The 139,479-nt window shown below is 46.1% G+C and overlaps 3 protein-coding genes across 4 annotated transcripts; 1 reads left to right on the forward strand and 2 right to left on the reverse strand.

Moving 5' to 3' along the window:
• Positions 1 to 362: 362 nt before the first annotated feature.
• SYCE3 (synaptonemal complex central element protein 3) lies at positions 363 to 81,741 on the forward strand. The gene is made up of 3 exons (XM_073681386.1): positions 363 to 477; positions 78,778 to 78,886; positions 81,414 to 81,741. Exons 1-3 carry the CDS (start codon positions 451 to 453, stop codon positions 81,569 to 81,571), a joined length of 294 nt encoding a protein of 97 aa, XP_073537487.1. The 5' UTR covers positions 363 to 450; the 3' UTR covers positions 81,572 to 81,741.
• Positions 81,742 to 84,433: 2,692 nt separating this feature from the next.
• Positions 84,434 to 91,859, reverse strand: LOC141273490 (uncharacterized). Its single transcript, XM_073685389.1, has one exon. The coding sequence runs from the start codon at positions 90,388 to 90,390 to the stop codon at positions 86,440 to 86,442; it is 3,951 nt and encodes a 1,316-aa protein (XP_073541490.1). The 5' UTR covers positions 90,391 to 91,859; the 3' UTR covers positions 84,434 to 86,439.
• A 5,317-nt stretch (positions 91,860 to 97,176) lies between these two features.
• YBX3 (Y-box binding protein 3) lies at positions 97,177 to 114,397 on the reverse strand. 2 transcript variants are annotated; one of them, XM_073685391.1, is made up of 9 exons: positions 114,133 to 114,397; positions 113,619 to 113,682; positions 112,652 to 112,685; positions 109,089 to 109,178; positions 108,558 to 108,680; positions 102,793 to 102,887; positions 99,610 to 99,784; positions 99,418 to 99,478; positions 97,177 to 97,667 (listed from the first exon to the last, which is right to left on the reverse strand). In XM_073685391.1, the coding sequence occupies exons 1-8, from the start codon at positions 114,230 to 114,232 to the stop codon at positions 99,419 to 99,421; spliced, it is 741 nt and encodes a 246-aa protein (XP_073541492.1). In that variant the 5' UTR covers positions 114,233 to 114,397; the 3' UTR covers positions 97,177 to 97,667; position 99,418. The 2 variants fall into 2 exon arrangements, with proteins under 2 accessions (XP_073541492.1, XP_073541491.1); XM_073685390.1 differs by having other exon boundaries at positions 99,394 to 99,478.
• Between the last annotated feature and the right edge of the window lie 25,082 nt (positions 114,398 to 139,479).

Below are 139,479 nucleotides of genomic sequence, written 5' to 3' on the forward strand. Positions count from 1 at the left end.
ATAGAGAAATAATGCAGAGCTACCTCCTGCTCCCCCCCCAAAAGAATCATATGAGCAACACCCCTTGGTAAGACCATAAAAATTAGCACTATAAAATGGCCCATATTTCTGGAACTGTATGGCAGGTTTATTTAAGAAAAAAAATACTCAGGGAAATTAAGAAATTAAGAAATCAAAATATGGTCACTTTTGACCGGGAAACAGGTGCTTTTTAGACCAAAATGGAATTGCTGTTGATTAGGTAAATCAATTCCAAACCACTTGCTTAATGCGTCTAGCCCCCTCTGAATGCAGACCATGCCCCCCATCATGAGTCTGTGCTTGTACAGAATATGGATTATCATTAAGTGAGGTTATCTATTGTTAACGACATACAGCAAACAATCCAGTCAGACCTGTCTAGTGGAATGAGCTACGAAGCCGCACCTATATAAGCATGTACTGCAATGTATGACTGCTGACCTGAACTATATATCCGTGAGTCACAAATTGTTGCTCTATTTAAATACTTTTCTCTAAAGTGCTGAATTGCATTAGAACATAAAGTTTACAGAGCATCTGCCATTATATAGCATTGAATATAGCTTCCAACGTTGGTGAGCGATTCAAAAAGGGAACTAATCAAACAATTGTTGAAAAACAAAGACATTTCTGCTCTGGTCCAACTTTTGACTGACCAGAAGTCTTAGGTAATGGTCACAAGCTCTCAGTGTAAGTCTATGAGTTCCTCATTCTGGCTCTTATAGACTTGCATTAACCCCTTAAGGACTGAGCCACTTTGTAGGTTAATGACCAAGCCTCATTTTTGAAATGTCACTGTCACTTTGAGGTAATTACTCTGGAAAGCTTCAATGGATCCCACTGATTCTGAGACTGTTTTTTTGTGACACATTGTACTTCATGATAGTAGCAAAATTTGTTCGAGACGATTTGCTTTTATTTGTGAAAATATCAGAAATTTGATGAAAATTTCACAATTTTCAAAATTTTAATACTTTTGCCCTTAAACCAGAGAGTTATGTAAAAAAAATAGTTAATAAATAACAATTACCATATTTCTACTTTACATCAGCACAATTTTTGAAACCGAATTTTTTTTGTTAGGAAGTTATAAGGGTTAAAAGTTAACCAGCAATTTCTCATTTTTACAAGATTTACAAAACCATTTTTTAGGGACCACATCACATTTGAAGTGACTTTGAGGGATCTATATGACAGAAAATACCCAAAAGTGACACCATTCTAAAAACTGCAACCCTCAAAGTCCTCAAAACCACATTCAAGAAGTTTATTAACCCTTCAGGTGCTTCGTAGGAATTAATGAAATGTAGAAGGTAAAAATGAACATTTAACTTTTTTTGCAAAAATTTTTGTTTAGACTCAAATGTTTTTATTTTCACAAGGGTAACATGAGAAAATGAACCCCAAAATTTGTTGTGCAATTTCTCGTGAGTGCGCCGATACCCCATATGTGGGGGAAAACCACTGTTTGGGCACATGGCAGGGCTCGGTAGGGAAGAAGCGCCATTTGACTTTTTGAACACAAAAATGAATGGAATCGAGAGCGGACGCCATGTGGCATTTAGAGATTCCCTGATGTGCCTAACCAGTGGAAACCCCCCACAAGTGACCCCATTTTGGAAACTAGACCCCTCAGGGAACTTATTTAGATGTGTGGGGAGAACCTTGAAACCCCAGGTGCTTCACAGAAGTTTAAAACGTAGAGACTTGAAAATTAAAAATATAATTTTTCCCACAAAAATTTAGTTTTAGCCCCAAATTTTTTATTTTCACCTTTTGAAGATTGTCACCTGTTTTGCTATTCACAAATGTTCTTAGAACACAGTATAGTGCTGTTCCTCTGTTATTCCTCTTGTCAACTAGTGGTTACCAGTAGTGATGAGCGAGTATGTTCTGTTAACCCTTTCGCCGAGTATGCTCGGGCCGAGCACCGAGTAGTTACAGCTGCTCGGTGATATGTTTAAATCACTCCCATGTGCATGATTTGCAACTGTTTGACAGCTTTATTACATGTGAGGAATGATTGTTTCTTTTGCATTCCTCACATGTAATAAAGCTGTCTAACAGTCGCAAATCATGCACACGGGAGTGATTTAAACATAACACCGAGCAGCTGTAACTACTCGGTGCTCGCCCGAGCATACTCGGCGAAAGGGTTAACAGAACATACTCGCTCATCACTAGTTACCATTTGAAAAGAAGAGGTGAACTTACATACTCTGGTTTTATGCCGTTGTCAGCAATGATAACACAGACTTGAAAAGGTAAATGATAGAATACAGTTTTCAATTTATTCCTATATTTCCAGGAGGAGTAGTGGAGGTATAATAAAATGCAGGGTAATAAAATAAATGCTGACAGATTCTGTAATTCTTAACTACCGCACACAGACCTTCATATAAAAAGTGCAGTAATTTGAAAGTTATTGGCCTCCAGCTTCCTATGCCTGGCTCTAATTCCCCAATTCCCCAAAGCTCTGCAGGCTGATGTCGTTAGCCCTACTAGTCGCCCAATGTTTTACCACCAGCTGTAGCATGAAAAAAATATGGATTGTTATCTGTTTTTAGTTGTTTATTTTTTTGTGTAAGGGGGAAGACCGGGGTGTAAGTACTTTCAGTACAAGGGATCCGGAACGGCCGGGGCCATGCCTCTTATTGCGGGTGGAAGAAAGACTGCGAGCACAGGAGTCAGGTGACCGGGAAGCTGGGGGCGTGTCCAGGGGGAGAGCTGAGGAGTCAGGTGTCTGGGGAGCTGGTGTCCTGTCTAGGAAGAGGATAAAAAAAGGAGCTTTGCGTGGGAAAAGCGGCAGTGGACAGTGGGAGTCAAGCCCGATTAGAGGGAGAAGAGACGCAGGGTCCGTGGAGCCGAGCAAGTGAGGTCCAGTGTTATGGACTAGGGGCTCAGCGGGTCAAACCGGAGACCGCCCGCTGCCGCCAGAAGACGGAGCATTGTTTAGGCGGGGAAGCCGGAAGAAAACAACACCGGCATCAGCCGGCAACTGCCTTGTGAGGAACAAGAGTCAGCTAAGTGTAAAACTGCCGAATACAACCGTGTTGACTCTGCTACATCTAGCCAAACTGTGGATTGTCAGTTATAGCATGTTACCTGCTACTTCCCTTGTTGTCCCCATATTTCCCCTGTTACTCCCTGCGTGGAGCTTGACCCTGTTATAATAAATCCACCCCCTGTTCATTAACCCTGTACTGGCTGCTCTGTGTTTCTGTGTCACTGCATCTAAAGTACCTGTGTTAGATTTGGTGTAGTCGGCAGGATGCAGTCTTTAGACACAGACACTGCAGATCAGTCCATCCTGGGAGCCCCTAGATCTAGCTTGCCGCTGGGGGCCATGCTCAGCAATCTCCCAAAGTTCACCGGGGACAATATGATGCTGTGGCACTGGGTTGAGAGAGTTAGGAGTATGTTACTTATGCATCCGATGACCCCAGCTATAAAAGCCAAAATAGCCTTACTGGCCCTGGAAGGCGAGGCCCGACTATCCTTGATGTACCTCTCCCCATGACCGGGATACTGTAGAAAAAGTGGTGCGGATATTGGAGGAGATGCATGGGGATCCCACCAATGTAGGAGAAGTGAGGATATGGCTGTTTCACCAAGTGCAGCAGGAGGGGGAGACTGTGATGCAGTATGTTAATGCATTACAGAGGGTGCATGCCTATATCACTAGAAAAGACGACATGGGGAATTTGGGAATGGGCCCCCCTGACGTGATCTTAAGGGACCAATTTGTGACAGGCCTCAGGGATGTGCAGCTGAAGCAGGCCTTGCGGGAGCGCCTGCGCGCTAACCCACGTTTGACTTTTCTAGAAGTGGGAGCGGAGGCACGTGTGAGAGAGCAGGAGATGGGGGTGACTGCCCTGGCAGGGATGGTCCGGAGTAACGAGGTACCCACCCCGCCTGCAGCTGAACTGGAATGGGCTCGAGAGATGCGAAAAGAGATACATGACATGCGGGGTGAATGGTCCAGGCTCAAGAAGACCCCTGCACCGACACCAGAGATACCCAGATCGATTGCCCCAGTTAGGGAAAGAATTTAATTCAGGCCTAGCCCTGCAGGAGAGTTCCGTAGAGAAGTGAGGCCGCCCTACACAGACAGAGACACGACCTGCTGGAAGTGTGGAGGCGCAGGACATTACGCCAGGGGCTGTGCTAGCCGAGGGTGGCCCCTGTCGCGGCAGCCATTAAACTAACGGGCTCCGTGTTTTGGGGGACACAGCCCGGAGATTAAGGAAGGGGAAAGAAAAAGAGGAAGTCCTAAGGACCTAGTTTTCACCAGCCCGACTGTCTGGGCCGAAATAAGCGGTCGGGCTGTTCACTGCCTGATTGACCCGGGATCCCAGGTAGCTACGATGATAGAAGCCTACTTTCAACAGCGATTTCCAGAGATAGCGCGGCATGAATGGGGACCAGTAATTAGACTTACTGCAGCTAATCAATTACCCATCCCGGTCGCAGGGGTGGTATGGATGAAGATCCAAGTGTGTGGAAAAGATGTGGGAAAAAAAGGGGTCATCTTGGTGATCCTCGGAATGAATGTGCTGAAAGAGATCGGGCAAATCCTGATTAGTGAGCCGAAGGAGATTCCTCTAGACCGGTGGGACCCACGAGCCCCCCAAAGGAGGGTTTTTCAACAATTAATCCGAGCCGCCCAGGCTCAGGAGACGTCGAGTGAAGGGAAGGTCCTGGGGAAAATAATAGTACCAGCAGCTACGGCGATCACCTTACCGCCAGGACAAACTGTACTCAAGTTACCCGCACGGGCCTGCACACCTCTTGAGGGGGTCGAAGTTCAGATAGAACCAACACCGATGGACAAAGTACCCCCCGGACTCCTGGTGGCTCGGACACTGGCCACCGTCCAGGGTGGCAATGTTATAGTGCGGTGCGTTAATCTGGGTGAAGGTGATCTCACACTCCCTCCCAGGGTGGAAATAGCCCAGATTCTGGGAATGCCAGAGAAGTTGGTGTGACATGATGCGGTACAGCTGTCCGCTGTACGAGGAGACCCCTGGACTCTGGCAGTCATCGTGTTGCCGGAATCCCGCTGTACTAGTGCGAAGGGGAGACGAAGAATCCTAGAAAGAATGTGGGCTGAATTGATGGGACTTTCAACTCGACAGGTGCAGCAGGTTGAGGAGGGACTGGAGGGGTACCAGGAAGTCTTTGCTCGCCATGAGGATGATTTTGGTTGCACCGAAGCCATTACCCACGAGATTCCCATGGGGAACGCTGCCCCAGTGCAGGAGAGATACCGGCAGATACCTCCCCAGATGTATAAAGAGGTTAAGGAGATGCTAGCCCATATGTTACAGAATGGTGTGATACGGGAGAGTCAGAGTCCGTGGGCAGCCCCGATTGTCCTGGTCCGGAAGAAAGATGGGACCCTGCGGTTCTGTGTGGACTATAGACGACTGAATGCCTGTACAGTACGAGACTCTTACCCACTCTTACCCGTATTGAAGAGTCACTGTCAGCCTTAGGGAAGGCAAGATACTTCTCCTCCTTGGATCTGGCCAGCGGGTACTGGCAGGTGCCCGTGGCCGAACATGACCGTGCGAAGGCGGCGTTCATATTACCCATGGGACTGTTCGAGTTCAATTGGATGCCCTTCGGCCTGACTAACGCTCCCAGGACGTTCCAGCGTCTGATGGAGAGGTGCCTGGGCGATTTGAACTTCGAGGCGACACTGATTTATCTTGACGACATAATTGTCTATGCCGCCACCTTCGAGGAGCACCGCCAGCGACTGGAGCAAGTACTGAGTCGCCTACAGGGTCATGGCCTAAAGGTGAAGCCCCAGAAGTGCCACTTGTTCCGCAAACAGATCGAAAATCTTGATCATACTGTGTCTGGTGAAGGAGTCAGGCCCACCCGGGGAAAAGGCGGCTGGCCGCCGTACAGGAGTGGCCTACCCCGAAGACAGTGAAGGACGTTCGGGCCTTCCTGGGACTTGCCGGGTACCACCGAAGATTCGTGAAGAACTTCACCCGCATAGCCAACCCATTGCTGGAGCTACTTAAGGGGGTGCCGGCGGGCTCCAAGAATCGGGCGATTCAGTGGGAAAGCAGCCAGGAAGAGGCCTTCCGTGCCCTAAAAATGGCCCTGACCAAGGCCCCAATACTTGCCTATGCGGATTTCTCCCAACCATTCATACTCCACACTGATGGGAGCCTACATGGTCTGGGAGACGTGTTATCCCAAGTACTGGAGGAGAAAGAGCGCGTGATTGCATACGCCAGTTGCTCCCTTCACGACTCTGAGAGGAACCCAGATAATTATAGCTCATTCAAATTAGAGTTGCTGGCTCTGGTTTGGTCAATGATCGAGAAGTTTGCAGAGTATTTGTCCGGGTCCGAAGTGCTGGTGAGAACAGATAACAACCCGTTGGCTCACCTGGAGAATGCAAAATTGGGGGCCCTGGAGCAGCGGTGGGTGGCCCGCATTGCCAGGTACCGGTATAAGATCGCCTACCGGTCTAAGGCAGAGAATACTCACGCCGACGCCCTCTCCAGAGTGACATATGAACGGCCTGATCATGACAGCGATGAAGATTTGGAGGCAGATGAGATCCCTAGCTTGCGAAGTTTCGTGGGACCGCTGGTCGTGGCGCAGGGACAGATCGGAGAGACGTCGGAAGAACAAGTGCTAGGGTAGCCAAGAGATGACTGGGTCCGACTTCAACAGACTGACAGAGAAGTTGCTCAATTACGTCAATGGTTGGCTTTGAGGAAGGTCCGCAGTCGAGAGGAGTACCCTGTCCCCGGGAGCACTGAAAATGCTGGGACAATGGGAGAGACTTTGCTTGCGATACGGACTGCTGTACCGACAGTGGTGATCCCAGAGAAGATGGTCGGAGTAGTGGCTAAGGAGGCTCATGAGCGAGGGGCTCACTTCGGACCAGAGAAGACATTTCAGTGGTTGCAGGGGCTGGTGTATTACCCCCGACTGCAAGCAACAATTGAAGACACTTGTCGAAGATGCCGGAGCTGTGAGCTGGTTAAGCCCTCAGAGCAGCGGGTCCCCATATAAACCATTGTGACTTCTGCCCCCTTGGAGGTGCTGATGATCGACTATTTGACTGTTGGACCGGTGCATCTCGGTTATGAATATTGCCTGGTAATGACAGACCACTTCACAAAGTTTGCGGTAGTGACCCCGACCAGAGATCAGACCGCCGAATCAGCTGCGCAGGCCATCTGCCGAGACTTCATGTGAGTGTACGGCTGCCCAAAGAGGATCCATTCCGATCAAGGCGCCTGCTTCCAGGGCCGGGTGATGGAAGAGCTGCAATGGTTGTACAGGATTGAGAAGTCACTGACTACTCCTTATCACCCTCAAGGAAATGGGGCCTGTGAACGCTTTAATCGGACACTGATTCAAATGCTCCGAACGTTGGAGGAAGATCGGAAGGTACGATGGCCTGAGTTTGTGGCCGAGCTGGTGTGGGTCTACAACAACCGAATGAATAGTACGACGGGGTTCACTCCTTATACCTTACTGTATGGGAGAAAGGGGCGAGAGATTACTGAGTTAGAGCTGGACCCCGAGGAGGACTACCCACGGACGGGGATGTCTTCCTGGGTCCGGGAACACCGGCATCGACTGCAGACCCTCCGACGGTTGGTACAACAAAAGTTTCGGGAGCTCAAACATCATGAGACATTGCCTCTTCAAGGGACAGATCTGAGGCCAGGGGAGCGGGTGTTGGCTCGAGACAGGCAGCCCCAGGGCAAATTGAGTAGGGGGTGGGAATGGACCCCGCACTGAGTGAAGAGCAGGGTTGACGCTGAAGGATCTGTGTATGAAGTTCAACCCGAGGGGGCTGAAGGAGCCCCTACCAGAGTGGTTCATCGCAGTATGCTGCGGCCCTGTTTGTCTAAAGATGACGAGAATGAAGAAGAATCACTTGCTTCTAGAGAGGGTCCTGTCACAGTTGCCCCAAGCCACCATGTGGATGAAGAAGAATTGTTGATTCTACCTCCTAGCCCCAGCACTTGACTACCTACAGCCTCCAGTGCAGGCGGCGAGGGAACACTATCGGTTGAAGCCACCGGACAGATGGAGACTGAGAATCCAAGTGACCCTGCACCCCCCATCGGTCAAACTGAGTTACGTCGGTCAGAACTACAACAGGAGGAGTGCCTCCTCACCGTTACGAACAAGATCAATTTATATGGCAACGTATCGTCCAGGAAGTCCAAGAATGTGAACGTTTGGTGAAGGAACTCTTGCCCGTGGAATGGCGAGTTACAGGAGAGCGGGAGTGTAAGCAGGAAGACCGGGGTGTAAGTACTTTCAGAACAAGGGATCCGGAACTGCCGGGGCCGTGCCTCTTGTTGCGGGGGGAAGACAGACTGCGAGCACAGGAGTCAGATGACCAGGAAGCTGGGGGTGTGTCCAGGGGGAGAGCTGAGGAGTCAGGTGACTGGGGAGCTGGTGTCGTGTCTAGGAAGAGGGTAAAAAAAGGAGTTTTGAGCGGGAAAAGCGGCAGTGGACAGTAAGAGTCAAGCCCGACTAGAGGGAGAAGAGACGGGAGCTGAGCAAGAGAGGTGCAGTGTTATGGACTAGGGGCTCAGCGGGTCAAACTGGAGACCGCTCGCTGCCGCCAGAAGACAGAGCATTGTTTAGGCAGGGAAGCCGGAAGAAAACAACACCGGCATCAGCCGGCAACTGCCTTGTGAGGAACAAGAGTCAGCTAAGTGTAAAACTGCCGAATACAACCGTGTTGACTCTGCTACATCTAGCCAAACTGTGGATTGTGGATTGATTATAGCATGTTACCTGCTACTTCCCTTGTTGTCCCCATATTTCCCCTGTTACTCCCTGCGTGGATATTGACCCTGTTATAATAAATACCCCCATGTTCATTAACCCTGTACTGGCTGCTCTGTGTTTCTGTGTCACTGCATCTAAAGTACCTGTGTTACACTTGTCTTTAATTTATTTTGAACAAGCAAAAAACTAAATAAACGCTCTACATCTACAGAACTAGGCCACATTCAGATTCTCATTTTTGCGTACGAGTGCTATTCATGTTTTTCACGGATAGTACTCATACCCGTGATATTCTATGGGACCATTCACATGTCTGGTTTTGTTCTGAGAGTCCGCGGCAAATATCGGAGACATGTCCAATTTTGATCAGAGGGTCGTATCAAAATCGCCAATAAAAGTCAATGGGCCCATGAAAAAATCAGACCACACTCTGATAGCATCCGCGTGCAGTCTGATTTTCATGGACTCTTACAATGGAGAAGGTGGAGAAATAGTTTTATTTTTATTTCTCCACGTACAAGAAAATCGGATGACACTCATATCACACTTTGATCAAACTCTGATCAGCATAATTGGTCCAATTATCTCGTACGCAATCAATTCAGACGTCTCAATGAGCCCTAAAGGGAAGGTGCTCGACATCCAGAAAGGCCCAGCCCTCTAAATAGAGACATACTGCTCTCAGAAGACAATATTCTTACCTGCTTTTAGCTCCAAATACTGTATAAGGTCCACGCACAGAACTATTATATGGCAATCAGCCCTTAGGTCCTTTCATATGGCCATAATACCGGCACATTTTGGCATTCATATTAGGCTGTATTCACAGAGCCCTTGTTGTTTGGGTCCTGGACTGCGTCATCGTTCCTGTTATAAATAGAAACCACAACGCAGGTGTGAACAGAGGTATTTGCATACTGCGAAAAGTGTTCCTGAAAAGACTTGAAATTTCCTTTTCTTCTATGTAAAATTTTCCACGTTTAACCAGTTACAGTGGAATATATTGAGATAGAAATAACATACTGTGAGCAACTGTGATATTGTTCATGTTATTCCCTGTACTCTACTCTATAGGAAATAAAGACACAGTACAGAAATCTCGCTTTGTCCACCATTTTTTTTGTATTGAAGCAGCAGAAACTTGAGACTGCATGTAGACTAGATGACCAGTTGCGTTAAATGACTGCTGAATGGCAAATATCCGGTTAGATTGGCCGACCGCACATTCCATGTATACAGAACTATTGGTGATAAAATTGTTATATGTGCATTAGTCTACCATTGTTCTTGGCAGCACATGTCAAAATGCAAAATAGTTTAAACAGATGGAGCTTTAAAAAAGATTCAGGCTAAGTTCCCATAATGATTATTTGATGCGATTTTAACTCTATGTATTTTTGCTGTGCAAAAAATGCAGCATCTCATAGTTCCAGCAAAGGGGATGGGATTGATAGAAATCTGGTGCAGAAATGCTTCAAAAAGAAATGGAAAATCAAAAACTCACCAAATACTCATCGTAGGAGCTTATCCTTGAACTGGATTTACACTGAAAGATTATCATGAACGAGCGTTCTCAGGGACAGGGTTTAAATAAACCCCTGAATTGAGAAGACTAAAAGCAAGTAACTGTTTTCTGGGATATAGACATACAAGTGCTTCTCATTAAATTAGAATATCATCAAAAAGTTAATTTATTTCAGTTCTTCAATACAAAAGTGAAACTCTTATAATATATAGAGTCATTACACACAGGGTGATCTATTTCAAGTGTTTGATTCTGTTAATGTTGATGATTATGGCTTACAGCCAATGAAAACACAAAAGTTATTAAAGTAAATTAGAATACTTTATAACAACAGCTTGAAAAATGTTTTTAAAATCCGAAATGTTGGCCTACTGAAATGTATGTTCAGTAAATGCACTCAATACTTGGTCGGGGCATCAATTACTGCATCAATGTGGCAATGTGGCGTGGAGGCGATCAGTCTGTGGCACTGCTGAGGTGTTATGGAAGCCCACGTTGCTTTGATAGCAGCCTTCAGCTCGTCTGCAATGTTGTCTGGTGTCTCATCTTCCTCTGATTCTCTATGGGGTTAAGGTCAGGCGAGTTTGCTGGTCAATCAAGCTCAGTGATACTGTTGTTTTTAAACCAGGTATTGGTACTTTTGGCAGTTTGGACAGGTGCCAAGTCCTGCTGGAGAATGAAATTTCCATCTCCAAAAAGTTTGTCGGCACCGGAAAGAATGAAGTGCTGTAAAATTTCCTGGTAGACGACTGCGCTGACTTTGGTCTTGATAAAACACAGTGGACCTACACCAGCAAATGACATGGCTCCCCAAACCATCACTGATTGTGGAAACTTCACACTAGACCTCAAATAGCTTGGATTGTGGCCTCTCCACTCTTCCTCCAGACTCTGGGACCTTGATTTCCAAATTTTCCAAATTTCACTCCTTGTGAATCCCCCCCAAATTTTTGAATGGCCTTTCCTTAACAACCCTTTCAAGGCTGCGGTTATCCTGGTTGTTTGTACACCTTTTCCTACCACACTTCCTTGCACTCAACTTTCCATTAATATGCTTGGATACAGCACTCTGTGAACTTCCAGCTTCTTTAGCAATGACCTTTTGTGGCTTACCCTCCTTGTGGAGTGTGTCAATGACTGCCTTCTGGACATCTGTCAAGTCAGCAGTCTTCCCCATGATTGTGGAGCCTACTGAAACAGACTAGGGACCTTTTTAAATGCTTAGGAAGCCTTTGCAGGTGTTTTTTGTCAATTATTCTAATTTACTGAGATAATGACTTTTGTGTTTTCATTGACTGTAAGCCATAATCATCAACATTAACAGAAATAAACACTTGAAATAGATCACTCTGTTTGTAATGATTCTATATAATATATGAGTTTCACTTTTTGTATTTAAGAACTGAAATAAATGAACTTTTTGATGATATTCTAATTTAGTGAGAAGCACTTGTAGATGTGTCTAGGTGTTTGGGTTTTGGGCTATAATTCAGTTTCTCAGGTATTTGGAATGTGTAACCGGGTTCCTGTGTAGGGATGCTACGTGGTAGATTTAGAACATGAAGAGAAAATGGATCCTGATTTCCCACATGAACTTAGCCTTAAGCTGTGTGCCCACGATGCGTTTTTTAAGCGTTTCCGCAGTGGCGAAAACGCTGCAGAAACGCTTAAAAAACGCATGGTAGAAGGCCTGCCATGTTCCCCAATGATAATCCGCATGTGCTGTGCACATGCTGCGGAAATTTCCGCTGCAGATTATCATTGCAGAAAAAAACGCAGCACTACCAATTATTTTGCGGAAGCGCAGCGTTTTCGCCGCCATTGACTTGCATTGGAACGCATGGAATCCGCATCACTGCATCTGTACATGCGGAATCCAAATGTTTCAATGTGCGGATGGTACCCGGGTCTGGAGGAGAGGAGACTCTCCTCCAGACCTGGGTAACATAGAACCTGTAAAAAAAGAATAAAATAAAAAATAAATATTATACTTACCTTCAGATGGCCCGCGGTGTCCTTGACGTGCCCCCTGGGCAGTGTGTGTAGGGGAATACCCGGAGCCAGGTCTCTGTGTAATACTGGGGGTTGTAGTCTCCGTGGCGGCGACCCGGTCCCGTGGCTCAGGGTGGTCAAACCAGTGGCGGATCTGTTTCTTTGGTTTTGTAATATTTAAATGTCCGACTACGCCACCTGTGGATTGCGGTCACTGAGAACTGCCGCTGCGGGGCAGACCGCTGAGGCTGATATTGTGTGCGCAGCAGAGGGTATTATAACTCCCCACGGGAGGAGTATAGCCTCAGGGCAGCGTCGGTAGATGGTGAGGGTTGTGGTGCGTGGGCGCAGCAGAAATGACTCAGAGTCCGTGCAGTGCAGTTCAGGGTCTTTACTGTTGGTAATGAAGAAGGCCCTGCCGGGAGTACTGGCTAACATTAGAGGCCTGGTCAGTCTGTGAGCGAACAAGAGTCCCCCTGGCCAGGTGGAGGTATAGGCCTTCCCGTCTGACTGCACTCTTCCTGGCTACCCTGCTGTAGTCGTGTAGTAGCCCACGTCCCTGAGTGTACCGTGTGGTGCTCACCCGTATGGCTGGTGACTTGGGGCCTTTGGTTCCTTCCGCTCCTCGATGGCGGTGCCGGTCCCTTGCGTGTGACTGAGCCTCCGGGCTTTCTATGGCCAGAGGACCTGAAATCCCCTGCCAGGTGGTTTCTGCTGCTGGATGTAGATATCCCCACAGCCTCGGACTCCGGTGTCCGGTTATCCGCGTCTTCTGCCAGGACGAGCTCTGCTCCAGTCCCTGATCTTCAGCTCCTGGCTCCTACAGAGCTCCTTGCTGCTGCTCTGTCCCTTCTTTGGAACTAGACTCGACTCTACTCTCTAACCCCGCCCCAGATCCAGTTTATAAAGGGCAGGTTCCTCCCCTCCCTGGACTGGGGCAGGAGGTGTGGCATGCAATAATGCTCCTGACCAGGAAAACCCATGCTCGCTCTCGGACATGGTATTTCTACCACTGTGGCAACCAGACCCCTGGGGTGCCACATTCCCCCCTAGTGAATTTTAGTACTCCGGGACGAAACATATTTTATGAAAACATAACACAGCAGGGTATAAGCAATAACACAACATATATACAAGAAGTTTAGTCTTTTTAGGTCACGGCGCTCCCGTAAGCAGGTGTCCATGTCACCCGAGATGCATTTTGAGGGACCCGTCCCAAACCCTCCACGTAGGCCCTGGGGTGGCTACAGGGCATTGATGATCCGGCGTTGGACCACTTCTTCAGCCACCTCCACAGGTTTTTGTTCTGTGGTCTGGGACAAAAAGGGGCACTTTACAGGTGCAACTATATACAAGGTACAGTTCCAGTTATTCATTGTCCATAACCTGTTAGTCCATGAACCCTGTCGGGTAACTAGAAAAACATAATTAGTATGCAGGCAACAACTATTTTAACATTTGCAATATACAGGCATTTATATCACATTTTAAATTCTCCAGCGAGCGGGCATTTGACCCCTAGTGCTCCTGGTGGACCTACGTAACACGCTATCTTGTGGTGTCCTTTCTGGGTCCCCTGTTTCTACCCCTTGTGTAGTGGGCTCACTAGTGTCTGCACTACAGGTATTTGGAGATGTTTTGGGTAGGCTGGGCAGCTTTCTGCGTACTCTTTGACTTACTACGGGCACGGCAGGCTCACTACTAGCAGAGGGTTGATTCTCCTGGACTGCTGGTATGGAATCTTCTGCCTCCGGGGCCGGTTGCTCTCCCAACTCTACTTGCTTTTCTGTAGGCCCTTGAGGGGCTGGCTCGAGGAAGGTAAGGACGGGTACCACAATAGCATTGTTAATTTGTGTCCAGGACCGGGGAAATTCTCCGAGTACTGTACTGACCATTTCTTCCCTTTCGTCTGCAGGTTGAGGGCTATCTTGGTCTTCATCAGTGCTTTGCAGCTCCTCGGGACACTTCTTCAGGTGGTCTCTGGAGACAGTGGCTGTGGTCTCTCCTCCATCCTTACTGATAATACATACTTTTGGATTGTCATGACTTGAGGGCAGTACTGTGTACGGGTCTTTCTCTCACTGGTCGTCCAACTTATGGAGCCGCCTCTTCCTCTTAAAGACCTGCTCTCTAGGTGCCAGGGGAACAGCGGGAGCATGCTGGTTGTAAGTCCTCTCTTGCCTTTCTCTTGCTTGAGACAGACTTTTCTCAACACTCTCCTGTACTTTCCGGTACTGCTGCTGCCGTTCTGTATCCCAGTCTGCCTCTGGCGAGGTGTACTCGGGTGTGAGGACTCCCATTTCCAGGTCAATAGGCAGCTTACCAGGTCTTGCTCTCATTAGGTAAGCCGGGGTGCAGTTGGTGGAATTTACTGGGATGTGGTTATACAAGTCCACCAGATCAGGCAGTTTTTCAGGCCACAAATTGCGTTCTTCCAGGGGTAACATTTTCAGCAAGTCTATCACCACCTGGTTCATCTTCTCGCACAATCCGTTGGTTTGGGGGTGATAGGGTGTTGTCCTTATCTTCTTGCAGCCATACTGGTTGCAGAACTCCTGGAAGACCTCCGCTTCGAAGGCTGGACCTTGGTCAGTCAACACTTGCTCCGGATACCCGTGTGGATGGCAGAAGTGCTGCTGGAAGGCTCTAACTGCTGTCTGAGCTGTTATGTCCTTGACAGGGACCACCACCAGGAACCGGGAGTAGTGGTCTACAATGGTGAGGGCGTAGACGTACCCGGACCTACTTGGAGCCAACTTCACATGGTCCAGGGCTACCAGTTCTAGAGGCTGCTTGGTGATGATGGGCTGCAGGGGAGTCTTTTGGCTGGCACGGTCCTTTCTTCTTAGGTAGCACGGGCCGCAGTCTCTGCACCATCTCTCAATGGCCCCTCTCATGCCTACCCAGAAGAACCGTTCGTGCAACAGGAACTCCAACTTCTTCCATCCAAAGTGCCCTGCTCTGTCGTGGTATGCCTCCAGGACCATAGCCGCGTCTCGTCTCGGGACCACTACCTGCCAGGTCAGCTCATGTGTCCGGGAGTTGACAATTCTCCGGCACAGCTTCCCCTTGTAGAGAAACAGTTTACTCTTCTCCCTCCACAGCTGTTTGGTCTTTTCTGGAGCGTCTGGGTCAAGGCGGGCATCAGCCTGTGTCAACATCATTTTTTCCAAGCGGACTGCTGGGTCACTGTCTTGCGTCTCCGCCCAGCTGTAGTGGTGTAAGGGGTTGAACGTGGCAGAGTGCTTGTCCCTTACACAGTGGGAACACTGGGTAATCCCATGACGGTGGAACGCAGGGAGTTCAATCTCTTCCAGTTCTTCTGGATCTTCCCCTCCGTCCGGCAAGTTTGGCATCCTGGACAGGGCGTCTGCGTTGGCATTTGTGCGTCCCGCCCGGTATTTGATGGTAAACTCATAGTTGGACAGCCGGGCCATCCATCTTTGCTCCAGGGCACCAAGTCTTCCAGTGTCCAGGTGTGTCAACGGGTTGTTGTCCGTGTACACAGTGAACTTGGCAGAGGCAAGGTAATGTTTGAAACGTTCCGTCACTGCCCACACCACTGCCAGGAACTCTAGCTTGAAGGAGCTATAATTCTCAGGGTTTCTCTCTGTGGGCCGTAGTTTTCGGCTGGCGTAAGCGATTACCCGTTCTCTGTCCTGTTGGATCTGGGACAGCACCGCCCCTAGCCCAATGTTGCTCGCGTCCGTGTGGAGAATAAAAGGCTGGCCGTAATCAGGGTAGGCCGGGATCTCATCCCCCGTGAGGGCCATCTTCAGCTGGCGGAAAGACTCCTCTTCCAGCTTGTCCCACCTGAAGGGCGGCTTCTGATTCTTGGCCTTTGACTGACCTAACAGGAGGTCTTGCATAGGGGCTGCCATTTTGGTGAACCCGGGGATGAATCTTCGGTAGTAGCCTACCAACCCGAGGAACTGCCGCAATTCCTTTATGCTGGAGGGTCTTGGCCAGTCCTTAATCACTGTGATCTTATCAGGGTCTGGAGCTACTCCGTCAGCACTCACCACGTGTCCCAGGTACTGTACCTTTGGTTTCAGTAGATAACATTTGGAGGGTTTCACCTTTAGACCGTAGCCTGCCAGAGCATCAAACACCTCTGCCAGGTGTTTCAGATGGTCCTCATATGTTTTAGAATACACGATGAAATCGTCCAGGTATAGCTGGACCGTCTCGAAATTCCTGTGCCCTAGACAGCACTCCATCAACCGCTGGAAGGTTCCTGGAGCGTTGCATAGCCCGAACGGCATACAGTTGAATTCGCTGAGACCCATCGGGGTGGTGAATGCAGTCTTCTCCTTGTCTGCCTCTGCTACAGGAACCTGCCAGTATCCGCTAGTAAGGTCCAAAGTGGAAAAGAAGTTAGCAGTTTTTAATGCAGCTAAGGACTCTTCTATTCTAGGTAACAGGTACGCATCTTTGTGTGTTATACGGTTGACCTTTCTGTAATCTACAAACATTCTCATGGTGCCATCTTTCTTTTTCACAAGAACTAGTGGAGCTGCCCAGGGGCTACAGCTGTCCCTGATTACCCCAGCCTCCTTCATTTCTCGCAACATTCCCTTGGCATTCTGATAGTGTGCAGGGGGTACAGGTCAGTATCTTTCCTTTATGGGTGGATGGTCTCCTGTGGGGATGTGGTGTTCTACCCCCTTTACTTGCCCAAAGTCTAGCGGGTGTTTGCTAAAGACTCTTTCGCACTCCTGAACCACCCGGTAGACTCCCTGTTTTTGGTGTGAGGGAGTGGAGTCGGTGCCCACATGCAGTTTCTGACACCAGTCCTCCATTTGTTTCTTGGAGCCGTTACCCTCCTCTGGTTGAGATGGAGGCAAGGGTTCCACGGCCTTTACAGAGTTCTGGTTAACAGTGAACAATTTGGCAAGAGTAGCATACCGGGGCAAGTATACTTCTCTTTCCCCAATGTTTAGGATGCGGACGGGTACCCTCCCATGGCGTACATCGACCACCCCCCGTGCTGTCAAAATGGTGGGCCTACTGTCTGAGTAGACGGGTTCTACCATGGCTTGGTAGTCCCTTCCTCTTAACCCGATTGCAGTCCGGCACCAGATCATCATCTCACTTTTTGGGGGCATGGCAATAGGGAATGGGTCACTCATCCTAACGCTAAAAATCTCACCACCAGACAGTTCTACCTGTTGCCTTTTCATCAGGGCTCTGATCTCTTTTTGTAGGACACGCTGCTGGCTGGAGCTGGCATTCACCGCAACCTGTTGTAATATGACAATTATCTCTGCAAGACAATTTTCAATAACATTAGTACCCAAGGTTATCTTAGGGTGGCTTTCACGACGGTCAATGTCCACAATAATCAGTCCTTGCGCTGGCAGTTCAACTTTACCAATTTTGATGGTCACCTCCTTGAATCCCACCTGCAGTACGGGCTGACCATTGCTGGCTATGATGCTCAAATCGTCATCTGGGTAGCGGGTAATATCCGAGTCATTCCAGTACCGCTTAAAAAGCACATAGGGGATGGTGGTTACCTGTGACCCGGTGTCCAGTAGTGCACTCATAGGAATGCCATCCAGCACCACAGGCAAGACCGGTCGTCCCCCTACGTACTTATCACGCCAGCTCGATGGGCCTGATGATCTTATGCCAGGGGGTCGGCCCTCTGCCCCAGGTTGGGCCCGTTTAAATGACAGTACCTTGCCATATGTTGTGGTTGATTGCAGCGGCGGCAGATGGGTTGTCCGTCCTGGTTGTAGCGGTCGCTGGGCCTTCCTTTGGACGATGGGATCCTCCTCTGTCGACTCCAAGGGACGTCCTCCGGACTGGAAGCCAGCTGGATCTTTCCTGGGGAAGACACCTGTAAAGACTGCACAGTTCTGGTTAGCGCGGCAACGCTTTTGGTCAGTTCTTGGACCTGATGGTGCAGGTCTGCAGCCGGGTCTTTGTCCAAAGCCTGTGCATCAGCTCCCACAGGCTCTGCGGACAAGGGCACCGCCTCCTGGTGATAGGTGATAGCAGGGCGCCTATGGCTTACAGCGCCACCTGGTGCCGATTCTCGGAGCACCCGGATGGCCCTGTCTTTGAACTGCGCAAAGTCCAAATCAGGGTTCTGCAGGGCCATTACACGCAACTGGGTTCGGTGGGCGCTGAATTGTAGACCCTCAATGAACTGTTCAGTCAACAGCTTATCCTCATTCAACACGCTGTCAGGGTCTGCCTGCTTAATGGCTCTCAGGGCCTCCTGCAAATTCAAAGCATAGTCCCGTATACTATCTTGTGCCCGCTGTTTGCACCCATAAAATTTTAGCTTAATCTCTGCTGAGGTGCGGGTATCAAAAGTTAGATGGGCCAGTATTTCCTTTACAGTCCCCTTTTCCCTGGCTGACCAGGACTTCACTTCTCTTTGGGCTGCCCCGATTAACTGGCCTGTCAGGATGCTCACTTTTTGTTCCTCGGACAGGGGGTATACTTTGAATAGGCTATACAGTCTTTCTTTAAAGTCGCTCAGGGTATGCGACTCCCCTGAGTACTGGGGTAACCATGCCGCTCCGGGGATATACGGCATCGTGAACGGCATCACTGCGACAGCAGCCGCGCTGGCGGTGGGAGCTCCCTCCATTCCTGGTGTCTTCCTTCCCCCTAGTTAACCGTGGCCTACCTTCCGTTGCTTCTTCTCCGTTGGCGTCCGCTCGGCTCCTTCCAGGACCTTGCGCAACGTCAGTGCGTAAGGCGGGGCTTCAGCTCTCGCGCGCTTTTGTCGTCCATGCCCCTCTTCTTCCCGCGCGGCATCCCAGAAATGGCGGCGGATGGCGGGAAAATGGTGGCGGATGGCGGGAAAACGGCTGCGGATGGCGGGAAACTTCACCACGGTAAATATCACAGCCTTTCTTTCGGGCACGCAGTACTTGGTGGTTGCGGGCACGAAATCCTGCCGACTACGCCAAAGTTGACGCGCCCCCTGGGCCGTGTGTGTAGGGGAATACCCGGAGCCAGGTCTCTGTGTAATACTGGGGGTTGTAGTCTCTGTGGCAGCGACCCGGTCCCATGGCTCAGGGTGGTCAAACCAGTGGCGGATCTGTTTCTTTGGTTTTGTAATATTTAAATGTCCGACTACGCCACCCGTGGATTGCGGTCACTGAGAACCGCCGCTGCGGGGCAGACCGCTGAGGCTGATATTGTGTGCGCAGCAGAGGGTAGTATAACTCCCCACGGGAGGAGTATAGCCTCAGGGCAGCGTCGGTAGATGGTGAGGGTTGTGGTGCGTGGGCGCAGCAGAAATGACTCAGAGTCCGTGCAGTGCAGTTCAGGGTCTTTACTGTTGGTAATGAAGAAGGCCCTGCCGGGAGTACTGGCTAACATTAGAGGCCTGGTCAGTCTGTGAGCGAACAAGAGTCCCCCTGGCCAGGTGGAGGTATAGGCCTTCCCGTCTGACTGCACTCTTCCTGGCTACCCTGCTGTAGTCGTGTAGTAGCCCACGTCCCTGAGTGTACCGTGTGGTGCTCACCCGTATGACTGGTGTCTTGGGGCCTTTGGTGCCTTCCGCTCCTCGATGGCAGTGCCGGTCCCTTGCGTGTGACCGAGCCTCCGGGCTTTCTATGGCCAGAGGACCTGAAATCCCCTGCCAGGTGGTTTCTGCTGCTGGATGTAGATATCCCCACAGCCTCGGACTCCGGTGTCCGGTTCTCCGCGTCTTCTGCCAGGACGAGCACTGCTCCAGTTCCTGGTCTTCAGCTCCTGGCTCCTACAGAGCTCCTTGCTGCTGCTCTGTCCCTTCTCTGGAACTAGACTCGACTCTACTCTCTAATTCCGCCCCAGATCCAGTTTATAAAGGGCAGGTTCCTCCCCTCCCTGGACTGGGGCAGGAGGTGTGGCATGCAATAATGCTCCTGACCAGAAAAACCCATGCTCGCTCTCAGACATGGTATTTCTACAACTGTGGCAACCAGACCCCTGGGGTGCCACATCCTTGTCTTCGCTTGCCGGCAGATCGCGGTGGGCTGAAGGACCTGCACTGACGTCATTTAGTCACGTGACGGCAGGTCCCTCAGTGTACCACGAGCTGCCGGAAAGCCAGGACGGAGCGAATAAAGACTGCGGGGGCCATCAGAAGGTAAGTATAGATTTATTTTTTTATTTTTTACCATTCTTTAAGGTCACACTATATAAATCCATGCCGGTTGCATGGATTTATATAGTGTGACCAAGTTGTCAAGCACTTTCCAAGGGATGCTAAGATCTCTTGGAAAGCGCTTGTCAACCCGCATGCGGAAATGCATGTGAAGAACGCTTCACATCCGCTTGTCCCTGGCAGGAAAAACGCATGTACAATCCGCATGCGCTTTTTCTGCCAGGGAGATGTAGAAACGCTCAGGAAAAATCCGGAGCATTTTTGCATCGTGGGCGCATAGCCTTAAAGGGGGAGTTTGAAGCATTTTTCCACAATATGTTTTGCAGCCTTTTTACTTGAAAGGCTTGATTCCAATAACAATTCACCTCAAAGAAATTAGATGACAATTCCTTATTTCTGTGGCTATGTTCTCAAAACTTCATAGTAAAAAAAAAACTGTCAAAAAGCTCACTGTATTAGCAATAGAGTGGATTCTCAATTGAAATTAATAGGAAGAGAATTCAGATAGTATTTGATGTGGTTTTGAAGAGTTTTTGTTAGCGGATCCACTTGAAAATCCTCTTCAACATACTCTGTGTGAACCTATCCGAAAGATGTCAGCAACAGACGCAGTCAATAGATCGTCAGATCACGCAGTACTGTTACTAAAGCAAAACGCTTTAAAACACCGAAGCCTTTCCAACATATGGAGGATCAGAAAAGGCACTCCCTAGTATTGTATAGCAAAGCAGCAAAAGGAGAAGTTCTATTGCTTTATAGATTTTATTGTATCTAATAGCAAAGCCATAGTAGAGCGTTTGATTGATTATTTATTTTATCATAGTTAAAGGGATTGTCCACAACTAGGACAACCCCTTCTAGATCTAAAAAAAGCAGCATGGACCGCACCTTCCTTCTTGATCTAAATGTTTGGTGCCAATAAAATAAAAAAACTTGCCTCCCGTGCTGTTGCTGTTCCAGCGGTGTCGGCCCTCGCAATCCCAGGGCTCTCATGCTGTTGTTATGACACGTTATCCAATCAGCGCTGGCGTCATTGTCCTCGCCTTCGTAAGAATTGAACAAGGGCTGCAGCTGCTCTCTCACTTCCTCTTCATGTTCAATTCGTCCAAAGGCGGAGACAGTGGCGCCAGCGCTGATTGCGTGCCAGGCTCACATGTCATAGTCAAAAGTCCCTGGATTGCGAGTGCTGACACTGCTGGAATGGCGCCGGCATGAGAGGCAAGTTTAAGCTTTTTCATTTTATTGAACCATGCGTTGGGTATGAGAAGGGGTTGTCCAAGTAGTGGACAACTTCTTTAACCACTTTTCTGACGTGAGGCGTAATAATAAGTCCCTGATTTATTTAAAGTATGACACACCAAAAAGAGACATAAAAAAAGCGATAAAAATGCATGTAAAAAAAAAATGCACACAAAAACGCAATGAAAAAACACAAGTAATCTAATTTAAATAATAGCTACAGAATCAGTGCAGAAATTCTGCAACATTAAAAACTCCCCAAAAGCTCATTGTGGGAACGTAGCCTGAAATTTATGAGAAGCAGAACCGTAGGGGATGGAGAGAAGATTGTGAGAGAGTATAGACTGAAAAAAAAACAATAGAAGCAGTTTGGACCAGCGGTGCTACCATGCCACCAGCCAGAACTGTCAATTTTCAGAAGCGCACTGCTCCCTGCCAAGCTGGAAGAAAAGAGGCAGGGGAGCGATGCGCTTCTGAAGACAAATGATGAGAACAACCCCTTAAAATAATCTTCTAACCACATCAACTTGTAACTTCAGTGGAAGATTAGTGGACTTTTCTCCTTTTTCAGGGTCGTATATACGTAGTAACTCTTTTGTTCTTCCTTTCCAATTCTTCCATAATAATCATTTCTCAGAAAGATGAAGTATAAGAATTGTGCAGTACTGAAAAAGGAGACATTCACTCAGAGTTACCTTTCCTCCATTCACCTTTGCACCTTCTTTTCCTCTGTGTAACAATTGATTGTGAAAATCTACATGTAATAATCTACTGGTGTAAGCTTCAGGATAGAGACGGGTCTTCACAAATCTTGTGTATAAATTGAACACAGTTGTGTTATCACAGCAATTTGATATAATTTTAGTGGAAATTACCCGACGCACCCTGTTAGTATCCCTAAATCAATATTTGTGAAGTTCAGCCTGTCATATCACAGTTTTACCAGTTTGTGAACGCTACAGATCTTTACACAAGGAAACACAAAGCGTAATATAGATGAAAAATGTACATCAAACTGCTGATTGTCACACTGTTTCAACAGCTACGATTTTTTTTACATTGCTTTCACTCATTCAGCTGACATTTTGGATTAGCTACTTATACCTGTGTGTTCTCTTGACAAGTCAGTTTCCGTTAATACTAGAGATGAGCGTTGTTCTACTCGAACTGTTCGCCAATCTCAAATTCGAGCTGTTTTGGGCGGTGTTCGAGCCGGTCGGCGAACACGAACAATTTGAGAAAAATTCGGCTGTTCGAGGTTATGTTCGATAACTGTTCGTGCACCAAAATCATAACTGGATTTTTTCTCAGTAATGATGAAAATTAATGTTAATACGCAGTGTGAGTGTACAGCGGGGCGGGGGGAGGGGCAGGGGATGGATCTCTGCAGGAACAATGAAGATCTCCATTTTTTTTTCTCTTTCCCGCATTTGCAGTGGGGAGGTGCAATCTGTCAGCCTATCAGCAGCGCACACACGGAGTGAACTGCTTTTTTTCACACAAGCAAGGGCATGTGTGATTGGCAGTGTATGTCACATGTCCTTGCCCTATAAGACCAAGCCATTTTCCCCGTCGCCACCATTTTCTCACTGCTGCAGCTGCGTGTTAGACGGCACCGCTGTTGCTGTGTGCGCTATACCTTGTTAATTTCAAGCCAATTTTCGCACAAATATACAGATAGCTTGGGAGTAGGGAATAGTTGTGATTGCAGTCCTTTTAAGGACTAGGTTACAGCATTTCCTACGACTTTTATCAGGCAGGTCTGTGCTCTTAAATAGATAGATTGTGGGAGTAAAGACTAATTGTAATTGGAGTCCTTTTCAGGACTAGGTTACATCAGTTCCTATCAGTTTTTGCCAGGCAGGTCTGTGCCAGTGCTGTGCAAGTTTTATTCACAGCATTTGGCTGAATCTAGCAAAGCTAATCCTTTTTGGCCTATTGCAGAGTGTGTTAGTCAGTGGAGTAGCCTATCTGTGTTGCAAGATATACCACCTGTGTATAGAATACCAATTTTTTTACTGCACCTAGTGAAGTAAAATCTTTTGGGCATAGCATCATTCTATTAGTCCATCTATACTGACCTCCATCAGGTTGCAAACTGAATATAATTTTTTTCTGCATCTAGCTCTGAAAAAATATTTGGGCTTCTAGCAGTGTGTGGGACTTGGTCTATTAGTCCATCTATACTGACCTCCATCAGGTTGCAAATTAAAAATATTTTTTTTCTTCATTTAGCTCTGAAAAAATATTTGGGCTTCTAGCAGCGTGTGGGACTTGTTCTATTAGTCCATCTATACTGACCTCCAACAGGTTGCAAATTAAAAATAATTTTTTTCTGCATCTAGCTCTGAAAAAATATTTGGGCTTCTAGCAGTGTGTGGGACTTGGTCTATTAGTCCATCTATACTGACCTCCATCAGGTTGCAAATTAAAAATAATTTTTTTCTGCATCTAGCTCTGAAAAAATATTTGGGCTTCTAGCAGTGTGTGGGACTTGGTCTATTAGTCCATCTATACTGACCTCCATCAGGTTGCAAATTGAATAAAAAAAATTTCTGCATCTAGCTCTGAAAAAATATTTGGGCTTCTAGCGGTGTGTGGGACTTGGTCTATTAGTCCATCTATACTGACCTCCATCAGGTTGCAAATTAAAAATATTTTTTTCTGCATCTAGCTCTGAAAAAATATTTGGGCTTCTAGCAGTGTGTGGGACTTGGTCTATTAGTCCATCTATACTGACCTCCATCAGGTTGCAAATTAAAAATAATTTTTTTCTTCATTTAGCTCTGAAAAAATATTTGGGCTTCTAGCAGTGTGTGGGACTTGTTCTATTAGTCCTTCTATACTGACCTCCAGCAGGGTGCAAATTGAATATAATTTTTTTCTGCATCTCGCTCTGAAAAAATATTTGGGCTTCTAGCGGTGTGTGGGACTTGGTCTATTAGTCCATCTATACTGACCTCCATCAGGTTGCAAATTAAAAATAATTTTTTTCTGCATCTAGCTCTGAAAAAATATTTGGGCTTCTAGCAGTGTGTGGGACTTGGTCTATTAGTCCATCTATACTGACCTCCATCAGGTTGCAAATTAAAAATAATTTTTTTCTGCATCTAGCTCTGAAAAAATATTTGGGCTTCTAGCAGTGTGTGGGACTTGGTCTATTAGTCCATCTATACTGACCTCCATCAGGTTGCAAATTGAATAAAAAAAAATTCTGCATCTAGCTCTGAAAAAATATTTGGGCTTCTAGCGGTGTGTGGGACTTGGTCTATTAGTCCATCTATACTGACCTCCATCAGGTTGCAAATTAAAAATAATTTTTTTCTGCATCTAACCCAGCCAATAGTTTTGGCCTAATACCACAGTTTGGCCACTCAGCTCTGCTCGGTTACCATCCATTGTTTTTTTGTGCAAACAACTCCAGAGTTGTGAATTAGTTAACCACCAAAATGAGTGGAAAAAGGCCTGCTGCTGGTGGAAAGGGGAATAGGCGTGTTGGGAAGGGGAAAAAAGGTTGTGTCCGTGGGGTAGGTGCAGAAGAAAGACCATCTTCCAGCCAAACTAAAATGTCTACTTCTTTTAGCGGACAATGTGATAAGATCCCTTTCTTACGGCCACGCCAATCGCTACAAATTCCAGATGAGGCACAAAAACAGCAGGTGCTTCAACGGATATCAAGTGCTCCTTTAAGTGGGCTCTCCTCCACATCAACTTCAACATCACAAATACTCCAGTCCTCAAAGGTGTCACCCAAATCGCACTTGCTTCCTCACAGCTCCCAAATCTCAAGCTGCCCGTCTGAGTATGAGGTAGAACAGATGGTTGAGTCTGCAGAGCTGTTTACTCATACTATAGCCTGGGAATCAGAGGTCGACTCCAGCGCTTCTGTGAATCCAGACGAGGAAATGATCTGCACTGATGCCCAGAATCTTTATGAGTCGGATCCAGGACCAGACGCAGAAGGTTCTGACCATAATGTAGACCCTCATTCCCAAACTGTAACTCCTGTTGGTGGAGACAATGAGGAAGACGATGATAAGACTCAAATACCTGATTGGAGCGACAACTTTAGTTTTTTGTCAGGGCAGGAACAGGTTGGCTCTGAGGACGACGGGTGTGATAACGCACAGGGTGATGATGATGAGGTCGGAGATCCCACTTACTGTCAACCCACAGTCAGCCAAGAGATGAGGTCAGCAGAGGAGGTGGAGGAAGATGCTAGTGACGACGAGGTCAGGTTGCGCCTTCCTGGACAGAGACGTAGTACTGGAAGCACGTCAACAACTGCATCCTCAAACACAACTCTGCCTCTCACCACAAGTCGTGGTGGCTCTTCAGGTCGCATGGGTGCTAAGCCTTGCATAGCCTGGGCATTTTTTCAGATCGATAAAGATGACCCAACTCGTGTTATCTGTAACATTTGTCAGCAAAAGCTAAGTAGAGGCCAAAAAATACATAGTTTGAGTACTTCATGCATGAACCGGCACATGGACATGAAGCATAAGTTGCAGTGGGAAGCTCAGTGTGCTACAATGCGGTCTAGCCGGCCGGGCCAACCACCGTCTGCCATATCTTGTGCATCCGCGGCCTCTTCATCCTCTGTGACTGGGGGGACAGCAGTCACACCTGTTTTGGGGCGCAGACCTGCCACCTCTTTACCCGCAACAGCCAGCGTGATTGGCAGGTCATCATTTTCTTTGGAGGTGGTAACACCAGCTGGTCTTGAGCGCTGTCCGACATCGATAGCACCACCTTTGGATCAAGGCAACCTAACATGTCCGCCTGCATCTTCCTCACAGACCGGCAGTTTGCCGGGGACACCCTTATCAACCCCGTCTAAGCACAATAGCCAGCCCTCGGTCCCTCAGATGTGGACAAGTAAAAGACCATTTCCTCCTAGCCATGAGAAAGCTAAGAGGTTGAATTTCACCATCTGCAAGCTCTTGGCTACAGAAATGCTGCCTTTCCGCCTGGTGGACACAGAGGATTTTCGAGACCTTATGTCCGTCGCAGTGCCCCAGTACCAGATGCCCAGTCGGCACTACTTCTCAAAGAAAGGTGTGCCTGCGCTCCACCAGCATGTCGCACACAACATCACCGCTTCTTTGAGAAACTCTGTGTGTGACAGGGTGCATTTCACCACAGACACTTGGACGAGTAGGCATGGACAGGGGCGTTACATGTCGCTGACTGGGCACTGGGTAACTATGGTGACAGCAGGACAAGGGGCTGCTGTCCAAGTCTTGCCGTCCCCACGAGTTGTGCGTCAATCCTCTTTATGTCATTTTTCCTCCACTGCTTCTGCCTCCTCAACCTCCTCTCGGTCTTCCACCTGCACCCAAAGACTGTCTGGTCATGCCACAAGCTTTCTAACTGCGCAGAAGGGATCCTGCACACCTCCTTACTATGCTGGCAGTAGGGCTCAACGTCATCAGGCGGTTTTTACATTGAAATGTCTGGGAAATGTGAGTCACACAGCTGAGGAGTTGTGGTCAGCTCTGGAGAACCAATTTCATGAATGGTTGTCTCCACTGGACCTGAAACCAGGGAAGGCCGTGTGCGACAATGCTGCAAACCTGGGTGCGGCCCTTCGCCGGGGCAATGTCACACACGTGCCTTGTATGGCTCACGTGTTGAACCTGGTTGTCCAGCAATTTTTAGCCCACTATCCCAGACTAGATGGCCTTCTGCAGAGGGCACGGACGCTGTGTGCTCACTTCCGCCGTTCGCATCCCGCAGCTCAGCGACTTACATCTCTACAGAAGTCGTTGGGCCTGCCACTTCACCGGCTAAAATGCGATGTGCCTACCCGGTGGAATTCAACTCTGCACATGTTGCAGCGACTGTGGCAGCACCGACAAGCCCTGGTGCAATACGTTCTGACGTATAGCCTGGGCCAACGAGATTCAGAGGTGGGGCAAATCACGCTGGAGGAGTGGTCTCAGATCAGGGACCTATGCACCCTTCTGCACAGTTTTGAAATGGCGACGAAGATGTTTAGTGCTGACGATGCCATTATCAGCATGACTATTCCGGTGATTTACATGCTGGAGCACATGTTAAACAGAATTCGGAGTCAGGTGGTGGCACAAGAGGAGGTGGAGGAAGTAGAGGAGGAGGAGTTGTATGCGGAAGGGCTAACATCTGCAAGGTCCAGACGGTCGGCAGCACCAAGGCGGCAGGCATGTGAGGGTGGGGGAGATGATTTTACCAGGGCGCATGGTAGCAGCCAAACTAGTGAGGAAGGTGCAGGAGCCCAGGAAGAAGTGGAGGACGAACTGATGGAAGACTCATCAGATGAGGGAGACCTTGATCACATTTCTGTTGTGCGAGGTTGGGGGGAGAGGACAGAGGAAGGAAGCATGATTGCTACCTCACCACCAACACAACAGGGACTTGGTGCTCCTGGATGCGCAACACACATGAGTGCCTTCTTGCTGCACTACCTGCAACATGACCCTCGAATTGTGAGAATTAGAAATAATCCTGACTACTGGGTTGCCACACTGTTAGATCCCCGGTACAAAAGTAAATTTGCAGAAATTATTCCTGCCATAGAAAGGGATGCACGCATGCAGGAGTATCAGCAGAGACTGTTGCAGAATCTTACATGTGCTTTTCCACAAAATACCAGTGGTGCACGTAGTGAATCTCACAGTTCCAACTTGCCAACCGTGGGACCGTCAAGTGTTCAGCACTCAAACCGTAACAGAACCACAGTATCTGCTGGTAACATCAATTTTGCGGAATCATTTCACCACTTTTTTAGCCCATCCTTTGCAAGGCCACAGGAGACAAGAAGTCTGACACATAGTCAACGCCTAGAGACGATGGTACAGGAGTATCTCCAAGTAAACATTGAAGCCACGACTGTGTCACTGGACCCTTGCTCTTTTTGGGCTTCCAATCTGGATAAATGGCCGGAGCTAGCCACTTACGCCTTGGAGATCTTGTCATGCCCCGCAGCCAGCGTTCTGTCTGAACGTGTGTTCAGCGCTGCTGGTGGTGTGCTGACAGATAAGCGCACGCGGCTCTCCACTGATAATGTAGACAGACTCACGTTCATAAAGATGAACAAATCATGGATCCGAAACGACTTTTCTACCCCTGTGTCATCCTGGGGAGAGTAAAAGCTTGATGATTGGTTAAAATCACCCTACCAACCGTTTTAAGCTTTCAAATTACTAATCATGTTTATCTGTATCTTGACTGGAAAATAATTTGGGCTTTGTAGCAGTGTGCAGCACTGATCCTATTAGGCCATCTATAATAAGCTTCACCAGATTTAAAATTAAAAATAATTTTTAGCTGCATCTAGCCCGGAAAATAATTTTGGGGCTCCGAGATGCGCAAGACACATAAGTGCCTTCTTGCTGCACTACCTGCAGCATGACCCTCATATTGTCAGAATTCGAAGTAATCATGACTACTGGGTTGCCACACTCTTAGATCCCCCAAACTTTTCGATCAACCTTTTCATTTTAATAAAGACCAAAAAAATGGTCATTTTTGAAATTATAAGCATTAGCAGGTTGTTAGAAACTGAAATCAAACAGTTTTCAACTCAAAACTTTATTCTAGGTGATGTTACATTTTCACATAGGACCCCTTGTTCGAAAGGAGCTTCTGAACTCTCTCGTCCATTGAATTTGTCAGGTTTTGGATGGTTTCTGCTTCAATTGTTTTGCATGAGGACAGAATACCCTCCCAGAGCTGTTGCTTAGATGTGAACTGCCTCCCGCCATCATAGACACTCCTTTTAATGATGCTCCAAAGGTTCTGAATGGGGTAGAGGTCAGGGGAGCATGGGGGTCCCCTTTTATGCCCATATCAGCCAGAGATGCAGATGTTTTATGTGCAGCATGAGATGGTGCATTATCATGCAGAAAAATGATCTTGCTGTGAAATACACGGTTCTTCTTCTTGAACCATGGCAGGAAGTGCTGTTTGAGAAAATCCACATACATTATGGAGTTCATCTTTAGCGCCTTCAGGGATCCTAAAGGGGCCGACAATCTCTCTCCCCATGATTCCAGCCCAAAACATTACTCCACCTCCTCCTTGTTGGCGCTGTAGCCGTGTTTGCGTGGGGTGTCCATCAACCAGCCATCCTCCACTCCATTCATCTGGACCATCGAGCGCTGCACGGCACTCATCCGTGAACAAAACAGTTTTGAAATCAGTCTTCATGTAATGTTTGGCCCACTGGAGCCGTTTCTGCTTGTGTGAAGTGGATAGAGGAGGTCGACAGGATGGCATATGCACAGCTGCAAACCTCTGAAGGACCCTGCATCTTGTTGTTCGGGGGACGTTGGAGGCACAAGCAGCTTCAAAAACTTGTCTGCTGCTATGACAAGGCTTTTTTGCCGCTGCTGTTTCAACCTGACATAATTGCCTGTAGGAAAGAGTCCTCAATTTGCCCTTATCAGCACGCACACGTGTGTACTGTGAATCAGCTACATACTTCTTGATTGCCAAGACACTTCATCCTGATCATCGCACAATGTTGATTGTAGTCATGCCTTGACCTAAACACTCCACAATTTGTTGCTTCTCAGCAGCCGACACATCCTTTTTCTTTCCCATTTTGGCAGAAAATGTAGGCTGCTTAATAATGTGAGAGAGCCTTCTTAAGTAGTCTTGCCTTTCATTGGACACACCTGCCAAACTAATTAGCACAGGTGTCTGCAATTGCTTACAGTGATATAAAGAGCCCTGACACACATCACCATCAATGAGTTTAACTGACAAACAAACAAATTCTTCCCTTATCACTCCTAAACACTTTTTGCATAATAATTTGGAACGCGGTGTACATGTGCTTTTCCACAAAACACCAGTGGTTCACTTAGTGAATCTCACAGTTCTAACTTGCCAACCGTGGTCTGTATGGAATTGTTCAATAAAGGGCCCAAAATTAAGATAACATAGATGGGAGAGGTCTCTATGAATAGGAATTCCTAAGTATTTGATACCCTGTGAGGGCCAGGCAAAGGGAAAGTTGGACTGGATGGAATCCTATATGGATTTAGGGAGGGAGACATCGAGGGCCTCAGACTTCGCTGCATTGATTTTAAAATTTGACCATGTAACAAAGTGATCTATTTCAGCCATGACAGCAGGGATGGATATATGTGATTGAGTGATATATACTAGGACATCATCAGCAAATAGAGAGCACTTGTACTCGGTGCCTCCCACCTCAATCCACCTAATATTGGGGTTATGGCGAATTGATGAGAGCAGGTGCTCCGTCACTAGGATGTATAAGAGAGGGGACAGAGGACATCCCTGCCTTGTCCCATTGGTGATTGTGAAAGGTGATGAAAATGTTCTGATGCACCCCCTGGGCCTTGGGACACCCGGAGCCGGACCCTTTTTGGTGGATGCTGGTGGTTGTAGTCTTCGTGGCGGCGATCCGGTTCCGTGGCTCAGGGCGGTCAAACCAGTGGCGGAACTATTTATGTGGTTTTGATGTTTAAATGTCCGACTACGCCACCCGTGGATTGCGGTCAGAGTGAACCGGCGCTACAGGGCAGACCGCTAAGGCTGGTGTTGTGGGTGCAGCAGAGCGTAGCATAACTCCCCACGGGAGGAGTATAGCCTCAGGGCAGTGTATGCGGAGGATGGGGGTGATGGTGCAGGGCAGCAGCAGTAACGACACGGAGTCAGTGATGCAGTTCAGGGCCTTTACTCACAGTTCTTATTATCCAGACCACGTCTGCAGGTAACGGCTGCCCACGTCGTACTGTGCTCACCAGGTGAGGGGCTCAGACAACTCCCAGATAACTTTGGAGCGCTTCACAGGACCCCCTTTGTGTGTCCTTTGTCTGGCCTTTCTTACCAACACTTCTGTCCGGCTGCCTCGGGCCTCCTCTTGGTAAACTTGGCGCCAGTTTCCCTGACCCTATGTGGTGCCTTCCTAGCGGGTGGAGCAAGGGGCTGCGCCACATAAAATGTCAGAGCCTCCGGTTTCTAGCTGAGGGTCGTTTCCTGCCTCCACTAGTTCGGGGACCGGTCTCCCCCTTTGGCCTGACCCCTCCACGCAGGTGGATTCGGGCGTGCGGTGGCGACTCGCCCGTCCGCACCCCTGGGATCCCTTCATTCCTCGTTCCTGGAGCCTTCTCCGCTCCTCTTCCTTCCTTCTCCCTCTTGCAAGCCTGGGCCTCTGTTACTAGGCCCGCCTCCGGAGCAGAGCTCATGCAGAGCCCCTGCTCCCTGCCACTTCTGCTCAGACTTCTCTGCACTGAACTAAGATGGTGCCCACCTTTTATACTCCCTTCTCAATGCACCCAGGAACTGCTTCCTCCCTGCTCCTGCACTGCAGGGTTCCCCTTCCTCAGTGTTCCCTCCCCCCACTCCAGCCAGGGACAGGGACTGTCGTGCCCATCTCAGGGGCATATTGGTCGCCCTGCCCCACGGCAATGTGGTGTAATGCATGCAGGTGTCGGGTCCTGATCCACACTCCATCCTTATCTGAGAGTGAGATATCACACCTCTGGGTGAGGTGCAATACGTCTGTAGCAACCGAGCCCTCGGTGCTACAGTTCCATTTATCTTCAGCCTAGGTGACGTATTGTGATACAGGGCCGTGATTTTGGCTATAAAAGGGTCCCCTAGACCCCTACCCCAAGCTTTTTAAGAGAATCATATATGGCGTGCCAGGAGACTCTATGGAATGCTTTCTCAGCATCCAACGAGAGTATCTACTTACAAATTTTTAACTGCATCTAGCCCAGGAAATACTTTGTGCCTAGTAGCAGTGTCTGCTAGTCAGCGGATTATCCCGGCTGTTAAGCAAGCTACACCACCTGTAGTTTGGACACTTAATTTTTCCAAAGGAAATGCTTCGGGACCACGGGATACTTAGTGAAGAGCATCAGGAGGCACCCCAAGGCATAGGGGCTGGGACTGGCACTAGGATGCCTTGCGGTGGACAGCCGAGCTCGATCCTTATAAAAGCTTTTTAACTGCAGCAGCTTTAGTGGACGCTACTGGAGCTGGAATTACGCGGCTGCTGGCATGAGACTTGCCCTCCAATAGATCCTTGTAAATGGATTTAAAGTGTATTCATTCAAATTAGAGGGACAATTTAAATTAAAAAGCTTAGAGCTGCCTCCACCACAGGGGGGCTCTCTCGACCCACCAGCGGACAGGCACCAGTATTGGGAGAGGGGGGCTGGCCGTCAGGGTTCACCGCGGCTCTGGCACAAACCCGGCGACACGGAGGTGGCACGGGCAGGAGCGGACTGGCCGTCTCGGCTTCTCACTTTTTGGATTTTAGAAGGGCATGACATGCCTATATCTGTGTCTCCCCCTCCTTTTACTCCTCCACCTCTTTTCTTTTCGCATGACTATATGTACTTGTCACTTTTCCATGTGTTAGTTGTGTCTTCTGAGCAGTTTGTCAGCTTTTGGACACCTTTGAAGGTGTTTTCTATGTGTTTCTATGTGTTTTTGTTTGCCTGCCATTGGTTTTAACGGTGTTCGAAGGTGTTCGGCGAACAGTTCGACGAACAGTTCGGCGAACACACGGGTGTTCGACGAACCGAACCGAACTCGAACACTACGGGGGTGGCTCAACACTAGTTAATACATGCACTCCACATAAAATAGCATTCTACAGCATCTTTTCTCATAACTCCACATTGTGCCTTACTATGTTATTGCACTTGAATATTTATGAATATAATCAGAGCTGGGTATTGCCTTTGTCAAACAGATGCAAACCCAGCTGTTAATCTATTCATAAATTTCCAGGAGTAATAACTAGTGTTGAGCCACCCCCGTAGTGTTCGAGTTCGGTTCGGTTCGTCGAACACCCATGTGTTCGCCGAACTGTTCGTCGAACTGTTCGTCGAACCCCTTCGAACACCGTTAAAACCAATGGCAGGCAAACAAAAACACATAGAAACACATAGAAAACACCTTCAAAGGTGTCCAAAAGCTGACAAACTGCTCAGAAGACACAACTAACACATGGAAAAGTGACAAGTACATATAGTCATGCGAAAAAAAAAGAGGTGGAGGAGTAAAAGGAGGGGGAGACACAGATATAGGCATGTCATGCCCTTCTAAAATCCAAAAAGTGAGAAGCCGACACGTTCAGTCCGCTCCTGCCCGTGCCACCTCCGCGTCGCCGGGTTTGTGCCAGAGCCGCGGTGAACCCTGACGGCCAGCCCCCCTCTCCCAATACTGGTGCCTGTCCGCTGGTGGGTCGAGCGAGCCCCCCTGTGGTGGAGGCAGCTCTAAGCTTTTTAATTTAAATTGTCTCTAATTTGAATGAATACACTTTAAATCCATTTACAAGGATCTATTGGAGGGCAAGTCTCATGCCAGCAGCCGCGTAATTCCAGCTCCAGTAGCGTCCACTAAAGTTGCTGCAGTTAAAAAGCTTTTATAAGGATCGAGCTCGGCTGTCCACCGCAAGGCATCCTACTGCCAGTCCCAGCCCCTATGCCTTGGGGTGCCTCCTGATGCTCTTCACTGAGTATCCCGTGGTCCCGAAGCATTTCCTTTGAAAAAATTAAGTGTCCAAACTACAGGTGGTGTAGCTTGCTTAACAGCCGGGATAATCCGCTGACTAGCAGACACTGCTACTAGGCACAAAGTATTTCCTGGGCTAGATGCAGTTAAAAATTTGTAATTAGATACTCTCGTTGGATGCTGAGAAAGCATTCCATAGAGTCTCCTGGCACGCCATATATGATTCTCTTAAAAAGCTTGGGGTAGGGGTCTAGGGGACCCTTTTATAGCCAAAATCACGGACCTGTATCGCAATACGTCACCTAGGCTGAAGATAAATGGAACTGTAGCACCCTGAGGGCTCGGTTGCTACAGAGGTATTGCACCTCACCCAGAGGTGTGATATCTCACTCTCAGGTAAGGATGTAGTGTGGATCAGGACCCGACACCTGCATGCATTACACCACATTGCCGTGGGGCAGGGCGACCAATATGCCCCTGAGATGGGCACGACAGTCCCTGTCCCTGGCTGGAGTGGGGGGAGGGAACACTGAGGAAGGGGAACCCTGTAGTGCAGGAGCAGGGAGGAAGCAGTTCCTGGGTGCATTGAGAAGGGAGTATAAAAGGTGGGCACCATCTTAGTTCAGTGCAGAGAAGTCTGAGCAGAAGTGGCAGGGAGCAGGGGCTCTGCATGAGCTCTGCTCCGGAGGCGGGCCTAGTAACAGAGGCCCAGGCCTGGAAGAGGGAGAAGGAAGGAAGAGGAGCGGAGAAGGCTCCAGGAACGAGGAACGAAGGGATCCCAGGGGTGCGGACGGGCGAGTCGCCACCGCACGCCCGAATCCACCTGCGTGGAGGGGTCAGGCCAAAGGGGAAGACCGGTCCCCGAAACTAGTGGAGGCAGGAAACGACCCTCAGCTAGAAACAGGAGGCTGTGACATTTTATGTGGCGCAGCCCCTCGCTACACCCGCTAGGAAGGCACCACATAGGGTCAGGGAAACTGGCGCCAAGTTTACCAAGAGGAGGCCCGAGGCAGCCGGACAGAAGGGTTGGTAAGAAAGGCCAGACAAAGGACACACAAAGGGGGTCCTGTGAAGCGCTCCAAAGTTATCTGGGAGTTGTCTGAGCCCCTCACCTGGTGAGCACAGTACGACGTGGGCAGCCGTTACCTGCAGACGTGGTCTGGATAATAAGAACTGTGAGTAAAGGCCCTGGACTGCATCACTGACTCCGTGTCGTTACTGCTGCTGCCCTGCACCATCACCCCCATCCTCCGCATACACTGCCCTGAGGCTATACTCCTCCCGTGGGGAGTTATGCTACGCTCTGCTGCACCCACAACACCAGCCTCAGCGGTCTGCCCTGTAGCGGCGGTTCACTCTGACCGCAATCCACGGGTGGCGTAGTCGGACATTTAAACATCAAAACCACATAAATAGTTCCGCCACTGGTTTGACCGCCCTGAGCCACGGAACCGGGTCGCCGCCACGGAGACTACAACCACCAGCATCCACCAAAAAGGGTCCGGCTCCGGGTGTCACAAGGCCCAGGGGGCGCGTCAGAACATTTTCATCACCTTTCACAATCACCAATGGGACAAGGCAGGGATGTTCTCTGTCCCCTCTCTTATACATCCTAGTGACGGAGCACCTGCTCTCATCAATTCGCCATAACCCCAATATTAGGTGGATTGAGGTGGGAGGCACCGAGTACAAGTGCTCTCTATTTGCTGATGATGTCCTAGTATATATCACTCAATCACATATATCCATCCATGCTGTTATGGCTGAAATAGATCACTTTGTTACATGGTCAAATTTTAAAATCAATGCAGCGAAGTCTGAGGCCCTCAATGTCTCCCTCCCCAAATCCATATAGGATTCCATCCAGTCCAACTTTCCCTTTGCCTGGCCCTCACAGGGTATCAAATACTTAGGAATTCCTATTCATAGAGACCTCTCCCATCTATGTTATCTTAATTTTGGGCCCTTTATTGAACAAATCCATACAGACCACGGTTGGCAAGTTAGAACTGTAAGATTCACTACGTGAACCACTGGTGTTTTGTGGAAAAGCACATGTACACTGTGTTCCAAATTATTATGCAAAAAGTGTTTAGGAGTGATAAGGGAAGAATTTGTTTGTTTGTCAGTTAAACTCATTGATGGTGATGTGTGTCAGGGCTCTTTATATCACTGTAAGCAATTGCAGACACCTGTGCTAATTAGTTTGGCAGGTGTGTCCAATGAAAGGCAAGACTACTTAAGAAGGCTGTCTCACATTATTAAGCAGCCTACATTTTCTGCCAAAATGGGAAAGAAAAAGGATGTGTCAGCTGCTGAGAAGCAACAAATTGTGGGGTGTTTAGGTCAAGGCATGACTACAATCAACATTGTGCGATGATCAGGATGAAGTGTCTTGGCAATCAAGAAGTATGTAGCTGATTCACAGTACACACGTGTGCGTGCTGATAAGGGCAAATTGAGGACTCTTTCCTACAGGCAATTACGTCAGGTTGAAAGAGCAGCGGCAAAAAAGCCTTGTCATAGCAGCAGACAAGTTTTTGAAGCTGCTGGTGCCTCCAACGTCCCCCGAACAACAAGATGCAGGGTCCTTCAGAGGTTTGCAGCTGTGCATACGCCATCCTGTCGACCTCCTCTATCCACTTCACACAAGCAGAAACGGCTCCAGTGGGCCAAACATTACATGAAGACTGATTTCAAAACTGTTTTGTTCACGGATGAGTGCCGTGCAGCGCTCGATGGTCCAGATGGATGGAGTGGAGGATGGCTGGTTGATGGACACCCCACGCAAACACGGCTACAGCGCCAACAAGGAGGAGGTGGAGTAATGTTTTGGGCTGGAATCATGGGGAGAGAGATTGTTGGCCCCTTTAGGATCCCTGAAGGCGCTAAAGATGAACTCCATAATGTATGTGGATTTTCTCAAACAGCACTTCCTGCCATGGTTCAAGAAGAAGAACCGTGTATTTCACAGCAAGATCATTTTTTTGCATGATAATGCACCATCTCATGCTGCACATAAAACATCTGCATCTCTGGCTGATATGGGCATAAAAGGGGACAAACTTATGGTGTGACCCCCATGCTCCCCTGACCTCTACCCCATTCAGAACCTTTGGAGCATCATTAAAAGGAGTGTCTATGATGGCGGGAGGCAGTTCACATCTAAGCAACAGCTCTGGGAGGGTATTCTGTCCTCATGCAAAACAATTGAAGCAGAAACCATCCAAAACCTGACAAATTCAATGGACGAGAGAGTTCAGAAGCTCCTTTCGAACAAGGGGTCCTATGTGAAAATGTAACATCACCTAGAATAAAGTTTTGAGTTGAAAACTGTTTGATTTCAGTTTCTAACAACCTGCTAATGCTTATAATTTCAAAAATGACCATTTTTTTGGTCTTTATTAAAATGAAAAGGTTGATCGAAAAGTTTGGGGGATCTAAGAGTGTGGCAACCCAGTAGTCATGATTACTTCGAATTCTGACAATATGAGGGTCATGCTGCAGATAGTGCAGCAAGAAGGCACTTATGTGTCTTGCGCATCTCGGAGCCCCAAAATTATTTTCCGGGCTAGATGCAGCTAAAAATTATTATTAATTTTAAATCTGGTGAAGCTTTAGTATAGATGGCCTAATAGGATCAGTGCTGCACACTGCTACAAAGCCCAAATTATTTTCCAGTCAAGATACAGATAAACATGCTTAGTAATTTTAAATCTGGTGGAGCTTATTATAGATGGCCTAATAGAATCAGTGCTGCACACTGCTACAAAGCCCAAATTATTTTCCAGCCAAGATACAGATAAACATGATTAGTAATTTGAAAGCTTAAAACGGTTGGTAGGGTGATTTTAACCAATCATCAAGCTTTTACTCTCCCCAGGATGACACAGGGGTAGAAAAGTCGTTTCGGATCCATGATTTGTTCATCTTTATGAACGTGAGTCTGTCTACATTATCAGTGGAGAGCCGCGTGCGCTTATCTGTCAGCACACCACCAGCAGCGCTGAACACACGTTCAGACAGAACGCTGGCTGCGGGGCATGACAAGATCTCCAAGGCGTAAGTGGCTAGCTCCGGCCATTTATCCAGATTGGAAGCCCAAAAAGAGCAAGGGTCCAGTGACACAGTCATGGTTTCAATGTTTACTTGGAGATACTCCTGTACCATCGTCTCTAGGCGTTGACTATGTGTCAGACTTCTTGTCTCCTGTGGCCTTGCAAAGGATGGGCTAAAAAAGTGGTGAAATGATTCCGCAAAATTGATGTTACCAGCAGATACTGTGGTTCTGTCACGGTTTGAGTGCTGAACACTTGACGGTCCCACGGTTGGCAAGTTGGAACTGTGAGATTCACTACGTGCACCACTGGTATTTTGTGGAAAAGCACATGTAAGATTCTGCAACAGTCTCTGCTGATACTCCTGCATGCGTGCATCCCTTTCTATGGCAGGAATAATTTCTGCAAATTTACTTTTGTACCGGGGATCTAACAGTGTGGCAACCCAGTAGTCAGGATTATTTCTAATTCTCACAATTTGAGGGTCATGTTGCAGGTAGTGCAGCAAGAAGGCACTCATGTGTGTTGCGCATCCAGGAGCACCAAGTCCCTGTTGTGTTGGTGGCGAGGTAACAATCATGCTTCCTTCCTCTGTCCTCTCCCCCCAACCTCGCACAACAGAAATGTGATCAAGGTCTCCCTCATCTGATGAGTCTTCCATCAGTTCGTCCTCCACTTCTTCCTGGGCTCCTGCACCTTCCTCACTAGTTTGGCTGCTACCATGCGCCCTGGTAAAACCATCTCCCCCACCCTCACATGCCTGTCGCCTTGGTGCTGCCGACCGTCTGGACCTTGCAGATGTTAGCCCTTCCGCATACAACTCCTCCTCCTCTACTTCCTCCACCTCCTCTTGTGCCACCACCTGACTCCGAATTCTGTTTAACATGTGCTCCAGCATGTAAATCACCGGAATAGTCATGCTGATAATGGCATCGTCAGCACTAAACATCTTCGTCGCCATTTCAAAACTGTGCAGAAGGGTGCATAGGTCCCTGATCTGAGACCACTCCTCCAGCGTGATTTGCCCCACCTCTGGATCTCGTTGGCCCAGGCTATACGTCAGAACGTATTGCACCAGGGCTTGTCGGTGCTGCCACAGTCGCTGCAACATGTGCAGAGTTGAATTCCACCGGGTAGGCACATCGCATTTTAGCCGGTGAAGTGGCAGGCCCAACGACTTCTGTAGAGATGTAAGTCGCTGAGCTGCGGGATGCGAACGGCGGAAGTGAGCACACAGCGACCGTGCCCTCTGCAGAAGGCCATCTAGTCTGGGATAGTGGGCTAAAAATTGCTGGACAACCAGGTTCAACACGTGAGCCATACAAGGCACGTGTGTGACATTGCCCCGGCGAAGGGCCGCACCCAGGTTTGCAGCATTGTCGCACACGGCCTTCCCTGGTTTCAGGTCCAGTGGAGACAACCATTCATGAAATTGGTTCTCCAGAGCTGACCACAACTCCTCAGCTGTGTGACTCACATTTCCCAGACATTTCAATGTAAAAACCGCCTGATGACGTTGAGCCCTACTGCCAGCATAGTAAGGAGGTGTGCAGGATCCCTTCTGCGCAGTTAGAAAGCTTGTGGCATGACCAGACAGGCTTTGGGTGCAGGGGGAAGACCGAGAGGAGGTTGAGGAGGCAGAAGCAGTGGAGGAACTTTGACATAAAGAGGATTGACGCACAACTCGTGGGGACGGCAAGACTTGGACAGCAGCCCCTTGTCCTGCTGTCACCATAGTTACCCAGTGCCCAGTCAGCGACATGTAACGCCCCTGTCCATGCCTACTCGTCCAAGTGTCTGTGGTGAAATGCACCCTGTCACACACAGAGTTTCTCAAAGAAGCGGTGATGTTGTGTGCGACATGCTGGTGGAGCGCAGGCACACCTTTCTTTGAGAAGTAGTGCCGACTGGGCATCTGGTACTGGGGCACTGCGACGGACATAAGGTCTCGAAAATCCTCTGTGTCCACCAGGCGGAAAGGCAGCATTTCTGTAGCCAAGAGCTTGCAGATGGTGAAATTCAACCTCTTAGCTTTCTCATGGCTAGGAGGAAATGGTCTTTTACTTGTCCACATCTGAGGGACCGAGGGCTGGCTATTGTGCTTAGACGGGGTTGATAAGGGTGTCCCCGGCAAACTGCCGGTCTGTGAGGAAGATGCAGGCGGACATGTTAGGTTGCCTTGATCCAAAGGTGGTGCTATCGATGTCGGACAGCGCTCAACACCAGCTGGTGTTACCACCTCCAAAGAAAATGATGACCTGCCAATCACGCTGGCTGTTGCGGGTAAAGAGGTGGCAGGTCTGCGCCCCAAAACAGGTGTGACTGCTGTCCCCCCAGTCACAGAGGATGAAGAGGCCGCGGATGCACAAGATATGGCAGACGGTGGTTGGCCCGGCCGGCTAGGCCGCATTGTAGCACACTGAGCTTCCCACTGCAACTTATGCTTCATGTCCATGTGCCGGTTCATGCATGAAGTACTCAAACTATGTATTTTTTGGCCTCTACTTAGCTTTTGCTGACAAATGTTACAGATAACACGAGTTGGGTCATCTTTATCGATCTGAAAAAATGCCCAGGCTATGCAAGGCTTAGCACCCATGCGACCTGAAGAGCCACCACGACTTGTGGTGAGAGGCAGAGTTGTGTTTGAGGATGCAGTTGTTGACGTGCTTCCAGTACTACGTCTCTGTCCAGGAAGGCGCAACCTGACCTCGTCGTCACTAGCATCTTCCTCCACCTCCTCTGCTGACCTCATCTCTTGGCTGACTGTGGGTTGACAGTAAGTGGGATCTCCAACCTCATCATCATCACCCTGTGCGTTATCACACCCGTCGTCCTCAGAGCCAACCTGTTCCTGCCCTGACAAAAAACTAAAGTTGTCGCTCCAATCAGGTATTTGAGTCTTATCATCGTCTTCCTCATTGTCTCCACCAACAGGAGTTACAGTTTGGGAATGAGGGTCTACATTATGGTCAGAACCTTCTGCGTCTGGTCCTGGATCCGACTCATAAAGATTCTGGGCATCAGTGCAGATCATTTCCTCGTCTGGATTCACAGAAGCGCTGGAGTCGACCTCTGATTCCCAGGCTATAGTATGAGTAAACAGCTCTGCAGACTCAACCATCTGTTCTACCTCATACTCAGACGGGCAGCTGGAGATTTGGGAGCTGTGAGGAAGCAAGTGCGATTGGGGTGACACCTTTGAGGACTGGAGTATTTGTGATGTTGAAGTTGATGTGGAGGAGAGCCCACTTAAAGGAGCACTTGATATCCGTTGAAGCACCTGCTGTTTTTGTGCCTCATCTGGAATTTGTAGCGATTGGCGTGGCCGTAAGAAAGGGATCTTATCACATTGTCCGCTAAAAGAAGTAGACATTTTAGTTTGGCTGGAAGATGGTCTTTCTTCTGCAGATGTTACTGTTGCTTTAACACCTACCCCACGGACACAACCTTTTTTCCCCTTCCCAACACGCCTATTCCCCTTTCCACCAGCAGCAGGCCTTTTTCCACTCATTTTGGTGGTTAACTAATTCACAACTCTGGAGTTGTTTGCACAAAAAAACAATGGATGGGAACCGAGCAGAGCTGAGTGGCCAAACTGTGGTATTAGGCCAAAACTATTGGCTGGGTTAGATGCAGAAAAAAATTATATTCAATTTGCAACCTGATGGAGGTCAGTATAGATGGACTAATAGAACAAGTCCCACACACAGCTAGAAGCCCAAATATTTTTTCAGAGGTAGATGCAGAAAAAATTTTTATTCAGTTTGCAACCTGATGGAGGTCTGTATAGATGGATTAATAGAACAAGTCCCACACACAGCTACAAGCCCAATATTTTTTCAGAGGTAGATGCAGAAAAAAATATATTCAGTTTGCAACCTGATGGAGGTCAGTATAGATGGACTAATAGAGAAAGTCCCACACACTGCTAGAAGGCCAAATATTTTTTCAGAGCTAGATGCAGACAAAAAATTATTTTGAATTTGCAACCTGATGGAGGTCAGTATAGGTGGACTAATAGAACAAGTCCCACACACTGCTAGAAGGCCAAATATTTTTTCAGAGCTAGATGCAGAAAAAAATTATATTCAGTTTGCAACCTGATGGAGGTCTGTATAGATGGATTAATAGAACAAGTCCCACACACAGCTAGAAGCCCAAATATTTTTTCAGAGGTAGATGCAGATAAAAATTATTTTTAATTTGCAACCTGATGGAGGTCAGTATAGATGGACTAATAGAGAAAGTCCCACACACTGCTAGAAGGCCAAATATTTTTTCAGAGCTAGATGCAGATAAAAATTATTTTTAATTTGCAACCTGATGGAGGTCAGTATAGATGGACTAATAGAGAAAGTCCCACACACTGCTAGAAGGCCAAATATTTTTTCAGAGCTAGATGCAGATAAAAATTATATTCAATTTGCAACCTGATGGTGGTCAGTATAGATGGACTAATAGAACAAGTCCCACACACAGCTAGAAGCCCAAATATTTTTTCAGAGGTACTGTAGATGCAGATAAAAATTATTTTTAATTTGCAACCTGATGGAGGTCAGTATAGATGGACTAATACAACAAGTCCCACACACAGCTAGAAGCCCAATATTTTTTCAGAGGTAGATGCAGAAAAAAATATATTCAGTTTGCAACCTGATGGAGGTCAGTATAGATGGAGTAATAGAACAAGTCCCACACACAGCTAGAAGCCCAAATATTTTTTCAGAGGTAGATGCAGATAAAAATTATTTTTAATTTGCAACCTGATGGAGGTCAGTATAGATGGACTAATAGAGAAAGTCCCACACACTGCTAGAAGGCCAAATATTTTTTCAGAGCTAGATGCAGATAAAAATTATTTTCAATTTGCAACCTGATGGAGGTCAGTATAGATGGACTAATAGAACAAGTCCCACACACAGCTAGAAGCCCAAATATTTTTTCAGAGGTACTGTAGATGCAGATAAAAAATATTTTTAATTTGCAACCTGATGGAGGTCAGTATAGATGGACTAATAGAGAAAGTCCCACACACTGCTAGAAGGCCAAATATTTTTTCAGAGCTAGATGCAGAAAAAAATTATATTCAGTTTGCAACCTGATGGAGGTCAGTATAGATGGACTAATAGAGAAAGTCCCACACACTGCTAGAAGGCCACATATTTTTTCAGAGGTAGATGCAGAAAAAAATATATTCAGTTTGCAACCTGATGGAGGTCTGTATAGATGGATTAATAGAACAAGTCCCACACACAGCTAGAAGCCCAATATTTTTTCAGAGGTAGATGCAGAAAAAAATATATTCAGTTTGCAACCTGATGGAGGTCAGTATAGATGGACTAATACAACAAGTCCCACACACAGCTAGAAGCCCAATATTTTTTCAGAGGTAGATGCAGAAAAAAATATATTCAGTTTGCAACCTGATGGAGGTCTGTATAGATGGATTAATAGAACAAGTCCCACACACAGCTAGAAGCCCAATATTTTTTCAGAGGTAGATGCAGAAAAAAATATATTCAGTTTGCAACCTGATGGAGGTCAGTATAGATGGACTAATACAACAAGTCCCACACACAGCTAGAAGCCCCATATTTTTTCAGAGGTAGATGCAGAAAAAAATATATTCAGTTTGCAACCTGATGGAGGTCTGTATAGATGGATTAATAGAACAAGTCCCACACACAGCTAGAAGCCCAATATTTTTTCAGAGGTAGATGCAGAAAAAAATATATTCAGTTTGCAACCTGATGGAGGTCAGTATAGATGGACTAATACAACAAGTCCCACACACAGCTAGAAGCCCAATATTTTTTCAGAGCTAGATGCAGAAAAAAATTATATTCAATTTGCAACCTGATGGAGGTCAGTATAGATGGACTAATAGAATGATGCTATGCCCAAAAGATTTTACTTCACTAGGTGCAGTAAAAAAATTGGTATTCTATACACAGGTGGTATATCTTGCAACACAGATAGGCTACTCCACTGACTAACACACTCTGCAATAGGCCAAAAAGGATTAGCTTTGCTAGATTCAGCCAAATGCTGTGAAAAAAACTTGCACAGCACTGGCACAGACCTGCCTGGCAAAAACTGATAGGAACTGATGTAACCTAGTCCTGAAAAGGACTCCAATTACAATTAGTCTTTACTCCCACAATCTATCTATTTAAGAGCACAGACTTGCCTGATAAAAGTCGTAGGAAATGCTGTAACCTAGTCCTTAAAAGGACTGCAATCACAACTATTCCCTACTCCCAAGCTATCTGTAGATTTGTGCGAAAATTGGCTTGAAATTAACAAGGTATAGCGCACACAGCAACAGAGGTGCCGTCTAACACGCAGCTGCAGCAGTGAGAAAATGGTGGCGACGGGGAAAATGGCTGGGTCTTATAGGGCAAGGACATGTGACATACACTGCCAATGACACATGCCCTTGCTTGTGTGAATAAAAGCACTTCGCTCCATGTGTGCGCTGCTGATAGGCTGACAGATTGCACCTCCCCACTGTAAATGCGGGAAAGAGAAAAAAAAATGGAGATCTTCATTGTTCCTGCAGAGATCCATCCCCTGCCCCTCCCCCCACCCCGCTGTACACTCAAACTGCGTATTAACATTAATTTTCATCATTACTGAGAAAAAATCCAGTTATGATTTTGGTGCACGAACAGTTATCGAACATAACCTCGAACAGCCGAATTTTTCTCAAATTGTTCGTGTTCACCGAACGGCTCGAACACCGCCCAAAACAGCTCGAATTTGAGATTGGCGAACAGTTCGAGTAGAACAACGCTCATCTCTAGTAATAACTAGTGTTGAGCATTCCGATACTGAAATATCGGGTATCGGCCGATATTCGCGGTATCGGAATTCCGATACTTAATTCCGATACTTTTGCAATATCGTATACCGGAATCGGAAGTTCCCATAATGCAATGAGCCATTTTCATTTTATTCAGCCAATGAGGATCCTAAGAAGTGTGGGCACATCCTGTTAGGCATGTAGGCATCTTAACTAATGGCATGGCTGTGATTGGCTGCTGAAATGATGTCATTATGCACTATAAAAGCCGCCGCCGCCATTTTGAGCTCACTCTGCTGTGAATTCAGTTAGGGATAGGACGCTGTTGTTCTGAGGGACAGTTTTAGCTACCTATTTGGTCTGTTCTGCTTTACCCAAGCTACTTTATAAATCGCTGTGCCTTGCAGTGCTAGTGCACAGTTCTCTGCTGTTCACCGCTTTCTGCAAGGTCTCTGTGTGTGAGTGCAGCTCACCCTGTAGTGTGTGCTTCAACCACGTCTGGTTGTAGTGCGCTCAGTGTGTGTCACTGCCTCATACATTGTCCTTTTTTGCCAATTCACAATTTTTCCTGATATCTCCTATTAGTGTGGTGGTTCCATCCGTATTCAGCTAAATTGGTTCCAAACACACTATATAGGAGTAGATAGAGACATTTTTTTGGTCTTGCAGCGCTAGTGCACAGTGCTCTGCATCTGTACTGTTCACCGCTGTCTGCAAGGTCTGGTGTGTGAGTGCAGCTCACCCTGTAGTTTGTGCTTCAGCCACGTCTGGTTGTAGTGCACTCAGTGTGTGTCACTGCCTCATACATTGTCCTTTTTTGCCAATTCACAATTTTTCCTGATATCTCCTATTAGTGTGGTGGTTCCATCCGTATTCAGCTAAATTGGTTCCAAACACACTATATAGGAGTAGATAGAGAAATTTTTTTGGTCTTGCAGCGCTAGTGCACAGTGCTCTGCATCTGTACTGTTCACCGCTGTCTGCAATGTCTGGTGTGTGAGTGCAGCTCACCCTGTAGTGTGTGCTTCAACCACGTCTGGTTATAGTGCGCTCAGTGTGTGTCACTGCCTCATACATTGTCCTTTTTTGCCAATTCATAATTTTTCCTGATATCTCCTATTAGTGTGGTGGTTCCATCCATATTCAGCTAAATTGGTTCCAAACACACTATATAGGAGTAGATAGAGAAATTTTTTTGGTCTTGCAGCGCTAGTGCACAGTGCTCTGCATCTGTACTGTTCACCGCTGTCTGCAAGGTCTGATGTGTGAGTGCAGCTCCCCCTGTAGTGTGTGCTTCAACCACGTCTGGTTGTAGTGCACTCAGTGTGTGTCACTGCCTCATACATTGTCCTTTTTTGCCAATTCATAATTTTTCCTGATATCTCCTATTAGTGTGGTGGTTCCATCCGTATTCAGCTAAATTGGTTCCAAACACACTATATAGGAGTAGATAGAGAAATTTTTTTGGTCTTGCAGCGCTAGTGCACAGTGCTCTGCATCTGTACTGTTCACCGCTGTCTGCAAGGTCTGGTGTGTGAGTGCAGCTCACCCTGTAGTGTGTGCTTCAACCACGTCTGGTTGTAGTGCACTCAGTGTGTGTCACTGCCTCATACATTGTCCTTTTTTGCCAATTCATAATTTTTCCTGATTTCTCCTATTAGTGTGGTGGTTCCATCCGTATTCAGCTAAATTGGTTCCAAACACACTATATAGGAGTAGTTAGAGGAGCCTTTCTGCAGCATTGGGCCCTGCAGCCCCAGCCAGATTAGTATTAGCCTATTTTTTGCAGCCTCATCTATTGCATTGTAGGTTACCTTCCTACATTGTAATAGCTACAAAAAGTTTGTGATACTATCGTTATTACATCTTTAGGCACATCCAGTGTCTTTTTGTGACAAAAAAAACCTAAATAAAGTTCACCAAACACTCCACTTTACAGTTGTGTAGGCCACATTAGCTCATATTAAAGTCTAGTCCACACTTTATAAAATTAGTGTTTCTTATACCTGTTAGCAGCTGTTCAGGAATAAGCACACTAAGCCCTTAGTACTTTTCTGCCTATCTTTATCAGTCTACCAAGATGAAGAAGGCAGGGAGTAAGGCATGTGGTCGTGGGCGTGGGCGTGGAGTTTCTGCAGGGAGAGGACGTGAGGATTCTGTGCCTGCAGGGAGAGGACGTGGGGATTCTGTGCCTGCTGCGGGCACCAGTGACTCAGCATCCCCCAGTTTTACCAGGGAACAGTCCTTTATGCGCAGCTTTGTAGGAGCTAGCCGTACCCCACTGCTGCGCGAGGACCAAATTGAAGCCGTTGTCGGATGGATGGCAGCTAACGCATAGACTTCAATTAGTTCCAGATCCTCTCAGGTCCTGAGCACTGAAGAGCATCCATCTGTCTCTTCACCACCTGCCAAATTGCCCAGGCAGTCAGAGAGCCCTGGACAGGAGCCATCTCTACTTCTGTTCTCTGAATCTCTTGGCTTGGAAAGAGGGGGCCAGCCAAGCAGAATTCGAGAATTTGAAGAAGAGGTAGTATGCAGTGATGCGCAACCGTTTTGTCTCTCTGAATCTGAAGAGGCGGGTGGGCCAGTGCCTATGGTCAGCAGCACACCTCAGTACGCATCTGATGATGAGACTCAGGTGCCACTTTCTGGTGCGTACTGTGCTGTCGAGACTACCCAGGAGAAGCAGTTGTTTGAAGAGGGTGGTGTAGATGATGAGGTCCTTGACCCATCATGGCGTGAGGGACAGGAAGGTGGTGGGAGCAGCTCTGAGGAAGAGATTCCCCGAACGGCCCAAAAAGGAGGGAGAGGGAGGGGGCAGACTTGGTTGCCTGTAGCCTCCACTTCGGCACCCATTAGGAGCATGGCTCTTCCAAAATCCAAAGCGGGCGCTCCCAAGACTTGCAGTGCCTGGTCCTTTTTTGACACAGTTGCAGATGACATTTGCTTTGTCAAATGCAAGCTGTGTAATCAGAAGGAGAAAAGAGGGAAAAGTGTCAGCAACCTCAATACCACAAATATGTGGAAACATGTGCGGACCAAGCACGTGATGGAGTTACAAAAACACACTGAAGACCTAGGCCAACCTACAGCGCCACCTACCACCTCTTCAGCTCGTGTTGTAGCCTCTTCCTCCAGCTCACACACAGCTGGTTCGGCTTCCTCACAGGATCGCCATGGAAGAATCTCTGGCACTGTTGTACAGAGACACAGTGTAATTCCACCCACAGCACCACTTTCCCAGTCATCCTCACACTCCCAGGCCAGTCTACAGCCATCGTTAGCACAGGCATGGGAGAAAAGGCGCCCATACTCGGCAAACCACCCCCGAGCACAGGCTCTAAATGCTGGCATTGCTAAACTACTGGCCCTTGAAATGCTATCATTCAGGCTGGTGGAGACTGACACATTCCGTAACTTTATGGCATTGGCAGTCCCACAATACAACGTGCCCAGCCGCTTTTATTTCAGCAAGCAAGCCGTCCCTGCCCTGCAACATCATGTGGAGGGAAAAATTAAACATGCGCTACAAAACGCCGTCAGTAGCAAGGTCTTCCTGACCACCGATGCGTGGACCAGTAAGCATGGACAGGGACGATACCTTTCCCTCACTGCCCATTGGGTAAATGTTGTGGAGCCGGGTACAAATCTTGAGAGTGGCGCTGTACGTGTTCTGCCAACTCCAAGGATTGCAGGAATCCAGTCTGTACACATTGACTCCTCCTCATACTCCAGTTCCTCTGAATCAGCGCTGCAGGAGCCGTCACGGTCTACCTCCACATCGACCCATGAACGGTTACCTGTTATGGTGACCAATATGAGCACAGCCGTGGCCAAACGTCAACAGGCCGTATTAAAATTAATTTCTTTGGGGAATCGAAGCCACACAGTGCAGGAGCTCTGGAATGCCATCAAGCAGCAGAGCGACGTGTGGTTTGTGCCAGCGAATCTCCAGCCAGGCATGGTAGTGTGTGACAATGGCCGAAATCTGGTGGCAGCTCTGGGCCTAGGCAACCTCACTCACATCCCATGTCTGGCACATGTGCTCAACTTGGTCGTGCAGAGTTTTTTGAGGGACTATCCGGATCTTGATGCACTGCTTCACAAGGTCCGCATAGAGTGCGCTCACTTGCGGCATTCCAGCAATGCAAGATCACGCATTGCAGCTCTGCAGCGCCGATTACGTCTTCCGGAACATCGCATCATATGTGACCTACCCACCAGGTGGAATTCAACGTTACATATGTTGGAGAGGTTGTGTGAGCAGCAGGCAGCAGTAATGGAGTACCAGCTGCAGCAGGCGCAAACAAGTCGCAGTGCGCGCCGTTCACACTTCACCACCACTGAGTGGGCCTCTATGAAGGACATTTGCCACGTTTTGCGTGCCTTCGATTATTCCACGCGGATGGCGAGTGCAGATGATGCACTAGTCAGCATGACTATCCCCCTTATCTGCCTGCTTGAAAAAACACTGCAAGCACTAAGGGACGAGGTTTTGGAAGAGGTGGAGGATGAGGAGTCACAAATGCCATCTGCTTCTCTACAGTCTGCGCAACGTGGTTCCTCACAAAGGCCTAGGCAGGGGACACTTTGTGAGGAGGATGAGGAGGAGTCAATGGATGAGGAAGACATCTGTCCAGAGGAGGGAGGTACACAATGCTCTAGTAGTCAGTATCTAGAGCGAGGGTGGGGTGATGCAGAGCAGGCAGAGATCACGCCTCAAGCAGGGGACAGCGTTTCTTGGCCAGTTGGCAGTCTGCAGCACATGGTTGATTTCATGCTGCAGTGCCTGAGAAATGACCGCCGCATCGCCCACATTCTCAACACGGCTGATTATTGAGTGTCCACCCTCCTAGATCCTCGCTACCGGGACAACTTACAAAGCCTCATAACACCGTTGAACCGGGAGCGTAAAATGCGGGAGTACCAAGACGCACTGGTGCATTCCATCATGTTCTCCATTCCAACCGAGAGCAGTGCTGCTAGTGCTTTACAAAGCAGCTCAGTGCGTCGAGGCAGTGGAGGAAGCTCTGCACAAAGAGGGAGCAGAAGCAGCGCCTCAGCACAAGGCAAGACCAGTATGGCCGAAATGTGGCAAAGTTTTGTGTCCCCGCCGCCACAAATGTCTACACCATCACAGACGGCTCCAGTCAGCAGGAGGCAACGTTTCCGTCAGATGGTGACAGACTACATGTCTTGCCCTCTTAGTGTACTCCCAGACGGCTCTTCTCCCTTCAAGTTTTGGGTATGTAAGCTGGATACATGGCCAGAGCTTAGTCAGTATGCATTGGAGGTGCTAGCTTGCCCTGCTGCTAGTGTATTATCGGAACGCGTCTTTAGTGCCGCAGGTGGTGTACTAACAGACCGACGCATGCGACTATCCTCCGATAACGTTGACCGGCTTACTTTTCTCAAAATGAACAAGGCCTGGATCTCTCATGAATTTGCCAGTCCTCTTCCAGAATAAATAATTGGTTGGCAACAGTATCCAGGTCTCCTGTTCTGTTCATGTTTCTACCAGCTGAACTGTAATCCCTGAGATCCAACACCGCCAGTTGGCGCTCCGAAGTGCCGTCTGCACAGTCAACACTTGCTGCCGTGTTATTGGGGTTCAGTAACGTCAGCTGTTCCCCTGCTGTGCGGACGACAATTTCTCCTGCTCTGTCCACATTCTCACTACTACAGATTTTAAAGTTGCTCCAATTACACCTCTGGCTCCTCTGTTTTCAGTATTATCCCTGAGCTTCAACACCGCCAGTTGGCGCTCGGAAGTGCCGTCTGCACAGTCAACACTTGCTGCCGTGTTATTGGGGTTCAGTAACGTCAGCTGTTCCCCTGCTGTGCGGACGGCAATTTCTCCTGCTCTGTCCACATTCTCACTACTACAGATTTTAAAGTTGCTCCAATTACACCTCTGGCTCCTCTGTTTTCAGTATTATCCCTGAGCTCCAACACCGCCAGTTGGCGCTCGGAAGTGCCGTCTGCACAGTCAACACTTGCTGCCGTGTTATTGGGGTTCAGTAACGTCAGCTGTTCCCCTGCTGTGCGGACGGCAATTTCTCCTGCTCTGTCCACATTCTCACTACTACAGATTTTAAAGTTGCTCCAATTACACCTCTGGCTCCTCTGTTTTCAGTATTATCCCTGAGCTCCAACACCGCCAGTTGGCGCTCGGAAGTGCCGTCTGCACAGTCAACACTTGCTGCCGTGTTATTGGGGTTCAGTAACGTCAGCTGTTCCCCTGCTGTGCGGACGGCAATTTCTCCTGCTCTGTCCACATTCTCACTACTACAGATTTTAAAGTTGCTCCAATTACACCTCTGGCTCCTCTGTTTTCAGTATTATTCCTGAGCTCCAACACCGCCAGTTGGCGCTCGGAAGTGCCGTCTGCACAGTCAACACTTGCTGCCGTGTTATTAGGGTTCAGTAAAGTCAGCTGTTCCCCTGCTGTGCGGACGGCAATTTCTCCTGCTCTGTCCACATTCTCACTACTACAGATTTTAAAGTTGCTCCAATTACACCTCTGGCTCCTCTGTTTTCAGTATTATCCCTGAGCTCCAACACCGCCAGTTGGCGCTTGGAAGTCCCGCTGCACAGTCAACACTTGCTGCCGTGTTATTGGGGTTCAGTAACGTCAGCTGTTCCCCTGCTGTGCGGACGGCAATTTCTCCTGCTCTGTCCACATTCTCACTACTACAGATTTTAAAGTTGCTCCAATTACACCTCTGGCTCCTCTGTTTTCAGTATTATCCCTGAGCTCCAACACCGCCAGTTGGCGCTCGGAAGTGCCGTCTGCACAGTCAACACTTGCTGCCGTGTTATTGGGGTTCAGTAACGTCAGCTGTTCCCCTGCTGTGCGGACGGCAATTTCTCCTGCTCTGTCCACATTCTCACTACTACAGATTTTAAAGTTGCTCCAATTACACCTCTGGCTCCTCTGTTTTCAGTATTATCCCTGAGCTCCAACACCGCCAGTTGGCGCTCGGAAGTGCTGTCTGCACAGTCAACACTTGCTCCAGTGTTATTGGGGTTCAGTAAAGTCAGCTGATCCCCAGCTGTGTGTCCGGCAAATTCTCCTGCTTTGTCCACATCCACTGTACTACGGATTTAAAACCTCCTCCAAATACACCTCTGGCTCCTCCGTTTTTAGTATTTACCCTGGGCTCCAATACCGCTAGTTGCTGCTCAGAAGTGCCATCTGCACAGTCAACGCTTGCTCCAGTGTTATTGGGGTTCAGTAACGTCAGCTGATCCCCAGCTGTGTGTCCGGCAAATTCTCCTGCTTTGTCCACATCCACTGTACTACGGATTTAAAACCTCCTCCAAATACACTTCTGGCTCCTCCGTTTTTAGTATTTACCCTGGGCTCCAATACCGCTAGTTGCTGCTCAGAAGTGCCGTCTGCACAGTCAACGCTTGCTCCAGTGTTATTGGGGTTCAGTAATGTCAGCTGATCCCCAGCTGTGTGTCCGGCAAATTCTCCTGCTTTGTCCACATCCACTGTACTACGGATTTAAAACCTCCTCCAAATACACCTCTGGCTCCTCCGTTTTTAGTATTTACCCTGGGCTCCAATACCGCTAGTTGCTGCTCAGAAGTGCCGTCTGCACAGTCAACGCTTGCTCCAGTGTTATTGGGGTTCAGTAAAGTCAGCTGATCCCCAGCTGTGTGTCCGGCAAATTCTCCTGCTTTGTCCACATCCACTGTACTACGGATTTAAAACCTCCTCCAAATACACCTCTGGCTCCTCCGTTTTTAGTATTTACCCTGGGCTCCAATACCGCTAGTTGCTGCTCAGAAGTGCCGTCTGCACAGTCAACGCTTGCTCCAGTGTTATTGGGGTTCAGTAACGTCAGCTGATCCCCAGCTGTGTGTCCGGCAAATTCTCCTGCTTTGTCCACATCCACTGTACTACGGATTTAAAACCTCCTCCAAATACACCTCTGGCTCCTCCGTTTTTAGTATTTACCCTGGGCTCCAATACCACTAGTTGCTGCTCAGAAGTGCCGTCTGCACAGTCAACGCTTGCTCCAGTGTTATTGGGGTTCAGTAACGTCAGCTGATCCCCAGCTGTGTGTCCGGCAAATTCTCCTGCTTTGTCCACATCCACTGTACTACGGATTTAAAACCTCCTCCAAATACACCTCTGGCTCCTCCGTTTTTAGTATTTACCCTGGGCTCCAATACTGCTAGTTGCTGCTCAGAAGTGCCGTCTGCACAGTCAACGCTTGCTCCAGTGTTATTGGGGTTCAGTAAAGTCAGCTGATCCCCAGCTGTGTGTCCGGCAAATTCTCCTGCTTTGTCCACATCCACTGTACTACGGATTTAAAACCTCCTCCAAATACACCTCTGGCTCCTCCGTTTTTAGTATTTACCCTGGGCTCCAATACCGCTAGTTGCTGCTCAGAAGTGCCGTCTGCACAGTCAACGCTTGCTCCAGTGTTATTGGGGTTCAGTAAAGTCAGCTGATCCCCAGCTGTGTGTCCGGCAAATTCTCCTGCTTTGTCCACATCCACTGTACTACGGATTTAAAACCTCCTCCAAATACACCTCTGGCTCCTCCATTTTTAGTATTTACCCTGGGCTCCAAAACCGCTAGTTGCTGCTCAGACGTGCCGTCTGCACAGTCAACGCTTGCTCCAGTGTTATTGGGGTTCAGTAAAGTCAGCTGATCCCCAGCTGTGTGTCCGGCAAATTCTCCAGCTTTGTCCACATCCACTGTACTACGGATTTAAAACCTCCTCCAAATACACCTCTGGCTCCTCCGTTTTTAGTATTTACCCTGGGCTCCAATACCGCTAGTTGCTGCTCAGAAGTGCCGTCTGCACAGTCAACGCTTGCTCCAGTGTTATTGGGGTTCAGTAACGTCAGCTGATCCCCAGCTGTGTGTCCGGCAAATTCTCCTGCTTTGTCCACATCCACTGTACTACGGATTTAAAACCTCCTCCAAATACACCTCTGGCTCCTCCGTTTTTAGTATTTACCCTGGGCTCCAATACCGCTAGTTGCTGCTCAGAAGTGCCGTCTGCACAGTCAACGCTTGCTCCAGTGTTATTGGGGTTCAGTAACGTCAGCTGATCCCCAGCTGTGTGTCCGGCACATTCTCCTGCTTTGTCCACATCCACTGTACTACGGATTTAAAACCTCCTCCAAATACACCTCTGGCTCCTCCGTTTTTAGTATTTACCCTGGGCTCCAATACCGCTAGTTGCTGCTCAGAAGTGCCGTCTGCACAGTCAACACTTGCTCCAGTGTTATTGGGGTTCAGTAAAGTCAGCTGATCCCCAGCTGTGTGTCCGGCAAATTCTCCTGCTTTGTCCACATCCACTGTACTACGGATTTAAAACCTCCTCCAAATACACCTCTGGCTCCTCCGTTTTTAGTATTTACCCTGGGCTCCAATACCGCTAGTTGCTGCTCAGAAGTGCCGTCTGCACAGTCAACGCTTGCTCCAGTGTTATTGGGGTTCAGTAACGTCAGCTGATCCCCAGCTGTGTGTCCGGCAAATTCTCCTGCTTTGTCCACATCCACTGTACTACGGATTTAAAACCTCCTCCAAATACACCTCTGGCTCCTCCGTTTTTAGTATTTACCCTGGGCTCCAATACCGCTAGTTGCTGCTCAGAAGTGCCGTCTGCACAGTCAACGCTTGCTCCAGTGTTATTGGGGTTCAGTAACGTCAGCTGATCCCCAGCTGTGTGTCCGGCAAATTCTCCTGCTTTGTCCACATCCACTGTACTACGGATTTAAAACCTCCTCCAAATACACTTCTGGCTCCTCCGTTTTTAGTATTTACCCTGGGCTCCAATACCGCTAGTTGCTGCACAGAAGTGCCGTCTGCACAGTCAACGCTTGCTCCAGTGTTATTGGGGTTCAGTAATGTCAGCTGATCCCCAGCTGTGTGTCCGGCAAATTCTCATGCTTTGTCCACATCCACTGCACTACGGATTTAAAACCTCCTCCAAATACACCTCTGGCTCCTCCGTTTTTAGTATTTACCCTGGGCTCCAATACCGCTAGTTGCTGCTCAGAAGTGCCGTCTGCACAGTCAACGCTTTCTCCAGTGTTATTGGGGTTCAGTAAAGTCAGCTGATCCCCAGCTGTGTGTCCGGCAAATTCTCCAGCTTTGTCCACATCCACTGTACTACGGATTTAAAACCTCCTCCAAATACACCTCTGGCTCCTCCGTTTTTAGTATTTACCCTGGGCTCCAATACCGCTAGTTGCTGCTCAGAAGTGCCGTCTGCACAGTCAACGCTTGCTCCAGTGTTATTGGGGTTCAGTAACGTCAGCTGATCCCCAGCTGTGTGTCCGGCAAATTCTCCTGCTTTGTCCACATCCACTGTACTACGGATTTAAAACCTCCTCCAAATACACCTCTGGCTCCTCCGTTTTTAGTATTTACCCTGGGCTCCAATACCGCTAGTTGCTGCTCAGAAGTGCCGTCTGCACAGTCAACGCTTGCTCCAGTGTTATTGGGGTTCAGTAATGTCAGCTGATCCCCAGCTGTGTGTCCGGCAAATTCTCCTGCTTTGTCCACATCCACTGTACTACGGATTTAAAACCTCCTCCAAATACACCTCTGGCTCCTCCGTTTTTAGTATTTACCCTGGGCTCCAATACCGCTAGTTGCTGCTCAGAAGTGCCGTCTGCACAGTCAACGCTTGCTCCAGTGTTATTGGGGTTCAGTAAAGTCAGCTGATCCCCAGCTGTGTGTCCGGCAAATTCTCCTGCTTTGTCCACATCCACTGTACTATGGATTTAAAACCTCCTCCAAATACACCTCTGGCTCCTCCGTTTTTAGTATTTACCCTGGGCTCCAATACCGCTAGTTGCTGCTCAGAAGTGCCGTCTGCACAGTCAACGCTTGCTCCAGTGTTATTGGGGTTCAGTAACGTCAGCTGATCCCCAGCTGTGTGTCCGGCAAATTCTCCTGCTTTGTCCACATCCACTGTACTACGGATTTAAAACCTCCTCCAAATACACCTCTGGCTCCTCCGTTTTTAGTATTTACCCTGGGCTCCAATACCGCTAGTTGCTGCTCAGAAGTGCCGTCTGCACAGTCAACGCTTGCTCCAGTGTTATTGGGGTTCAGTAAAGTCAGCTGATCCCCAGCTGTGTGTCCGGCAAATTCTCCAGCTTTGTCCACATCCACTGTACTACGGATTTAAAACCTCCTCCAAATACACCTCTGGCTCCTCCGTTTTTAGTATTTACCCTGGGCTCCAATACCGCTAGTTGCTGCTCAGAAGTGCCGTCTGCACAGTCAACGCTTGCTCCAGTGTTATTGGGGTTCAGTAACGTCAGCTGATCCCCAGCTGTGTGTCCGGCAAATTCTCCTGCTTTGTCCACATCCACTGTACTACGGATTTAAAACCTCCTCCAAATACACCTCTGGCTCCTCCGTTTTTAGTATTTACCCTGGGCTCCAATACCGCTAGTTGCTGCTCAGAAGTGCCGTCTGCACAGTCAACGCTTGCTCCAGTGTTATTGGGGTTCAGTAACGTCAGCTGATCCCCAGCTGTGTGTCCGGCACATTCTCCTGCTTTGTCCACATCCACTGTACTACGGATTTAAAACCTCCTCCAAATACACCTCTGGCTCCTCCGTTTTTAGTATTTACCCTGGGCTCCAATACCGCTAGTTGCTGCTCAGAAGTGCCGTCTGCACAGTCAACGCTTGCTCCAGTGTTATTGGGGTTCAGTAAAGTCAGCTGATCCCCAGCTGTGTGTCCGGCAAATTCTCCTGCTTTGTCCACATCCACTGTACTACGGATTTAAAACCTCCTCCAAATACACCTCTGGCTCCTCCGTTTTTAGTATTTACCCTGGGCTCCAATACCGCTAGTTGCTGCTCAGAAGTGCCGTCTGCACAGTCAACGCTTGCTCCAGTGTTATTGGGGTTCAGTAACGTCAGCTGATCCCCAGCTGTGTGTCCGGCAAATTCTCCTGCTTTGTCCACATCCACTGTACTACGGATTTAAAACCTCCTCCAAATACACCTCTGGCTCCTCCGTTTTTAGTATTTACCCTGGGCTCCAATACCGCTAGTTGCTGCTCAGAAGTGCCGTCTGCACAGTCAACGCTTGCTCCAGTGTTATTGGGGTTCAGTAACGTCAGCTGATCCCCAGCTGTGTGTCCGGCAAATTCTCCTGCTTTGTCCACATCCACTGTACTGCGGATTTAAAACTTGCTCCAATTACACCTCTGGCTCCACTCTGTTTTTAGTATTTACCCTGGGTTCCAGCACCGCCAGCTGGTTCTCGGTAGTTCCATTTGCTCTTGTACCTTCTACTACCCATCCGGGTTCCAGTACCGTCAGCTGGTTCTCGGCAGTGACTTTGGCACGGGTACTCCCTCCTGCCCAGCCTGGTTCCAGCACGCCAGCTGTTTCCGGGTAGTGTCAACGTCACTTTGCCTCCAATGCGTTGTCCTGTCGTGTTGCGGTCGGGTTAGCCGACTCTATGGTGCCTGCAGTTTAGGTGACTCCTATGTGGGCTGCGGGATCTGGCAATGAAGGCTGGTTCCATAGTGCCAATAGGACAAGCACCCCCTGTAGGACTGTGGGTTTTGGTAACTGCGGCCGGCTCGCGGCCTTGAACTTTTTTTTACATCGGTACCTTCTGCTACCCATCCGGGTTCCAGTACCGTCAGCTGGTTCTCGGCAGTGCCTTTGGATTAAGTGCCTCCTTCTCGGTATCCAAGTTCCACCAACGTCTGCTGGTCCTTCGTAGTGCTTTCTGGCACAGGTACCTCCTGCTTAGTAACCGAGTTCCAGTACCGTCAGCTGGTCTTCGGCAGTTCCATTGGCTCTTGTACCTTCTGCTACCCATCCGGGTTCCAGTACCGTCAGCTGGTCCTCGGTAGTTCCTCAGCTTTCTTGTACCTTCTGCTACATTTCCAAGTTCAAGCTTTTTGAAATGGTTCTTGGTAATCACTCTAGATCTCCCTGACGAGGACCCTGAAGACGAGGACCCTGAAGACCAACCCTAAGAAGACGAGGACCCCGAAGACGACGACCCTGAAGACGAGGACCCTGAAGACCACCCCGAAGAAGACGAGGACCCTGAAGACCAAGCCGAAGAAGACGAGGACCCCGAAGATGAGGACCCAGAAGACCAACCCGAAGAAGACGAGGACCCCGAAGATGAGGACCCCCGAAGACGACGACCCTGAAGACCACCCCGAAGAAGACCAAGAAGATGACCCTGAAGAAGTTGACCAAGAGGACAAAGAAGAGAAGACAAGCACCAAGATACAGAAGAACAAGAGACAGAAAACCAAGAAGCAGAAATACAAGAAGCTGCAGAACAAAAAGCGGAAGAACATTAAGCATAAGACTAAAAATCAGAGCAAAAGATAATATCTAAATTATAAGCAGAAGATGACTAAGCAGTGTATGGGGGTGAGTCCGTTCCTCCTCGTGGTGCCCCTGGAGAAGACCTGCTGCTGCAGGCCAAACTGAACGCGGACAAATCCTGTTGTAAATCTTTTGTGACGGGCAGAACGAAAGGTGTAATGTCCAACCTTTTATAGATAACAACTACAGGAATGCCTGCCACAAATAAGAATATGATGAAGAAGAAGAAGATGAAGAAGATGAAGAAGTAGAATATGAAGAATGTAAAAAAAAAGAATAATACGAAGAAGGTGAAGAAGAAGAAGATGAAGAAGGTGAAGAAGAAGTGCATGAAAAAGATGCTGAAGATGATGAAGGAGAAAGTGTGGGAGAAGTAAAAAAGAAGGTGAAGAGCATGGAAGTAGTGAAACATAAATATCTGACAAAATATAAAAATACTTAACATAGTCAATATTTCCGTAACTCAGAACGTCTTAAAAAAAATATATTAATTCCTGCTATTCCATTTGATTGGGCTAAACCTCTATGCCTTTATTGTCTCCCCCACCTCCCCCAATACATTCTACATTATTCTTAGTTGTTTTCCTTCATGTAGAATTAACCTACAAGGAAAGAAAGGGTTTATTTTCATTCCGATATTTCTGTCCCATTGACTTGCATTGGTTTCCGGTATCGGAATCGGCGATATCCGATACTTTTTCGGTATCGGTCCGATCCAATCCGATCCGATATTTCCCGATATCGGAAGGTATCGCTCAACACTAGTAATAACAGAGGAATGCCACAATGCAGAGTCCTAGTAACGATTACACAGACTTCTTAGGTATTTGTGATGTGCACACCATGTAAAAATATGCTTGTTTTATTAAACACATGCAAACGCCTCATAAAATTACAATTCTAAAGCATGTTATCGTAACTCCACATTATGCTGTCCTGTTATTTCTCCTGAATATTTATGGATAAACTGACAGATCCAACTTGTAGCATCTAGTTTGTTACTTAATTGATAAATTCACACAATGAGGTGTGTTCCTTAGGATAGGCTGGGGCCCAACACCTAGCATCCCCACCAATCAACTGTTATTCGCTCTAGTGGTAGCTGGATATAAATACATTTGAGATAAGGAGCTATTCTGCAGCTCCCGGCAGTGGGTACTACACACTGAATGGATCTGATATGCAAATTGCCTCTTCAGAGAAAAAGAGGATTGTACTCTATAGCACCACCTATTGAAAGCAGCATTCCTACAAATCACAATCAACCCTTTAACAAGTCGTTAAAGGGTTTGCTGATGACACAAAGCTAGGAGGGATAGCTAATACTAGAGAAGAGAGAGAGAGGATTCAAAAAGACCTAAATAAACTGGAGCAGTGGGCAGCAACCAACAGAATGGTTTTTAACAGGGAAAAATGCAAAGTACTACATCTGGGCAATAAAAATGAAAAAAGCATATACAGAATGGGAGGAATAGAGCTAAGCAACAGTACATGTGAAAAAGACTTAGGTATACTAATAGATCATAGACTGAACATGAGTCAACAGTGTGATGCAGCAGCAAAAAAGGCAAATACAATTCTGGGATGTATTAACAGAAGCATACAGTCTAGATCACGTGAAGTCATTATCGGTCTTTACTCCTCTTTGGTCAGACCTCATCTGGAATACTGTGTACAGTTTTGGGCACCACATTTTAAAAAAGACATAGACAAACTGGAGCAAGTTCAGAGAAGAGCGACCAGAATGGTGACTGGTCTGCAAACCATGTCCTATGAGGAACGGTTGCAGGATTTGGGAATGTTTAGCTTGCAAAAAAGAAGACTGAGAGGAGACTTAATAGCTGTCTACAAATATGTCAAGGGCTGTCACATTGTAGAAGGATCATCTTTATTCTCATTTGCACAAGGAAAGACTAGAAGCAATGGGATGAAACTAAATGGGAGGAGACACAGATTAGATATTAGAAAAAACTTTTTGACAGTTAGGGTGATTAATGAGTGGAACAGGCTGCCACGAGAGGTGGTGAGTTCCCCTTCAATGGACGTCTTCAAACAGAGGCTGGACAGACATCTGTCTGAGATGATCTAGTGAATCCTGCTTTGAGCAGGGGGTTGGACCAGATGACCCAGGAGATCCCTTCCAACTCTACCATTCTATGATTCTATGATTCTATGATTCGTGCAATATGATTTAGGATAATAGCCAAATCAGAATCTCAATTTGCAGACACAGTGTTTTGGGCTGTTGGCCCTCATCAGTGCAGAGTATGAGAATTAATTTGGCTAGCTGAGAGGTTCTGGACTGAGGTCTAAGGGGTAACGTTTCTCCTTGTGGAGAGTGACATACCGGCTCTGGCATGCCAAGGTAAGGAGGCTTATTCGCCGTGCAATGCTCCTCTGGGAAATTTAATATGCAAATTGTGTCTTCAGAGAAAAAGAGGACTTGAACTCTATCTGGTCATTCCTGCTTTCTTTAATGTGTTTACATGCAGCTGTCACCGGATCGTATATCAGTTGATCAGTGGAGGTGTCAGATGTCGCTATTTTAAAAGTTTTACATACTGAGACTTCAAAGTAAGGGAATGATGTTTTTTTCCGGGATCTGAGAGTCATGTCAAAGGGTTGTCAGACTTTAAACATCTTTCCTACTATGCCATTCCTATTTGTTAATTTTTTATAGCCTTAAAGGGATTGTCCAGGTTTGACACAACCGCTATGTGGGAAAGTCTATGTGATTGCAGATTTGTGAATCCTCACAGTGCACACTGTCAGAATTGTCCAGTGCCGGCACCGGTACTGGGCAGTCATGTGACCTTAAGTATGCAATTTGCATACTCTTGGCCACATTCCGACTAGATGTGCGTGGTCTCGCTCACTACAAATTAATTGAACGAGTACGAGGAAATCTAGTCGGAATGTGACCAGGAGTAGGCATATCGTCGGCGCTGGAGAATCTTGACAGAGCGCACTATACACAATATGAGGATTCATAAGTCGCAGTCATAAAGTGACTGCAGATTTTCATGTCAAACCTGGACAATCCCTGTAATATAATATTTGAATGATAAAGGGTTTTTTATGCTTTTTTGCTTTTTCTGACAGATTTTTTCTCTGCTTTTCGTATAAATAACTAAACAAGATGGAAATGAACCCATAGGTATTGGTTTACATGTCTAGTTAGTTACTTCTCAAGCTCAATTGGTATAGTAAGGGATATCATTTTAAATCACTGCTTGAATAAATTACAAAAAGGGGAATTTAAAATACATTACATCACATATGTATGTGATTTTTAAAACTGTAATAGCTCCACAATATTTGCACATTTGTCATTAGCAAACATCACCTGATATCTTCTCCACAGCGTATGGTGTGAGTCACAAAATCAATACTTCCACCTTGGGAAGATGTACGTAGCCTGTGACATATATGACAGTCTTGTGTTACTATTTCTCTTGCGCTTATTTTTTTTTTTTTATGGGGGACAATAAATAAGGATGATTTAGTAAGAATCCATGCTCTTAATAGGTAAAGGGAAATCCTGATATGAAGGCAACCAATTATAGAATAGGAGAAGCTGAGAAGATTGATTTATAAATATAAATATATATTTATTTATGTATTGTGGTAGATCGGCTCACTCAGCTGCACACGGAGGTAGACACAGGAACGATGTCTCTTTAAATTTCTTATTGTTTTATTAAAATGTGAAAAAGTTCATCAAAATAAACACGGCCCTTCTGGCATAACGGCAAAGCAAAAGAAAATGTACAGCATAGTGCTTATGTCTGTGGGAATCCAGCCGCTCAGGATTAGCAAAAACACATGGTCCAGGTTAGCACAAACACAAGCTCCTCTCTCTGGAGCTAGCCTCTCCAGATACACTGAACAACACATGATACAACAGGCTGGCAATTTACATCCCAGGCCACACCCCGGGGTGGAGATATGGTGAACAGCCTCCCACCCGCTCTACAGCTGTCCACATAAAACCCAGCCCATTAAAAATGGCCAATTAACCCCTTTCAGCACTTAGTGTGCTGGAGCAAACTTCCAGGTTTCAAATCACTGAAGCTAATAGCCTCAGTGAAACATATCTCCTTCCCCTCAATACTTTGCCAGTGATTTTTGTCACAGTGTATATATATATATATATATATATATATATATATAATTTTAGGTATTGACAATTGACATTACAAATCTAGTGACCTTTGTCATGCCCCCAGCTGCCAGGGGAACCCCATTTCCTCACAGCAATAGGAGGAATGCCAGTGGGCTAAGTCCTCTCCTTCTGTGAAACCTTAGTTATAATTGTCACTATTGACTACAGAAGTAAATTGATTAAATATTATTTAGGGACTAATGACATTTAGGCCACGTTCACACATTCAGTATTTGGTCAGTATTTTACATCAGTATTTGTAAGCCAAAACCAGGAGTGGAACAATCAGAGGAAAAGTATAATAGAAACACATCACCACTTCTGTATTTTTATCTACTCTTGGTTTTGGCTTACAAATACTGATGTAAAATACTGACCAAATACTGAACTTGTGAATGCGACCTTATGTATTAACTCTGTATGGGCTCGTGCACACAATCGATTTTTTCATATGAGTGCTATTTGTGGTTTTCACGGATAGCACTCATACCTATGATATTCTCTGGGGCTGTACACATGTCCGATTTTTTCCTCGGACCGAGTGGTTTGTGAAAAAAAAATCTGAAACTTCCAATTTTGATCCAAGTGTTGGATGAAAATCGCCAATGCAAGTCTATGGGTCGAAGAAAAAAATCGCACTACGCTCGGATGACATCAGAGTGCAGTCCAATTTTCATGGACTGACAGAATGGAGAAGGGTTTTTTTTTATCAACATTTGAGAAAAACTGATCCCACTCTGATCAAAGTCTGATCAGAGTAATAGGACTGTTTTTTCTCGGATATGGAGACATCGGTCGTGTAAACCTACCAACTTATCCTATTGGTGAGACATCTGGCACCAGAAGCATAATTTCAAGCTCGTAGGCCAGTACAAAATCTGTAAAACAGATGAGCGAATATCCCCAAATTTGCTTGAATCAGTGGTCAATTCAGACTGATTAAAATTTGTACTAATCAAAATTGCAGTGAAAAATTGTTTATTATACTCTGAGGTCTCTCTCTATGGTCGTCCATCACTCCCTCCGGTCACCCGTCGCTCTTAGGATCTTCCAGCATTAGGCCTGCTGCAGCCCTATGGGGTGCAGTGCACGTACTAACAGAATAGAGGACGAAAAGAGGATAAAAAGAGGACTCGGCAAGGAGATGTGGAAGCAGAATAGGTGAGGGACAGGTATAGAACTGGTGAGTTTAGGTTTTTATTAGTTTTTAACCCTTTCCTGGTCCTATGAAGAACCCAGCAAAATGGTAGCCAGCAGGCCACCATTTTACTGGGTTCGTGCGAATCGTATTGAATACATTTTTGATCTCCAGCAATTGGTACATCAGAGAGGCCTACCTCTGCTACCTCCCTTATTTCTACAGCCATGTTTGCTTGCATCATTCAATTATTTCATTATTTCTCATGTTTTCTCTCTGGAAATAATTTCTAAATTGGGCGAGATAATAACATTCCTGGATTTTTAACATTTCTCCTTGTTGATCAGCCCAGTAGAGGACTTTACATAACCATAAGTGAGAGGAGTCAGGTGAATCTCAGGAAACTACATGCCTCATAGTTACCATGGCAACACGGCCTGCACGGTGGATGAGGTGGCAACTACTGAGTGACGCAGGAAGCTGAGCAGCGAGCGCCGAGGAGTTTACCTGAGCTTCTGAGAGAAGAGAACAAAACTATAAGGAAAAAGTATGGTTTATTCAGAAACAGATAGTGTCTATATACTATAAGTATCCCATTAACATATTATACCATCCAAATCTTACAGGACAAGGACAGACGTGCAGGTTTCACGCGTCCGACATTCATGGGGCGAGCATGGACAGCAATGTCGGGACCACCCGAAATCAACAGACTCATAGACTCCATAGTCTGGAGACCCTCATCACGCTCATACATCACTGTCCTTACTCGGCCGGGAATGTCAGATATGTGAAACCGGCCTTAGCGTCTATGTCGGGGTTTGTTCACTGGTGGTGTACAGTATATGCTGCACACGGTGAAATACGCCACAAATCTGCAACAAAATGTGAATTGTGTTGTGTATTTGCAGAAAAAATTCGGTATTTGTTTCTGGTGTAGTAACGGCTGAAAATTCTGCAGCAAACCAACCATGTGTAAATGTTCCCTAAGGCTATGTTCACACAGAGGGCTTTTTAGGAGGGTTTTGGTGCAAATCTGTTCTAAAATCTTCCTCAAAAACTGCTAGAAATATGTTCAGAAAACTCTTCCTATTCTTTTCTATGGGTAATTCATTTTACTGTCCACATGAGGAGTTTTTTAGTATGTTTATTTTTTGCTGAAGAGGTTTTGAAAAACTCCTGATGGAAAAGAAAAAAGTGCCCCAAAAATAGTGTCAATTCCAAAGTCTGCATAAAATCACCATAATAAGAATGTGTCCTAAAGTGGTTTCCATTTGAAAAACTTTTCGAATGCTTCAAAAACCTCTGTGTGAACATAGCCTTATAGTGACATTCACAGTCTCAATATAGTAACAATTACAACCTTCCATATGAACCACTGCCCCATATTGTGACAGCCATAACCTTTATAAACAACCAGAGCCCATATTGACAACCTCTACCCCCATATACAGCCACAGGCTCCACAACCCTGGTTCACTTGCTCTCTTCCAGTCACTGAGAAGTTTCTCTTTCTTAAAGGGGTTGTCCACTACTGGACCACGCCACTGCTTAATCACTTCTGGGCCCCATAGACAATTAAAGCAATATATACACACCTCCCGCAGTGGTGTCATTCCACTGATGTCAGCACTGCTATTGTTAGCGGGTCACATGACACTGACCCTCTGATCGGCTGCAGCATATACTTTCAGAGTGGATGTCTGCCTTGACGTGATATTGATGTGCTGTTGACGTTCAGCATCTGATGATTGTCTGCAGCGTTCACATGACACAACAATGTCACATGACCTGACGGGTAATAGCAGTGCTGAATACACTGGAACAGCGCCGATGTGGAAGGTGAGTATAGATCTATTTATATTTCTATATATAAATTTACAGTGAAGGAAATAAGTATTTGATCCCTTGCTGTTTTTGTAACTTTGCCCACTGACAAAGACATGAACAGTCTATAATTTTAAGGGTGGGTTAATTTTAACATTGAGAGATAGAATATCGCAAGAAAATCAAGAAAATCACATTGTATAAATTAGATACATTTTTTTGCATTTTGCATTTTGCAGTGAGAAATAAGAATTTGATCACTCTGGCAAACAACACTTAATATTTAATACTTGGTGGCAAAACCCTGGTTAGCAAGCGCAACAGTCAGACGTTTTTTGTAGTTCATGATGAGGTTTGCGCACATGTCAGGAGGAATTTTGGTCCACTACTCTTTACAGATCACCTCTTAATCATTAAGATTTTGAGGCTGTCGCTTGACAACTTGGAGCTTCAACTCCCACCATAAGTTTTCTATGGGATTAAGGTCTGGAGACTGGCTAGGCCACTCCATGACCTTACTGTGCTTCTTTTTGAGCCACTCCTTTGTTGCCTTGGCTGTATGTTTTGGGTCATTGTCTTGCTGGAAGACCCAGTCACGACCCATCTTCATTTCTCTTACTGAGGGAAGGAGGTTGTTGACCAAAATCTCACGATACATTACCCCATCCATCATCCCTTCAGTACAGTACAGTCGTCATGTCCCATTTGCAGATAAGCACCCCCAAAGTATAATGTTTCCCCCACCATGCTTCACGGTTGGGACGATGTTCTTAGGGTTGTACTCCTCCTTCTTTTTCTTCCAAACACGGTGAGTTGAGTTAATGCCAAAGAGCTCAATTTTTGTCTCATCTGACAACAGCACCTTCTCCCAATAACTCACAGAATCATCCAGGCATTCATTGGCAAACTTCCGACGGGCCTGCACATGTGCCTTCTTGAGCAAGGGGACATTGCGGGCACTGCAATTTTAAACCTTTAAGGCATAATGTGCTACCAATGGTTTTCTTGGTGACTGTGGTCCCAGCTGCCTTAAGATCATTAACAAGTTCCCCCAGTGTAGTTTTAGGCTGATCTCTCACTTTCATGATCAAGGATACACCACGAGGTGAGACTTTGCATGGTGCCCCAGATTGATGTCGATTGACAGTCATATTGTATTTCTTCCATTTTCTTAATATTGCACCAACAGTTGTCTCCTTCTCACCCAGAGGCTTACTTATGGTTTTGCATCTCATTCCAGCTTTGTGCAGGTCTATGATCTTGTCCCTGACATCCTTAGAAAGCTCTTTGGTCTTGCCCATATTGTAGAGGTTAGAGTCTGACTGATTAATTGAGTCTGTGGACAGGAGTCTTTTATACAGGTGACTATGTAAGACAGCTGTCTTTAATGCAGGTAACGAGTTGATTAGGAGCATCTATCTGGTCTATAGGAGCCAGAACTCATAATGTTTTGTAGGGGATCAAATACTTATTACTCACTGCAAAATGCAAAAAAATGTATCTAATTTATACCATGTGATTTTCTTGATTTTTGTGGGGGATATTCTATCTCTCAATGTTAAAATTAACCTACCCTTAAAATTATAGACTGTTCATGTCTTTGTCAGTGGGCAAACTTACAGAAACAGCAAGGGATCAAATACTTATTTCCCCCACTGTATGTATGTGACGCGCCCCCTGGGCCATATTCTTTAGGGGAATACCCGGAGCCGGATCAGATGGGAGTTGTAGTCTTCCGAGTGGCTATGACCCGGTCCGTGCCCAGGGTGTCAAACTCAGTTGTATGTGGCAGTCCTACAGATGTTATTAAGTTCTTAATGTCGACTACGCCACCCGTTGTATTGCAGTCACTATGGCCGCCGCTGCAGCAGGGTCCGCTGAGGCTGATGGTGTTGGTGCAGCTTTTGATAGTATAACCCCCAACGGGTGGGGTATAGCCTCAGGGGGTCAGGTGCAGAGGATGGGGGTTGTGGTGGTGCAGCATAGATGTTAAATGAAGACAGAGTCGGGTTGTGCAGGTTAGGGTATTTACTCACTGCTGATGTTCCGGTCACTCCAGCTTCAAGTGACCACCCGAGCCGTGCTGCGTCCACCAGGTCCTGGACTCAGCCAACCCCCAAGCAAGTCCGGAGCGTGACCCTGAGCTCTCCTTCTGTCCTTTCCTCTGGCCGTCCCCACTAGTGATCCACCTAGGTCCAGCTCCCTCGGGCCTTCTGTTGGGACACCCTTGGCCTTGGGTTCCCTGACCCTCCACGTGGTATGCCTTCGGGGTGGATGTGGTGGGTGGCCATGGCAGACGCTGCCCACGGCCTCCGGTCTCTGGCTAGGGTGTGCTTTTGCCCCCACCAGTTTGGGATCCGGTACCCTATTGCCGACTCTTCACCCGGGGATTGAATTTGGATTCTCAGAGTCCTCTCTTTGTCTCCTCTGGGTCTTTCCTTCTCTGCTCCACTCTTTCTCTCTCTGGGGCTGCTCTGCTCCTCTGCAAAGACTGACTGACCCTGTTCTTTGATGGTGCCCACCTTATATACACCCTCTATGTGTGAGCTCAGGCGACCAGCACCCAATGAGCTCCTATCTTTACCCAGGCTGCTCCCCCTATCTGCCCCTACACTACTTGGGATATTCCACCCCCCTCCCACTCCAGCCAGGAACAGACTCGGTCGTACCTGCACATTTCTAAGTGGGAGTACCGTCGGTCTGCTCCTCGGAAATGGGATGTGTGTAGTGCATGCAGCCTACCGAGCTCAGGTCCACACTCCATCCTTACCCGGGAGTGGAATATCACACCTCTGGGTTGAGGTGCAATACCCCTGTAGCAGCCGAATCCTCAGGGTGCTACATTCCCCCCTGGTAAATCACAGCACGTCCTCGGGCTGTAAGAACAAAACACCACAAAACATACAAATTTTTGCATAAACATATAAAACATATAAAACAACATATATTAGCAGCATCATAAAACTTTTCATATAAAACATTCTCGTTGCCTCTGGCTCCTCCTCCGGTCACTGTGCAACGTGTGACCGGGTAAAGTGCGACAGTCTTTTCTTGAAAAATGGTTTTCCTATAAAACCGGTAGGGGGCGCTTTAGGAAGCGCAACTATATACAAATGGGGGTAGTGGCCGCTCTCAGTCCTCGGCCAGCTATTAGGGAGGAATGACCGCTCTCAGTCCTCGGTCAGTGGGATTTAAGGGTTAAACGGGTAAACAGTTCACACTTGCTGGTCCCAACGGGGACTATATTAGCAACAGTTACAGTTCAGGGTGCCCCGACGGGCAACTATATACAGCTTGTACTCTGCTGTACTTAACGACGGCGTCCTCCTGCTCTTTCTTTATGGTTACCTTTGGCTTCAGACCCGTCCGGGTCCTCTTGCTCTTCCTCCTCACACCGCAGCTCTTCCTCCGTCAGACGATGCACATGGAGAGCGTAGGGTCCTTTGGCACACTTGTGCCGGGTGAAGGTGACCTCGTCCCCGATGTAAAGGTCACGACCTCTGTGTCCCTCCGGTAGGTGGGACTCAACGTCTCTCCTGGTCACGAAGACGTCGCCTGGGGTGCGGTGGTCTCGGATGAAGCCCCACCCATGCTGCATGTTAAACTTTATCACAGTCCCGGTGGTGCGGGGACTATGCGCTGCACGGGGGTCTCTCCTGGCCCGGCTCTTCTGCTCCGCGCTCCTTATTTGAGCTTGCTGTTCCTGGACCCGCCTCTCTCTCCGCTCCCTTTCAAAGACCTCGAGCTGTTGGCGACAGCACTCAGCACGCTCCGCTGCAGCTGCCCGAGTCTCCTGAGTGAACCCCATGAGATCTTCTCCGGTGGGGTCCCACTCAAACTGGGTCTCTTCTAGCGGGGGCGAGATCCTCTTTACGGGCTTTGGAGCCGGGATCAGGGGTGCACACATGGCCCCAGCCTTCCTCTGCCGTTCCAGTTCATGATATTCCTGGGGCCAGATGAAAGGCTGCCCATCCGGGCACGTGTGTTGGGTAAACAGGTCCTCTCCCAGATGCGGCACTTTTGGTCTTATGGGCGCGGTGGTGTTAGCGCCCGGGTTGCCCGGGCCTTGCGGCCAGGCCTGGGGTATCTGGAAGGTGAAGGGCACCGTAAGGACGGCGGCGCCCTGGGCTACTTGGCCCTGCGACCAGGCCGGTGGCTCCGCGGAGGTAGGGGGCGCTGTTGGTATTGCGGCGCCCGGGGGTACTAGGCCTTGCGACCAGGCTGGTGGTACTTCCTGCTTGGTCACGCTCGGGGTCGAGGCGTGTGACGTCACAGGGGTCGCGGCTCCCGTTTGAGGCCTAGTCTGCGGCGGTGACGTTGCAGCGACGGGCACGGCAGGATAGACTTCGGGCTCTGCGACGGGGAGCTGGGGCAGGTACACAGTTTCCCGGTTTGGGGTATAGACGTCCCCTTTACCTGCCTCCACTCGTTCGGCTCCCTTCTCGGCGCCGTCTCCGGCCTTCAGTCCTCCCGCGCCATCCTCAGAGGCGGTCTGCCTCCTCGTCTCGGGTGGCGTGCTCCGCTGACAGGTCTCGGTCTGCTGGGCCATCTCACGGCTCCACTCCGCCAACGTCTCTCGCTGCACCCGGGCCATCCTCCTTGCGAGGCCCTCCAGAGCGGTCTGCGCACACTCCCGGTCTCGGGGGAGCTGTGCTAGGACCTCCACTAGGCCTAGTGGGGTCGTTGTTTCCAGCAGGCTCCTGACCAACGGGTCGGTGCTGCTCTGCTCTCCTTCAGTTGTTTCCAGCAGGCTCCTGGCCAACGGGCCGGTGCTGCTCTGCTTTCTCGCCATCTCCGGGTAAGCTCCTCCGATACTCTTCTCCAGGCTTCTTGCCTCCGGGTGCGCTCTCTCCAGACTGCTCCAAGCAACACCCATCTTTGCTCTCTTCTTCTCAGTCCTCCCACTTCGAGGGCGGTCCCGGGGCCACTTGGTGATTGTCAGCTCCAGGGGCAGTTCTTTCACGCTGACAGACACCTCTAGCATCACAGTCTCTGTTGGTGGGGGCGGTTTCCACTTTTGGCGCCATTTTCGGTCCTGGCCCACGATGGGAGGCGGCCTCTTGCCATCCTCTGGCACGCCCATAATGGCGTCCGCTCTGACAAGGCGGGAAACCTTTGGAAATGGCGGGAATCGTCTCCCAGTGGCGGGAAACTCTGCAAATGGCGGGAAAAAGCTGTTAATGGCGGACAACCGGCTGGAATCGACCTGTGATGGAGTCCGATGGCATGGACCCTCCGGAACCGGCAGGAGACTTCTTTTTGAGGTAAACTCGTTCTTTTCTTCAGGCACGCAGTACCCGGTTGTTGCGGGCACGTTATCCTGCCGACTACGCCAAAGTTGACGCACCCCCTGGGCCATATTCTTTAGGGGAATACCCGGAGCCGGATCAGATGGGAGTTGTAGTCTTCCGAGTGGCTATGACCCGGTCCGTGCCCAGGGTGTCAAACTCAGTTGTATGTGGCAGTCCTACAGATGTTATTAAGTTCTTAATGTCGACTACGCCACCCGTTGTATTGCGGTCACTATGGCCGCCGCTGCAGCAGGGTCCGCTGAGGCTGATGGTGTTGGTGCAGCTTTTGATAGTATAACCCCCAACGGGTGGGGTATAGCCTCAGGGGGTCAGGTGCAGAGGATGGGGGTTGTGGTGGTGCAGCATAGATGTTAAATGAAGACAGAGTCGGGTTGTGCAGGTTAGGGTATTTACTCACTGCTGATGTTCCGGTCACTCCAGCTTCAAGTGACCACCCGAGCCGTGCTGCGTCCACCAGGTCCTGGACTCAGCCAACCCCCAAGCAAGTCCGGAGCGTGACCCTGAGCTCTCCTTCTGTCCTTTCCTCTGGCCGTCCCCACTAGTGATCCACCTAGGTCCAGCTCCCTCGGGCCTTCTGTTGGGACACCCTTGGCCTTGGGTTCCCTGACCCTCCACGTGGTATGCCTTCGGGGTGGATGTGGTGGGTGGCCGTGGCAGACGCTGCCCACGGCCTCCGGTCTCTGGCTAGGGTGTGCTTTTGCCCCCACCAGTTTGGGATCCGGTACCCTATTGCCGACTCTTCACCCGGGGATTGAATTTGGGTTCTCAGAGTCCTCTCTTTGTCTCCTCTGGGTCTTTCCTTCTCTGCTCCACTCTTTCTCTCTCTGGGGCTGCTCTGCTCCTCTGCAAAGACTGACTGACCCTGTTCTTTGATGGTGCCCACCTTATATACACCCTCTATGTGTGAGCTCAGGCGACCAGCACCCAATGAGCTCCTATCTTTACCCAGGCTGCTCCCCCTATCTGCCCCTACACTACTTGGGATATTCCACCCCCCTCCCACTCCAGCCAGGAACAGACTTTACCAGGGTGCTACATTCCCCCTGGTAAATCACAGCACGTCCTCGGGCTGTAAGAACAAAACACCACAAAACATACAAATTTTTGCATAAACATATAAAACATATAAAACAACATATATTAGCAGCATCATAAAACTTTTCATATAAAACATTCTCGTCGCCTCTGGCTCCTCCTCCGGTCACTGTGCAACGTGTGACCGGGTAAAGTGCGACAGTCTTTTCTTGAAAAATGGTTTTCCTATAAAACCGGTAGGGGGCGCTTTAGGAAGCGCAACTATATACAAATGGGGGTAGTGGCCGCTCTCAGTCCTCGGCCAGCTATTAGGGAGGAATGACCGCTCTCAGTCCTCGGTCAGTGGGATTTAAGGGTTAAACGGGTAAACAGTTCACACTTGCTGGTCCCAACGGGGACTATATTAGCAACAGTTACAGTTCAGGGTGCCCCGACGGGCAACTATATACAGCTTGTACTCTGCTGTACTTAACGACGGCGTCCTTCTGCTCTTTCTTTATGGTTACCTTTGGCTTCAGACCCGTCCGGGTCCTCTTGCTCTTCCTCCTCACACCGCAGCTCTTCCTCCGTCAGACGATGCACATGGAGAGCGTAGGGTCCTTTGGCACACTTGTGCCGGGTGAAGGTGACCTCGTCCCCGATGTAAAGGTCACGACCTCTGTGTCCCTCCGGTAGGTGGGACTCAACGTCTCTCCTGGTCACGAAGACGTCGCCTGGGGTGCGGTGGTCTCGGATGAAGCCCCACCCATGCTGCATGTTAAACTTTATCACAGTCCCGGTGGTGCGGGGACTATGCGCTGCACGGGGGTCTCTCCTGGCCCGGCTCTTCTGCTCCGCGCTCCTTATTTGAGCTTGCTGTTCCCGGACCCGCCTCTCTCTCCGCTCCCTTTCAAAGACCTCGAGCTGTTGGCGACAGCACTCAGCACGCTCCGCTGCAGCTGCCCGAGTCTCCTGAGTGAACCCCATGAGATCTTCTCCGGTGGGGTCCCACTCAAACTGGGTCTCTTCTAGCGGGGGCGAGATCCTCTTTACGGGCTTTGGAGCCGGGATCAGGGGTACACACATGGCCCCAGCCTTCCTCTGCCGTTCCAGTTCATGATATTCCTGGGGCCAGATGAAAGGCTGCCCATCCGGGCACGTGTGTTGGGTAAACAGGTCCTCTCCCAGATGCGGCACTTTTGGTCTTATGGGCGCGGTGGTGTTAGCGCCCGGGTTGCCCGGGCCTTGCGGCCAGGCCTGGGGTATCTGGAAGGTGAAGGGCACCGTAAGGACGGCGGCGCCCTGGGCTACTTGGCCCTGCGACCAGGCCGGTGGCTCCGCGGAGGTAGGGGGCGCTGTTGGTATTGCGGCGCCCGGGGGTACTAGGCCTTGCGACCAGGCTGGTGGTACTTCCTGCTTGGTCACGCTCGGGGTCGAGGCGTGTGACGTCACAGGGGTCGCGGCTCCCGTTTGAGGCCTAGTCTGCGGCGGTGACGTTGCAGCGACGGGCACGGCAGGATAGACTTCGGGCTCTGCGACGGGGAGCTGGGGCAGGTACACAGTTTCCCGGTTTGGGGTATAGACGTCCCCTTTACCTGCCTCCACTCGTTCGGCTCCCTTCTCGGCGCCGTCTCCGGCCTTCAGTCCTCCCGCGCCATCCTCAGAGGCGGTCTGCCTCCTCGTCTCGGGTGGCGTGCTCCGCTGACAGGTCTCGGTCTGCTGGGCCATCTCACGGCTCCACTCCGCCAACGTCTCTCGCTGCACCCGGGCCATCCTCCTTGCGAGGCCCTCCAGAGCGGTCTGCGCACACTCCCGGTCTCGGGGGAGCTGTGCTAGGACCTCCACTAGGCCTAGTGGGGTCGTTGTTTCCAGCAGGCTCCTGACCAACGGGTCGGTGCTGCTCTGCTCTCCTTCAGTTGTTTCCAGCAGGCTCCTGGCCAACGGGCCGGTGCTGCTCTGCTTTCTCGCCATCTCCGGGTAAGCTCCTCCGATACTCTTCTCCAGGCTTCTTGCCTCCGGGTGCGCTCTCTCCAGACTGCTCCAAGCAACACCCATCTTTGCTCTCTTCTTCTCAGTCCTCCCACTTCGAGGGCGGTCCCGGGGCCACTTGGTGATTGTCAGCTCCAGGGGCAGTTCTTTCACGCTGACAGACACCTCTAGCATCACAGTCTCTGTTGGTGGGGGCGGTTTCCACTTTTGGCGCCATTTTCGGTCCTGGCCCACGATGGGAGGCGGCCTCTTGCCATCCTCTGGCACGCCCATAATGGCGTCCGCTCTGACAAGGCGGGAAACCTTTGGAAATGGCGGGAATCATCTCCCAGTGGCGGGAAACTCTGCAAATGGCGGGAAAAAGCTGTTAATGGCGGACAACCGGCTGGAATCGACCTGTGATGGAGTCCGATGGCATGGACCCTCCGGAACCGGCAGGAGACTTCTTTTTGAGGTAAACTCGTTCTTTTCTTCAGGCACGCAGTACCCGGTTGTTGCGGGCACGTTATCCTGCCGACTACGCCAAAGTTGACGCACCCCCTGGGCCATATTCTTTAGGGGAATACCCGGAGCCGGATCAGATGGGAGTTGTAGTCTTCCGAGTGGCTATGACCCGGTCCGTGCCCAGGGTGTCAAACTCAGTTGTATGTGGCAGTCCTACAGATGTTATTAAGTTCTTAATGTCGACTACGCCACCCGTTGTATTGCGGTCACTATGGCCGCCGCTGCAGCAGGGTCCGCTGAGGCTGATGGTGTTGGTGCAGCTTTTGATAGTATAACCCCCAACGGGTGGGGTATAGCCTCAGGGGGTCAGGTGCAGAGGATGGGGGTTGTGGTGGTGCAGCATAGATGTTAAATGAAGACAGAGTCGGGTTGTACAGGTTAGGGTATTTACTCACTGCTGATGTTCCGGTCACTCCAGCTTCAAGTGACCACCCGAGCCGTGCTGCGTCCACCAGGTCCTGGACTCAGCCAACCCCCAAGCAAGTCCGGAGCGTGACCCTGAGCTCTCCTTCTGTCCTTTCCTCTGGCCGTCCCCACTAGTGATCCACCTAGGTCCAGCTCCCTCGGGCCTTCTGTTGGGACACCCTTGGCCTTGGGTTCCCTGACCCTCCACGTGGTATGCCTTCGGGGTGGATGTGGTGGGTGGCCGTGGCAGACGCTGCCCACGGCCTCCGGTCTCTGGCTAGGGTGTGCTTTTGCCCCCACCAGTTTGGGATCCGGTACCCTATTGCCGACTCTTCACCCGGGGATTGAATTTGGGTTCTCAGAGTCCTCTCTTTGTCTCCTCTGGGTCTTTCCTTCTCTGCTCCACTCTTTCTCTCTCTGGGGCTGCTCTGCTCCTCTGCAAAGACTGACTGACCCTGTTCTTTGATGGTGCCCACCTTATATACACCCTCTATGTGTGAGCTCAGGCGACCAGCACCCAATGAGCTCCTATCTTTACCCAGGCTGCTCCCCCTATCTGCCCCTACACTACTTGGGATATTCCACCCCCCTCCCACTCCAGCCAGGAACAGACTCGGTCGTACCTGCACATTTCTAAGTGGGAGTACCGTCGGTCTGCTCCTCGGAAATGGGATGTGTGTAGTGCATGCAGCCTACCGAGCTCAGGTCCACACTCCATCCTTACCCGGGAGTGGAATATCACACCTCTGGGTTGAGGTGCAATACCCCTGTAGCAGCCGAATCCTCAGGGTGCTACATATGTATATATATACAATGGGAACTCAAGAGATCAAGCAGGGGTGGTGCAGTAGTGGACAACCCTTAAAGAAGCACTCCTCCCATCAAAGTGTCTATTCTCATAATATATAGCAATCATCATATTATATAGCACTGTGTACTTACAATTGCTAATTTTACCTTTCTACCTAGTTAATTCTTCAGTTTTGTCTGTTCTATGTAGAAACAGGAAGTTTTTTGTCCCTGCATTTATCATTCCCCTTTTCAACTCAGTATGTACTGACAGGGATCAACCAATTTACATCATAAAATATTTTATTAAACAAAACAAACCAACAACTATTAAAAACAATAAAAAGAGCAAAGGTGCTGCATAAATATGCGAGACTTAAAGCACAATAATGTTACAGCTAGTGATGAGTGAGTATGTTCTGTTAACCCTTTCGGCGAGCATGCTCGGGTGCTCGCTGAGTATCTTCAGCGTGCTCGGGTGTTATGTTTGAGTCACTCCGTGCTCATGATTTGCGACTGTTTGAAAGCTTTAATACATGTGAGGAATACCTAAGAAACAGGCATTCCTCACATGTATTAAAGCCGTCAAACAGTCGCAAATCATGAGCACGGAGTGACTCAAACATAACACTGAACACGCTGAAGATACTCGGAAAACACCCGAGCATGCTCGTAAATCTCGAGTAACGAGCATGCTTGCTCATCACTAGTTACAGTCAATCCTCAATTCTTTAATTTTATACAAAATTATGTCACCAAAAGCAATAACTTAATCCCCCATACATAAACTGCATAATTTCTATAAGCAAAATAGCAATATACAAGTGACCATGTCAAATGTGCAAAAACAGCATTATTCCTTAAACATGAACATGTAAATAAACATATTCATAAAATACATGTACTAAAAGAATATATGCATATACCATACCCATCCTTTATGGGTTTATGCATGCTGCAGTGCTGACACAATGAGATAAAAGTCAGAGCCAAAAAAACACTAGAGTGTCACACAATGCTACCTGCAACTGGAGGCAGTGCTGGGGGACCATATACTCAGACCATCAACATTTGCCCAAGTATGCAATGGTGAGATGCAATAATATGCAGGGAGGAACAAGCAACCCCAGCCCCACGTGTATCGCCACTACATCTATGGCTTCATCAGGGGAGGTATTACCACAGGTGTAGTGGCGATACGCGTGGGGTTGGGGTTGCTTGTTCCTCCCTGCATATTATTGCAGGTCACCATTGCATACTTGGGCAAATTTCGATGGTCTGAGTATATGGTCCCCCAGCACTGCTTCCAGTAGCAGGTAGCATTGTCTGACCTGACACTAGTGCTTCTTTTGCTCTGACTTTTATCTCATTGTGCCACCAGCATGCAGTAAACCCATAGAGGATGGGTATGGTATATGTATATATTCTTTCAGTACAAGTATTTTATGAATATGTTTATTTACATGTTCATGTTTAGGGAATAATGTTGTTTTTGCACATTTGACATGGTCACTTATATATTGCTATTTTGCTTATAGAAATGATGCAGTTTATGTATGGGGGATTAAGTTATTGCTTTTGGTTACATAATTTTGTATAAAATTAAAGAATTTTTAAGGTGGTGCCCTCCTTCTCCTATCTTTTTCCCCTCTTCAACTCCTGACCTCCTCTTTCTACATAGAGCTTAGAAGGATTCAGTTAGTCAGTTTTTAATCACGTGATGTCATAGACCTAATGGAAAAGAGAAGAATTAGCTGGGTAGAAAGACAAAATGAGCAATTGTAAGTACACAGTGCTATATAATATGATGACTGCAATACAGCTCTTGCAAAAATTAAGAGACCACAGCAAAATTTTCAGTTTCTCAGATTCTTCTCTTTATAGATATATTTTTGAGTAAAATGTACATTGTTGTTTTAGTCTATAAACTACTGACAACATGTCTCTGAAATTCAAAGCTAAAAATGTTGTATTTATTTGCAGCAAATGATAAAGCGTCAAAATACTAAAAAAGAAACACAGTGCTTTCAGACCTCAAATTACTCATGTTTTAACTGTGAAATCAATATTTGGCAATATTTGGTGGACTAACCATGATTTTTAATCACAGCTTTTATGCGTCTTGGCATGCTTTCCACCAGTCTTTCCATGATTTCCAATAGAAAACTGTTCAGTGGTCTCTTAATTTTTGTCAGAGCTGTATATTAAGAGGATAAACATTTTGATGGGAGGAGGAGGAGTGCTTCTTTAATGATGTTATCTCCCTCTGATGGTATTAGCTATGTCCTACAAAAGAAGTGTATTTTCAGGGTGATGTTGGATAGAAATTTTTTTTTGTTATAGAGCACTTTAATAAGAAGAAGGCACTTAAAAAATACCACATGAGAGGAGTCTGTCTATGACACGTCAATGTAAATTGTTGATGCCTTCTATTCAGTGTATTTATCAAGAGATTACAGTAACCTGAAACAGAAGACCCTAATCTATGCACCATATAGTTTACTATGCAGTGACCTACAGTATGTTATAGATACAGTAGACCAATCAAACCATATTTTTCTTTTCAGTAACTTATAGGAAAGTCACATGGGAAAGGAAATGGTAGGAAATCTAATAATGTCCTGGTCTGTAAAATCCTCAGAAAGCAACTTCTTGATGTTTCCTAATGTATGTCTTCAGACACTTTTGCCAGTTGTATACAGCATAGATATATACAGTATTCTGGATACAAAGATATAGGGCCTGATTCATCGAAGCTTTAACTGTAGAATTCTGATGTAAAAAGCTTTGAAAAGTTGCAAAATTTTGTTGCAACTCGAAGATGTGCTAAAACTGTGCGACTTTTGGTGTTCTCAAGCCGTTTTCGCACAGCTCCGACAAAGTGGGTGGGCCTGGGTCAGAACGCCACTTGTCAAATTCAAGACGAGCAGTGGCTTCCGCCATATAACAAATCTTACTCCAGCATGGATGTGGCGGTGAGTGCTACTTCATGCTTTGCCTGATTCATTACGTGGCGTGCACCTCTTAATAAATCAGGAGCCTCACACTGAAGATCGCTGGACATAACGAATCAGGGCCATAGAATGGTTTTAGAAAGTATTCACTATAAGAGGAGGGCCATAGAATAGTAACAAATACATCAACTTTCAGTTTGTTACATATGCCTAACTATAACTGTTCTAACATATATAATATATATTATTATAATGATTCTCAAGGACATTATTTTTAAACTAGATGGCAGAAGCAAACTCAGACAAGCAGACATATGAAGATGTTTCCAAGATGTTGACTGACCTTAACATGGATCTGGAAAGAATGCTAGAGCAAATGGAAATGTTATCAGGTAGGATCAGAATGAGCAATCCAAGTGTAGGAAACATGTACTACATGTATTAGGCTGCAAGAAACATACATTTATGAGAACATTATTACTTCCAGTGAAAAATAGAAACACGTTAGTGAATCTATATTCTTGTGTGCAATACCTTAGTACATAGCTCAGCTGTTTCTACTGGGGATCTCTCCTTTTAATTCACTAACAGTAAATAGTTATCATTTTGTGCCATGTAATGGATTTATTGGCACTCACAATTGGTCATGGTCGTTATCTATCACTTTAAGATTACACTTTTTCAAAACAATAATGCTGTTAGAAGCTTGCAGCTCCATGTAATATCAAGGTCTGTAGCAATGAGTACAGGCTACAGCACAGCATACCTATACAGGACCACACCTGGTCTTAATATGGGGCTCTATCTCAGTTTCTGACACTAGCTGCTCACTTACACTGGCGTAGATTCTCTCATGCAAGAGAATCGGGCTGAATATGCTAACGAGACTTGGCTCAAACTCTGTCAGAGACTTATCCGAGTGTCATCTGAGTGTGATCTGATTCTCTCGCATGAGAGAATAGTATCACAGGTGCTGGGAAGACTGAGAACTTAATTTTTCCATCCCCTCCATTGTCTTTGTGATGACATCCGAGTGCAGTCTCATGTTTCACACGCACCCATAGACTTGTATGGGTGCGTATCATCGCGAATATCGGAGCCACTCGCAAATAATTGCAGATCTGCACTGCCCAATGGTATAACACTGGGCCGAGTGTTATGCAATAAAACATCAGATAGCACTCAGCCATGTTATACGCTCGTGTGAGCGAACACTTTTATCATCTATACTGTTCTTTATATCAAAAGCAAAAAAGATGTTTTTCATATAAGATAATGGGGTTTTCCTACTACGTAAGTTCAAAAATATTCCCTCTGTCTGTTGCCCACTGACCCAAGTAGCTTGCACTGTTGTATTTCAGCATAGAACCAAACTAAGGAAACATTTATATGGAGATTCTATGGTTGTATCCTCCCTGTGTAGGTGTTGTCACTTCCCTCACTTCAAAAAACATACCAGTGGTGTATTTGGCTTTCTATGAAATTGGTCCATGTGTGTGTGTTTGAGAAATAGGATTTTGATATATATACAGTGTATATATATATATATATATATATATATATAAATTGCAACAACAAGAAGGAAAAGTTGTGGAATTATGGAAATCACAGGACCGATACACATGTTAATAATGTGCAAATGAGGAAAGACTTTAACCAAAATTTTTAAAACATCTTCATTTATTCAGTATAGACTATGAATGTAATGCGCTGAAATACACTCACTATCCCGCTTTGGCATGCTACCAATGATGTTATTAAAGAAGTCCTGCCATGAACTTTTCTGTTCCCTAAATCTGTCCTCATCTATTGCCGTTTTCTCTGGTATCCAGCGCCGTTCCGGTCCTCTTCTGAATGACATGATGGCAAATCAGACTATCTGGATCACTTTGGGCTAGTATGACATGGAGATTCTGAAGAGTGTTCTGCCACACTGATGCACTTGGGTGAATCATCAACAACCACTGCTGGCAGCTCCCTTTGCAATTGATCACCAGTGATGTCCCAGATGTGCTCAATTTTAGTAAAGTTTGAAGACCAGGCTTCTCACAGTGGCTCACTGTAGACACTGTTTGACATCTTAGACTTAGTATGTGACATCTAATTTCATTTGCAGCACAAAATCGATCAATAAGCATCATTGTTTAAATCTGACGAGACCATGTGGGCAATGCAGTGAAAAGGCCTTTGTGAGGGAATGTCACACCAGTCCTATTCCCGAGATTATGGTTTGGGGTGGCATAATAAAGCCAGTTCCCTCTAGTCTTCATTCCAAGTAAATTAACAGCTCGGTGTTACATTGATTTGGCCGTTGAACCTATCGAACGACCATTTCTCTAAAGTGTGGCATTCGAGAGGGAACGTGAAATCAGTCCTACTCCCTGGAATATGGTTTGGGGTGGCATTGTATAGCCAGCTCAGTATTACATTGATCTGGTTCTGGTATCAGTGGTACGGTCATTTCCCTAAAGTGACCCAGGAGCCATATTTCAACAATCGCAAGGCCACATATTGTCTGTGCTGACGTAAGCAGCCTGCTTGGCCTAAATGTACTACCATAGCCTTCAGCGGTTCCAGATTTGTCTCCCATCAATCCCATCAACATGTGGCATGTCATCGGTCAACAATTGCAAGGGGAGCTGCCAGCAGCGGATCTTGATGATTTGGGTGCCCAAGTGCATTCAGCGTTGCAGAACATTACTCAACCAACAATAACCTCATCGATAACATGCCATGTAAGAGCGCGTGTTTCTGTTCATGGCGCATGGCGCTCATACATTACTTTTCCTTCATGGTGTTGTAACTTAAAAAGAAATAGCCATGTATATATATATATATATATATATATATATATATATATATATATATATATATATATAAAGAGAGAGAGAGCTAATATCTGTCTGAATCTTTCATTAGTTAAAACTACGTGGATGGTGTATGAAATGGTGACGACACACAGGGATCCTGCAGTGGCTGACCAAATGAGAAGACTGGAGGAAAGCTTCTTGCAGTGCAGAGAAGAGATTGAGAAAAAGTGGAAAGATATGTTAGCTGAAACCAAGAAAACATCATAGAATCACTATGGTCAATAATATGTGTTCATGATTTATTCTCAGACCAACGTTTCCTTTTATTTAAGAATAATTGTAGTCTGCAAGTAAAATTTATCTCTGCAAGTTACAGTGCAAAAGTCTCCATTACTCCGCTTTCTTGAATTCCAGGTATACGACAAAATATTTAGTTGTTATACCTAAAAGAGATCAGAAAAGTTTTGAACATTTATAGAAAATGACCAGGGGTGGACATATCATTGGCGCAACCTGTGCAGCCACACAGGGACGCAAGAGGTGAGGAGGCCACTTCTACTACCAAAGCAATGTGTGGCAATTTTTCCACGCATTTTTTTCAGGCTCCCCATAGAACTCTATAGTTAATGCACCAAAAATGCAAATTTCAGCAGTGATTAAACACAGTGGGCAGGAGTTTTCATGAAATCACATTACTTTGCTTGAACTGTTAAATGCATTGGATTTTCTGCACACAAAAGTGAGTGGCTAAAAGGCAGCATTTACGCTAAGTGGGAACATGGCCAGATATTGTCGACTGGGCCTTTATAAGGACAGCCAGCCCATTGTTTGCTGAGGGCACCATCTCTCATGTCTCATTTCTCATGTGTTGTCCATGTATATAGCACTTTAATATTTATAGCAGATCTCAATTTTCATTTTTATTCTGATCACATACTATACATGGTTTATATTTCCTTGAGACCTTTTATGTCTTAAAGATGGTGACTTTAGAATCACTATGGGGGACCAAGAATTGTTTTTTTTTTGCTGCTGTAATGAGCACTAGCAACCACAAGGGGGCAGTGAAAGCTTATAATGTTCCTAAATTAACTCGCATGTAGCTTGCTAGAAAATTATCATATGGATGATAATAACAAAGAAACCTTAATTTATACAATGGTACCATTCCAGGTGGAATAAGTTAATATACAAAATGACATATTGAAGAAAAAAAACATCCTCTTAAAATAAAACAAAAGAAAAGAAGACACTGGCCATAAGAGCTTAATATGTAATGAAACTCTTTATAAAGTACATTGTCAGTGGGTCTAAACATTATAATTCAGTCTTTATTTTGTGTTGCCCTTGACTCAACCAGCAAAAGTGTTAAATCAAGCTCAAGTACATTACAGTGTTGGAAATGTGGCCTCATGCAACATATGAAACCAGAAAAAATATTATGCATACATTGTGAACACCAATTTGCACCCTTTTGTCTTTTTCCACATGGTGTATTGGTGTCTGGTGAGTAAAATAAAGTTAATGTAACTTTTTTCTTTCCATTGCAAAAATGTGACCATAAAGCCATAGAAACGTTCAGCACAAACGTTTCTATGGCTTTATGGTCACATTTTTGCAGTAAACTATAATGTTCAGTAAACTTGTGCATATGGTTCAAGTCAATGGCTCTCCATATGAGATAGCTGACAAGTGCCACAAGGGCGGGTGAACCTGATACTACTAATTAATATGTTAATTTATCAGTAAGCCTAGGACCTTTTGAAAGAATGAACATGCTAGTAGCTGACACTATGATATACAATGGTTCTGAGCACAACTTAAAGTGTTATTTCAATCGAGTACATATATGGCATATCCAAAGGATATGAAATAAATGTATAGTAGATACAGGTACTACAATAAGACCTGCATGTATATGGAGGACATGGCCATGTTGTGTGCTGCAGTCAGTGCAGAGGTGGTCAGAATTCCAATCCAAATGAATGAGAATTCCAGCCACCGCTCTACTGACAGCCACATTTATCGGGGCGCTGTTTTAGAGATAGATGCAGGACCCAGTAGTGAGATCAGTTGTACATGCATTTTGCCATAAATGAATTGTAAGTCCTAAATAATCCTTGGACAGCCGTAAATAAATATATATATGTCTTATTCCCCTATGCTTGGGTCTATAGACTTATATTTTTTTACGTACATCTCTATTGAGTGTGAGCAAACCCTCTTCCTGGTATGATATGAGGACTGTGTTTGCTACACTGAGCTAATAAGATTGGCTAGCTTTTTTTGCCTCCTTTGCCAGAGTATGAATCAGGCTGATTATGCTAATGACACTGGGCTCAAACTCTGTCAGAGTATGATCCGAGTGTCATCTTACTGTGACCTCAATCTCTCGCATGAGGAAACCTTAGCACAGGTGCATGGGAAGACAAAAAAAAGGAATTTTCCCATCTTCTCCATTGTCTCTGTGCGCATACATCGCGCTGCACTCGGATGACATACAAGTGCAGTCCGATGTTTCATATGCACCCATAGACTTTTATGGGTGAGTGCGATCTGAATTATCAGATGCACCTGCAGAATGCTGCGATTTTTTTTCTTATTCCGAACCGGTATCAGAAAATAATAGCAGATCTGCACTGCCCCATATTATAACATTGGTCCGAGTACTATCCAACAAAACATCAGATAGCACTCGGCCGTGTTATACAGTCTTGTGAGCGAACACTAAGAGAAATACCGCAGTTGCATCCCCTTTTCCCCTTCCTCTAGTTTTACTGTTCTTTTAGTGTTTGCTGTTTGGCGACATTTTATGAAACATTCAGAAAGATTCTGCTGAGAGGTAAGAAAGATGCCATTGTCTCCTATTGAGATACATTACATTTTATATTTAAATATGTGCTCCTAATTTATGGTAATTGTCTCTTCAGAGAGGAAGAGGACTAGAACTCTAGTGCCACCTACAGGAAGTAGCAATCCTAAAAGTCAATATCGACTCTCTAACGAGCCTTGTCACATGACTTAGGATAAAAGCCAGAACCAGAATCTCAATTTGCATTCGGGGTGCTGTGACAAGGCTCGTTAGAGAGTAGATATTGACTTTTAGGATTGCTACTTCCTGTAGGTGGCACTAGAGTTCTAGTCCTCTTCCTCTCTAAAGAGACAATTTGCATATTTCCCAGAAGAGCATGCGGCTTAAAAGTCTCCTCACCTTGGCATGCTTGACATGTCACTCTCTGCAAGGAGAAACCTTACTCCTTGAATCCTAATTTATGGTAAAACACTCTATATATCTATTTTTTAAAATAATCTGTAAAATTATTTAACCCAGTGTATTTATAAATCCTGTCCCTGAGGAAGAAACTTGGGTTACTGTGTTTCTTGATATTCAGTAGGATTGCTCTGTGATATCTTATGTCATGAGACCTAATTTGATTATAGTAACATTAAACTGAAAATATCTAAACTGGTCACTAAAAAAAGATATTGATATCATGTGTATAGAGACACCTCCTGAGTAACCACATTGCATTTCACTCCTGTGGACACAACATTATTATTACTATTATTTACAGCATGATGTAATAAATACAGAACAACAGCAAATAACTGCAACAGTACTGAAATTAAAACAAAAATAGTTAATAAATACAAATCACTTGTTATTTTTGCTCCAATGTTATTGCATGTAGTATATTTTATTTTAGGGAATCAAAGCTATGTTGCATTTTCTAATTACTTAATCTTCATCATACAGAAGTCAGAATTTCATGGTCAGGGCTGAATTCAGTATCCATCAACATGGAAAGGGCCTTTCTCTCCTCCTATTGATGTCCATAGAAACAAGGGATCATTCCTCCAAGCGGTGGTCTCCTAATTCCATGAGAACTATATAGGTATATCATAACTCCAATATTCTAATAAAAATACATTACAAAGTGACATAAAATGAAAGAATTTGTACAAAACCGCAATATTATGCACTTTCTCACTTGCTTTCAAGACCACATCCCTTTGCAAATAATCACCACTAGACCACTAGGGATGAGCAGACCCGTGGAAGTTCGGGTTCTGGTACCCTACCTGAACTTTTTTCTAATGTTCGAACTTCAACCAGAATCCGGACCCCATTGAAAACAATGAGGACCAGAATTTTTCAACTGGAAAATTCTCTATCTTCTTTCTCTCCCTCTTCCTTCCCCTGGAACTCCGGACATTACAACAGACTCCCGGGAGATGTCTGTGTACGGCGTTTAGCACCGGACACTAACTGTCCGGTACGAACGCCAAACTTTTAAATTCGGGTTCGCTCATCTCTAATTACTACCCATTAAAGTAGGGGCCAGTCTAACTTGGATTGGGCATACGCACTACACAGTATTGGGATTTTAAATTAATTTCGGACATTTTGGAATGTGAGATGGGAATACATCTCAAAATAGAGAGAAAAGTAAACATTCCTTAAAAGAAAAGTTTCCTCCAATTAGAGTGGAATATGGAGTTACCTTGTGATTATGTAAATGTGGTCTAAAACCATTATCATAGCTTGAGGGGTTGGTACTGGGGCAGCTGTCCTGGGTATAAAATTCTTAGGGGAGATAAATTTGATGGGGAGATAAATTAGTTCAAATTAGTTGAAGATCCATGTCAGTGCCCATGCCCTGAACTTCTGGCCTGGTGCCTCAGATCTCCAGACGAGCATCACTTTGAACTGTATTGGGCTCAAAATAATGCCAATACTATTGTGTTTTGTGATAGAGCAGAGAGCCAAAGGATCCCTGCCCCACTACTCTCCATTCTATAGGCCGCAAGCTGCTGTAGGTCTTCAGCCTACCAGGCATCAGCGTCCCATTCGGTGTGCGGGCAAGAAGAGGACTCAGTCATTAGGATTAGAGGATTATAAACTATATTTTTTGTGGGTGGTGCATAAAGGAATAATCATTACTTTTTAAGGGGGCGCTCAGTGGAAATTATTTGTTTAAGGGGTACTTAAGGAACATTATTTGTTTTAAGAGGCCAATCAGTAGGAATTATTCCTAGGTTATCAGGCACAATACTTGCCTAGCTATGAACGCTGGCCTAACACACGATGCCTAAAACCATAAACACATTTTTTTTACATGTGTTTTAACTGTTTATACAGATGTTTGAGACAATGGACTTTGTAGGCTTAACACAACGGGACAATGGTAGCCTACTCCCTTAGTGGGGACTTTGCTGAACATAGTTGACTCAAACATTGCTTTTTCCCCTTCCACTGAAAATCGGGCAGTCGTCTCCCTGTTTAAGCAATAGATGGTACCATCCAGCACAGCACATCTAAAAGGAACCTTGCTGTTTGGAAAAGTTGCTGTATATTCAGACCACACCTTGGCAGTGGTATTATATTTAAAAATATGGACTCTGGCATCCTTGTGCATGTCAAATCTATAAAGGATATGACCCATCGCTACCATGTCGCAAGAACGGCCCTTGCTGGCATTGAAAGGACATTCTTCCCATTGATTTTGAATTGGATTGTATTTTAATAGCCGGTAAAATAAATGACCTCCTGATATATAAATTTCTCCTCCACAGGCTGCAGCTTCGTGTGCCACAGCAAAAGAGCCTTTTGGGAGGGGTGCTGAAAGGGTCCACTTGTTTAATCTTGGATCATATCTTTCCATTGTCTGCAAGCACTCTCCTCCAATGGCGTAAAGGTAGCCATCAAGTGGGACAAGCTTCAGCTGGGACCTCGCTTGGTTCATTGGCGTGAGCTGTGTCCATATGTCAGTCAGAGGGTTATAACAAAATAGTTTGTCGGAGCATAACGAGCCGTTTTTGGTCTTTTGGATGCCTCCTGCAATGAATAGGTAGTTATGCATAGAGCAGATACTACAACCTTTGAGACAGGCTTCCTCTGGGATATTAGTGACTCTTTTCCATTCATTCAACTCCATATATAGTGAGTAAATCTGGTCTATAGGTTGATCTGAACTCCTTTGCTCTAAACGGCTGATATTTCTGTTTAAGCCAAATATACTTTGTGTTTCAATTATGCAAAGAGACAATTTTCCCCTCATTCTTAACTGAAGTATTTTCTCTCTCTCCACCCCTGTCAGCTGGCCATAAATAGCAGAGTTCTTTAGCACATTTAGGTAGTTATCGCTGATAAGTGTGTAGACTGCCTTCAGAAGTTCAGGCACACTCTTCTTTCTGGCTAACTTTAACAATTCCAGGCAGTTTCCCAAAGTCAGCTGAAAACTCACACCTTCTCGTATATTCTGAATGCCCTTTGGAATACGAATGAAACATCCCCTTGATACTTTTTCAAGTGGCCCATTCTCCAAGGAATGTAATTTTGTAGTGTAATATTCTGTAAGTAAACATATCATGCTCTGTGCTTTGTTTTTCATTGCTGATCCTTGGAATGAAGGCCCAGAAAATATGTTATCGCAGCTCTTCGTCATTAGGGGCATTTTCCTTTCAGAAATGAACACTGACTGGTATTCTGGTAAAATTAGCTCTGGAGTTTCAGCAATAGTGGACATTATCCTTTCCCTGGAAAATGACTGGGTATCTGATTTTATTGTATCCAGTCTTTCCTGATCTCTACTTTGTAATAATTTATCTTGTTCTTCATTATGCAAAGGACTTGGCTTGATAGAGCCTTGTGCAGAATATGCTTCGTTGGAACTGAAGTCCGGATTGTCAAAAATACCCTGTTCAGGACTTTGAACTGAGGACCACAAGGAATCAGATGTTTCTTCCACCCTACTCACAGTCACATTTTCTACAGACAGATGAGAGTCCATATTATTTGCTTTCATAGTTTGTTGACATTTTAATTCACTCTTAGATATGTCCATCACATCATTCAAAGCAGTGGGTTTGGAGTAAATCGGACTCTGGCAAGAGGATTCTTCATCTTCAGCAAGCACCACATTGTTCTGTGGAGAGTTTGATAAGGGTTTGGACATGGCAGACTGTTGATTTTTGATATAGCACTCCTCTGGTTTCAATTCTTCAGAAGCCCAACCAAAAATTTTGGAATCCACTTGTTTTTGATACCTACTGAAATATCCATTAGTGATGACAGTGCAGAATTCCTTTTGGTCCATGGTAAGCAATGTAGAATTGTGCTCGTAGACATTGTAGATTTCATCATTGTCTTGTCTATTACTGGTAGATTTGATACTTTGGACCTGAGTCTTGGTGACCGTTGTCGAATTGAATGTGTTGAGAGTGGAGGGATCACATAAGTTCTTCCTTCTCATAGTGGTCGGTACAGGTTTATCATATAGTATGTTGTGGGATCTAGAACTTTCAAAGAAACTTTCCACCTCAGAATCCAAATTGTGATATTCTCCATCATAACATCTAGGCATTGGTTTCTCAAATAAAAGTGACTCAGTGTGTTGTATATTAGTTTGGCCTTCATCATTCTCGATAAGAGGAATAATTAAATTTTCAGGTGCACAATTATCTAGTGGGTACATCAGGTCTATATATTCTGTAGAATTATATACACTTGTAGTTTTCCATTGCATAACATGGTTAGTAGAATGAGCTGTAGTTTTTATTTTACTTTGATCCATTGCACCAACCCCAGATAAAAACATCTCCACATGGTCTTGTGAATCAGAAGACATCTGTTCTTCTCTTGAAGGAAACTCTTTGTTGTGTTTTCCATTATGATGTGTTTGCAAGGGGTTGAGTGATGAAAATAATTTTCCAATTTTCTTTTTAACAATCATGTACTCCTCAGGAACTTGCGCAGAAGCTGGCGCAGAGATCAGATCAGAACATGTCAAGCTGTCATTTGCTTCTTCGAGTATTTCTTCAGACGTCACATAGATCTTGTGATCCTTACTTGTTTGCTGTGAGCACATAATATGATTATTTTGCATACAATTGAATTTTTCATTTTGGAAATGATGTCTGTAAAATGTATTTGTCAATTCAGAATTTTCATTGGATACGGTTATCGTGGTCTGATTAGTCTCTTGTATTGCATCGTCAGTTTGAAGAATATCCAGCATTGTAAATGTTGTATAGATTGTCTGCTGCTTACTATTGTGACATCTTGTAAGAATTTCGTTATTAAGTGGACTAAAAGCCTTTATGAAAGTATTGTCTGTCTCTTGTGATTCAGGAAGGCATGGGACACATATATTCACCCGGTTCTCTCTTTTACAGGTATGTTCCTTGGTATCCTCTTCTGTATTCGTGCCATTAAATATACCAGGCATGTTGTCATCATTCTCCGCAGAGGGTTTTGTATCATTTGAAATGTTTAAATCAGTGTCACGGTTTACATATCCATTCATTTCCCATTTATCCATATTAAATCGATCTTCAGCCAAACCAACGTTTACAGTCTTGTGCCGCAAATATGTTGTAGACACCATGTTGTCATCACCGATAAACTGACTTTTACACTCCGGGTACTTTACATTTATGACATCAATACATTCACCATTGCTTGAACTTGTTTCAGTGTCGAGCTGCTGCTCCTGTGACCTTTCATTAAATGTTATATCATCGGTCTGCGTGAAGCAGCTAGAAAATACTTCATTCTGCGTATCCTTTGTGTTATCATAAACAAAAGCAGCAGGTAATCCTGAAATACTGACACTTGCCTGCTCCGAGTTGTGCAAATCACTTTGGGGGGCTGACACATCACTCACTTCGTAGGAAACTGGAGTCAGGTCACTTGATAAACTTTTATGATCAGCCAGAAATCCCCCTTTTTCTTCCACATACATATTTGGACAGGACGTTTCTAGAGAACTTTTCAAAAGTTCACATGAAAAACAATCAAATGCTAAAACTGTCATATCTTTTTCATCACTGACCTGGGGTTCTGTTATATCATTTTCCAGAATTTTGTCATCTGTTTTACGATCATCCCTTGGGGGTTGTCCATCTTCTATTGAATCTTGGTTGCATTGGAGCTTTGAATAATTATCCTTTCCCTTTTCGATCTGGTCATGTGAAAAAAACCATTTGATGGCTACAGCCGTGGCGGCTGCTAGAGCCAATGTCCCCAGGGCTCGAAGTATAGCAGGGATACCCAGGCTGGATGCAGAATCTTTATCGCTCATTGTTACAGATGTTAATATCAATAGGAGGCTGTAGCTGACATCAGGCAATGGAAGATAAAAATCAGTTTCAAATTAGGAGCAGGAATCATGTGTCATATGTACCCGGGAGTGGATTTCAGCTGCTAGATTTCAGTAAAGAAGCAAAATTTTCCCGAGAATCCTGCAAACTGTTGCTTCTTGGTGCATCTCTGTTAATGTATTGCTCGGTGATCTTCTTCTGTGTTTTTTTTTTCTGGCAACACGCCACTAGTAATGTGATCAAGGCAGACGACTGTACTTAAGGTAGATCTCAAAATATGCCTAACTTACAAAAGTTTCACTAAAACTCATGTATATAAAAGAACCATCGTTAACACTGAAGTATGAATATCACAGCGAATATCATCTGCATGTACATGTGTGGTAACTTTGCAAATATCTATCTAATAAACCAGCATTGCAGTTTTGTATTTAGCATTCATAGACTTTTTTTATTGGTTTTATTTAACATGCCTATATTTCTTTATGCTTCCTTCATTTTTTTTTACCAATATTTAATTTTACTAGTTTTTCCACATGGTCTTGTATAGCAAAATGCAGTGATTACCAGGTAGTTTTCAAACATTGGTAAATTAGCATGGATATTCACTTTACATAAAGGTATGTGCACATGATGTATTTTTCAGGTGATTTCAGCTAAGAACCCGCCTCGATAAGTGGCAGAAAAAAAAACGAATGTTGTGCACAGCAATGTATAAACGACATTGCTGTGCACATGTTTCGTCTTTTGCTGCTTCTTTTAACCACTTCAGGGCTAGGAAACAGTGAAGCGGCTAAAAAAATTAACACGTACATTCGTCGCTAGTTATGACTTAAACTACAGTGATGGAGCTGCAGACAAAAAGAATGACAAACCCAGCAGAAAAGAAGCAGATTTGCCCAGGAAATGTTTGGCAGGTCTGCTGGTGTCTTGAAAACGCTGAGTGCACACACTGATACTGAAAATTGATATTTAAGATATCAGATCTGTGAGTTGCATTATTTTTCCATTCACCCCCAACACCTCCCCTTTGATTAGCTGGAGCGTTGGTAGCAGCACAGCTACTTACATTGTGTATTGGCCATCAAGCTCTTTCCTATACAAATCAAATACACAATATACAACATTGATGACCTTTTCTAAAGACAAGTCATGCTCCATTGTGTCATTTGGGCAATGCCTACCTGATACATCATTTCAGTACTGGATGCATTTTAGCTCTGTTCCTTTCAGTCAAAGCTATGAGAAGCGACTCCACCATAGCACCATTGTGTAATGGGAGTTTGGGGTAGTCTAAAGATCTATTTCATGTCACATCACTGTTTCAGGCTGCTGATCTATCCATATGCTCTGCCTGGTAAGAACGGCTGCTGTGTATAACCCAGTGTCCCCCAACTCCAGTCATCTAGAGCAGGGTTCCCCAACTCCAGTCCTCAAGGCCCACCAACAGGTCATGTTTTCAGGATTTCCTTAGTATTGCACAGGTGATAATTCCATCATCAGCACAGGCAATAGTTACATCACCTGTGCAATACTAAGGAAATCCTGAAAACATGACCTGTTGGTGGGCCTTGAGGACTGGAGTTGGGGAACCCTGATCTAGAGCCATCAACAGGTCATGTTTTCAGGATTTCCTTAGTATTGCCCAGGTGATGGAATTCTAGCCTGAGCAGGTGATGCAATTATCACCTGGGAAATACTAAGGAAATCCTAAAAGCATGACCTGCTGATGGCTCTTGAGGACCAGAGTTGGGGAACCCTTGTATAAGCACAAGCTCACCAGGTAGTCTGTGTATGTATGACAGATTATCATTAACAAAGAGAAAAATATGCCTTGCTAATAAGGATACTGAATTTAAACTTAAGTTAATATTCAATCTAGTCATTAGCAAAGCATATTTAGGTGACTATCTTATCTGTATGTGATAGCTCAATAGACAGCATCTGCTGTTTCGGATAAAAAAAAGAGTCAGACATGTGGGTTTCAAAACCCATTCATTTTCTCCTGGAGATGAGCTCCGGCTATGGGTGTTGGCCGGACACTCAGCTATTACAGATGTATGACCGGCTTTAGAAGAGCTTTATGGGGGAAAAGGGATAAATGCATCGCCAACAAACTGTGGAGGGATCTGCACACTATGGCACTATGTATCAATTAATAAAAGAGAAGTCCTCCATTTCATTTTTTTTTCAATAAAGAGGAAGACTCATTTGGAAATTTCAAGTGAAACTGATCATCAAAGGAGCTCACTATGTATTCCACGTGGATTGATTGGATTAGACTGAAAAATTGAACATAAACCATTTCTAACCTCGTCTAACTTCCAAATGAGATGTGACCAGGCTCGGACTGGCCCACAGGAGAACAGGTAAATCCTCAGGTAGGCCCCTGTGCAGGAGTAAGCCACTTACCCACCCAACATCAGCAGTAGTAGGCCAAAAATATTTGATTTACAAAAGTAGCAGCTCATCATTCTACAAACTACCCTGTGTATTATTATATAGAAGCAGAGGTCAACTTGTAAAGAGGGTAATGCAATATATGCATGTAGCTGAACAGTGGACCCCTAGAGTCAATGTTACTGGTGGGACCTTGCCACCCCAGTCCCACGCTGGACGTGACAGTCTGTCAGGATATAATTCACATAAGATATCCTTATTTTCCCCCTGAAAATATGGGATGCATGAGATCATATTGTATTATTACTTGAAGCTCCCGGTCTACCTTAAGAGCAGCACGGTCCTATTCAAATCCACGTACTCAGGTATATGATTACAGGAGTCACAGGCTGCTCTGTGTCATGTTACCTTTGTTTATCTCTCAAGTGCAAGGCTCCAGGGGCCGAGGTGTATGCTGTAACCAGTCACTTTAGGTTATATGAACTTGTCCTTATGCAGAAAGTATTTTAATATAGGACATTTTAATAATGTTTATGGTGACTTATTTTGCGACATATTTTAACACTTTTTATTTTTGCAACTTTTTATTATTAATGTATAGTTGCTAACCATCACGTTAATTACAAATGATAGGCTCGTTGCTGAACTACAGAAATTAGGTGTTCCTCTGCTTATTTTCTTTACAGAATTTAAAAGGGAGCCAGTCATGTTAAAAAAAAATATTTTTCTGATCTGCAGATATAGGGTTAATCTGCAGATATAGGGCTAATCTAGGGCAAATTAAATTTCTGCCAGCTGCCTTATTGGAGCAACGGGTACAGGGAGAAAATTAACTTATATCCTCCTTGTAGCTGCTCGACTCCTGTCACTGCTCACTCTCCAGCACATTAATTGACAGCTGCCTCTGCATACAGATGCTGCAGAGCAGGCTATCAATCAAAGTGCAGGGAATTTTGTCTCAAGCCTGTACAACCCATTTACGGTACGTAAAAAGTAATTTTTATTGATGAGCGAGTATGTTTTGTTAACCCTTTTGCTGAGTATGCTCGGCTGAGCACCGAGTATTTACAGCTGCTCGGTGATATGTTTGAATCATTCCCGTGTGCATGATTTGCGACGGTTTGACAGCTTTAATACATGTGAGGAATGTGTAAGAAGCAGACATTCCTCACATGTATCAAAGCTGTCAAAAAGTCACAAATCATGCACACGGGAGTGATTCAAACATATCACCGAGCACGCTATAAATACTTGGTGCTCGGCCGAGCATACTCGTCGAAAGGGTTAACAAAACATACTCGCTCATCACTAGTAATTTTGTATAAAAATATACAATGTGTATAATCTATCACATCCATAGGATTCAATCAACCTATGCCCATTACATTTTTTTGTATCCCTTTGATAGCCAACTTTTGTCTAAAGATACTATATTACATGCCTTACAGCTAGCAAACCACATCAGAAGCAAAACACCGGAAGCAATGAGCACAATCTAACATACAGTACATTGGACACCTGCAAAGAATTGATAGACTTTAAGATCAATAATGTTCTAAAGTGCACTGGTGTAGCCTGAATTTGGTACAATCGCCAATGTCAGTAATGTGTGGCCGCTTGACGGTACCCCCCTGAAAACCGCCTCTTACCTGCCAGCATCTACGGTACTTCCTTTGATTTGCCAGCCCGGCGCAATGTCACATGTGTGTCACACTGCAACAATGATATCACAGCAGGTCAGCTATTGAAAGAGGAACCAGGGATGTCTTCAGGTTAGAGCTAGTTCTCAGAGCTTCCTCTGAGGTTCTGACTCAGCAGGAGGGAATGCTGTATCACTAGGCGTTATGTTTGCCACTCAGTTCATTACACTGCTATGACAGCCCAGTCATGCACCCATAAGCTCCTCCTTGCTTTGGGTATATTGGGTCCTGCTGTCCAATCAATGGCTATTGTCAATCGGTGAACCAATGGCAGGATGGGTATAATACCCAATTAAAGCCTAATTAAATTCCCAACTTACACCTGTTTATAGCATTGCTCACATTGCTACTGGTGTGCTTTATTCTGAATGATATTCTGTATCCTTCCCTGTCTCTTGAGCCCTCTACTCTGATGATTAATCCATTGGATGCCTTTTGGGATTTGACCCTGGACTCTATGGTATATCTTTTGCCTTACATCTCTGACTTATCCCCTTGACTTGACCTTGGTTATAATAATAATAATAATTAATAATAATAATTCCACAGCACTTTACAATTAAGCGGGGACATAAACAGACATTAAATTCAATACAAAGTAACACATAACTCACCAGATAGTGGAGGAGTGAGGGTCCTGCTCGCAAGCTTACAATCTATAAGGAAATAAGGGGACACAGTAGGTAGATCCGGCCATCATTAAATAAATCAGGCTTTTCATTTAAAGCTGCAAAATTCGGTCATCAGCCAATATCTGTCTAGGTGCAGTTACCGTGTGATATTGAGTGCACAGAGGATGTGGAGACAGATGAATAGGAGGGAGCAGATTATGATTAACATTTAGAAGGAGGGAACAGGGGAGAGTTAGGTGAGTGAGTTGAGGTGATAGACCGGTCTAAAGAGATGTGTTTTTAAAGCAAGCCTAAAAAGATGAGGGCTAGATATTAGTCAGATCGTTTGGGGTAATGCATTCCAGTAGACTGGCGCAGCACGAGAGAAGCCTTGGAGATGGAGGTGCGAGGTTCAGATTATGGAGGATGTTAGTCTTAGGTTATTCCCTCTAGCTTTTGATATTGTCATTGTTCTCGCTTCTTTGGTACAGTCCCAAGTGTCTACCACAGAGCCATCATCTGAACATCATCCAGACTGTGTGGGATTACATGAAAATTTGTGCAAATCCCACATCCACATAAGATCTGTGGCTAGTTCTACAAGATGTGTGTAACACCCTGACTGCTGAGTTTCTTCAAAAACTGTGTGCATGCGTACCTACAAAAATTGATGCTTTGATGCTGTTTTGAAGGCAAAGTGGAGTCAAACCAAATATCGATTTTGTTCATTCACTTTGCATTTGTTAATTGATAAAAATAAACTATTAACACGTCTATTATTCTTACTTTGCAGCATTTTTCCCACATCTGCCTAATACTTTTGCACAGTACTGCATGTCTAATACAGAATTCTGATAATATTTTGAATAAGAATAATTTGTACAATCTTTTTCCAGTTTTGAAAAAAATCATGGAAGCATTGCATTTTTTTTTTACAGACAGTTGAAAAAGTGTTCTATTTTTATGGACTGTTCTGGAATTTCTGGACAGTAAGCAATAATGGGACCATAGCACAAAAAAACTGGGTTTGAGTAGAAAATGAAAAATGTCTTTCTGATTGTGGAGCTAAGCAGACACCTGTACAGACAAATAAATGAGCAACACTGCATTGTAGCTTCTTAGTATCTCAGACATCACTATGTATATTTAAAAGTATTAAATAGGTGAATATAATTAAAGGGTTTGTCCACTACTAGGAAAACCCCTTAGCACCGATAAAATAAAAACACATACTCTCTTCCCGTGCTGGCGCCGTTCCAACGATGTCAGCACTCGCGTTCCTGGGGCTCTCGTGCAATTGTTATGACACATGAGCCCTGCGCCCAATCAGCACTGGCGTCACTGTTCCCACCTTCGGACGTATATATAATCAACAGGAGTAGAAAGAGCAGCCGTAGCCCTGGCTTCCTGTTAATGCTTGATTTGTCGAAAGGCGGGGACAGTGAAGCCGGCGCTGATTGGGCACAGGGCTCTTGTGTCATAACAACCGCACGAGAACCCCGGGAACGCGAGTGCTGACACCGCTGGAATGGCGCCGGCACGGAAGGTGGGTATAAGTGTTTTTTTTTTATCGGCGCCAAACATTCAAATTGATAAAGGGTTGTCCTAGCAGTGGATAACCCCTTTATTTTTTTTTCTATCTGATACAAGAATATAGATTTTTGTTACCTTCGCCACAAGCAATATCTTGAGAGATAAAAGGGACACCAAAACTCTTTAAACCCCACATCTTTGCTCTTGATTTTGGCCAGGAGGATGACACCTTGTATGTACTGACATGGTTAAGATTATCTGCATTAACTGTTGTAACCAGCAAGTGTATTGCGCCTGTTAAAGTAATAGTAACCTGGAAAATGTCTGCATCACTGTATGTGAAGAAGGGTAAAGTTGAACACTTTGAATTACATTGGTCTACAGTTGTCTTCTTTTCTAGGAGAACGCTACACACTATAATAGAGCATGTATGATCAATCCCCTTCATCCAGGAATAGGATGAAGAGAAATCCTGCACCAAAATCTGCATTATATTTTAGCAGAGCTCAATGAACAAAACACATTATAATTTTTCAAAATTATAGATTTTATTTCAAGGCGTCTGAAGGTGGTCTTTGGCTTGTGCAAAATAACAAACTTGTCAAAAATGTATCTGTGAACTAAGGTCAATATATGGCCCATGATGTCATCAGATGAGCATCAGCCAGGAGGGGAAAGGTTGTTCAAAGCTGCTGCACAAGCTGGAAATTCATTTTCTTAACCCAATACATTTACAATACCTTTTTAAAATGCAATCAAATGGATCTTTGACATACAGTCTTCGTTATCTCTTCTGCACATATTAAAAAAAATGATATATATTTACTTCTGACATTGGCATGCTGACATTGGAAAACACCAGTTGTTCACAGTGCAGAAATCTGCAGCAGGCAAGCTGAATAGCAAAGAGATTGAGTGTCCTCCTCCTAATTAACAGGCAACTTTCGAACTTCTAGCATTAGTACTACTTAGTGGCCACATTTAAGGTTCTTCTTTCTTCTGCTCACATTGTGCCTAAAAGGAAAATTGTATCAAAATTTACACAATTACTTTGCATCTCAGAACTGAATAATACATTTCACTGCATTTTACAGGGTAGTAATCGATGTATATGAACAGCATGGTGGCACTGTTGCCTTGCAGCGCTAGTGTCTTTTGTTCATATTTGACCAAAATCAACATCTGCATGGAGTTTACATGGGTTGCTTGGGGTTCTTTTCATACACCAAAGCAAATAATTGACTAAGGGTACTGTACATTGCAAGGCGGCCTTTCTAGGTAATGGCATAGCATGAGTTGGCAGTAATGATGCCCTCAACAAATAGTGTCCACTAAAAGGGGTTGTCCGGTCAAAGCCGAAAAGTCTGCAGTGACTCTGTGTGACTGCAGACTTATAAATCCCCCCAGTGCAGGCACTGTGCACTGCGGGGATTCATCTGTTTCTGACCCAGGACCGGAGGGTATGTATGAGTTAAACATACCCCCGGCCAGTGGGAGCGGCCTTGCTCCATACAGTCATATTGAGCCGTGGCCGCGCCCCGTCTAGAGACGTGGCCGAACAGTGGGCGTGTCCAACTAGAGGGCGCGGCCTCGCTCCATACAAGTGTATGGAGAGCAAGGCTGCGCCCACTGGCCGGGAGTATGTATAACGCATACATACCCTTCGTTACCGAGTCTGAAACCGGTGAATCCCCACAGCGCACAGTGCTTCCGCTGGGGGGATTCATAAGTCTGCAATCACACAGACTGCCTGCAGACTTATTGGTTTTGACCGAACAACCCCTATGAAGCAAATATTGCCCCCTAAGTGATACTTCAGAAAGTATTATTGCTTTGTTATTGTAATGCCTATAGTGTCTCCTGCAAAGGTAATAATGACACCGTTATGCCACCCCATACAAAAAAAATAAATAAAAGTTTATACTCTCCTAATACGGGTGAGTGAGTCCTCTCATCCCCTATACACATAAAGCAGGTCACCACATGCGGAGCAACAAAGTGACGTCATTGCGCTTGCGTTGCCTGTGTGGGGTCGCAACAGATTAGAGCATGAAGGGAGAGATAGCCCATGGTCCCCTGCTCTACCACAGGATTCAACTATATCTGTGTGATGATGATTCCAATACGAGTGGCCGAGCTCCGGGTCACCCAGCCAAAATTTTGGAATATGTGCATTACACCGGATCTTTATCGCTAATAACACCACTTCTTTGGGGTGTAAAATTTAAAAAAAGGGAAGTGCTACCTTTTCTTACTTTTGAAATATTGCACTCCTAGGGATTTTGCACCCAGGAAAGCGTGTCTGTGGTCAGCCCTACACTACTGATTTCAGGTACAGATTTCCAGTTATTTAAAAAAAATAACTATTTTATATAACAAGTATTATCTACCTTTACACTTTTGGTGTATATGGACAAAATAAGATAAAAATGATCATTTTGTCTTTCTGTGATGAAACTTGGATCATTGGATCACTGGCGGGAAACAGACAGGAAGGGCCCCTGTGCAAGAACAGGAAGGGCCCTTTGCAGTCCAATAGCTCATCATAATGCACAATTCCACCTGCTTCGGAGGTGGTAGTGGCCCCTTACCTCTTGGGCCCCTGTGCGCCTGCACAGGTTGCACCAATGATATGTTCACCCCTGCATTGGATCATATCATCATCATAGTCCTGTTTAAGGTGGTCAGAGGCACAGAAGCAACTGCATATTTTGTAACTGAAACTGACCATATCACTTACATGATGGAAGATCGGGTCACTCACATTACACAGCGTTGCTTTTCTCAGCCACTGGCACGGGCTTCTCAGCTGTGGTCTCAGTTGGCTACAGTGCAGAGATAAGACAAATTATATTCACATCAGCATTAAACACATCATTAACTACTATGGTAATAGGATAGCAAGCTCACAGCATAACATACAGTATATCTTTAGTGTAGACCAGAGAAATTATACCTTGGCCTCCTTAGTTCCCTGTATTAGAGCACTCCCTTGGTTGGGACGACGCCGGTAGTTGTATGGTCTTCGGAAACCACGTCGGTTTTGTTGATCTGGAGCCCCTGTCTCATATTGGTTTTCCTTGTTCTCATTTTCTCCAGGAGGTGGAAGAGTTCTGGACTGAGTCATAGGTCTGTGGGAAAATATATTTATAGATGTTGAAATGTAGTAACAGCTCCAATGTGTTGTTCTACCATAAAAGCCTTCTATGATAATGAACCCAGCCTGGTGAAGAGCTGATATTAATGTGTTTAACGTCTAAAAAAAAACATGGTTTTCGCCTGGGGAAATTAAAGCCAGTTGTACATGTATTACATGACGACCATTGAAATGAATGGCCATCCATGAAATACATGGAGAAACCATGTCCACCTGAGGGAGGACCCACTATACAATGTCATAGTGCCAAAGTAGAGCATTTGGACAGTGGTTGCCCTTAAGAGACAAAACCAACAACACAGCATCTACAAACTAGAAGGCCTTTTTAGAAGGGCCAATGATTGGGTACACAAACATTCATTTCTGACTATTGGTCTAAACAGATGCTCTGAGAACATATTTTATGAAGATATTAAAATCATTGTCAACAGCACTTTACCCTTGTAATCAGAAATGTGCCATTAACAACAGCAAAGCTGCATGCAAATGGATAATTGCATCTGCCCTTCGGCCTGGTATACGGTACCACAATTTTTTTTCTGCTGTATGAAATAGTGCAGTCTTTTGCTTTATGCCATACAGCAACATGCAGTATAAAGAAAATAAACATGGCAAACAGTATTTGTTTATTCTAAGATGAGATGGTAGCCTATGGGGTCCTACACAGTGGAATCTGCTCAAAATGCAGTCCAGGTTTTTTTTTTCCCATCTCTGCACCCCCATTTGTCTATAGTATACGTACTTTCCTGCCATTCTGCCTTCTCTTTAGGTTCCACCCAAATTTGTAGGTTTCAACCTACACTTGATTTTTCTATCCTCAGCAATAAATCTCATGATGCATCAGGACAGTATCACATGGGCATCTAGTGTCAGTACCATCTGTGATTATCATCTCCTTCATATTCGCTTAAAGCACCATTCCGGCATTTTTTTTTTTATTTCTCCACCGGCGTGGTATCACTAATGCATGTTCAGCCCATACTAAAATATTTACCAGCTGTCTTCTTCCGTTCTCAGCACCGCTCTGGTCGTCTTCTGCCATTTGTGACCTTCCGGATCGCTCCAATGTCCCTTCTCAATGTAAGTTTATGAGAGCAAGAACGAGACTCTCATAGACTTACATGGAGAGGTTGTGACCGTTCCTCCTGACTTCTGGAGCTGCGATCACAAGATTGCAGAGTGGGACCAGAGCGGCGCTGGGAAGAGCAGAAGACAGTGGCTGCTAAGTATTTTACTAAGGGCAGGAAACAGCCATTAGTAATACCACTCTGGCAGTGAAATAAAAAAGAAAAAACGCAGGAGTGGTGCTTTCAATAAGGTGATATAAGTATGCAGTGAGGGAGGCTGAACTGTTACAGAGTTACACACATTCATCCAGTTCAACCTTTCTAGGTCAATAATACATTTATCGCTAGATTATAATATCCCTCAATGCCATTTGTTATGAGGAAAGCATCCAGCCCTTTTTTAAATGCTGATATATTATCTGCCATTACTACTTCCTGTGGTCGGGCGTTCTGTAGTCTGACGGCTCGAACTGTAAAGATAAAGAACCTTTTCTTATTTAGCTGTCTAAATCGCCTTTCCTCTACACATAATGAATGACCCCTGGTCTTTTGGAAGGTCTTTGGAAGGAATAAATCATGTACCAGTCCTTTTTATTGTCCACACATTTATTAATAAATGGAAATTAGATCACCTCTGAGGAACCTTTTTGCAACCTGGACCGGCCTAATTTTTGTAACCTATCATTATAAGAAAGATATCCGATATAGTTTAATAAATCTAGTTACCGCCTTTGTACCCTTTCTAGCTTTCCAATATCCTTTTCAGAATGTGGAGCCCAAAACTAGATCCCATATTCAAGATCTGGCCTTATAAGGGCTTTATAGAGGGGTAATATTACAATGGCATCCCGGGTTGTTATCTATTTCTATGCATCGTAATCGTAAACTCTTCTTTGCAACAGTAGCGGCTGTTTGACACAGAGTACTGCTGCTTATCTTACTTGTAACTAGAATACATAATCCTTAACTTATTTAGTTATCACTAGTTTACGTACATGTAGTGTAAATACAGGACAAGGTAATTTTGGTAATATTATACAATCAAGCTTAGCTTTTATTGCCTTGGACAGTTATGTGTGATCATCAAAAACAGATATTATACCTATAATCCCATCCACAATGTTGTTAATAAAGAAATTTATTTAGACATTTAATAGAGATTTACATAGGATCTGTCTAATCATCATCTGTAACTAGGATAGGAGTTTCTATCTCCCATCGCAGACTGAGATAGTGTCTCACTTGAGAGAACATAAAGGCATATCAATCCTAGGGGATCACTTGACACAACTGAATGCAAGGAATACATGAATTTTCAGATGCAAAGGAATACCAAACTAAGGTAATAGTGTCCAAATTACAGAATGTACTAAAAAAAAAAATCACTAAAAAGATATTTTAAAGGTATCCATCACATGTATAGGAAAGGCTGAAAGCAGCCTTAGCCAGACTTAATAGACCTGTGAATTTTCATCAGGTTTTTGGCATAAAAAAGTTGCAAATTATGGCACACGGAGAGAAAAGTGTGAAGGGGTATGTTCAGCAACTTTCTCATTTTCTAAATACAGAATTTTTTTAATGCACATTATTTCATTTTCTTCAGCCCAAAATGCACCAGAGGCTTGCACAATTGAATTAATTTGGTGCAATTAACTCCAATAAACTTTTGGATTAGAAAATCTGCCCCAATTATTCTGTAGAGAATTCTGTATATAATTTGCTGAATTGTCAGAATATAGTCTGATGGAAATATTATACCACATTATTCAATATTCAGTAATTAGTATTTGGAAGAGAATTACAATAATAATGAGCTAATGTTATTTGAACACCAGACACTTTCATAGAAAATAAATGACTATAATAATAATTAGATAGATAATAAAAATACAGATTAATACTTTGAAGGACCTACCTACGATACCTTGCTCTGTAGTTGGTTGGCTGGCGAAGTGGTTGCTGGGTTGGGCTTGCTTCAAGGACACTGTCTTTGATCTCACCGTCACCTCCCTGTAGTATGGTAAAGGACCATCTTAATTATCAGGTCTAAACATTTGTACAGTGTTGTGTTATGTAAGAAGGAAATATAATTATGATTTAATTAATACAACGTTGTAGTATCCAAACATCAGGAGCTCAGATTTCATTTTCCAAACTATATTGGAAAAATGAAACAACTGGTTTTTCTAAGAGTGAGAGCTGAATCAAGATTAATCGATGATGGCACTGTTAATGGGTAGGAGGCACTAATTTTTTTCTTTGGAACCTCTTGATCCAGCTGTGCACAAATGTAAGATTTTGTCACCACTTGCCCCAATTCGTCTGCAATGTCATATTTATTATGAAGCCTACTGTGTTCTGTTGGGTGAAACAAGGGTTGTAAATGCTGCTATTGTTAAAGGGGTTTTCCCATGAACAGAGTTAATTTTAAAGTTGATTTTAATCAATACATCTTATAATAATAATAATTTCCACAATTGGATGTGATTAAATAAAATGTTCCTGTGCTGAGATAATCTTATACATGTGCCCCTGCTGTGTACTGTGTAATGGCTGTGTCTGACCCTACAGGAACATGGTCTGATCATACCACATCTCCTGGGCAGGGGAGGAAGCAAAAGAGTATACAGACATTTCAGCAGGGGATCACAGCTGATTCTTTTTGTGAGGTAAAACATTTCCCTGCCTGTTTTTAAAAAATGTTTTCCCTCAAAGAAAATTTATTTGCAATCATGTGCTGTAATGTCTGCATACTTTCTCCCCCCGCCCTGCCCAGGAGATGTGTTATGATCAGACCATGTTCCTGCACGGTCAGACACAGCCATTACACAGTACACAGCAGGGGCACATTTATAAGATTATCTCAGCACAGCAACATTTTATTTAAACACATCCAATTGTGGAAATTATTATTATTCCAAGATCTATTGATTAAGATAAACATTGTTCGTAGGACAACCCCTTTAATTATTTATTCAACCCAGACATAAGGGAAAACAAAGTTGTATAGCAGCTGCGTATCCCCTCTTTTTATGGTAATAAACAGGCATGGTCAGCCATCAGATTTAGTCTAGATGGAGTTTGGAATAATAAGAAGAAAAGCTTTCAATAAATGTCTCTTTGAAAATAGTTTTACGGTCTAGCATCAATATATTACTTGATACGGAAAAGCTCAAAAATTCTGCAAAGACCCAACTTGACATGCAAAGGTTTGAGTTGTCAGACATGAATACATATATAGAGAGATTATTCATATCCACAATTATTTCTAAATATGGCTATAGTATTAGATGGGCTTGACCATCAAGCACGTCCCCAGCCCTTTAAACATGACCAGTCATTGTGGCATGACCCTTAGACAAGTGTGCTTGTAATCTGAGTTGCTGAAGTTGACTGTGCTTTCACGCTCCTTTTTCTCTTATAATCCGGAGCATCTGTTTCTACTCCTCACACAGTCTGAGACAAATTTAGACTTTCAACAACAGCAGCTGCTGCGGTTAATTTTTTCATCTACTCGTTCATTTCCAGGAAGACGCGATTCACAGTCATTTAAAAGTTAAAGCTATGACATCTATATCAGCTCCATTGCTTTACCTGTTTTGTTTGTTAATTTAACTCAAATTATGTACAGTACAGACCAAAAGTTTGGACACACCTTCTCATTTAAAGATTTTTCTGTATTTTCATGACTATGGAAATTGTACATTCACACTGAAGGCATCAAAACTATGAATTAACACATGTGGAATTATATACTTAACAAAAAAGTGTGAAACCACTGAAAATATGTCTTATATTCTAGGTTCTTCAAAGTAGCCACCTTTTGTTTTGATGACTGCTTTGCACACTCTTGGCATTCACTTGATGAGCTTCAAGAGGTAGTCACCGGAAATGGTCTTCACTTCTCAGGTGTGCCCTGTCAGGTTTAATAAGTGGGATTTCTTGCCTTATAAATGGGGTTGGGACCATCAGTTGTGTTGTGCAGAAGTCTGGTGGATACACAGCTGAGAGTCCTACTGAATAGACTGTTAGATTTTGTATTAAGGCAAGAAAAAAGCAGCTAAGTAAAGAAAAACGAGTGGCCATCATTACCTTAAGAATTGAAGGTCAGTCAGTGCGAAAAATAGGGAAAACTTTGAAAGTGTTCCCAAGTGCAGTTGCCAAAACCAACAAGCGCTACAAAGAAACAGGCTGACATGAGGACTGCCCCAGGAAAGGAAGACCAAGAGTCACCTCTGCTTCTGAGGATAACTTTATCCAAGTCACCAGCCTCAGAAATCGCAGGTTAACAGCAGCTCAGATTAGAGACCAGGTCAATGCCACACAGAGTTCTAGCAGCAGACCCATCTCTACAACAACTGTTAAGAGGAGACTTTGTGCAGCAGGCCTTCATGGTAAAATAGCTGATAGGAAACCACTGCTAAGGACAGGCAACAAGCAGAAGAGACTTGTTTGGGCTAAAGAACACAAGGAATGGACATTAGACCAGTGGAAATCTGTGCTTTGGTCTGATGAGTCCAAATTTGAGATCTTTGGTTCCAACCACCATGTCTTTGTGCGACGCAGAAAAGGTGAACGGATGAACTCTACATGCCTGGTTCCCACCGTGAGGCATGGAGGAGGAGGTGTGATGGTGTGGGGGGGCTTTGCTGGTGACACTGTTGGGGATTTATTCAAAATTGAAGACATCCTGAACCAGCATGGCTACCACAGCATCTTGCAGCAGCATGCTATTCCATCCGGTTTGCGTTTAGTTGGACCATTATTTATTTTTCAACAGGATAATGACCCCCAACACACCTCCAGGCTGTGTAAGGGCTATTTGACCAAGAGGGAGAGTGATGGGGTGCTACGCCAGATGACCTGGCCTCCACAGTCACCAGACCTGAACCCAATCAAGATGGTTTGGGGTGAGCTGGACCGCAGAGTGAAGGCAAAAGGGCCAACAAGTGCTAAGCATCTCTGGGATCTCCTTCAAGATTGTTGGAAGACCATTTCTAGTGACTACCTCTTGAAGCTCATCAAGAGAATGCCAAGAGTGTGCAAAGCAGTCATCAAAGCAAAAGGTGGCTACTTTGAAGAACCTAGAATATAAGACATATTTTAAGTTGTTTCACACTTTTTTGTTAAGTATATAATTCCACATGTGTTAATTCATAGTTTTGATGCCTTCAGTGTGAATGTACAATTTTCATAGTCATGAAAATACAGAAAAATCTTTAAATGAGAAGGTGTGTCCAAACTTTTGGTCTGTACTGTATGTGTGGCAGCTCAGGTGTATCCCGTGGCCGAGAAAGAAAAGTTTGTCATTTAATTAAGTGGCTCAATTACTTGCGCAGGAGTCCCCTTGTGAGCAGTCAGCCATGAAAAAGAAAATATTGCAGAAATTTAGAGCCATGTTTAAAGGGTTTTTCCCACAAACAAAAGTTAATTTAAATAAATAGATCATGGAATAATAATAAGTTCCACAATTGGATGTGTATAAATAAAATGTTCCTGTGCAGAGATAATCTTATAGATGTGCCCCTGCTGTGTACTGTGTAATGGCTGTGTCTGACCGTGCAGGAACATGGTCTGATCATACCACAGCTCCTGGGCAGGGGAGGAAGGAAAAGAGTATACAGACATTACAGCAGGGGATCACAGCTGATTCTTTCTTTGAAGTAAAACCTTGTTTAAAAACAGACAAGGAAATGTTTTACCTCACAGAAAAAACAGCTGCGACCCCCTGCAGTAATGTCTACTGTATACTCTTTTGCTTCCTCCCCTGCACAGGAGATGTGGTAGGATCAGACCATGTCCCTGTACAGTCAGACACAGCCATTACACAGTACTCAGCAGGGACACATTTATAAGATTATCTCAGCACAGGAACATTTAATTTAAACACATCCAATTGTGGAAGCTATTATTATTCCAAGATCTATTGATTCAAATTAACTTTTATTTGTGGGAAAACCCATTCAAAGCCTCCTTCACATGTTCGTGTTTCCAGTATCTGTGATAGCTGTTTTTTTCTCATGGACACTACACGTACCCATTATAACCTATGCTGCTGTGCACATGTCCATGTTTTTACACAGACCGCGTGTCCATGCGAAACACACGGAGACATGTCCGTTTTTTACCAGCAACACGGATAACAAGGGCCAATACAAGTCTATGGATCCGTAAAAAACACATACAGCATCTGTGTGCCATCCGTGTGTAAGGCTGAGTTCACACGATGCGTTTTTCATGCGTTTCCGCGGCGTTTTTGCAGTTGCGTAAACGCCGCGGAAACGCATGAAAAACGCATGGTAGAAGGGCAGCAATGTTCCCCAATTGAAATCCGCATGTGCTGTGCCCATGATGCGGATTTTTCCGCAGCGTAAACGCTGCGGTCAAAAATCCGCAGCATGTCAATTAATTTTGCGGAAACGCTGCTCTTTTGCCGCCATTGACTTGCATTAGACCGCATGGAATCCGCATCACTGTATATGTTGATGCGCTTTTCATGCGGTCTAATGTGCGGATGGTACCCGGGTGTGGAGGAGAGGACTCTCATCCAGACCCAGGTACCATTAAAAAAAAAAAGAATAAAATAAAAAATATATATATTCTCACCTTCTGACGGCCCGCGCAGCGCTCCTGCTGGCTTCCCGGGCACTTCGCGGTTGAATGAAGGACCTTCGCTGACGTCAGAGTCATGTGACGCTGACGTCGGAAGGTCCTAAAGTCTTCACTGCCGGCAGCTGGGACCGAGCGAAGCAGGACACCGGGGGCCATCAGAGGGTAAAGTATATATTTATTTTTTATTTTTTTGACATTCAACACACTATATAAATCCATGCCGGTTGCATGGATTTATATAGTGTGAAGTTGACAAGCACTTTCCAAGTGATGCTAAAATCGCTTGGGAAGCGCTTGTCAACCCGCATGCGGAAATGAAAGTGAAGACCGCTTCATTTCCGCATGTCCCTGGCAGGAAACCGCATGTACAATCCGCATGCGTTTTTTCCTGCCAGAGAGATACAGAAACGCTCAGGAAAAAATCCTGAGCATTTCTGCATCTTGTGCACATACCCTAACATTGCAAAGTATAGGAGAAGTTTTGTAATTTATTTTGTTCTTTATCCATACCGGAAATACACGGATGACACACTGATGGTAAACATGGACACATGGATGACACACTAATGGTAAACATGGACACACGTATGACACATTTATGGTAAACATGGACACACGGATGACACACTGATGGTAAACATGGACACACGGATGACACACTGATGGTAAACACTGCTGACACGGGTATTGTTTTTTCACGTATGTGTTTTATACTGACCTGTCAAGAAGGCCTAATGAGGGGAACGGCATGTAAATATCTACAATATTGGACAACCCTATAGCTCCATGTGTTTTTTTGGTTTAGTCTTTTGGCTGTTACTACATAATCTGAACCACTTTGCAAATAGTGATCTGACAACTGGGATACAACTTCATTGCCATAGTCATTATTTCAGTATAGCGCATATTTGCAGAGCCCATGTGTGCATCATATATTAACAATTTGTATTGTAAAGTATTAATTCTAGACATAAGGTTTTGTTTCTGTATCCTTGTAAATAGGACATATTCACACACACTATTAAAAAGTATAAAACAAAAACACAACTATTGTCACCCATTACATACCTCCCTCGAAAGTCCTCTTCTGCGTCCGTAATAACCGCGGCGATATCTACGGCGATCAGCAGCATAACGACTACCCTGGACAGGAGCTCCTTTAGGGCCTGTTACATTAGCTGCTTCGGCGCCCTAAAAATATTAATTTTGAAAACACAATTAATTTTCTCTATCAGACACACTGCAGATTAATGATGTCATGAATCATGATAATACAGAACCGAAAAGGGGTGTTCTGGCCAAAAAGATGTATCACTTAGCCACTAGGCTATAAATGTCGGATAATGAGGGTCTGACCACTGGACCCCCATGGTCGCTTGTTCCCCTGTCTACCGTAGCTGCACCAGCGCAGCAAACAAGGGTTTAAAGGAGCTGTGCAAGCGCATAGAACAAACTGCAACAGCTGAACGGAGCAAATCAAGAAAAAAATAATTTTGAATAGTAACAAAAAGTTTTGTCTACTTCTTATATCTCAGATTATGTCACATGTCCTGTGAATATTACACACTTTAAAATAGAGAGCCAGACAGAGCGATTTACCTTTTCCCCAGCAACAACATCAAACTCCACCACCTCTCCATCCCCTACACTCCGCAGGTATTTGCGAGGATTATTTTTCTTGATTGCTGTCTGTGAAATAGAATACATGACATTTTAGAAAATGATATACTAAGACGTCATTCACGTGTCATATACATACTGATATATACAGTATATCAATCAGCTAGAGCAGTGCGGGGAGAAGCCGTCTGGCGGTGGCACAAAAATTGTCCAGTCTTTTCCTATGGTTCCCGGCCAGCTCTTCAAACTATGTTTTCTTTGAAATCCTGGAGTGTTTTAGAGAAAAACATACATGGCCGGTTTGGGCAGCATGAACCGACTGACAGGTTCCCTTTAACTTCATACAATCATGAGTCATTTGGGAGATAACCATAGCATGCTCGATTATGCTTTCTAGCTTGCAGTGTCGGCAGATGGAACATTTGATTTTAATTCCTTTAGGTGCCATTAACCTTAGATAGTTGTCGGCTGAAGGCCCATTCATCTGACACCTATGTCCTGTGGTTTCCCTATACATATAAACACTCAGCTCAGCCAATGCTTTATGTGTATGTCTATGTCTATTCCTAGCATCTTATCTAACGGAAGCAAAAAAAGAATCAGGTGTTTGGATTCAAATTGCTTGACCCTTATCACCCCCGACATCATATGTAGAGGGAGAGTTAGGAGACCCCATACACATTAGATGCTCTCATCTAAATCTAAACAGGTTTGATAAAAGTCTATCTAATGTATAGATAGGTATAATGTATTAGTAAAAACTGCATAATCAGTCAGAGGTAAACTTAAAGAGATTGTCCACTATGTTTTCATTGATGACTTATCTTTAGGATAGGTCACCAATGTCTGATCACCCAGCACACCCACCGATCAGCTGTTATCGATGGCGGCAGCTGCCGACAGGAAGTACTCACTTGCGGAGCTGGCCGTCTTCTGATGGTGGTCGCGGCCGGGTACTGCATATCCGCCTCCTGTTGATTTGAATAGGAGGTGGATGTGCAATACCAAAGCCCCGGCCACTACAAGTAGACAGCCAGCTCCGCAAGTGAGTATTTCCGGCCGACAGCTGCCACCTCCGACACCGATAACAACTGATCGGCCGATCAGACATTGATAACCTATCCTAAGGATTGGTCATCAATGAAAAAGTAGTGGACAACCTCTTTAAACTCAATCCTACAAACTCCCATGTCTTCCAATGGAGTGTACAAGCTGGTGGATGGCGCTAGACAATTGACTTCTGTATAATCTGGCCTTTAAAACCACTGTATAGTAGAATAATTCTTCATACAATTCATATGTATAATTTATCTTCACGAACAATGTAGTATGAAGACAAGTAGTTTTAAATAAGATGAGCATCATTACAAGGGAAGCTGCTTCATCATAAAACTCAGACTATAAAGTTCACCTCATCAGCGCTTTTGCTGTGCTAGGCACCAGGCAGTATGTGAAGGGAACAGGTGCCGCTACATAGGACGGCAGGAATAACAGGCTCTGTGCCATCTAATGGAATGAAACACTACTTGAAAGTTGGAGCCCCTCCAGTCACACAGACTGCTCATTACCAAGGTAAGCAAAGTGTGTCGTCATACAAATAAATGGCATTGTCATTCCACTTGTCCACAGTATCTTGCTCTGATGCTGAATTGTCTGGGGTCTTTCTGGCCATGAAACATGAGTTTACTACTATTCAGTCAAGTTTGTCCCATTGATTCCTCCAATTGACCCTTCACTCCTCTCTCAGTGTTAGTGACTTTCTCAAGTTACATTTTGACAGACCTGGCAGCGGATGGTGTTCTATTTTAACTCATCAGCACTAAACGCCTATCCAGAAAGGATGAAGTCAGCGACACATCAATCATTACTCTAACCATAAAACATTCTGGTGATTTGTAGATAAAGTTACGAAAAAACAATATAGTACCAATATAATAAGATTTAGGGCTCGCTCACACGAGCGCATAGATCAGACAAGTACAGTCCGATTAAAAATGCACTCGGACCAATGTTATACTATGGCGCAGTGCAGATAAACAATTATTTTCTCATGTCGATTTGGATCGCACGCACCTATACACCGTAAGTCTATAGTTGTGTGCGAAACTTGGTACTGCACTCGGATGTCATCCAAGTGCAGTCTGATTACTGTGGACCCAGGCAATGGAGAAATTAAGTTCTCAGTCTTCCCCTGCTGCGATTCTCTAATGCGAGAGAATCAGATCACACTAAGGTGACACTAAACTCTAACAGAGTTTGATCCGAGTGTCATTAGCTGAATCAGCCCGATTCTCTTGCACGAGAGAACATACCCTCGTGTGACCCCAGCCTTAGGCAAATAAAAAGTGATGAACAAAAAAAAAAAAAAATAATTATATATATATATATATTTTTAAGGCCAGGGTCATTTGAGTACATGAAAAATCGTACAATTTTCATCCAGAAAAAATTGATGATTTTCATCCCTATTGCAGCCATCAGTTTGTCCATTTTTTACTCCTATATGACATCCTCCATATGGCATGCGTTTTTATACATCAGCAGTTGAAAAAATTTACAAGACCAAATACAGTTTCCTATGTTACTAATCGTAATGTATCCAGAAATAATATGAATGATCCGTATGTGATCCGTTTTGTTGCACACACTTATACTTGTAAAGGCGAGTCTCATCCAAAATAAGGAAGTGACCGGTTCATGCTGCGATTTTTTTTTTCATACGGTCACCTGGTCTGTTTTTTTAAAAAAACTGTCATCTCAACAGCCCTATAGAATAACATTTGTCCATGCGAGATCCGATTTTAACAGGGACAGAACACGTCAATCTGAACGAGCGCTTACAGGGAACAGACACTGCTGTAAATCACTTTCCTAAGGCTATGTGCCCACGATGCAGAAATGAAGCAGAAATTTTTTTGCAGCATTTCTGCATCTCCCTGGCAGAAAAAACGCATGCAGATTGTGCATGCGTTTTTCCTGCAGAATACATGCGGATTCACATGCGTACCCACATGCGTTAATGCATGTGTTTCCGCATGCGGACTGACAAGCACTTTCCAGGCGATAGCATCACTTGGAAAGTGCTTGACAACTAGGTCACACTGTATAAATCCATGCAAACGGCATGGATTTATATAGTGTGACCGTAAAAATTAAAAAAATAAAGCTATACTTACCCCCGATGCCCCGCCGCTTGTACCCGCTTGAACAAATGTACAGACACGGATTCTATGCGTCTCAATGCAAGTCAATGGCGGCGCTTCCGCAAAATTAATGAACATGCTACGGATTTATGAGCACTGCAGAAATGCTGCGGAAAAATCCGCAGCATGTGCATTGACATTGCGGAATGCCATTGGGGACCATGGGGTGCGGATTACCATGCGTTTTTGATGCGTTTCCGCTGCGGAAACGCATGAAAAACGCATCGTGTGCACGCAGCCTAAATACTGATTGCTGGAAGTGCTTATGGCTTCCTTTAACTTTTCATAAGACCTCTGCCATACCCTCACATTATTACAAAGGATTACATTACATCTCACCTGGTGGACAAAGACATCTTCTTTGGTGTCATTTCTAGAAAGATAATAACATTAGAAAAATCTTACACAGTTGTATTGAGAAATATAGAGATGAAATTGTAAGATGATGGGCAGTGGAATAACTTGAAGCTTGTGGGCCACAGTGCAAAATCTCCAACAGGGCACAACTAAACTGGACTAACTAAAATGTTAGTATTGTCATTTGAGCCACTGGAACCATCCCACACCCCACCTCCCTATTTAACTCCAGGTCCTATACTAATTAAAAGTTAATTTGTATTGCCTGTTAGGGTTACTTGCTATGGTTCTTCCCTTTGTATTTGATTTATGTATATATCCCTCCCAGGTCATTTGTACCCCATTGGTATTTCCATGATCAGACTGGGAATTGAGGCTGTAATATGGATGAGAAAATACTGCTACAATTCGGTCATGTGAACATTTCGTACCCCGGTTTTAGGCTTCATTTATGCTGTGCCATTTGCATTGAGGCTATAGAGAGACACATGAACTCCCTGCCGCTGTGTGCTACAGAGCCATAGGTATTCCATGTGTGGCCATATGGGGCTCTGGGTGGTGTCCAAAACATGTCACCATTCGGGAATCAGAAAGAATACATAACACTGTATACCTCTTCATGAAACCAAAGTCATAGAAAGGTATAGTAGAACTAAATAGACGTCTAGCCATAGAGGTTGTATGAGGCTGTAAAGCTCTCATGTGCACTAGAAAAATGGGGCAGCCAGGGATAGCAGAGTGCTACACCCTCCTATCTTTAGCTCTTGTATTGAGAATGAATGGAGCAGAGGTGCACATGCTTGACCTTCACTCCATTCAGGTGGGACCCCTGTTCTCAGGATCATTAGGGGTCCTAGCGGTCAGACCCCCAGCGATCAAAAAAACCTTTAAGTGTGTATATTAATCCAAGGTATAGTCAAATATAATTCAGTTTTGTTTGAAAACTTACCGATTTATGAATCCATAGCCATTTCTTACATTGAACCATTTAACCGTCCCTTGGACTTTCGTTGCTGTAAAAAAGTGTGTGATTTCAAAACTCATGGTACCATAGTATTTCCAAATCTAAAAATATATTTATACCTTAAGCTCAGAACTCTGTATGGTGGATATTTGCACAGTTAAAATATTAGTACATTAGTACATATAGTAAAGCTGATTGATAGGGTATTATATGAATGTGCAAATATTTTCTAACAATTATAGGAAAGCTGTATAATAATGTAACATAAGACTGATGGTAATATAATAGAAGATGGTCTTCACTTCTCATTCATGACTATGTCACATATGAAATATTATCAGGGAGTAGATGAACAGATGGGATTCATCCACATCAGAAATAGCCCATGACAGGAACATTAGGTAATTAATTCACAATAGGGAGAGAACAAACTGGAATATCAACATGTTGTAGTGCGGTGCGAGTTCACACAACTGCAGAATTAGTTCACAATACTCACCTAACACTTTCCTCTCCACTTCTCCTGCACCAGGGGCAGCCGCACTTGGTTCAGTCCCTGGAGTTTTGGGCTTTGGTTCTTCAGCTGTTCCTTCGCTCATGACTGTGAATCCTTATTGTTCTGTTCCCTGCTAAATGGTATTGGGAGAGGAGGGAAGGAGAGGCAGGGAGGATTGCAGATGGTAGTTCGAGGGATCTCTTTCCTCGATCGGTCTTGTTCTCTTTCTGTCACTGATCTTACTGACCTAAAAATGGCCCTTCAGTGTTTTTTATATGGTGGGGAATGTCCACCCATCGTCATCTCTCCTTTCTTAAAGAGACATGCCATGTGATTACTCATCGGCAGTATGAGTAGGATGATTTATTTCGGTCTTATGTTGCACCACAGCAATTTTCTATGTCACTTTGGAATTAGCCACCATGCCAGATAAAAAAAAAAGTTAGCTGCCATCTTCTGTTTTGTAAGATGAATCATAGTTGAAGGACTTTTGTTGCCCCTGGAAGCATTTCATGTCACAATGACCAGTGCGATTTTCATGATTGCATAATTTTTTAATTTTTATATTAAATAGATTTTTACATTATTAGATTTTTCTGTTTGTGTCAAATAGAGAATTATTATTTTCCATGTGGTAAATCACAGCTGCTTTTTAAGCAATATTCACCTTTTATTTTGGATTAAGCAAAAAAATGTATATAATACATATACAGTACAGACCAAAAGTTTGGACACACCCTCACATTTAAAGATTTTTCTGTATTTTCTTGACTATTTCACACTGAAGGCATCAAAACTATGAATTAACACATGTGGAATTATATACTTAACAAAAAAGTGTGAAACAACTGAAAATATGTCTTATATTCTAGGTTCTTCAAAGTAGCCACCTTTTGCTTTGATGACTGCTTTGCACACTCTTGGCATTCTCTTGATGAGCTTCAAGAGGTAGTCAATGGAAATGGTTTTCACTTCACAGGTGTGCCCTGTCAGGTTTAATAAGTGTGATTTCTTGCCTTATAAATGGGGTTGAGACCATCAGTTGTGTTGTGCAGAAGTCTGGTGGATACACAGCTGATAGTCCTACTGACTAGACTGTTAGAATTTGTATTATGGCAAGAAAAAAGCAGCTAAGTAAAGAAAAACGAGTGGCCATCATTACTTTAAGAAATGAAGGTCAGTCAGTGCGAAAAATTGGGAAAACTTTGAAAGTGTCCCCAAGTGCAGTTGCAAAAACCATCAAGCGCTACAAAGAAACTGGCTCACATGAGGACCGCCCCAAGAAAGGAAGACCAAGAGTCACCTCTGCTTCTGAGGATAAGTTTATCTGAGTCATCAGCCTAAGAAATCGCAGGTTAACAGCAGCTCAGATTAGAGACCAGGTCAATGCCACACAGAGTTCTAGCAGAAGACACATCTCTACAACAACTGTTAAGAGGAGACTTTGTGCAGCAGGCCTTCATGGTAAAATAGCTGCTAGTAAACCACTGCTAAGGACAGGCAACAAGCGGAAGAGACTTGTTTGGGCTAAGGAACACAAGGAATGGACATTAGACCAGTGGAAATCTGTGCTTTGGTCTGATGAGTCCAACTTTGAGATCTTTGGTTCCAACCACCGTGTCTTTGTGCGACGCAGAAAAGGTGAACGGATGGACTCTACATGCCTGGTTCCCACCGTGAAGCATGGAGGAGGTGTGATGCTGTGGGGGTGCTTTGCTGGTGACACTGTTGGGGATTTATTCAAAATTGAAGGCATACTGAACCAGCATGGCTACCACAGCATCTTGCTGCGACATGCTATTCCATCTGGTTTGCGTTTAGTTGGACCATCATTTATTTTTCAACAGGACAATGACCCCAAACACACCTCCAGGCTGTGTAAGGGCTATTTGACCAAGAAGGAGAGTGATTGGGTGCTACGCCAGATGACCTGGCCTCCACAGTCACCAGATCTGAACCCAATCGAGATGGTTTGGGGTGAGCTGGACCGCAGAGTGAAGGCAAAAGGGCCAACAAGTGCTAAGCATCTCTGGGAACTCCTTCAAGATTGTTGGAAGACCATTTCCGGTGACTACCTCTTGAAGCTCATCAAGAGAATGCCAAGAGTGTGCAAAATAGTCATCAAAGCAAAAGGTGGCTACTTTGAAGAACCTAGAATATAAGACATATTTTCAGTTGTTTCACACTTTTTTGTTAAGTATATAATTCCACATGTGTTAATTCATAGTTTTGATGCCTTCAGTGTGAATGTACAATTTTCATAGTCATGAAAATACAGAAAAATCTTTACATGAGAAAGTGTGTCCAAACTTTTGGTCTGTACTGTATATACACAGCTCTGGCAAAAATTAAGAGACCACTGCAAAATTTTCATTTTCTCAGATTTTTCTCTTTATAGGTATATTTTTGAGCAAAATGTATATTGCTGTTTTATTCTATAAACTACTGACAACATGTCTCCGAAATTCAAAGCTAAAAATGTTGTTTTTATTTGCTGCAAATGAGAAATCGTCAAAATAATAAAAAAGAAAAGTGCTTTCAGACCTCAAATAATGCAAAGAAAACGAGTTCTTATTCATTTAGATAAGGAATTAATTCATCACACACATAGGTGATATGGATGCAAAGTTCGTTTATTACAGTCAAAGTAAAAGATTAAACCCAGTTTTCAAGAGCGACAGTAGTAAACATTTCGGCCAGTTATTCGGCCTTATTCATTAAGTCGCTACTGCAAGAAGAAACAAGATAAGCAGGGCATCAGGACAATGGTAGGATCAAACAGTGTAAAGGCATAAAAAACTGTGTAAAGGCATAAAAAACAAATACCTAGGGAAAAATTAAAGCATGATGTAGTTGGAGTGTCAAAGGAGAGGGGGAGGGGAGGTAGAGAAGAGGAGGGAATATGGACAGGGGGAGGGGAGGGGGGTGGTTCCAAGGGGTTATATACATAGGTTATGTACAAATATTTACATCATATATACAACCCCTGGCAAAAATTATGGAATCACTGGGCTGGGAGGATGTTCATTCAGTTGTTTAATGTTGCTGAAAAAAAAGCAGATCACAGACATGGCACAAAACTAAAGTAATTTCAAATGGCAACTTTGGGGCTTTAAGAAACACTAAAAGAAATCAAGATTAAAATGTTGTACTCAGTAAGGGTAATTTTTTTCAAACCAAGCAGAGGGAAAAAATTATGGAATCACTCAATTCAGAGGAAAAAATTATGGAATCACCCTGTAAATTTTTATTTCCAAAACTAACACCTGCATCAAATTAGATCTGCTTGTTAGTCTGTGTCTAAAAAGGAGTGATCACACCTTGGAGAGCTGTTGCACCAAGTGGGCTGACATGAATCATGGCTCCAACACAAGAGATGTCAATTGAAACAAAAGAGAGAATTATCAAACACTTCAAAGAAGGTAAATCATCACGCAATGTTGCAAAAGATGTTGGTTGTTCACAGTCAGCTGTGTCTAAAATCTGGACCAAATACAAACATGGGAAGGTTGTTAAAGGCAAACATACTGGTAGACCAAGGAAGACATCAAAGCATCAAGACCGGAAACAAAGATATTATGTCTCCAAAACAGGAAATGCAGAACAAAACAAATGAGGAACGAATGGGAGGAAACTGGAGTCAAAGTCTGTGACCGAAATGTAAGAAACCGCCTAAAGGAAATGGGATTTACGTACAGAAAAGCTAAACATAAGCCATCATTAACAGCTAAACAGAAAAAAACAAGGTTACAATGGGCTAAGGAAAACCATTCGTGGACTGTGGATGACTGGATGAAAGTCATATTCAGTGATGAATCGCGAATCTGCATTGGGCAAGGTGATGATGCTGGAGCTTTTGTTTTGTGCCGCTCCAATGAGATTTATAAAGATGACTGCATGAAGAGAACATGCAAATTTCCACAGTCATTGATGATATGGGGCTGCATGTCAGGTAAAGGCACTAGGGAGATGACTGTCATTACATCTTCAATAAATGCCCAAGTTTACATTGATATTTTGGACAGTTTTCTTATCCCATCAATTGAAAGGATGTTTGGGGATGATGTCATCATTTTTCAAGATGATAATGCATCCTGCCATAGAGCAAAAACTGTGAAAACATTCCTTGAAAGAAGACACATAAGGTCAATGTCATGGCCTGCAAATAGTCCGGATCTCAATCCAATTGAAAATCTTTGGTGGAAGTTGAAGAAAATGGTCGATGACAAGGCTCCAACCGGCAAAGCTGATCTGGCAACAGCAATCAGAGAAAGTTGGAGCCAAATTGATGAAGAGTACTGTTTGTCACTCATTAAGTCCATGCCTCAGAGACTGCAAGCTGTTATTAAAGCCAGAGGTAGTGCAGCAAAATACTAGTGTTCTTTTGTGTGTTTGTTTTTCATGATTCCATAATTTTTTCCTCAGAATTGAGTGATTCCATAAATTTTTCCCTCTGCTTGGTCTGAAAAAAATTACCCTTACTGAGTACATTTTTAATCTTGATTTCTTTTAGTGTTTCTTAAATCCCTAAAGTTGCCATTTGAAATGACTTTAGTTTTGTGCCATGTCTGTGATCTGCTTTTTTTCAACAACATTAAACAACTGAATGAACATCATCCGAGCCCGGTGATTCCATAATTTTTGCCAGGGGTTGTACATAGAAACCATAAACAATAGGATGCAAAAGGTAACCTTACTTGTTGTGTGGTTATAGTAAAGCCTGGACTGTAATATTTCAAGGTGGAGGGCTCAGAGAACTCCCCAGGGGGGGGGAAGGGGCCACAGAAGTCTAGAAGATACAGAGTTAATGAGGGTAGGTCCCCAAGCATGGGTTTAGAAAGCTTTCATCATGCAGCTTGCATATAGCTTGCACAGTGCAGCCAAGTAAATACCTTCTATATAGTGCATGCGGTCCTGCAACATGTATTTTTCTTAGGTGGCATCTCTAGTTGTAGGTGCCCAGACAGTGGTGGTGTGGGGGGGTAATAGCGGCACTCTCGCACCTTGCTGAAGCTGTCAGTGGGCTGAACCAGCTGTTTAAATGCCGGCGTGAACCGCCGGACCGGAAGTGCGTCACCGAAGGGACGTGTCACCGGAAGTGCCATTACGCCACTGCTACAGTGTGTATAGCGGTGACTGAGGCTTGCCTAGGTTACTAGGCATGGCGTCCAGGGTGCACTAGATGCCAATGAGTTGCCTAAGAATCGGCGCATGCGCAGGGGAGTGGGGAATTGATATCAGTATATCTTACAAGGAAGGTAATGGCCAGGCTAAAGGGGTTAGTCGAGGGGTTGGAGATATAGTGAGGGAGTCAATGGTGCAAAATTAAGAGGATATTCCAGTATTCAATCATTTGGATGTATTGACAGTGGAACACGAATACTCGTTCAGAAATCAAGAAGACATATCATTGTACAGGAGAACATAAGGCTCAAAATCATTATATATACAGTGTAATGGTTCAAAACAAGAGAGGTACAGCAGCATATAAAGGGAAAATGACAACACTAATTCCTTATGGATAAATAATAGGCGGAGGACAGTATGAAGACCCAAAATGAAGGGAGTATAGGTAAAAGTCAGTCTACTCAAGACCCTTATTGTAAGGATGGGATATGAAGAGGGAGTCACTCACTGGGTGGGTTGGGTGGGTGGGTTCAGTGTGTCTGTGGAAAAAAGTTGAGATATTAATAGATCCAGTCTATCTCCCTATTGAGGCTCCTATGGGATAGGGTCTGTAGGGTGTAGATCTAGTAAGATTCACGTTGTTTGAGAAGTTTTATGTGATTGCCACCCCTTCTTGGCCTGGGTACGTGTTCAATTACCTGGAAGCGGAGTTGTGCTACATTATGGTTTGCTCTGGAGAAGTGGTATGGTAAAGGTAGCCAGTTTTTGCCGCACCTAATGGTGGATTTATGGCTTGCTATGCAATCCCTAATGTGCTGTGTGGTCTCGCCTACATATAGAAGGCCACATGGACATTTTACTACATAGATGCCGAAATTTGAATCACATGTATAAATCCCTCTGATGGGATCCCAGTCCTTGGGTGTGTGATATTTTCAGATTTAATTACATTGGAGCAGACGGCATAGTTTAAGCAGGGGAATGTCCCATTTTTGCTAGTACTAAGTAAACGTTGTGATGGAGTAGTACGTGAGCTCCCTAGGTCGGCTCTGATAATTTTGTCCTTGATGTTTGGGGCTTTTCTAGTGCACATCAAGGCCGGTTTTTAAATGCTGGAATCTCAGGATAGGCTCTGGAGAGAAGGGGCCAGTGTTTCCTTATTGCAGTGTGAACTTTGGACATTAACGGGTGGTAGGTATGCACAAAAGGCACCCTTTCGGTTTTAACAGTGGAAGGTTGTGGCGTGCCATGTTCCAGTGCTCTAGACTTTTCACTAAGTAGAATTTGGCTGGGGTAATGCCTCTCTCGAAATTTTACTAGAGTAGTGTAGTAAACTGTTGCAGTCAGTAGGTTTAGAAAAGAGGTCCGTTGTAAGGGTACCATCATCTTCGCAGATGACTATCGTGTCTAGGAAAGGAATTTGCTTAGAGTTATAATTGAGGGTAAATTGCAGCTCTTGTCTGACGGAATTGAGTGTGGTCACAAATGAGGTGAGTGTCTCAAGCTGTCCCTGCCAAATGAGGAAAACATCGTCTATGTAGCGATGGTAGGTTGTACAGTGTCTAACAAAGAGCTCATTGGGATAGACAAAGTCTTCCTCAAATGTATGCATGTAGGTGTTTGCATAAGCCGGTGCTACGTTTGACCCCATCGCAGTCCCTTGTTGTTGCACAAAGAATTCGTCCCTGAACATAAAAAAGTTTTCATGGAGTACAAGGGAGAGTAGTTCCAGGCAAAATTTAACTGAGGAGGGAGATAGGTAGGACTGGGTAAGGAGATGTGACGAGGCTTCAATGCCCTTGTCATGGGTAATAGAGGTATATAGACTGCTGACATCCATTGTGACAAATAAGCTGTCTTGCGGGATAATTGGCAGTGGTTTAATAATAGTCAGGAATTCACTTGTGTCCAGTAGAAAGGCTCGTGTCTTTTTGACTAGTGGGATCAGAATTTTTTCAAGGTAGATGGCCAGAGTCGAAAGAATGGAGTCGGTCAAGGCCACAATGGGTCGGCAGGGTGGATTTGTCAGAGATTTATGAATTTTTGGCAATATGTAGAATACTGGTGTGATTAGATGTTGGTTATCCTGTAAGATAAGAAGCCCCGGGGCCTACTTAACACTTGAATGCTAGGAGCTTCAAAGACTTCGAGAGGAAACACAGCCAGCAGGGGGGGGGTGCTTCGTCTATCTGTACCTGACCATTTGTCCCATAGGACTAGTTTCTTTGTCTGTCACAAGCATGGAGGCATAAGATATAGAAACATGAAAAGTACACGCATGTTGCGTGGGATGGGCCAATAAAAAAATATCACGGCGTCCCGGAGCCATTGCGCACACAAGCCTCCGCGGTAGACGTTTGTACGTGCTCTGGAAGCCAAGATATAGCGCTGAGCCATTCCTGAGGACCGTATGGTATCATAATTGATATCAAAAGGTCGGTTACGGCGGCCCGAATCCATGGGAACCCCTGGGGGTATCCTGAGACCATCCCAGAAGAAGTTATTGGGTTCCTTACAATTTGGGCTTCTGATCGAAGTTAGACCTGAGGGTGGAGACTGAGCCAGCTGACCTCACCAGCAGTGGGCGGGACGGGGCAGGTAAGATAGCAGGACAGACAAGAGATAAGTGAGTTTTGACCCAAGAGTGGTGTGCTGAACATCTGAGCACCAGCTGAGGCCACCAAGGGGAGGAGCAGTTTGACCATGCGGTGGTAGGCCTCAGCCTGTAACAAAGAACCGTGCCTGCGACCGCAGAATCCTCTCCCTGCGTCACAAGAAAATCAAGAAACCGGTAACTGATATGCTGTGGTGATTCTGTGTGTTGTATTCCATTGTTGTATAGTTTAGCCTGACCTTATACCTGTGTATATTTAGTTGTATATCGTGTATCTAGTGTATTATTATAATCAATTACCTCAAGTAATTGTGGGCCTGCCTTTTATTCTGCATAACGAACGCACGTCCGTGTGAGCTCGGCTCAAGCCAAAAACGCTACCCAGGGTTGGTTCCTGACCCGATATAGGCCCATTCACGGACTGGGCGTATATCTAAAATAGGGACTGGTGGCAGCATACCAACTGGGGATTGGGGAAGGCTGGTAGTGACGGTCGGAGGTTCAGATATATATATTCCTGGCGCGGCCAAGGAAGATATATACACCACCCTCACTACAGAGGGCCCCGCTACCCAGTAGGTTACAGGACAGTCTCTCTGGCGACCGCTTATCCTAGGTGCAGTTCCTTGACTGACCTGAGGCTAAGAGGGCGCTAGCGAGTTGTGCTGTGTAGTGACGTTACGGTTTAGTGACGTTGAAGGGGAACACTCTACCGTGTTCCCTGCGCTGGTTGCAGCTTCCTGGCACTACTTTTTCTAGGTGCAGTACCTTGACTGACCTGAGAGGTAAGGGGGCGCCAGAGAGCTGCACCCACCGGCCGGCTTTCATCACATTGGTGGCAGAGCGGTGGGATTGCAGAATAATAGTGTTGTGGGACCCCTACTCCCAGGCACTAAAGACTGCCAGTGGTAACTTCCACTGCTGGAGTCTTAAGGTCAGCCCAACGTTAGACGGTCAGGCTAAAAGTATAACAAGGTGTGTGCAAACTCAGGGTTGCAGCGGTGTCGGTTACCAAGATGGCAGACGGCACCAGGAGCAAGACCCTGCAGGAGGCTAATGCTACGGTCCGTGTGGCAGGAGGGGAGGACATTGTTACTCATGGCGAGGAGGAGTCCAGCCCGGGCACCTCAGGGAGCCAGTCCCCAGTATACGGTCCCGCAGTGGGCTGCCCACCACCTACCCAGCCCAGCCTGTCCAGATCACAAGCCCTTTTACAAGCGGCTATGGCAAGTCTCCAGTCTCATGGCGATGCCGTCTACAAAACCCTCCTGGCAGCATCAGAGAAGGCAGCGGAGGAGGAGCGCGAAGCTGCGGAGCGGGCTGCGGAGCGTGAAGCTGCAGAGCGCCGGGAGGCTGCGGAGCGTGCAGAGCGAGCTGCGGAGCGCCAGCACCAACTGGACCTGGCCCAGCGGGGGCTTCCGCTAGAGCAACCAACCCATCAGGAGACCAAGTCGTCCAAAGTCCGAGCTGAGGACTTCCCTCTACTGGAGAAGGATGGGGACCTGGACTCCTTTCTGGTGGCATTTGAACGGACCTGTCTTCAGCACCATCTGGCCCGGGATCAGTGGGCCAGATACCTGACCCCCCGTTTGAGGGGTAAGTCCCTGGAAGCCTTGGGGGACTTACCTGCCGGGGAGGTACAGAACTACGACTGCATCAAGCGGGCCCTGATCCGGCAGTACAACCTCACTCCCGAGTCGTACCGCCAGAAGTTCCGGAGCCTGCTGCGTGGCCCCAAGGACACCTGGACCGATCATATGCGGGCGCTGTTGAGAGCCGCAGAGCACTGGACCTCGGGTCTAGCGCTTACTACCCGCCAGGAGGTCCAGGAACTGTTCGTCACGGAGCAGTTCTTGTGGAACTGCCCAGAGGACCTCCGACAGTTCCTCCGTGACCGAAAACCAACAGGGGCTTCTGCTACAGCCGCCCTGGCAGACGAGTATGCCAATAACAGGGCGCCTGAGCTGAAGAAGTCTGCCAGCAGCACCTGGAGAGGGGGTAAGCCCAGTCATGCCCCTGTTTCCCCGGCCCCTAGAACACAAGGGGTGTATCCCCCTGTTGCCCTCTCCAGGCAAGGACCAGACGTAAGACGTTGTCATCTATGCAACAAACCAGGACACTTTAGGGCTGAGTGTCCCCAGCGCCAAAAGACCCCATCCCAGTCCCAGAGAGCGCCCAATGTTTTGTGTGTGGGAGGGGGTGGTGATAGGTCCCTGGACAACATCCAACCCGTCACCATAGGCCGTTCTGCGGTCATGGGACTGCGGGACACTGGCGCTGAACGAACACTGGTACGGCCTGAGGTGGTGTCCCCCCAGGACTTGGTACCAGGAAAGACTCTTTCCGTCTCCGGGGTTGGAGGCGTGGAGCCGGCCCTTCCCGTTGCTATGGTGTATTTGGACTGGGGTGCCGGGAGGGGGATGCGGGAGGTGGGAGTAACGCCAAATATTCCCGCAAATGTTTTATTAGGGACCGACTTGGGGCGTCTAGTATCGCAGTATGTACCCTCTGAACCCCCAAGTTCGGCCCCCCAAGAGTGTATTGATTTGTCTGCTGCTAATGCCAACCATGTTGTATGTAGTGTGCGTCCTGCTGAGGAGGAGGGAGTGAAACCTGAGGGTAACACCTGCACAGACACAACACAAACAGGGTTAGTGAAAGCAGGTGGGGAGTGTGGGGATGCCCGCAGAGGTGCTCAGCCGGCGTGCCGTGACCTCTTGTCCTCCGGTGAGGGAGGGGGCGGGCAGGATTCTGTAGAGGGAAGCTCAGGGATGGAGAGGGGGGCAGCTACCGGCAGTGTAGGGCTCCCAGGGGTATCCAGGCTGCTGAGTATAGGCCCACTGCAGGGGGAGGAACAGGCCATGGGGGGTGGGGGTGTCCCAAGAGAGGAGCCGCCAGGTAAGACCCCAGGGCAGGAGTTCCCCACATCCGAGATGTCCAAAGGCCTAGGAAGCCTGCCTGATCGGGCGGCTTGGTCAGAAACAGAGGGGAAGCGGGCACTACCCACGGTCACAGCGGTCATAGCAGCTGTCACCAGGAGTGGGAGCGCCGGAGCCCAAGGAGCCTTGCAGAGGTCCGACGGCTTCCCCACTTCTGACCAAGTGTCTGCCGGGTCAGACAGCGGCCAGGTGACATGCCCGGAGGGGCTGACAGAGGATGTGGCAGTTTCGTCGATTCTGGCCACATCAAGTCAGGAATTTCAGGCTGCGTTGGAAGCAGACGACAGCCTGAAAGCTCTCAAGGAACAGGCGGCACAGCCTCCCATGGAGTCAGACTGCGAGCGTGTGGTCTGGGACCAGGGACGGCTGTACCGGGTAACGGTCCAGCAGGGTTCACCGGAGGCGTGGCCCAGGGACCAACAGTTAGTGGTACCCTATCCGTTCAGGGCGGAATTGTTGCGGGTCGCACACGAGATTCCGATGGCCGGACACCTAGGGATCGCTAAAACCAAGGCCAGGATAGCTCAGCATTTCTACTGGCCTGGGATGGGAGCCGCGGTGGGCGCCTACTGCCGTTCGTGTGACACCTGTCAGAGGGTGGGGAAGGCGGGGCCGCTCCCCAAAGCCCCACTGGTAACTCTGCCAATCATCGAAGAACCTTTCTCGAGGGTCGCTGTGGATCTTATTGGACCTCTGTCCACTCCCAGCCACTCCGGGAAATGCTTCATACCTCACGGTAGTGGACTATGCCACCCGGTACCCGGAAGCGGTAGCTTTGTCATCCATTCGGGTCGACAAGGTGGCTACCGCCTTACTGGAGATCTTCTCCAGAGTGGGTTTCCCCCAAGAAATGCTCACCGACCGAGGGACCCAGTTCATGTCGCGGCTGATGGAGTCCCTCTGTAAGCAAATGCAGGTGCAACATCTGGTGGCCAGCCCGTATCACCCACAGACTAATGGCCTGTGTGAGCGGTTCAATGGCACCTTAAAGCAGATGCTTAAGATGTTGGTCGACTCCCACGGGAGAGACTGGGAGCGTTACCTCCCACACCTCCTATTTGCTTACCGGGAGGTTCCGCAGGCCTCAACGGGGTTCTCCCCCTTTGAGCTCCTGTACGGGCGACGGGTACGGGGCCCCCTGGCTCTGGTGAAGGAAGCATGGGAAGGGGATTTGGCCACCCCCGAGGTGTCGGTCATCGAGTATGTCGTGCGCCACCGGGACAGGATGATGGCCTTGGCAAAGCTGGTGCAGGACAATATGGCCCAGGCCCAGGCCGACCAGAAGCAGTGGTACGACCAGAATGCTTGTGAGAGGACCTACCAGGTGGGTCAAAAGGTGTGGGTACTGGTCCCCGTACCACAGAACAAGCTTCAGGCAGCCTGGGAAGGTCCCTACTTCGTGCACCAGAAACTCAACGCCGTCACCTATCTGGTCACCCTGGATCACGCCCGTGGAAGGAGGAAGGCCTTCCACGTGAACATGATGAAGGCTCATCATGAGCGGGAAGCGACTGCCCACCCAGTGTGCAACCTTCCCGAGGAAGGAGAGGTAGAAACCCTCCTGGATCTGCTCACCCAAGCCAAGGCGGGTGGGTCCATCGAGGATGTGGGGGTTGGCCACCAGCTCACGGAGGACCAACGGTCCCAGCTGGGGACCACCCTGCACCCCTTCCGGGGGCTGTTCAGCAGCCTGCCCGGAAGGACTGAGATGGCTGTCCACGACGTGGACACTGGCGATCACCCGCCGATCCGGCGTTCAGCATATCGGGTCTCTTTCGAGGTGCAGGGAAACATGCGCCAAGAGATAGACGAGATGCTGAAGCTGGGGGTGATCCAGGCATCCAGCAGCGCGTGGGCCTCGCCTGTAGTCCTCGTACCAAAGAAGGACCGAACTACACGGTTCTGCGTGGACTACCGGGGGCTCAACGCTGTAACGGCCACCGATGCGTTCCCCATACCACGCATCGATGACCTGCTCGATCGGATGGCCGGGGCTAAGTACCTGACCATCATGGATCTGAGCCGGGGGTACTGGCAGATTCCTCTGACCCCCGCGGCAAGGGAACGCTCTGCCTTTATCACCCCTTTTGGACTGTACGAGTCCACAGTGATGCCATTCGGCATGAAGAATGCCCCTGCCACTTTTCAGCGGATGGTCAATACGCTGCTTGAGGGACTTGAAGGGTATGTGGCTGCGTACTTGGACGATATTGCAGTCTTCAGTCCCACTTGGGAGGATCACCTAGAGCACCTGCGGCAGGTGCTCGGTCGGATCCACCGGGCAGGCTTGACCATCAAGCCGGAAAAGTGCCAGCTGGGCATGAGTGAGGTCCTCTACCTGGGTCACCGGGTAGGCGGGGGGGTTCTGAAGCCAGAACCGGGGAAAGTGGATGCCATCGCATCCTGGCCCACTCCTAGGACCAAAAAGCAGGTGATGTCCTTCTTGGGGACCGCCGGGTACTATAGGAGGTTCGTCCCACACTATAGCACCCTGGCCAAGCCCCTGACGGACCTCACCAAGAAGAAGCTGCCCGTCGCAGTCGACTGGACAGTCGCCTGCGAGACAGCTTTCGGGGCACTCAAGGCCGCCCTAAGTAGCTCCCCTGTACTGCAAGCTGCCGACTTCGACCGGCCGTTTGTGGTACAGACCGACGCCAGTGACTTTGGCCTCGGTGCTGTGCTAAGTCAGGTCAACACGACAGGCCAGGAACATCCTGTCTTGTACCTGAGCAGGAAGCTACTGCCCCGGGAGGTGGCTTACTCCACGGTGGAAAAAGAATGCTTGGCAATTGTATGGGCCCTGCAGCGTCTGCAGCCCTACTTGTACGGGAGCCATTTCACCGTGGAGACGGACCACAACCCCCTCAGCTGGTTACACACGGTCTCTGGGTCGAATGGCAGGTTGCTACGCTGGAGCCTCGCTCTCCAGCAGTACCACTTCTCCATTCGCCACAGAAGAGGCCGTGACCACGGTAACACTGACGGGTTATCCCGGCAAGGGGAGGGTGCAGAAGGACGCACGGGGGAACACAGGAATGTGCTACCCCCTCGCGCCCTCGTATAGGGGGAGGTGTGATGAACCTGTAGCCGCCATCTTGGTAATGATAAATCATATCCAGGGATGGCCACACTTCAGCAGCCCCCACCCTTGGGACCTTCTGTTAAAACGTCAACTAGATAGTTTCCCCCCATCCAGGCTCCTGTAAGATAAGAAGCCCCGGGGCCTACTTAACACTTGAATGCTAGGAGCTTCAAAGACTTCGAGAGGAAACACAGCCAGCAGGGGGGGGGTGCTTCGTCTATCTGTACCTGACCATTTGTCCCATAGGACTAGTTTCTTTGTCTGTCACAAGCATGGAGGCATAAGATATAGAAACATGAAAAGTACACGCATGTTGCGTGGGATGGGCCAATAAAAAAATATCACGGCGTCCCGGAGCCATTGCGCACACAAGCCTCCGCGGTAGACGTTTGTACGTGCTCTGGAAGCCAAGATATAGCGCTGAGCCATTCCTGAGGACCGTATGGTATCATAATTGATATCAAAAGGTCGGTTACGGCGGCCCGAATCCATGGGAACCCCTGGGGGTATCCTGAGACCATCCCAGAAGAAGTTATTGGGTTCCTTACAATTTGGGCTTCTGATCGAAGTTAGACCTGAGGGTGGAGACTGAGCCAGCTGACCTCACCAGCAGTGGGCGGGACGGGGCAGGTAAGATAGCAGGACAGACAAGAGATAAGTGAGTTTTGACCCAAGAGTGGTGTGCTGAACATCTGAGCACCAGCTGAGGCCACCAAGGGGAGGAGCAGTTTGACCATGCGGTGGTAGGCCTCAGCCTGTAACAAAGAACCGTGCCTGCGACCGCAGAATCCTCTCCCTGCGTCACAAGAAAATCAAGAAACCGGTAACTGATATGCTGTGGTGATTCTGTGTGTTGTATTCCATTGTTGTATAGTTTAGCCTGACCTTATACCTGTGTATATTTAGTTGTATATCGTGTATCTAGTGTATTATTATAATCAATTACCTCAAGTAATTGTGGGCCTGCCTTTTATTCTGCATAACGAACGCACGTCCGTGTGAGCTCGGCTCAAGCCAAAAACGCTACCCAGGGTTGGTTCCTGACCCGATATAGGCCCATTCACGGACTGGGCGTATATCTAAAATAGGGACTGGTGGCAGCATACCAACTGGGGATTGGGGAAGGCTGGTAGTGACGGTCGGAGGTTCAGATATATATATTCCTGGCGCGGCCAAGGAAGATATATACACCACCCTCACTACAGAGGGCCCCGCTACCCAGTAGGTTACAGGACAGTCTCTCTGGCGACCGCTTATCCTAGGTGCAGTTCCTTGACTGACCTGAGGCTAAGAGGGCGCTAGCGAGTTGTGCTGTGTAGTGACGTTACGGTTTAGTGACGTTGAAGGGGAACACTCTACCGTGTTCCCTGCGCTGGTTGCAGCTTCCTGGCACTACTTTTTCTAGGTGCAGTACCTTGACTGACCTGAGAGGTAAGGGGGCGCCAGAGAGCTGCACCCACCGGCCGGCTTTCATCACAAGCCGGTGCTACGTTTGACCCCATCGCAGTCCCTTGTTGTTGCACAAAGAATTCGTCCCTGAACATAAAAAAGTTTTCATGGAGTACAAGGGAGAGTAGTTCCAGGCAAAATTTAACTGAGGAGGGAGATAGGTAGGACTGGGTAAGGAGATGTGACGAGGCTTCAATGCCCTTGTCATGGGTAATAGAGGTATATAGACTGCTGACATCCATTGTGACAAATAAGCTGTCTTGCGGGATAATTGGCAGTGGTTTAATAATAGTCAGGAATTCACTTGTGTCCAGTAGAAAGGCTCGTGTCTTTTTGACTAGTGGGATCAGAATTTTTTCAAGGTAGATGGCCAGAGTCGAAAGAATGGAGTCGGTCAAGGCCACAATGGGTCGGCAGGGTGGATTTGTCAGAGATTTATGAATTTTTGGCAATATGTAGAATACTGGTGTGATTAGATGTTGGTTAGTCAGGAATGCGACCGTCTTGGAGTCTATTGTGCGTAATTGTAGGTGTCTCGTCAGTACCTCTTGGATTTTGCCATGGATTGTGAATGTGGGATCATTGTTGATTCATTTAGAAACGACAATACTCATGTTTTAACTCAGGAAGAGTTCAGAATACAATATTTGGTGGAATAACCATGATTTTTAATCACAGCTTTCATGCGTCTTGGCATGCTTTCCACCAGTCTTTCACACTGCTTTTGGGTGACCTTATGCCACTCCTGGCACAAAAAATCTTTGTTTGATGGCTTGTGACTATCCAGCTTGATTACATTCCAGAGGTTTTCAATTTTTCAATGTGGTTCAGGTCTGAAGATTGTGCTGGGCATGGCAGGGTCTTGATGTGGTGCTCCTTCAGCCACACATTGATTGACCTAGCTGTGTGGCATGGGGCATTGTCCTGCTGGAAAAAACAGTTCTCAGAGTTGGGGAACATTGCCTGAGCAGAAGGAAGCAAGTGTTTTTCAAGGATGACCTTGTATGCGGCTTGATTCATACGTCCTTCGCAAAGATTAACCTGCCCAATTCCAGCCTTGTTGAAGCATCCCCAGATCATCACCGATCCTCCACCAAATTTCACAGTGGGTGCAAGACACTGTGGCTTGTATGCCTCTCCAGGTCTCCGTCTAACCATTAGACGACCAGGAGTTGGGCAAAGCTGAAAATTAGACTCATTAGAGAAGATTACCTTACTCCAGTCCTCTATGGTCCAATCTTTATGGTCTTTGGCAAACTTCAGCCTGGCTCTCCTTTGCTTCTCATTGATGAAAGGCTTTTTTCTAGCTTTACATGACTTGAGGCCTGCCTCTAGGAGCCTGTTACGAACTGTTCTTGCCATGCACTTCTCCCCAGCTGCCATTTGCCATTCCTTTTGTAGGTCACTTGATGTCATCCTGCGGTTGCTGAGTGACATTCAAATAAGATGACGGTCATCCCGGCCAGTGGAGAGCCGGTCTGTAGCTTTGTTGTCCCCAATGTCTGCTGATTGACCTTGTTGTAATGGACTGCCATCTTCGAAATTTTAAGGATGGAGGCAACATGACGCTCACTCTATCCCTTTGCCAGTAAAGCCAGAATTGAGTCCTTCCTTTCCTCACTCAAGACTTTTCTTTTCAACTCCTTTAGCATGGTTAAAAGTTATTTTTTTAATTCAAATTAGTTTTGGACTATTCCTAGCACTTGTTTTGCCATCCAGCTTGTCCTATTGCAAGAGGATTGTGAAGACCACAGCAGTGTTTTTATACTTTCCCTCATTACATAAAATTTCGTTCAGGTGATCACCTAATCAGAAGCACATTAAGTAGAATGAGGTGTACTCGCTCGGCTCTCCCGGAGGCAGACTCAGGACACACGTTCTCAGGTTACCTTCCTGCTGGTTTATTATATGGCATAAACTCATGCAGGGTTCCACAGGAAAAAACAAGCAAGACCCCTCTGGGTTAAACGGGAAAACAAAACAAAATATAGCTTCAGTCCATAGGTGAGCGGGTTCTGCCTGCTCTCGGTAGCACAAACTGCACAGGCAAAGTCCTTGTAAAAAGCTCTGCAGCTTCCACAACTCTGTCTGGAGATTTCACTCTCCAGACCACACTCCAGAGAAAAAAAAAAAAGGACTGAGCTTTTACACATTGCTCAGCCACACCCTGAGGGGAGGTAGGGGGAATGGCGTCCCGCCCTCTTTGCCATTCCCATAAAACCGCACACCCTTTAGCAGAGTAAATCTACCAGCATATAACATGCTGGCAGAAATAAAGTAGGTCTTCGTTCACACAGGGGAGCATCATGAGTGACACATACCTCCCCTCACATAAAGCCGGTGACACTGTCACAAAATATATATATATTTATATATAATTTTTTTTCTAGTATTGTAGTATTGTATTTTTCTGTATGGCATGCTCTAGTTAAAGTTACTCTGTCAGGGCCATGGTATTGATTATTATTATTAGATGATTTTTCAAACTAAACTGTGTTAATATACCCTTAGCATCCCTAATGGTTTGAAGAATCATCACTATATCGCTATATGATCAGGCCAGTAAATAGTTACTGGTTCTCTATGTGTGAAAAAGTACTGTACCTTTTTGTTTTTGCGATGTGTTATATATTGTTATTCCAAGTAAAAATGCTACATCATTTGATTCAAGTAAATCTCACAAAATACAATAGACACCATTAAATATACCTTTTATTTAGTGACAATGCATGGGCAGTCTCCAGCAACAACAGGAATATTTTGGCAAAGCACACAGTTAAAATGGAACTCCACTTTCAACAATGTTTGCATATATCAGTAGTACATGTAATTATAACAAACATTGTAATGTATCTTAGTGAAATCGGCTTCCTTCGCCACACTTCTTCCCCTATCCCTTGCCTCCTGAACTCACCACCCATTGTAAAAAAACAGATCAAGTTCCTCTTGCTCAGAGGAGACAGACTGCAGATGTCATGTGACCAGCCCATTATCCTCTATGGAAAGGGGAGGAGGAGGTGAATTATGTTTCCCCCTCCCCTGCAAATCACAGTCAGAGTCACTCGCCGGTGCAAGATCCCTGTGCTGTACAATGAACATAGACGGCAGGAAGAAGTGCGCCTCGCGTAAAAGGTGAAATGCGCAGGCGTGGGATGTGGCCGCGGCGAATGCACGTCACAGGGCACTGTGAAGTGCAGGGTAGTGGGAAAACATTATAATTCACACAGGAGGCGGGATTTCTTGTGGGCCCCAGGACGGGAACACATCAAAACCTTGTATGAATAAAAAGACATTTCAGACCAACAAGACCTCTAATATGAGGCATACAGGTAGGTATAGATTTACATTTCTATCACCTGTATGCCCATATTAGAGGTAAGTCGCAGGGGATGACAGATTCCCTTTAAGACAATGCCAAATATTACGCTCACGCCCGGACTGACTGGCGTGAGCGTGGTTAGTGATCCCACTGGGCCACGAACCGAGGAGTGTCTGGGAGGACATGACTAGGGACCTCGCCAGATCTGACCCCGAACACACGGCGGCTTAATCGACTCCGTGGTCCTAGGAGGGACGTGGGAGGTGGCCCAGGTGCTACTCCAGGTCAGACCCCGGTCACAGCTGTTGACCCACACCGGGGAATGCAGGAACGGGCAGGTTTGGCTGGTATGCAGACAGGCGGGTGCTGGCAGGCACAACTGGTATGCAGACAGGCGGGTGCTGGCAGGCACGGTTGGTATGCAGGCAGGCGGGTACCGGCAGGTGGGTACCGGCAGGCATGGCTGGTATGCAGGCAGGCAGGTAACGGCAGGCAAGGCTGATATGCAGGCAGGCGGGTACCGGCAGGCACGGCTGGTATGCAGGCAGGCCGATAATGCAGACAGGCGGGTACTGGCAGGTAGGGAAACAGGCTGGATAGGGACCAGTACAAACTGGGATACAGGAACAGAGCCGCAGGTGCGGTGGACAAGCAGAGCAGGACCGCAGGTGCAGAGGACAAGCGGAGCGGAGCAGAGCAGAACCGCAGACGCGGAGGACAAGCGGAGCAGAGCAGAGCAGAACCGCAGACGCGGAGGACAAGCGGAGCAGAGCAGAACCGCAGACGCGGAGGACAAGCTGAGCAGAGCAGAACCGCAGACGCGGAGGACAAGAGGAGCAGAGCAGAACCGCAGACGCGGAGGACAAGAGGAGCAGAGTTAAGCTGCAGGTGCAGAGGGCAGGAGGAGCAGAGCAGAGCTGAACCGCTGGCGCGGAGGACAAGCAGAGCAGAGTGGAACCGCAGGCGCAGAGGACAAGCGGAGCAGAGTTAAGCTGCAGATCCAGAGGGCAAGAGGAGCAGAGCAGAGCCGCAGGTGCAGGCAGACAGGACAGAGCTCTGTTCACATGGAACAGACTGGGAAACACAGGAAGATAGCTAGAACACAGGAGGTAGATACGGGGGCAGGGAAACGGGACAAGCAGAACCAGATACACACAAGGTACTTGCAATGAAGTAGCGAGTGGACACAAAACTCACAAACCGAAGTACAGAGACAACGAGTTGGAGTTAGGTGCAGGTTCAGACACTGCAGGAAAAGGGAAGGATCGGACATAGAGACAAACTGGTGAAGGGCTAGGACACAGTTCAGACAGGAACTGAACCTGGAACAAGATACAGGAACGAGCCTGGGTACTCGGCCCCTAGGTTGTCGGAAACAGACTAGAAGTCACAGATACAGGTAACGGGCCTGGGTACTCAGCCCCCAAGGTGGCGGAAACAGATTAGTAGTCACAGATACAGGACAGGACCTGGCAACTCCGTTGCACAGAACACACTGAAAGAAAGTGTTGCTCAGGCACCTCCTACTGGGTGGAGGGGGTTTGAGTATCCAGTGACTCACAGCAATAGGCTGGGGACGCATTAGGACTGCGCACACAGTAACTTTAAGAATCAGGAAGTAACAGGGCCGCCGCCCTAAGCAATCAGACAAAAGACATGCACACAGCAAGTAATGGAACAAAGTGTGCAGCCTGGACTGATAGACAAGTTGGCGGTCTTGCATGGTGGGAGATGGTAAGCCATGCCAGCACGCTGCCAGGGATGTTACACCAAATAGTAAAGATAATGGTTATGACGATCTTAAAGAAACAAATGTTGCTGCCCATTAAACTGGGAGGGGTCACAAGCAGGGGTGTAACGATGGCGGTCTCAGAGGGTGTGACCGTGACCAAGCCTGTGCGGAAGGTGGGCCGACCCCAGCGCCTACTTCAGTTGAAGTGTATTACAGTTAATGGACTTTCTGGCTCCATGCTCTGCAATATCCGCAGGCTGCATTTGCCTAATTTTAAAGACCTTTTAAGGACCAGATGTTTTTTTTATTATTATGCCCAGATACATAAATTATAATGACCAACAGAACAAGGTTACAGGGTCATTATTACTGCCAAGTGAGCGTAATTAAAACAAAACCCTTTTTTCCCCCCGAAGAAATCCACACCACTTGTATTATTTCCCCATTTTTGGGAAAAATGTCCAAAAAAAAAAAGAAGTTATAGCTCTGTAAGGGCAAGGAGGAAAAAATAAAAGGTGTTTTTTTCAAGAGGTTAAACGGATTTCAGCAGGTAATTCTTGTAAACGTATAAGTCCCGTTGTGTTTGTGCACTTTTGCATTCACTCCTGTACAGCTACATGAAAGATATTAGTATCATAATCACAATAAGATCCTAGTAATGGGTAAGCTTTTCTTTATACCACATTTGACAACTGACAGATTTTTATGACCAGTCTCACATGAGGTGGTTTGTGTGCTCTAATCAGTTAATGCTAAGCAACAAGACAAATACATCCCAGGACTGTCTTTACCATGATGTTATACAGCGCTTACTGCTTGGAAAATCATGATAGTACTAGATAGGAGTTATGCAAATGGTCTCTTCAGAGAGGAAGGGGACTTGAACTGTAGTGCCATCTTTTGGAAGTAGCAATCCTAAAAGTCAATAGTGAACCTTTAACGAGCCTTGCAATATTACTATAGCCATATGAAAAGCCAAACCAGAATCTCAATTTGCAGACACGATGACATGATGTTTCGGAGTATTGCCCTTCATCAGTGGAAAGTATGAGATCTGATTTGGCTAGGTGAGAGGCTAAGACTGTCAACTAAGGGGTAAGGTTTACCCTTGTGGACAGTGTCATGCCAAGAACTCAAATATACAAATGGTCTCCTTAGAAAGGAAAAGGACAGTAATTCTAGTGCCATAAAGTCGACCTAGAAATCTGAAAAGCCATCAACACTTAAAAAGGCCTTGCCACATGAAAAAGCAAAAGCAGAATCTCCATTTACAGACACACATTTCTGGGTTTTTGCTTCTTGTTAGTGTAAAGCAGGACAGCAGATATGACTGGGTGAGAGGCCTTTGACACCAGTTCAATAGTTCAGACATGTGGCTTGGATGAGATACAGTGACTGTTAGGGAAGAGATCAAGCCTTTGGGATATTACAGATGTAAGTTGAACAACCCCTTTAAGCTTTATTAAACAGCATCTAGCCACTAATGAAGCCACAAAAAGGAAAAATCTAGTGGGCATATAAACCATTAAGATTAATGCTCTTGATTAAAGGGAATGTGTCATCAGAAAAAAAATGACCTATTGTTTTAATCAGGTTTTTATTTCATGCATTTCTTTAAAATTTTGGGCATTTTTTTATACCATGATCTTTATTAAAACAAAACATGGCATGAAAAAAACAAACCAAAAAAAAACACTATTTACCTGTAGATATAGGGTTACTGAAGATAAATAGTGTTACAATCCTGCCTGCCTGATTGGAGCAGAAGTCCTAAAGCAGTCCCTAGGGAGGGAACAGAAGAGTCAGAACAGACTAGGTCGGGCGTCCGCCGCTTGCAGAACATTTCTTCCTAGGCTGGCATCAGCTGAAGCATAGATATGTGCTCTGTAGACACTCGCTAAGGTGTGAAGCCCTGCATATCTGAGATACAGAGTCCTGGTGGCGAATGGCCCATTAGGCCCCCACCGCCCTGGTGGAGTGAACCCTTACTCACGGAGGCCTATCCTTAACAAGATATGCCTCCAATATGGCCAAGCGGATTCAGTGGGCCATGATAAATTTGGAAGCAGGGAGATCAGGAATGACCAATCAAGGCGTCCGAATGCCGAAAGGTTCTTGCAAGGTAGAAACATAGAGCTCTGACAAGATCTAGCTTGTGAAGAGACTTCTCCAGAGGATGAACCGGAGCGGGCCAGAAACAAGGCAAAACATTGTCCTCATTGATGTGGAAAGAGGAGACCACCTTAGGCAGGAAGATAGGGACTGGTCTGAGGACCACCTTGTACTGATGGAGGATGAGGAACGGAGAATGACAAGAGTGCAGCCAGCTGACAAACTCTTTTGATGGATGCAACAGCTACCAGAAAGGCAACCTTCCAGGAAAGAGGAGACGACGTGATGTCCTGAATGGGTTCGAACGGAGATTACTGAAGAACGCTTAAGACCAGATTAAGGTCCCACCGGACTACAGGAGGATGATATGGAGATGCCAAGAGAGAAACTCCCCGGAGGAAGGTCTTGATTTGGGGGTGAGAAGCCAAATTTTGCTGGAAAAGAATTGAAAGTGCAGAGATCTGGCCCTTGAGGGTACTAAGAGAAAGGCTGGCATTGAGGCCTGACTGTAGAAAGGCTAGAATGAAAGGGAGCGAAAAGGACATTGGAGCCAACTGGTTGTCATCACACCAGCAAAAAAGGCCTTCCAGGTCCTATGATAAATGCAAGAAGTTGCGGGTTTTCTTGCACTGATCATGGTCTGAATGACCTGGGGAGGGAAACCCGCTTCCTACTGAACGACAGCTTCAACGGCCATGCCATTAAATTCAGAGACCAAAAATTCTGATTGAAGAGGGGACCCTGCGAAAATAGATCTGGACGGTCTGGGAGTTTACATGGCGTGTGCGCAAACAGGTTGGCTAACTCTGCGTACCAGGCCCGTCTGGGGCTACCAGAACCATGGGTATCCCTTCTGCCTTGATGTTCATGACAGCTTGCGGAATCATTGGGAGCGGAGGAAAGAGGTAAGGCAGTTGAAACTGGGACCATAACATGACCAGGGCATCCTAACCGATCGCCAGAGGAACACAAGACCTGGCTATGAAGCAGGAAACCTTGCAATTCATTTGAGGCGCCATCAGATTGATGTCAGGAGTGCCCCATCTCTGACAGATCTGATTTAACATGTCGGAGTTGAGGGACCAAGGCGAGGCCCTGGTGACTTAAGAAGTCGGGGGCCCAGTTATCCACCCCAGAAATGTGTACCGTCGAGATTGCCGGAACGTTCTTTTTGGCCCAAAGTAGGATTCTCGAGATCTCCGTCATGACGGATTTGCTGCGTGTTCCACCCTAGTGGTTTATGTACGCCACGGCCGTGGCATTGTCTGACTTAATGTGAACCGGATTTCCTACTAGGAGATCCTGCCAGTGGATCAAGGAGAGGTAGATTGCCCTGATTTCCAAGAGACCAATCGGCAGGGAGGCTTCCAGCGACCCTGTACTGTGTAGTGAAGAAAAAACGCTCCCCAGCCGAGGAGGCTGGTGTCTGTTGTGCCCACCTTCTACTGGAGTGGAAGAAATGACCTCCCGGGACAAATGGAGGAAGACAGAACCCAGAAGACTTGGAAGAGCGACAGCTTGCGTGCCAGTTAGGAGTGGGCTTGAACAACGGTTTTTGCCTCTCCCCATGTGCGGGAGGGCGGTCTTGCTGGGAGGAGGTGCCCAGTGAAGCGAATTGACAAAATTGAAGCGAACGCCTCCTTGTAAAGGGATGTTTCGGTTTAGGCTAGGGAGGGAGGTGCTCTTGCCCCCTATAGTGTCTGAAGCGATTTGATCCAACTTAGACCCAATGAGTCATGAACCCTGGAAGGGTAGGATTGGTAAGGGACTTCTTAAAAGCCGGATCTGCATTCCAGGCTTTAAGCCAAAGAATTCTTTGTAGGCTGGACAGAAAGAAGCGCCGGCAGCCTCAAAGGCTGATTTGGCTAGAGCCTTGATCTGCCTATCTGGAGTGTCCTGTATCCTTAAAAGAGGAGCAGTCAGGTAGAGACAAGACCGTTTTGGCAGACAGACGAGAGGGGAGGATCGAAAGCTAGGGACTCTATGCACCTACTAACTAGGTCTGGGTTAAAGGCATATAGAATATCCAACTGCTTTCTACCAGAAAAGCGTTTTTTTCCGGATGCTCCCAATGCTTCGAAAATATCCCCTCAAACTCCTCATGATTTGAAAACGCCCAAGCAGGCAGTTTTATCCTTTTAAAAGGACCCTCATCCACCTTAATATTAAGGGTTTGGTTAACGGCCGAAATGAGGCTGTCAACCATGTCCGACTCGAACCCCAGGGCCAACTCATGAGAGGTGTGGGATACCGAGGGCATCCTGGATGATGTGAACGGGACTGGAGAACTGGATGAGGAGCTTGCGCGAGTCCGCTTCTTGGAATGAACTTTTGATATGCCTTTCTGAGGGAGGTCGTGAGGTGCCTGCGAATCGTCCAGAGGAACTTTTGGAGCACTGGTGGTAGACAGGTTAGGTAAGGGTGCTAGGACCTGGACCAGGGAGTGAAATACCTTGGTGAGGTCGGACACTGACTGAGAAATGGCAACAGCCTACTCCGGGGGAGGGCTTTCGTCTTGGGTGGCGGGATGTCCTGGGATGCCAGCATAGTGGAAGGGCTGCAAGACGGGCAGAAGGAAGACCTGAGGGCCACTTCTTTTTGCAAAGTGCAAAGGCTTAGTGGATGATAGTGAGGGAGGGGCAGGAAGTATGCTTCCTGGGTCGGGGCATGTCAATAGCAAAAGGAGGAAATGATGGCACTCATGTTACTAGCGTCAGTAATGCCGCTGCACCTTCGCAGACTTGGAAGCTGCGGAGAAAAGGAGGGACAGTACCTGTTGATGTCTCTTCTCTGCTTCGGAGGCTGGTAACAGGCGGTCATCCATTAACATAGGGGGGATCCTGGCAACTCCTCTTTCCCGCACCGTCCGTCCTAGACGGTGCAGAAGACTGTGTCAACCCTTAAAAGAAGGGGGAAAGTCACCTAAAAGGGACCACAGTCTACCTCCTGGCCCGTTCCGAGGAGGGGGCTGGGGTG

Source organism: Phyllobates terribilis, unplaced genomic scaffold, assembly GCF_046119375.1.
Source record: "Phyllobates terribilis strain yellow unplaced genomic scaffold, ASM4611937v1 Scaffold_5__5_contigs__length_657084704, whole genome shotgun sequence".
NCBI lineage: Eukaryota > Metazoa > Chordata > Amphibia > Anura > Dendrobatidae > Phyllobates > Phyllobates terribilis.

Bases quoted from the DNA above. Each gene is read 5' to 3' on its own strand.
- SYCE3 (XM_073681386.1), top strand. From the start codon at position 451: ATGACTGCTGACCTGAACTATATATCC. The intron at 478-78,777 runs GTGAGTCACAAA...TTTTTAAACTAG, and splicing joins CTGACCTGAACTATATATCC to ATGGCAGAAGCAAACTCAGA. The intron at 78,887-81,413 runs GTAGGATCAGAA...ATCTTTCATTAG, and splicing joins GCAAATGGAAATGTTATCAG to TTAAAACTACGTGGATGGTG.
- LOC141273490 (XM_073685389.1), bottom strand. From the start codon at position 90,390: ATGAGCGATAAAGATTCTGCATCCAGCCTGGGTATCCCTGCTATACTT.
- YBX3 (XM_073685391.1), bottom strand. From the start codon at position 114,232: ATGAGCGAAGGAACAGCTGAAGAACCAAAGCCCAAAACTCCAGGGACT. The intron at 113,683-114,132 runs GTGAGTATTGTG...ACTTTTTTACAG, and splicing joins AGTGGAGAGGAAAGTGTTAG to CAACGAAAGTCCAAGGGACG. The intron at 99,479-99,609 runs GTATAATTTCTC...TCTGCACTGTAG, and splicing joins AGGGAACTAAGGAGGCCAAG to CCAACTGAGACCACAGCTGA.